This window comes from Melospiza georgiana, chromosome W (assembly GCF_028018845.1).
Source record: "Melospiza georgiana isolate bMelGeo1 chromosome W, bMelGeo1.pri, whole genome shotgun sequence".
Taxonomy (NCBI): domain Eukaryota; kingdom Metazoa; phylum Chordata; class Aves; order Passeriformes; family Passerellidae; genus Melospiza; species Melospiza georgiana.
Window position 1 is genome coordinate 4,493,567 of NC_080464.1, and position 144,179 is coordinate 4,637,745.

The following is a 144,179-nucleotide window of genomic DNA, read 5'->3' on the forward strand; positions in this document are numbered from 1 at the left end:
AGAAGGTATTGGAGAAAAATCATAAATATTGTACACGTAACTTTAGGTATAAAGATAAGTGACCGCCCCGGAGGCTCGGGAGTGTGCCCATGGCTGACTGCTGTGCAGACCTCTGTTGGGCTGAAAGAAAATCTTTTAGATAAACAATTAATAAACACTGAGACCGAAACAAGATCAGAAGTCTCTCCTCGTCCTTTGAAGCGCCGGGCTGTCCAAGGCCACTCTGGGCCTTTCCAGGTCTTTGAAACAGCCGAGAAACCGAGCAAGTGGCATCCCTGAGCTATCTCCGGACATAAATCAGCCAGCAGGAGAAACAGAAAACCGGCAAACATAAATCAACCATAAAACAGAAGAGAAAGAGAAAAATGGAATCCGGCAAGTGGCGTTCCCTGCTTGGGCTACTCCCCACCAACCCTTTCGGGGGGGGGATCAGCCCTGAAGAGCTGAAGCTCAAGAGCTGAAGAGCAAAGAGGGCAGCTCCAATCTAGGACGAGTTCTCAGGAGAGCACTGATAGCTCCTGAGGAGAGAAGCCTGAAGAAAAAAGAAAAAAAAAAAAAAAAAACAGCCAGAAGCGTCTGCAAAAAAAACAGCAGTCACTGAGAACTACATCTCTCAGCTTCTACCGAAGACAGTTCGTAGCAGAGCAGCCCGGATCGGAACCGGAAGGCGCCTCCGGATCCTTCTCCTGTGACCTGCTGGACAGAGATTGGGAGACTTCGGACAGCTCTGACGACAGATTCGGTGAGAAGGTCAAAAAATAAGAACATGGGGGGCACACTCTCCCAAGAACAACGGGAAATTTTGTCCGCCTTACAAGGCGTGGCTCAAACACACACAGAAGAGATCCCAAAGAAAGTATTAAAACAGCTATTGTTGTGGGCAAGGCTTAATTACCCACTGGCCAAAACATGCCTGCTATTGGAAGTGGGGTTTTGGCAGGAAATCAATAGGCACTGATATTTCTTAACGACAAAAAAGGACGAGACGGCGTTAAAGCTGCTCTCGCCGGCAAGATTAATGCTAGAAAAGCATACCGGTTCAGTCGAAAAGACTGGGAGAGCAACGAAAAGTTGCTCTGCATCCTCAACAGAAGGGTGGGGGAGCAAGGCTCCCGGAAAAAGAAAAAAAAGAAAAGCATATCAGCACAGTCGAAAAGACTGGGAGAGCAACGAAAAGTTGCTCTGCATCCTCAGCAGAAGGATGGGGGAGCAAAGCTCCGGAAAAAAAGAAAAAAAGAAAAAAAAAAAAATTATTTCTGGCCTTAAGAAGCCAGGGGGAAAGGGCTCTCGAGAAAAGAGAGCAGGAAAAAATATTAAAGCCCCGGTCCCAAAACCCAGAAACCCCAGGAAACTCCTAAAGCGTCCTGAAACTCCGGAGAGTACAGGGGAGTCAGGATCGGAGGGGGGGGTGAAGGGGGACAGAGAAGGGATCGGGGGGGGGGCGCTTCCTCGCGGGGGCACGGCGCGCCAGCGGCGGAGCAGGCGGGGAGCGCGGGTGAAGAGATACCGGGAGACACATGTCCCGGTGCGGCTTTTGTCAGCACGGCGCCGGGGGGTGGCGGCCGTCCCGGAGACGCGCGCGGCGGGCAGAACTCGCAAAAACCCGCGGACAAATTCGGCTCGAATTGCGGGGCGGGGCGGGCCCGGGTGCCGGCGGGGGGCGGGCCGTACACACCGGCGGGAGGAATGGACACAGAGACAGAGTCAGGGGCAGACCGAGGGAGGAGACCTGGGAGGTGGAACAAGGGGGGGAGAGTGACGTCAGCCCAGGAGAGACGGGGAGAGGCTCGGAAAGCACGCATGCGCAGAGTAGAGGGCGGGCGGGGGCGGGCCCGTGACGTCTCGGGCGAGGAGGGGCCGTGCTCGGGTTCCTATGTCCCAGCGGCTCCACACCCTCTTCAGACTTGGTACCTCTGGTTATAACCCTCGGAGTCCCAGTCCCTTCCCTTCAAGGGAGACGTTCTGGTGTTCAAGCTCCATTTCCAGCTGAATTAAAAGCCAGGCAGACACGGTCTCAAACGAGATCACGAACACGGCAGTTGACAGGACGAGGGGCAGTCCAGCTCATGCTGTCGTCCGACCTGGGGAGGCCGGTGACAGCGCCACCTAGTGGGGGGCAGGGCTTTCGCTTGTATCTCCACAGATCGAGATCTGACGTGGGTGTCGGTACGACACGTGAAACCATTTCGAGTGCGAGAACATGAAAACGCGGATCCGAGAAACAATGATTCAAGTAACAAAGAGACGAGTACTCAGACAGGAGTCGAGACTCAGACTGCACAAGACGACTCGGAAGAGAAATAAAAAGAAACTAAGGACTTTGGGGGAATTCTCTGTTAAGGTCCTGAAAGAAAAGCGAAACAATGATTTCACATAGAAGCGAAGCCATGAGTTTTATGATGCTTATCTGCATCATTCTTTCATTCATTGCAGTAAGCAATGGGGGTAATATACCTATTAGTCAGCAAAAGCAAAATGTATGGTAGAATTCTTTGACATCTCTCCCATTTGGAGAGGAATTTTAAGGGTAGAGTTCTTTGACATCTCTCCCATTTGGAGAGGAATTTTAAGGGTAGAGTTCTATGTTTTAATAATTCTACTAGTCCTCATACTTGTTATGCCATGCATATTTGCATGTTTAAAACACACTATGAATCGGATAATGAAAGAAGTTTTCCTAGTGTAAACAGAAGGGGGAGATGTGGGATCTCAGCACCTCAGGATGAGGGTGCAGAGCAACCAAGACCACCCTTGGGGGGCTCGGGAGTCCTGGAATGTTGCCAGAAGTGTCTGGTGGCAGGACTTTGATCCTACACAGGAGATGACACCTGTATGAGGACTGGGAGGATTTCACTGGGTGAATGGTGAAGGGATAAGTTAATTAAGGTGTAGAACACAGGGTTTAGGATTTCTGTACAGGAGGGTCTAGAGAAGTAAGATGGAGGAATTGGGGCGTGTCCTGTTCTTCTTCTTCTTCTTGGCCTCCATCTTCTGTGGTGATGGTGGCACTTTGGGATTGGTCTTTACTAAAAGTGCACCGGTTAATAAGAGTAGAAGGTATTGGAGAAAAATCATAAATATTGTACACGTAACTTTAGGTATAAAGATAAGTGACCGCCCCGGAGGCTCGGGAGTGTGCCCATGGCTGACTGCTGTGCAGACCTCTGTTGGGCTGAAAGAAAATCTTTTAGATAAACAATTAATAAACACTGAGACCGAAACAAGATCAGAAGTCTCTCCTCGTCCTTTGAAGCGCCGGGCTGTCCAAGGCCACTCTGGGCCTTTCCAGGTCTTTGAAACAGCCGAGAAACCGAGCAAGTGGCATCCCTGAGCTATCTCCGGACATAAATCAGCCAGCAGGAGAAACAGAAAACCGGCAAACATAAATCAACCATTAAAACAGAAGAGAAAGAGAAAAATGAAACTCCGACAACGTGGTAGCCACTTTGAGCAGCATCTCTCCTGCCTGCCTCATCCCTGCCACTAAAAAAGACACTTGGCACAGCCTGGGATCAAGTGTACATTTTTATTTTTTAATGGAACATAAGCTCCTTTAGAAAAAACATTCATCTGGATGACAATACCCATAGAAAAACCCAGCAATTTCATTCTTTTTTTTTTTATTTATTTATCATTTGTTAATTGCATTTATATTAAAGCAAAGTACATATTTCTTTTTTTTCTCATTTATACACATTGCACAATACATAAATAATCATGCTTATAAAACGTCTTTATATTTACAAGTAATAATATATTTATATATAACATAAAATGCATTTTTTCTTTAATAAATCTCAGGGGGTCTTAAGGAGTCCTTTTTTGTGTGTATTTCCAAAGCACTACAGTGCTAAAGTTCCAATGAGAATGCTCTCTTGTTCATTTAAACCTTTATATACAGAAAAATAGCTTATGTTAAGGTCTAAACATGCTCATTGAGCTAAGAAGAGTGCAAAAGTATCATACTAGTGTATGATTTCAAGAAGAAATGAAAGCACAACCGCATTTTCAAATTGAATGTTACTGGGATAACCTGATCTAAGAAGTTACAACAGACCGACTATTGTGAACACTTTTTCTTTTTTCTTCCCATTTGTTTTTTATTTGTTTTGTTGGTTTTGCTTTGTTTTGGTTTTTTTAGGATTAGGCTTCTGTTGCTTTATATCAGCTCAAATGATAAAGTGCGGTCCATGCAAGAGGTTTCTCTGCTGTTATTTTCTCCCCTTGCATCAATTCATGACCATACAAAATTTAAAAAAAAAAGCAGTAGAAGAATAAACACAGTGACAAGGTGCCAACTCAGCAACAAGAAAAAATAAAAATTAAAAAAGATGGGTAAAGACCTGGTTGGGAAGGTTTTGCACCATTCTTTGGCAACAATGTGGGGTTAGCACTGCTGGGGAAGAGGTCTTGGTGTCACCGTCACCAGGGATGGGAAGGTGGTGCATAAAAAATACAAGTATCTTGTTCTTTTATCCAAGAGAAGGAACTGTAACATACAGCAAGTGGCTTCTGAATCCATTGATCACATAGGATAATCCTTTCAGAGGCATGAAATAATTATCTTATGTGAGCCACACCCTTTTCTCATCCTTCCGAGTTATTGGCCATTTATACTTTAAAAAACTAGGTTTATCAAACTACCCCAAAGCATAAAAAAATATTTCCAAAGATTTTTCTCAAAACAAAGGGGGGGACATACAAACTAAACAAAACAAAACCAGAAAGTTTGCATGAATAGCAAGCACTCAGAAGGAAATATTAGCAGCAAAGTAATATAAATGCCTTGAGTCCACTCTGTCTTGAGTTATCGGTTATTTAAAATAACCTCCAACCAGCATGGGCAACTGCTGATGAACTGTCTAGTGTAGCATTGGCCCCAGCCTTTCACAAAGCTGATCTGAAACGTAAATCCTGTCCATGGCTGCTGCATGAACTCATGGTCATTTGGTCTCTGCAAGCTGTACGCCTTCTCATAGTCAAAAGCCTTGATGGAAAAACCTGGAAACAGTTTGTGAACCAGCAACATCCTGGACTTGGGGTTGTCCAGTGTGGCTGACTTGATGAAGATGGGGTAACTGCTGCGGTTGTACACCCACACTCCATCCACTTCCCTGGTGAGCTGGATGCCGTAGCCAATCTTGCCGCGGACCTTCTGCACCAGTTGGCTTTTGTTTTCTGAGTTGAGCTGTCCGAGGCAGAAACCATTCCCCTGAGGTAGATCATAGAAGATATCCAGGGAGGGCTCTTGGACAGAGTACAGCCGACCCACACGTGTCTTCTCTTCCCAGTATGCCACCACACACCAATGTGACCAATCCCCTGGCTCCTGAAGAACTTGGGAATCTACAGAACAGGAGAAAAAAAGGAAGAAAAACAGAAATTTAGCACCAAAAGGGGTAATACAACCCAAAAGTGACACAATGCTGGCAGGTCATTGCCTGCCAATGTGTTCATGACGCTCTCCACGTACACACCAACACTCATGGCACATCCACCATTTCCAAAAGCAATGTTATTAGGACCATTTAAGTTGACCCAGATTTGGAGAATTCCTGTGCCATTTCAGCACCTAATTCTAGTTAGAATTATGAGTCTTAAATCACCATGTCTACCTTCAAAAGTGGCTTGAGACCTACCAGCAGCAACCATGGTGCAGTCATCCTCACTCAAACCATTACCAGGACCACCTTCAGTGGCACTAGGAGAGATGAGATGCTCTAGCCAGCTGCATTTACCAAGACCAAACACCCTAAATGTCCTTATTTTCACTCACCAGATAGTGGATCCACTTCCATAAATAACTATCTACTCGACACAGATGCTGAGAAAAAATGAGGTGCTGCTAAGAAAACCACATTGAAGGTCACCCCATGGGACCAGAGGGGACAAGGAATCACCTACTCTAGTTCACAGGGCTTTTCCCTACCTGTAGTCAGAGCCTGGGTGGTGGAGAGAATGGAAACATTGGATGACACCCCAACTTGTGGGAAGCACTGAGAGATGGTGGGGACCAAAAAATCTCATACTTCTCAACAAAAACGGCCTAACCCCTCCTGAAATTCATTCATGTAGCTTTTTTTCTTTTACTTCCTTGCACATAGCTATCCTGTGCAAGAAGCAGGGATACAATGTAGCAGGAAAAAGCAAAGGGAGGCGGGGGGGGGGAATGTGAAAAGCCCCTTTTCCTCATGAAGGATCCCTAACAGCCTGGCACTGCTCAGCAGGTAATTTGTTCCAGCCTTGGTAGTCATGTTAAGACCTGAGAACTATTTATCTCTGTAATTGCATTTAAAAAAAATCAACCTTGGTATGCTAGTGAGTGCTACCAAAATAATCCCCTGCAGCATGGGAGCAGATATGGTAATGGGAATAGTGGGTAACCCAGCACCCCAAAGCTCTTTCTGTGGACCCCCAAACCCCTTTGCTCAACATAAGCAATGGCAGGAACATGTTGGCTGCCCCGATTTCTTTATTTTTTGGTATTAAAAAGCCCATTTCCCCAGTGCAGGCATTTTTCTTCTGTCTCTGAGTTGTGTTTCAAGCCCTGCACTGTGCTTTTAAGAGAACAAAACTAAAACCCAGCCACACACTTTTAATTTCCTCATTTCTATCCCAGTGGGGGAAATATTTCTCCAGTTGCTGGAGGCAGCTACTAAAAATGGGCCTGGCTGTATATGCTGCATAATAGGGACCCTCCCTCCTGGGTGAAAGTGGGGATGGGAGTTCTGGCAGTGGGGAGGCAGTCCCTGGGACAGCATTCATCAAGGTGCACCCCAGTTTGTCCTTCCATCTCCCCTTTTCAGTGCCTCCCAAGACTTTGTTGCCAATAATTTTATATCCTGCTGAAATCTAGCACCACTCAAGGGAATGAAGGGGAATAAGGTGGGTGGTTTGAGTTACCTCTCTCCTAAACCAAATGGGGTGCCCCCAGTTGGTCAAGAAACATGCCCAGCATAGTGTTTCCTCCACCCATTAAGGAGGGTAATGCTCAGGAGATAGAGGAATTTGGGGGGATGCCCCTCAGTCCATAGAGGAGATACTACTGAATACAGGAGGAGAATGCTCCTTTATCCATCCTCATCTCAACCAGCCATCACTTCCCTCCCTCCAACTTCCTGCTACACATTAAGCATACTGAAATTCTTCTGGGTTTTTATTTATTTGGACATAAAAGCATCCCTTTCAGGAGGCAGCAGGGGGGAGAAGCCTTTTTCACTCGATATTTGTGCTTGCATTAGTGAAGACCACTTAACAAGTAGCTCATTGCTGCTTACAAAGAATTATTTGTCAGAACATTAAAAAAAAAAAAAAACAAACCCAAACCACAAAAAAAACAACTGCCTTGGCAATGAATGCCTTTATGGAGGGCTGAATGAATTCCATTAGGTTTTTCAATTATATGGGGTGACCAGACCTCAAGGACGAATCTTAGGTAATCCAGGATATTTTTTTTTAGGAGACGATACCAGCACACAGTATAAATACGCCAGAGCCTCTTTCATTTGTGGACTTCAGCTGTTGACTGGATGTCTAGTCAAAAAGACATGAGAATATAAGGGTTGAGCTTGGATAAGTAGGCTCAGGCCTCCCTGCTACCAAAGATGCTTTTCATGGTTGTTTGGACCCCAGCAGAGCTTCCCTGCTCCCACCTGCCTCCGTGATTCTGGCATCCACTGGGAAAAGCCAGTAGCATCATTTGGGCAGCAGAGGCAGGAGAGAAGGAAAAAAATTATGCAAAGATGTTTCCTACAGTGATGGATATTTTTTTCCCCAAAAGGCTTTTTTAGTGGCAATGAGCATGGATCTGGGCAAATGAAGCAGATAGATGGATTTTGCCCCAAAATACCCCATTGTGTTCCTCCTGTGCAACCTGGAGTCATGGCACTGACCCACTATCCAACTCCCATCTCTGTCTGCTGCCAACTCTCACAAAAAACCCAGATCCCAGGAAATTTGCAGCCACATCACTCAATGCTTTGGGATTCTTGTTTGAGTTAAAAACATCATGTTTTACAAGCTCCTTGGAGCAAATACATCCCTTTCTAAATGACTGGAAAACTCACAGCAAACAGGGAGTGTTCCCATATTCCAGCAAACTGATACTGTTTAATGCTATAAACATCTGCACTATTATTTCATTATTAAGTATCCCTCCATTTGCTGCTATCACTAGGTTATTAAGATTTTCCATGGTTTCACAGAATCAATTAGGTTGGAAAAGACCTCTGAGATCATCGAGTCCACCCTATAACTGAACACCACCATGTCAACTAGACCATGGCACTGAGCGCCATATCCAGTCTTTCCTTAAACACTTCCAAGGATGCTGACTCCATCACCTCCCTGGACAGCCCATTCCAATACCTATCACCCTTACTGTGAATAATTTCATTATAATATCCAACCTAAACATCCCCTGGCACAGCTTGAGGCTATGTCCTCTCTTCTGGTTGCTAGTTGCCTGGGAGAAGAGGCTGATGCCCATCTGGCTACAATCTCCTTTCAGGGAGTTGTAGAGAATGATAAGGTTCCCTCTGAGCCTCCTTTTCTCCAGATCAAACACACCCAGCTCCCTCAGCTGCTTCTCATAGTGAGACAGAGTAAAGATCCATTCTGAATTAGGTGAAGTGTCTAAGAAAGGTGAAAAGTCTGTGAGGCCAAAGCTGAAGGAAAAACTCGCATGCGGAGACAGCAAGGAGACAGAGAAAGAAAAACAGAAAAGACCACAAGGTCGATTTGCCCCCGACTTAGAAATTCCTTTGATAAAGAAGAACTGGTGCTAGATGTCACACGGAATGAATATGTATGAACTTATTGTGAAACTGTATGCATATGCATTTGGAAGGGGGATAGAAGAAGACCCGAGGTCTTCAGAGGCATGCATGCCTTGTTGGGGGACTTGCGTCCAGTGCGCGTCGTAAATAAACATACCAGGCTTTACAACTTTTATAAAGTTGTGAGGTTTCTTCTTTTCTCTGCAAAACATTATGGCGAGCCAGCCAGGAGTTCTCTGTCCCCGCAGGGGCAGGGGGGATAGACGGACCTCCAAGGCACGCCCTAGGATTTTTTCCTGGTGGGGCTCCGTTCGTCTCAACTTGCCACCTGCGAGGACAGACAATGACCTGCTGGCCTGCGGAGGAAGATACGGTATGTATAGAGGGGCCCTGGGGAAGGGAAAGGAGAGCAAGGGAGTAAACCACCCAGAGACGTCTGGGTTCAGCTGATAGAGCAGCTGTATTAGAGATGGGGTTCATCGTTCTGATAGAGCAGACCGCAAGCGGTTCTGGGGGTGAGCCGGGTGAACCCGTGTATGTGTGTTGGGGGTTCATAGTTCTGATAGAACAGAACTGTTGAGCCCGTGTGTGTTTTGTTTGTATGCGTGTGTGATGTCCGGACACTGTGTTGCTGTATGGTTAATGTGTGCATTGTGTGGTCGGTGCACTGTGTTTCTAATCGTGCAAGTGTATAAGTGTATGGGGTATAAAAGAGAATAAATCTACAGTGTGGGGGGGTCAGTACTACCCATGCTTGAAGCAGCCGAGTGAGGCCTGAGGCGCCGGCTGCAGCAGGCTGCGGGGGCAGGGACAGAAGTGCCCCACAGAGAAGCGAGTGGAAGAATGTCAGTGATGGTATTTATCGTGTTTAAATGTAGTGATTTGTGTAGATTTGGTACATTTTAACCGTGAGTATGAGTATGAGCTCAGAGAGTTCCTTCGCCTTGGATGTTTGATTTTGATTGTGTCCAAGAAAATTGATGTGAGTAAATGCTGAATTATGGTATGCTATGTTGTGTTGAGAAAAGTAGGCACTCTGAGAGATATGCCCTTTCCCAGTGGTTTTGTGTGGTGATTTTCTTCCGCTGCATTGTGGTAATTTGATTCTCAGATTGTATAGTAGTGTTTGTGGAGATTTTAAGATTTTGTTGCAACAAGAGTGGCATTTTACATAGGAGAACTATAGTACGGTGATTTATGCTTAATTACGATAGAGTTAAAGGAATTCCAAGAATTCCCCCCCTCAATGCAATTCAAGCCTTGGCTCTAGCAAATTTGAGATAAAGGAGGGGTGCGGGTGCGAGTGTTTGTGTCTGAGGGCATATCAGAGTTTCGGCTGTGACTAGCACAGCCTTTTTGCAAAGCAGTAAAACAAGTGTAAGTAGACACAGGGCTTAATTAGATTGTGCAAGAAGAGAACTAGAAAAGACTGATATTTTGTTTGATCAGAATATAGTGTCTATGTCACGTTTTTGATTAGCATGCTGTGTGAGGTGACAGTGGCTGTCCCCTGGGCACAGGGACAGCTCTGGCTGCCCCGTCTCCCCAGGGAACACGGGAATGGCCTGTGAGCAAAAGCTGGATGTGCAGTTATTATTGCAGTGCGGTGTTTATGAGAAACACTGTTTTTGCTGTTCTAATAAGTGTCAGGGCACATGTAAATTAGAGGTTTCTGGTCAAGTGGATTCAGAACCTAAGGTCTTAGAACTTGTGTGTGGGAACCACATCTGATACCTGCCACCTGGAGCTGTGTGTATAGGAGGAAAGTTGAGAAACTACTGTGAAGGTCTGTAAAAAGGTTTGAGTGGAAGCGAGATAGGGCAAGGAGAAATAAATAATGAGAACTGACCAGAGCAAAGAGGTTCCTAAATTAGCCCCTTTTGGGAAGGGCTCACTGGGAGAAGGCTGCCAGTAGGAGCAGCTCAGAAAATAAAAAGATTTATAATACTTCATTGCTGTTAGTACTGTTTTAAAATAGGAGGATAAATGGGATAGAGTTTTGTATGCTGAAATGTCTTTGTGTTTTAAGAAATCACCCAGATTTCTTGAAAAGGGAAAACAAGGCAAAGAGAAAGCAAATCAAACATGTTGTTCAGCATGCAGCATAAGATAGCAACGTATGAAATCAGGCAAGGATTATCATGCTGAAATGCAAAGCAATCACAGTTCACAAAATGAGTACATATGATTTGCTAAAGGCTCCTCCCAAGGTAAGGGAGGAAGGGTAAAGATGACCTCCCCAAAAGGGAAGAATTTTTGTTGACACAAGGGACATATATTAAGTTTTAAATAAAACTTTAGTACCTGTGGAGAATGTTTATGTTGCAGTGTGGTGAACAACTGAACAACTGGCCAGTCTGAGAAGGCATCCTTGTGCAAACCTTTAAAGTAATATGTGTACTATGTGTACCTAAAAGCTTTTGTACAATTCGCTCAATTTGCTAAACATTCTCAAATGAGAAAGGTTACTCTGGAGGCAAATGATATAAAGATGTTAGGCTTAACATTAACAGACACTGAAATTAAGAAAGACATTAGTAAGGGGATATTAGAATAAGTAAACAAGTGTTTTCAAGGGTATGGGCCTCTGCTGTACCAGGGAGAGTGAAAGATGCTCCCCCATGAGCATCAAGTTTAAGGAAAGAACACAACTAGTGAGAACTGAGTAGTACCCTCAAAAGGAAAATAAGGAAGGAATCAGCCCAATAACTGATAGTACTGGATTAAGGGCTGTCAATAAGATAAAACAGAATTTATACCCTGTGGTAGCAAATCCATATACCTTACTGACTTGTTTAACACCTGAGCTAACCTGGTTCACTGTTTTAGGCCTAAGAGATGCCTTCTTTTGCCTCCCTATCCACGAAGCCAGCCAGGAAATTTTTGCATTCAAACTCAAGCTCACATAGTCCATGTGCCTGAAGGCTTCAAGATTCCCCACTCCGATTGGAGAACAGCTTGCAAAGACCCAGAGTCCCGGGAAGCTCCACAAGAGGAAAGGAGGCTGTTGCAGTACGTGGACGATCTTCTAGTAGCCACTCGGATGAGGGAAGCAAGAGAAGCCTGGACGGTAAGCCTTTTGAATTTCCTAGGACTCCAAGGACGCAGAGTCTCAAAGAAAAGGCACAGGTAGTGAAACAGAAGGTAATCTACCTGGAGTAAGAAGTGAGTGCGGAGCAGCAGATTTTAAAGCAAAGAAGCCGTATGCCAAACCCTGAAACCCCAGACAATGAAAGAACTCCGAACCCTCTTAGGCATGGTAGGGTAGTGCCAGCTGTGGGTTTATAATTATGGACTGCTCGCCAGACCCCTCTATGCTCTTATTGCCAATGGAAACAGAGATCTCCAGTGGACACAAGACACCACATGGGCCTTTCGCCAGCTAGAGAGAGTGCCCTCATGTCAGCTCCAGCTTTGAAACTTCCAGATGTAAGTAAACCATTCTTTCTATTTTTCCCACGCAAGGAATTGCCCAGGGAATATTGGCTCAGGACTTGGACCCTTACTGAAGGGCAGTTGCTTACTTCTCTAAGCAACTAGATGCAACAGCCAAAGGATGGCCAGGTTGCCTCAGAGCTGTAGCAGCAGTCGTGCTGAATATTCAAGAGGCATGCAAGTTTACCCTGGGACAAAAATGACTGTGCTAGTGTCCCACCCAGTGTCTGCAGCACTGGAAGTAAAGGGTGGCCACTGGCTCTCACCACAGAGGTTTCTAAATTGCCAGGCCATCATGGTAGAGCAAGACGATGTAGAGATAGTGGTGACAAATATTGTCAACTCAGCTTCTTTTCTCAGTGGACACCATAGTTGCCTAGAGACCACCGAAGCTACCTACTCCCGCCACCCAGACTTAAGGGATGCTCCTCCGGACGATGCAGAGACCAGGTTCACTGACAGGAAAGCGACACTGCAAAGTTCACAGTGACTACCTGCAGAGAGGTAATCGAGTCTGGACCCTTACCAACAGGTACCTCTGCGCAGAAGGCTGAGATGTGCCCTGACCCGTGCCCTGGAAAGGGCAAAAGGGAGGAGAATAACCATCTACACAGACCCAAGGAATGCATTTGGAGTCATATATGCACATGGAGCCATCTGGAAAGAGAGGGGACTGCTGACCTCACAGGGAAAGAAGAGACAATCCAGCTGCTGGAAGCAGTTCAGCTACCTGAAAAGGCATATTAAGGCACACTAGAGAGTGAGCTTAAAATTGGAGGAAAGAAATGAGCTGGCAGATGGAGAGGCAAAGAAAGCAGCAAAGGGTGAGGTACAGATTTTCCTCGAAGGTAAGCCATAATACAATAATACTAACCAAAAGAGACGTACAACTGCAAGGGGTGGGCTACCATTGAAAGAGAGCTAGTAATCCCTTCCAATTTTCGTGGTTACTAGTGAAGGAAGGGCACTAGAAAACACACTAGGGCCTAACTACTTAGAAGCCTTTTATAGAGTGTGGCTCCTTTTTCGAAATGACCAAGGCTGCGAGTGATACAGAGTGCATTACACAAATCTGATTGAAACAATCGTTGTATCGTTGTCAGGAATTTATATGCCACTATCACTCAGGTAAGCCGACAATGTGATCCTTGCCTCCAGACTAACCCCAAAATACGCCCCCGGCCAAAACTCGGTCAGACTGGGAGAGGCCATGGGCCTGTACAGCAGTGGCAAATTAACTTTTCAGAACTCCCAAGGAAAGGGGGGTATCAGTATTTACTGGTATTGATAGATACATTTTCAGGATGGCCAGAAACATTCCCCACCAGAACTGTCAAAGCTCAAGAGGTGACCAGATTATTTTTATAAGGAATAATACCACGCTTCAGAGTTCCAGGCACGATGTCCTCAGATAAAGAATCATATTTCATTTCCAAAGCAGTGCAACAGATTAGTGGCCACCTGGGCATAGATCAGGAACTTCACACCCCATATCACCCCCAATCAAGCGGCCAGGTGGAGAGAATGAATCATTTGATTAAGCAGCAAATCATAAGACTGGGGCAAGAAGTTAATCTACCCTAGCCCAAGCTCTTCCACTAGCAATATTGCAAATTCAAACTAAACCTTGAGCTAAAGGAATGCTGAGTCCTTTTGGAATGCCTTATAGAAGACCATATAGAATACAAAGGGAATGTCCAGAATGTCCACCTACATGGTGGCATTAAGCAAACAGCTCAGAGTAATTGAGAAACATGTGGCTGGAACTCGGAGCAGGGAGTTAGATAGCCTGGGGATGATGTATATGTTAAGTCTCTTACAGAGAAGACTTCGGAACCACAGTGGGACAGACCACTGCGAGTACTTCTCACCACCTTCAGTGCAATCAAAATCAAGGAGCAGAATGCCTGGATCCATCACTCTCAGGTGAAGAAGGCCCAGAAACCCCTTAAGGAGTGACGCCAGGAGACAATGAACTGAGATTAAAACTTACTCGGGCAAAATGAGTATATTGCAGTCGGGAGTAGCTCATATTTTAGTTTGTAGAATTGTATTGTGTGTAATCATAACTGAAGTTTCAGAACTTGAGAGTACCTCTGTTCAAAGTAATGCTAAATGGCCTTGGTCCCTGGCATTTTATCAGTATACTGGATCCATAGGAAAACCTTCTGAGATAAAAGATTTAAACATATCTACTGTAGTAATCCACGAGAATCAGGTATGTGAGGAGCAAGAATGGCAAGAACAGGAACTGTGGACTCTTCAAGGAATCAGAGGAGAAGAAATCAAAGTAGGGTGCCAGGTCATCAATAGGGTAGCTTATGAGAGACCAGATGTAATTAGTGTCTGAAGTCTGTGATAACCTAAGTGAATCAGACTGTTGGTGTAATTTCACCTTGATACAGCCTGTAGAAGTGACCTGCCTTTGAGCTCGAATTACTATCAGACTTTCATTTGAATTCAAAGTGGACACTGCACTTTTTACCACAGCAGGGCCTTATACACCCCATACTAGTTCAGACTCTACCCAAACTCCAAACTTGAACCTAACGTAGTAAAGAATGTGACTGAACAACCGCTCCTTAGGTCATTTTCCAAGCCGGTTGGCTGAACACTCAGGCAATGGCTGGTAAAGGGTGCTGAACTGCAGGTGGTAAATTAACCCAAGCAAGGAAGGTGATTTTCTTTATTTATAGCTATCCCTTTTCCTACTGAGATTTGGATCAGTGATTGTCCCAGTCTGAGGCAGTTGGATTCTGCTTAAAAGTGGTAGAGAGAGACCCCCCCCTCAGAGCTCAGCAGCAGGCTGTAGGATTTTGAGCATCACTTTTGTGCTGAGTGTTTCAAGTAGCAGAAACCTGATCCCAGTTTCTTCTGAGGCACTGCAATGAATTTAGGCTCTTCTCTCAGACTTCCCCTTCATTGTTTACTTGAGGCTTGGACCTGAAGCTAGGGGCAAGGTGGGTGAGGTTTCGTAGACCAGGAGAGACATTCCTGCTTGCCACACATCTGGGAAATCAGGTGCTCTGGAGGGGGAAGGAGATTCCTGCGGTCTCTACATTTCAGAACAAACATCTGCCTCAGATATGACCTAAACCTCTGTCAGATACACTTGTGAAGTGTGTCTGAATTTGCAGTGTGAGCCCAGCACATCCCTCTGGCAGGGAGGGATGGTCATAAACAGAAAGCAGTTCCTGTTCCCCATAACAAACATCTAACTGGCATATTAGGGACAAGATTAGGAGTTTTAAATGGAATTGATTCAGAAATACTGGTGAATAAACTGGCCACTGCAGCAGGTGGCCTAACAAAATTGAAGCAGCCTTTACAGTAATCTCTATTGGCATTAGGAACTAGCCAGTGACAGATTTCAAAAGTACTGCCAAAGTAAGGAAGTATGAAAAGGCCGGGGACCAAGACCACAAGTTGATAGTAGAAGCACTTAGTATAGTTCAAGATAATGTGTCTTTAGCTTTCAGTTGTATACAAGCACAGTTATGGATACAAGCAACAGCAGCTCTGATCATATGGGAAAGGGGTGAAGGTAATTTTCCAGCTGAAATTCAAGAAATTGTGTTGGATAATGCAATTGATTTTGAAAGGAACTTTCAATCCTGGCAGACTATGGTGAATTTCACCTATGATCCTGTTTCTAATGTGGCAACTGCCTTTGTGCTTACCATACATAATGCCACTGTTTATGTTATCCATCCCATCATTGCCCTAGGATTAAACCATGAAAAAACAATACTCTATCCTTCAGAACATAGAGTGTGGGCACGAAAGATGAATGGAAAGTGGCAGACAGTAAACTTGGAATCCTGCTTTACTAGAGAACAGATGGGATTCATTTGTGAAAGCAATACTATTAATGCTCAGGATGTGTGTTTGGACACTGAACAGAGTATTTGTCACTTTGAAATTCATCCAGTCACTGACCAGAAAACTGTGCTTGTATATACTGGAAAAGGGTGTATGCCTGCTTGTGCTGCTGTACAAATTGATAGCAATGATGTTATTCTGTCTAGTAGAAACCATTCCAATCTCTGTATTTGTAATTTTGTTAAGATTATTGGGTGTGATTTTTGGTATTTGGTACCAGTAACATCCCACCAGCTGATTTAAGCCAATTACACAATGTATCACAGACTACCACCTACCCCTAGTGGGATGAACCTTACATTGGTAAAACAATTAATTAAGCACCAAGACCTATTGGAAGGCTTGAAAGGAATCCAAGGATGCGGAAAGAAAACCTTAATTACTGTCCAACATGATACAAAGGAGATAACCAGAGTTCTACAAAGAATAAAACAAAATATGGATCATTACTGGTGAGATGTGATCTTTGGGTGGTCACCAACTGCAAATGGAATCTTTAATAAGTTGTGCCACCCCATTGTAGTTTTACTAATATTAGTTGGGATAAGATTAGGATTATCTATTATATTGTTAATTTGGAACTGTAGAATGCTACAACGAATAGCTGTACTAACATCTTTGTCAAACGTACATGGTGAAGCACTAAAAGACACTTACTGTCATGAAGGTTTTCATTAAGTAAAAGAATTTACTTATTTCCTAGGAAAGGGGGGAATGAGACAGAGTAAAGATCCATTCTGAATTAGGTGAAGTGTCTAAGAGAGGTGAAAAGTCTGTGAGGCCAAAGCTGAAGGAAGAACTCGCCTGCCGAGACAGCAAGGAGACAGAGAAAGAAAAACAGAAAAGACCACAAGGTCGATTTGTGAAGTCCAGGTAGACAACATCCACAGCCTTACCTTCATCCACCTGGTCATAAAAGGAGATCAGGTTGGTGAAGCAGGACCTGCCCCTCCTAAATCCACGCTGGCTGGGCCTGTTCCCTTGGTTGTTCTGTGGGTGCTATGTGATCACACTCAGAATGATTTGCTCCATAACCTTGCCTGGCACTGAGGTCAGGCTGAAAGGCCTGTACTTTCTTGGATCCTCCTTCTGGCCCTTCTTATGGATGGGCATCACATTGGCCAGCTTCCAGTCATCTGGGACCTCCCTGGTCAGCCAGGACTGATGATAAATTATGAAGAGTGGCTTGGTGAGCTCTTCTGCAAGCTCCCTTATCACCCTAGGATGTATCCCATCTTGTCCCATAGACTTGTGAGCATCTAAGTGGCCCAGCAGGTCTCTAACTGCTACCTCCTGGATTGCAAGGGGTCTATTCTGCTCCCCATCCCTGTCTACCAGTTCAGTGGGCTGGTTGTTCTGAGGATAACCGGTCTTACTGTTGAAGACTGAGACAAAGAAGGTGTTAATTACCTCAGCCTTTTCCTCATCTTTGGTAACTATATTTCCCCTGTGTCCAATAAAGAATGGCGGTTTTCCTTGGCCCTCCTTTTGTTATTAATGTATTTATAAAAACACTTTTTATTATCCTCTACAGAAGAGGCCAGATAAAGTTTTAATTGAGCTTTTGTCTCTCTAATTTTCCTTCTGCATGACCTAATGACATCCTTAAACACTAACACTTCCTGAGTTATCTGCCCCTTTTTCCAAAGGTGATACACCCTCTTTTTTTCCCCAAGTTCCTGCAAAAGCTTCCTCAGGGCTCCAGCAGGCTCCCCTCAGCATATTGTGCAAGCTTATTTTGAGATGACAAAAAAAAAAAAAAAGGAAAAGGACTGAAAGAAAAGTGACTCTGCTCTCAGGAATTTAGGGAATTAGTTGTATTGATCACTCATAATTGGGTCTACAGAGAACGGCCATCTGCAGCAGAGCTCAGTTCTGCACAGAGTGGAGAAATCAAGGCAATGACTTGATGCCCCCAAAGTCTTTGGGGTAACATTGCTTGGAAATTTGGTGCAGATGTTCATCACCAGTGATGCCCCAGCACAACCACATTATTCGATTTTTTTCCCATTTGTTTTATATCCTCCTGAATTTTCCTGCGTGGCTGACCTGACTTGACCAGTTATTTCCTAATACACAAGAGGTTGTAAGGTTTCCCACCACCTGCCTCAACTTTTATGAACATCAAATCCTGCCCAAAATCACTCAATAAAAGGCCACAGTCAGGATTTCTCTAGCGTTGAGTGTGCTCATGCTGCCTGTGGGCTTGGAGCATCATCCTGCTCTGGGCAGAGATGCTGCAGAAACTGCTACATCCATACAGAAATCCTGGAGGATGAGACACCAAAGCAATAACCACAAAAAATATTAAAAGCTGCTGAAATCAAGAAAGTTCAGATGAAGGTGAGTGTGGGAGATTCACACCATGGAAACACAAATTTATCAGTAATAGCTCCATGCTTGGTTCTCCCAAGCTGTGGCAGGAGGACACATCTCCCATCAATTGGAAGTGGCAGAAAAATTCTGGTATGGCTTTTCTCCTCAACACATGAACACTTTTAAGATGATGAAACCATGTCATCTGTACTTTTTTTCCCAAGCTCCACCAGTTTTATTAGGAGTTTGGAAAGAAAAAGTTCTTTTTCTTTCATTCAGGAAAAACCAAAGCATTTTATAAAAATGTAATAATAATAATAATAATAATAATAATAATAATAATAATAATAACGATGATGATGATGATGATGATGATGATGATGATGATGATGATGATAACACAGGTCCTATTCAGTTCTCAGCTCTCAGCCTTGTCCTGGTGCCAAGTTCATGAATGTAGAGGGGAGGTAAGATGGATATCTTTTGTTTTGCTTGTTTTGTTTTGACATAACTAAAGGTTTTCCTGTAATCAAGGACCTTGAGAGAAAACATCAAGTTTAGCACACAGTGAGCTATCTCACCTGCTGGGACTACTCCCAGCCAATCAAGTCAAGAGCTGTCTAAATCATCATTGATATCTGCAATAATAACTTGTCACTGAAAATGAGAATAGAACTGTGTTCCTGATAAGGTTTTTAAATGTCTGTAATTGGATCTTTCCTCAGTGATATTAGGATTAGACCCAAACTAAATTATCCAATTGCAAAAGTGTTTCAAACTATTACTTTATATATATATATATATGCATTTATGGATTTTTTTAAGAGCACACCTTTGACCTAAAGCACCTTCTCATGCCCTTCCTAAACTACTCACCATCTCATCCTCTCTTCTCCTTCATTCCTCTGTGATCTCTAGGGCTGGATTTCCCACCAAACATCAACCCTGACACAACACTCACCATGGTATCATCTACCCATAATTGCTAATAAAAGTCTTCTAATTTTCATAGAACCATTGAATGGTTTGGGTTGGAAGGGACCTTTAAAGGCCATCTAGTCAAACCCCTCTACCATGAGCAAGGACACCTTCCACTAGATCAGGATGCTCAGGTTTTGTGGTACCCTCACCTTGGCCACTTGTGGAGGTGGCATTGCACACACAACCAATAATCCAGCATGAACAGGTAAAGGCAACAGATAAATTACTGTAGATGTCCACCAAGAAATCATAGCACCAAAAGTAGATTGGTCTTATGGACCTGTCCTAGAAGGGCCAGGACCCAGATGGGAGCTCCTGGGGCAGCAAGGAGATCATAGCATCCTAGAATGGTTTGGGTTGAAAGGAAACATAAAAATCATCTAGTTCAAACTCCCTGCTATGGGCAGGGACACCTTCCTCTAGACCAGGTTGCTCAAAGCCCCATCCAACCTGAACTTGAACACTTATGGCGAGCAGGTGTCTATCACCTCTCTGGGCAACCTGTGCCAGTACCTCACCACCCTCACAATCAAGAATTTCTTCCCAATATCGAATATAACCCTGCTCTCTGTCAGTTTGAAGACATTCCCCCTTGTCCTGTCACTCCATGCCCTTGACAAAAGTCCCTCTTCAGCTCTCTTGTAGCCCCTTTAGGTACTGGAAGGTACTTTAAAGTTTCCCCAGAGCCTTCTCTTCTCCAGGCTGAACAACCCCAACTCTCCCAGCCTGTCTTCTTAGGAGAGGTGCTTCAGCCCTGTGATTACCTTCATGGCGTCTTCTGGACTTGCTCCAACAGGTCCATGACCTTCTTATGTTCCTAGGAGGCAGCTCTCTGCTGGAAAATGAATGCTGTGGGCACCACCAAAGAAGAGAAGAACCTATGGTCCTTCTTCCTTTATCCATCAGCACATTGTGCTTAAAAAAAGTTGGCTTGACTGGTGTCAGTACAACGTGTTGTTTAACTGGGGCCAAAGCTGAGAGCAAGCTCAGCACATCTCATGCCCAGTAATCTCTCTTGGCTGACCTTAAGCAGCATTTGCAAGCCTGAGGCAGAGCCATGACTCCCATCTTCTCTACTTGTTGAGATGGAAGAGAAGGTGACAAAAACCCCAGAACTTTTTATTAGTTTTTGCATGCTCTTCTGGACTGTTCTCAGGACAGTTTGTGGCATTCCAGTTGCAGTTTTACCCCTCATGCTACTGGCAAGTGCTGGTTTTGCAGGATATCAGGAAAAACACCTCCCTGAACTCTTACTCAAAAGCAAACATCAAGGCAAGGAAAACACCAAGTATGATGTGCAACCACACAACTCATCAAAACAAGGAAAAACAGGCACAAGAAAGGAAATTTTACTTCCTTTCTAGTTTCTCAGATAATTTGCAGGCTATTTGGGTAGGAGAACAAAAAATAAAAAAACAAAACAAAACAAAACAAAAAAAAACCCAAGAAAAATCCTTAAAGACAGATTTCCAGGTATGCTTAAAAAAAAAAAAAATTCAAATTAAAGAATATATCCTGCTGCAGAAAAGGATCTTTGTGCCTTTAACAGAGTTTGTGGCAGCCTAGAGATACCACCCATAGCAATATTTGCCCCAAACTTTTTATATCTCCCTACACACATTAGACACTTTCACCTCCCAGCTTTTGATGGCTGGGATGGTTTCTGAAAAGCTAATTTAGAGGATGGGATTGTCATTTGTTAAGCTCCTGTTGTTTGCAAAGAAAATAAACCCTTACATACTGCAGGGATGCCACCACCCAAGGTGGCCCATGGGGCTCCTCCTCCACACCAACACAAGAGCCCCCAAAGAGCTGAGGCAGTCAGTGACATCAACATATACTTAGAGAGTCTTTAATCTGTGGACTATTGACATGATAGACCATAATATCTCTTCAGGAGCTATTACAGCCCATTGCGTCCATAGGTACTTATGGAGTCCTTAATCTGCAGATTGACAGGATAGACCATAAATTTGTGTCTATGTCTAACTAGGCAGCTCTTATTACTCATCATAGTAGTCATGCAGGCTAAAGAGCCTTAAGATTATTTGTTAAATTTTCTAACAACTTGTCCACTCAATCATTTAAATGGCTCCTTGCTCCTAGCAAAATCAGTCAACCTTGCACAAAAATAAATGTCCAACTGATTTCCCCCATGAATTCAGTTGGATGATATTTTCTAAAGACTGGCAGCCAGAAGCCAAGATGTTGCCAATGGATTTGTAACCTTGCAAGTCCAATGGAAACAAAGGGGATAAAATGTGGCAGAAGCCAACAGGGGAAGGAGTCTGGGATTTCCTGATATTTCTAGGGAAATATTTCTTTGGTTCAGACTCATGCTAGTGGCAACCTACAAGCTTGGGAGTACTCTGCTCAGTCCCCTTGTGACCCAACCAAGAACTTCCATCACCTTTACCACAGCTGGGAAACTTTCTTGTGAAATCAGGACAAACACAAGGTTGGGTTAGACAGTGGGCAGAGATGACTGATCCTCTCAGGTTCCCACCCCAACTTGGTGGTGCCTTGAGTCAACCTTCTCCCAACCTGGAACCCAGGCCTGACCTTTGAGGGTTAATTTAGGGATAGGATAATAATAGCAAGAAAATAAAGTGAGAAAGGGTCCTTGCAAACATGTTCTTGCAGACCTACAAAGCCTCACAAGTGGGCACGAGTATGGCAAATGCCAAGGCTGGCCCAGGAGGAATGTCCAAGATTGGAAAATATGGGGTGATTGATGTCCCCTGCATCAAAGGATGATAAAGAAAGAACCAAAGAGAAATCACTGATTTCATGGAGTCCACCAAACCAGAAATTTGATTCATAAACATCTTATTAGTCACTGCTACTGTCTAATTACAGTGATTAATCAATTACCACAGCTAAAAACAACTTGAGAAGAGAAGAACCTTTTTTTTTTGTGCCAGCCAAGTAAAGCTGGAGCTACAAGGTGAGGCAGAGAATACACAGGCACACACCAAAAATGCCTGTCTGCCTGTGTCCAGCAGTTAGAGAGGAGCCAGCTGACTCCAGTTTCCTCCATACCAGGCTTTGGGCCTCATCAGTTATGCAAATTATAGAGTACCATGCTGTCTGAAGGACAAATTTTGACTCAGCCCAGAGGAAAGCCTTAGAGGAAGGGTGGGGGTAAAGTAGCCTGCCAAATCCACTCATAATATTTACAGTAAATGGGCTTCTTTGCTGTTGTTTAGTATACAGTCAGTCTAATTATTTTTTAAGTTTTCATTTAAAGAACCTTCTTTATCTGCATCTCCTTCTATTCCCCTCAAAGGTGTGGGAAAACTTTTCCCTTGTTTCAAAAAAGCAGTAGGATAGGAATCCCTTCCCCAAACCTCAACATGGCAGTCAGTTGGGATAAGGGGATGCTTCAAGAGGGAACACCCTTCCAGAAGGTTGCTGCTAACATCCACAGGGGTTTTTAAGATTCCTGGACCACCCCAATAGGCGCAAGGGCATGCAGATCTATGTGGAAAATCCCCAAAAATCCTATTTTGATGTTGAAGCCACAAGAAGCCACTGGGCCATGCCAACCCTGGGGTCACAGCCCCCCTCAACACAGACACCAAGCTTGGGTTTAGAGGATGAAGACCTTAAAAAGCTTTTGAAATTAAAAATAAAGCTCCACTGTCACAAGGTTGCCTATTACCCAGTGATGCCCTCGGGAGGGCAGGGATATAGTCCCTAGGAAAGCCACAGCTCTCCACAGACAACATATGACTGTGTGGGTGGCAAGTTAAAAACCTTGTAAAGACCTTAATAAAAACCGAAGCAGAGCAGTCTAAGATATCCAAACTGTCATGGTTATAGAGAAAAGGGGTGAAGTTTCTAACACTGTTTGATTCCATACTGCCCACATCATGGTGGCAGCATGGTTTCAGCAGGAGAAAGCCAGGGCAGAAGGGTAGTCATCTTTTTTTGGGCTCAAGGGAGGGGTTTTCAGGTTTTGGGGTCAGCCCAGCATACCTAGTCCCTCTCTGCTACCGGCAGTCCCTTTCCTGTTTCTCCAAGCCACGTTTTTTCTGGTTTGGTGTTGAAAGACAGCACTGGTGAGCCTAAGATGCTGCTCCTAGAAAAAGAAAAGGGAGCGAGCAGCAGCAGCATGGAGTGGAGCCCAGCCAAGCCATGTGGACTTCAAGCTGCAGCAGCTGCCATAGCTGCAGCCAGAACCCAAGCCACAGACAGAACCACCAAGCACTCCAGTCCTGCTCCAGCAAAGTCAGGCACAGGAGAATGGTCCCCTGACCTGTTTCAGAGCCCTGTCATGTCCCACCAGGTTTTGTCTTGTCCCTGTTTTTTCCATTGTTTTTGGCTAGGGTAAGAAAGCTCAGCAGCAAGCCTACCCAACATTTTGTCTTCCCATACACCACATGGCTCAGCAGAGGGCCAGTCGCCATTTTGCCTTTGTCTGGGAAACCATGCCGGGCACTGTCTTCGAGAAGCGTTTTTGTTTGTTCAGTGGTGAATACCCTTTTGTGGGTAAAAGACTCTTTCTTTTGCACACTCTTTTATTAATATTTTTGTTGTTATTACGATTTTTCAGTAAATTGCGATTCCATCGTATAATCTCTTCTAGTGTTTCCTCCACTATCAGAAGAGGGGCAGGGGAAAAAGGGCAGCTTGAGTGGGTTTGATTTTCCCACTGGGTTTTAAACCACAATACAAACTGATACCTAATACACAGATGTGTGTTAGGATATCCCCCCAAATGCATTCCATGCAACACACATGGCATTACTGCCAGTCTCATTTCAATACAAAAAAAAATCTCTCTGCTCAGTACACCAACCAAGAATTCTTCGCAAAGACTGAAAACAGACATAAAAACATGCTTCCCTCCCACACCAAAAAAAGCCCGCCTCCCCCATGCTGCTCCCTGTGAGCAGTATCCCTCTAAGGGATGTAAACACATGGTAAAAGCAGGGTTGGAACAAAAGTCCTTCTCATGCTTGTTGTGCCCTGATCCATAACAATTATGAAAGCTGTTTAGCTGGGCTGGCATTTGGAGCATTTACTGCATTCCTGCCGATAAATTCCAGTCATGAATCTGATGAAAAGGTCTCCCTGCCACCCCCTTCTCCCTCCCTCCTTCCTTCCCTTCATTCCTCCTGGCTTTCTTTACAACCTAATACCCTGTCGATGTGGGGCCAGGGCCTACTTAGGGGAAAAAAACCACCCAGTGCCAGACTGGAGAAAGCATGCAGACTGAAAAAGTTTGACTTTATAATCTAATCACACCTATTCCTAAAATCAGGCAGTGAAGCACGCTGGTGTACAGACAGGGTTGCTACCCAGGGATGGACCAATGGACAAACAGCATCAGCCCCTACCCAGGTAGGGAGAAAGCAAGGGATGGACAGACAGAATGGACAGTGTTTGGATGGAGTTCACAAGCTTGACCATGCACACATCCCTCCCCTTGCCTCTCACTTTGCTCTGGATTAATAACATGTAGCAATTATAGAGAATATTACATTCATTAACTAATTAACCCTCCTGATGCTCCGTCAGAGCTGGCACCCTCTTTTTGCAGATGGAGGCTGGCAGAGGTTTGCCCTGGACTATAAATCAGGGCAGGTGGGCAGCACACAGATTAAGAAAGAAAAAAAACAACCCAAAAAGCTCTTTGTGGCTCATCCCACCCCACTTTTGGGTGCAGCAGCTGAGGTGTGACCCAGACATGGACTGTGCCACTGCCAGCCAGGGTGGCACCACTGAGACCAAGCAGCATCCTCCCATGGTGTCCTAGGGTGACATTATGATGCTTGTATCCCCATCTGTATGTTCTGTTTGTTCTGGATATTATGTACTGTACCTTCAAGACTGGCTGTGAAGACCAAATGTTTTCTTTTGGTTTTGTTATTAGCCCGCTCCCCCACAGCTGGTGGGACACACAGACGGGGCAGTACATAGTGCTGCTTTTGCTTTTTGCTTGGCTTTTTGCTTTGCTCCTGCTTTGCTCTTGCTTTTTGCTTCTGCTCGTTAGTTAGTTTAGCTAAGCAGCCCAAATTTTTTCTTGGACTGTTTTTCCTTTCCCTTTTTTGGGACTACTCAAACCTGCTCCGGATTGGGACCTGGGAAACACCAAGTTTGCACCTTGTGGCCTGCAGCAGCTGCCCCTAGCACTGGAGGGACTGATAACAGAATGACCAGTCCCAAGAGAGACTTTCTGAATTTGTCATCTTTTTCAGAGCGGTGAGTGTTGTCATCCGGTATTGTTCATTTTGTGTGCTGGGGGGTGCTTTGCCTGTTAAATAAACAGGTTCTTTCCACTTCTCTCTGAGGAATCCTTCCTGAATTGGTTGGGGGGAGGGGCCGTGTGGGTTTGCTTTCTGGAGGGGCCCCCTTTTGGAGGTTTTCCCCCAAATTTGCCGTAAACCAGGACACATGGGGGCAAAGATCAGGTAATTTGGGGTGTCACCAACATCCAGCAACATCATCCTGCAGGGACAAAGCCCCAGGGGATCTGTGGCTCAGCACCACCCTTCAGCAAACCCAGCACCAATCACACTGGCTGCTCCAGAAAATAACCTTAGTGCAACATCTCAGGCAAGCCAAAGCTTCATGCTCTTGACACCCAGGATACATTTTCTATGCTTGGCTGTGACAAAGAACAGGAAAACTACAGGTCACTCTGTATGACTTATGGGTTTGTTCCTTTATCATGAGCTAAAAAGTCTCAGCCTGGCTTACAAAGAAAATTAATTCATCAGTTCAAACACAGTGATGTAACTTCAGGGTCCCAAGTCTTTTTCCAAATAAAACTCCTGTTATTTTATTCCCACTCAAAGGATGATTTTATGGAGTTATTTACTCTGTCTGCTTTGCCTGGGAAGGTACTGCCAGAGCCCAGCTACAGGGTCATTGGCAGCTGTCCTGTGTGGGCAAGTAGGATCTCATCTTATGGTTTAATTTCTCAACTATTTTGTCATTTCCCCTGCTTTTCTACTCAAAATCTCACCTTGTACACCAACATGCAGACATACAACCCCTCTTGTATTACTTTGCATCACTGGCAGTGATCCCCAGCAATTTTTAGTATCCATAAATTCAACCCATTGCTTTCCATCACTTAAAATCATTACATCCAGAGCCAACTTCACAGGTTGTAAAACTGAAGGATGTTTGAACTTCTACCACCTTCCCAACACCTGAGTTTCTCCAACACAAAGCAAACTCTTATTGATGCAGATTTGGCAGCTCTACAAACAAAATCTATTCAACCTTTATATGTATTATATAGAATTCTATAAAAATATAAAATATTTTCAATATACAGTGAATATATTTAATATATTCAACCTATATAAAATATATATTATATATTCATTATATATTGAATATACCTATATATTATATATAATTATATATATAGAATATATTTAGATATATATATAGGCTGAATAAATTTTGCTGAATATATAACTATCCATAGTCTCATTCATTATGTACACATATAGGTACATATTTGCAACAAGGCTTAACAGCCCAAGTGCTTCTGAATTATTCATTTAATAGCAATATTTGCCTTTCCACCTGCTCAGGAATTCAGGGAAAAAACAGGAAAGCCCATGGGAGCCAGAACTTTACCTCAAAGATAGCTCACCAAATCCCAGCACTCCACCAGGCATCTTACTTCATCCCCAAGGATGGGGCACAGAGACGGGTATTCACCATTGCACATGGAGAAGCATCACCAAAAGCCCACTGGGCATTTTACTTCATCCCCAAGGGAGGTTGAGGAAGCACCACAGAGCCCGGTACTCGCCATTGCACATGGAGGAGCATCAGTGAGAGCATTATCAGGACCTCTTGCAACCACCCTACAGTGCTTTGGCATTGTCAGCACAAGCCAACTGGGGAGCTGAAGCCAGGAAGTTTTTTATACAGAGGTTAAAAGGGTAGAAAAGGACTGAGACAGCTCTTACAGGGTGGGAGGTTTTTCCTCCTTGCAAGTTAAAACCAAGATAATGATACTGTGTGTGGACCAATTTGAAGGGTTGAGCAGCCAAACCAAAATTAGTCTCCCAGGCAAGAGCTTCCTAAGCCTCACAGTTTAGGAAAGAAAGCTGAGAAAAAGCATGAGAAAAAAAAAATCCTTGGGAAGCTCGAGTTCACACTCAAGCAAAGGTGATCCAGCTAGTCAAATATTTTTCTGGCATAATAAAAATAAAATCAAGTGCTGGAACAGACTCCCTTGGAAAAGCAAGGCCTATAGGATATATTTTTCCTCCTTTTCTTTCTCCTCCTCCCCCAGCACTTTCTTTCACTAATAACTATATTTTCTTGTATTTTCTTTTTCTTGTCTCTTTTCTCCTAAAAGACTGATGCAATTTTCTGTCTTGTCCCAATGTTTCCTGTTAATTAATAGGGTGAAAGTTATCATCAGGCATTTAAATGACTACCCAAAAGAGGAAGGGAAAAAACACAGGGAAAATAAAGAGAAAAGAAAAAAGAAAGGGGAGAGAAAGACTGTCTATTAGCAAGCACCATGTCACATCCCTAACAGCACAAAATCCCCTGGAAAAAAAATTTTGGACCCAACAACTGAGACAGAGTAAAGATCCATTCTGAATTAGGTGAAGTGTCTAAGAAAGGTGAAAAGTCTGTGAGGCCAAAGCTGAAGGAAAAGCTCGCATGCCGAGACAGCAAGGAGACAGAGAAAGAAAAACAGAAAAGACCACAAGGTCGATTTGCCCCCGACTTAGAAATTCCTTTGATAAAGAAGAACTGGTGCTAAATGTCACGCGGAATGAATATGTATGAACTTATTGTGAAACTGTATGCATATGCATTTGGAAGGGGGATAAAAGAAGACCCGAGGTCTTCAGAGGTACGCATGCCTTGTTGAGGGACTTGCGTCCTTGTTGAGGGACTTGCGTCCGGCGCGTGTTGTAATAAAAGCATACCGGGCTTTACAACTTTTATGAAGTTGTGAGGTTTCTTCTTTTTTCCGCAAAACACAACTTGAGTCCATCAACAAAGACCCCCCCCAGGGGTGGCTGCCACAGCAGGTCTGTGTACAGGGGATGTGAGCCTCCACTCTTCCCTGGATGAGAATGGAAAATTCCTGCAATGCTTTCCCAGAAAAGCTCTTTTCTGGCATTAGAAGGAGGATGAGGAGAAAGAGGAGAAGAAATGAAAAAAAAAAAAAAAAAAAAGGAAAATAAAATTTAAAAATAAATAAAATAAAGTAAAATAAAATAAAATGCAGAAAAAGAGGCAGCTGGCAACATCCAAGATGTTGCTTTTATTAAAAGAAGTTAAAAGAATAAAAATCAAACAGAACAAAGTGAATAATCCAAAGCAAGTGAATAGAAATCCTGGGAGCTGCTGCGCTCCTTCCCTTCCTTGACCTTAGCCCCATGCAGGATCAGGCCACTGTCTCCTCTGTACCTTCCTCTTCCTCAGCAGCAACTGTGACTCAGCCAGTACCCCGGCAGCATCAAAGCCAAGCCAACAGGCTCAGCACGCTGATGGGGGGTGAAAACAAAGCAATTTAGGCAAAAAAGTGAGGGTGGTTAGAACAGAGACTATGCCTCAGCAGTTAATATCTCAGTGCTGAAAATAAACTGGAAAGGAAGCTCCTTTGTGACAGTAGGCAAGTGGCCAGGCAGGGGGTGGCAGAAGGACCTGGCACCTACCCGTTGCCCAGCCCATCACCCTCCTAAAGCACCTGATTGGGGCTGAGGAGGGAGTCCTTACACACCATTTATTCCATGTGCACTCGAAAATGGGGTGTATCTTTTTTAAAGTCAGCATGGAGGTTTATGATCTTGGCTGCTGCAGTTCAAAATAGACATTTCCCATGCCAGCAGCAGGGAAATGCATGTGGTTAGTGGCACTGGTTCCTCTAGGGTAAGTAATATCCACTGGCAGACAGTGGAGATGGAAACGATACAGCCCACATCCCTGCCAGCCTGGGGCTGCTTCTCTACAAGTGTTTTTGTCCCATCGAGTTTTAAATGTCCCCAATGATCTAGTTGCCAATGTTCATGGGGACAGCTTTTGCAAGCAGAGCATGGTCTGAATTGACACCTAACCTCCAAAATTCACCTTTTTATCCTCATTCCTCCCCAAAAAGTGTCAGGTTGCAGGATAAAACATGAGTGGTCCCCATCATGAAGGACTTGCTGGTGGTAGGGTCTTCTGCATTTTATTGTCAGCTGCTCTCAAAGGACCATTTGGTTGGGAAAATCTATCAGCATCCAGAAAAATGGATTTAATGGAGCTATACAGGGATGGATTGAAATACCCAGCATTTAATGGGGGGCACCACCTCTGACATAATTTCTGTTTAAAACCCATCATAGAGGAGTATCTAGGAAAGGTTCATAAGGTCCTAAAGCATTTAAAAAGTAATTATTAAATGGGTCCTATTTGCTTTGGGGGAATTTTAATTGGCGAAGAGCCCAGAGCTGGCAGGAGGATAACCTCAGCATCCCCACAGCAGCACAGGGGTTATCCCAGGGTGTTCCTGGGGGGGTCACTGCAGGGTGAGAACCTCCTTAAAAAAACCTCACAAGGCTGAAGGAGCCAGAGAGGGTTACCAAGCCAAAAGTCCCAGGGTTGGTGCCAAGCTCCTGGCTCCCTCCTCCCTGTCAGCCACAGTCAGATGATGTGCAAGGCAAGTTGAGAGGTTCCTAGTCTAATCCCTGATAACTGTCCTTTCCAAGACGGGATGGTGGGTTTTTAGGTAAGCAGGGAGGAGAGGTTATCTCTCCAATGAAGCTGGGAAGGAAAGGATGCAATGCCCTGTGATGCTCAAAACAAAACAAACAAAAAAATCCAAAACAAAACAAAACAAAAAAAAGTAGAAAAGTATGCATGCTCAAAAATAAACTAATAAATGACTTAAAAAAAAAATCCCCAGCAATTGTTTATCCTTGGGACAAATATGGAATCCTAGTTCCACAGGAAGATGTCAATTTCAGATTATAATAGAATGCCAATTTGTAAAAAAAGGAACTTCACAGGTGGTTATAAACTCCATACAAAAGGGAGGTGGAAAGAGGGGAAATGGGAAAACACAGGCAGAACTCTGCCAGAGAAACTGCATGGGATGATCCTGTTTACATGGGGATATGTAATGAGGAGCCACTTTGGAGCACAAATAGCTCTGGATTTGGGCAAGGTGCTTCTTCCCTAGTGAGCAGATACCAGCAGGGATCAGAGCCATAGTGAAACATTTCTGACCTGTTTGCAATTTTGAAATGAAATATCATTCAGCCAAGTGGTCCCTTAAACCTGATGAGGTCCCACCACCAGAAGAACCAGAGAAGGGAGTGATGCTGATGCTTCTTCAGACTCCAGAGGTCTTTTCCTGTCTTTTTGTTTCAGAGGAGTTGGGAGGGAGAAACTGAGGCTGGGCTTGCTGCAGAAGAGCCCCATGGGTCTCCCATGGTCGAGCCTTGCAAAGCCTTACTTGGTCCAGCATCCACCAAGAACTGTCACTCAACATCCACTGGCTCCAGGAGACCCTGGGGCAGTTCCAGAGTCAGGAAAAGTCAACAGGATTGGGCTGAAATCTTGGTAAACTTCCAGGTTTGGTATTTTATGAATAACCCCTTAAATGGAGGAGGTGAGGACATAAGCCAGTCATCTTGCTTTCCCTCTGTGATGGCCAGTTCTGGGCTTCTTGAAGAGCTTCACTTTGCCAGCAGATCCAGCATCATCCATTTATCCTGCAAGAGAGACATCTTCTCACCCACCATGAGCACCATAACCTTCCATCAGTCTCACGCAATGCATGGGTCAAGAGGAAGATGTCCAGGGCTGAGTGAAGATCATAGCATGGAGAGCCAGCATTGACACAATCAAGCACCATCAGTTCACTTCTACCCTTGCAACAGAACTTTCTCCACGGGTCATATGGGAATTCAGCTCTGACTAATCCAATGTCTCCAGACCACAGGCCAGCCACATCCAGGGTCTCCAAGCATGACTTTACTTGTTTGAAAGAAGAATTAGAACCAAAGATATCTGCCAAGAATGAGTCAGCTTAAAATACAGGGAAAACTCCCCTCTGTCTCCCATTTACAGAATTTATTTTTATCAACAATGGGATATTTTTGCTTTTTTTTTTTAACCACATTGAGGATAGAAAGGATCTAGGCTGAGCACAACCATGTCAGTGGGAGACACCATGAGCGAGGAGTCCTTACCTACCCACAGAGTGACCACCAATGAAAATAAATAAAGGTAAGGATAAGTGAAGCCAGTGCCTCGGGGAGAGCAAGGGGTACATCAGCTGGAGAATGGGATGGCTGGGGAAGAGACAGCAGAGGTGGGATGAGAAGAGGACACCAGCACAGCATGAAGGACTATCCAATATTGCATTCCTGGGCCAGGAAGAAGAACAGAAAATAGGAGGGGGAGGAAAAGAGCAGCTCAGATCAGTTATTGCAAAGGAGAAACACTTCCCATACATACCCCTGGCCTCACTGCTCCCCCTCCCAAATCCTCCAGTGCCTCTGGTATCCATCAATGAAACTGCTTTCAGCCTCCAGAGACTGAGACCCCAGTAGTGGCTGGATCTCAGACTCCTGATCATCAAAGGAACTTTGTGGAGAGATGCAAGGGCACTCATTTTGATCCCCTTTTTAATGCTCCTCTTGTCATCATTCTTTCAAACCCCCCCACCATGTGGTTTCCCTGACAGAATGGCTGTGAAACCCAGTCTGGCTGCATTCCCAAATTCTCATTGCTGAGAGCAATCTGCCTCACTAAATTGTGCCGTTCCAGCTTCAAGACATTAGAGGTCTACTGGCCTTGAACATTGCTACTACACCAGCATCCACTGCCCATCACTGGTGGTCAAAGCCTATGGTGCTATAGGAACCCACTACCACCAATTGCCCATAATGTCTTCTTCCTCAGCCACCTACTCCAATTTCCAAATCTACCAAAATTGGCTTTTTTTTCTGGCTTTTATAGAGCCATCCTTTAATCAAGGAGCATCAAGAAGAGTGTATAGCCCTGGTCTGGAGAGGATGAGGGATGCTGGATTCTCCAACCGGCATTATGGATCCCCATCTTCCCAAACTAGATAAGACCAAGCCAAAGCACTCGCCACGTACCCTGCCAATAACCCATTAAAGCCCTCTTCAAATACATTTTTCTGCTAACTAAAATATGCAGGAAGGGGTAGAAAAAAAAGCAGGAGAAAGTCAGTTTTGGAGTATTGCAGCAAAGTGCATTTATTTTCCTTTCTTGACTGGGTCTCTCTGGTTGGGAATTTTCAGCTCTGCACTTCTGCTTGCAGAAGGGAGATGTCAGTAAATCAAAGCAAATTAAAAAGAAAATGCTCTTTCATGTGGAAGCATTCAGCTTTGTTTCAGGGCTTCAGTAACTAACTGTATTCCTTCATGAGTCAACTCTCCTATCAGCTCCTCATTAAATTAAATGGCTACAACTACATTTGGAGAGGAAAAAAGAGCAGGTAATGATCACAAAGAGTTCTGTTTCCAGACCTGGTGGGAAATGAACATTTCATAAGACCAAAAAAAATGCAATACAATGAAATTATAAAAATAGAATAAGCTTAAAAAGCATTTTCAGGGCCAAATGTGCTTTCTTTTGGGGAGAAGGCTCTATCGAGGAGCTGGAGGTTCCCTTTCCAGAGGCCTTTGGGAGGCACCCAGAACAAGCCATGTTATTTCTGGCAGCCCAAGCCCTCACTTCCCACCTTCCCTTTGGAAGCAGAGCAGCCAGACAAGATGTTATCAATAGGTTAACCCTTATAGAAAACCCCCTTTTAAAAGTGTGTACTTCTTTTGCTTATTTCATGTGGTATCCTGTGGAACTGAACTCTCTCCTTTGCAATGAGTGTATTTCAGAAGAAAAAAGGAAAAAAATCTAACAACATCCTTATTGTATTGTTTTGCTTCTTGTCTTTTTTCTTTTTATAGTCTCTTTTTTAATTCCCTAAAGCTATAGGCTCCAATAACAGTAACAAAAAAACCTCAAAACCCAAAAGTCTTCTGTATCAAAAAAAAATAGTGTCAAGTTTCTCTGTTCCCTCTCCCCCTTCTTTTGATTAATTCTCATTAGGGCCTTTGAGCAAACAATATGCTCTTCTCTCAAATAACAGACAAGGTATATATTAGACTCAAATGAAAACAAACAAGACTCACTTAAAGACATCCACACCAAATGCAATTCCTGAAGAGAGGCAGGGGCAGATGCGTGCATGCAGTCACCAACGAGCTATTTCTGAAATTTGTTTCAGGGCAATGAATAAAAATAATAAATAAATCAAGGAGACATCAGCACAAAAAGAAGGACCTTCAAACATCAGTCAGTACATACAGGTATATGGTTTCAGACACTCTAATTCTGGTAGAGACAGAGCCCATCCACCAACTTGGCCCATCCAGGATGGAAGATGAGGTGCTGAAGACATCACACCTTGGAAAAGGGGTGGGAGTTGGACTAGATGACCGTTAAAGGTCTGCTCCAATGTAAAGCCCAAGAAGGGTGGGGAAACCACCCTCCAAACCTCCATCCCATAACAGCACCTGGAGGCTAAAGGAAATGGCAAACAGAAAAAATTATTAAAATCATAGAGTATCTCAAGTTGGAATAAATCCATAAGGATCATTGAGCCCAACTCCTTCTGCAATGCCCTCTGCAAAAAATGGGGCCACCTTTCCTTGCCAGGCACCATGAGCCTCACACAGATGCAGGATACTGGTTACCCTACCAGGAGCAAAGCCCAAGCACAGCTCTCATCCCAGAGACAAGAGGTGCCACCACCACCAAGTCAAAGAGACCTTGACACCAAATCCTTCTGCAAGGCACAACTGCACCTGCTCCCATAATCCATGTATCTGAACAAATCATCAGCCAACATCACTTAGCCTTCCCCAACAGGCCTCTTCCTGCCTCGGTCCAAAAATTAATGGGGTGTAAGTCTGAAATTCAAAGGAAATATGGGCTTTCGGGGATGGAGAACCTCACCTGGGATTTCAGCACATCCTCTGCATGAGAGGTATGCGACTGCTACTGAAATAAAACCTAATTTCCCCTTCAAGCGTGCCTTTCTCAACAAGGCACATCCCCAAAACTCCTCAGCATCACTTCGCCTTCTGTTGGGACCCTTGGTCAACTCAACACACATCCAAGATCAAGAAAAAAAAGAGATGTCTTACCTGAAAGCCTCCCAGAGGCTAGACAATTAGTTCTCCCTGTTTCAGTGGAGGAAGGCACAGAATCTGGACAATCTGATGGAACAGAGGCAAAGAAAAAAAATTCCAGTATATAAGCAGTTCTTCGCAGGTTCCCAGCAATGCCATGAGCAGAACACACATTCCAAAGGGCTTAGCAAAAAACAATTACTAACTGTCCAGCGCAGAGACTGTAGTTCATCAAGAAGCATCCACCCTAACTTGTTGCCTCAGTCAAGTCTGTACACTGTGCTTCCTCACCATCCAACACTGACTATAGACTGGCAAAAATTACAGACTGGCTGCCACCTCTCCGCCCAAGTCACTGGGTAACAAGATCAAGGTTGTCGCCATTCTGATGCAAGCAAGCTCCCAAAAATGTTTAAATGCATTAGATACTTAAATATAGAAATGTTTTACACTTCCAATTTAGTCAACACCTGTAACTCACCAAAATGGGAACTAAAAAGGAAATGTATCATTGCTGCACTTTTGCAGCAAACAGTCTACATTTGCATTTCTCCACTCAATTTTTGTCACCACCAGTTGCTGGTCAATTTTATACCCTGCTGTCACCTCCTAAGGCAGGTGGGCAACTGGATTTACTCCTCCATACACCACCAAAGGGCAGAGTAAGATTGCCAGCCCTATTAAAAGTTCCTCCTGATGCATGAATGTAGTTGAGGTCAAGATTTGGAACTTGGCATCCCAAGCCTGTTCCTCCAGATGAGAACAGCCAGAAGCCAACACCAATCCCCTTGTCCTGCAGGCAAACTTCAACTTTTTGGTCACTACCATGTGTGGAACAAGCTCAAGGACAAACCTGAGAAGGCCTGTGAAGTTCACAAAACCTTCTGCTCCTCAGCAAGTTCCCAGAGACTTCGGGTTTTGTCAAATTTGGGCTCCCTAATGACATCACTTTGCTCACAGCTGTATCTCAAAGCAAGGGCCACCACCAGGAATCAAGATAATTTTCTCCCTACTGATAAAGTAATTTTTCAAGATTTCATCCCTGAAATCCAAATGGACAAGAAATTCCTGTCTGTAAAACCTCATTTTATCAGAGTAAAGCCCTAACAGGAATATACAGTTTAACAGGATATACTTAATCAAACCAAAAACAATAGGGGAGACAGGAAATGGACTTACTTGCAAAATACTGTATATGATGTCTTGTCATGAGAAATATGGGTGGTTAGTTGTGTCGGTGTTTTTTCCTTTGTTTTTTGGGTTTTTAACCCTTTATATTCCGGGCAGAAGATTCCCCCTGCCCCTCTCCTGGGATGGCTGCAACTGCTTGGGCAACAGATGCTTCCTGAATGCAGGCTGGACCACCCTGCTCTGCACTGGGCTCCTGCCCCCAGCTACAGCTCCCTGAAGAGTCCCTGTGGGATAGAGGACATAATTTCTCCTTTCCATGTTGTCTTGTTCTAGGGATCATATGCAACCAGGTCCCCTGTTAGCACATCAAACAGGATGGCAGGAGAGAATCCTATCCCAAATTAAAATGCATAAATTAAAATGCATAACCCTAGCAACGGGGTGAAGTGCTTTCATGACTTATCAGTTCCCTTCTTGTATCTCATCATCCACAGCCAGTTCTTCTCATCAATGAATTATCTTCTGAAGTTGCTTTAGAAATGCAATATTTCTCACAATATAAAACCATTGCAGAGACATACAATTAATCCTGGTGGCCACCAGCATAACTTTGCAACATGTCCAATAGCTCCAGGAAGCTGCCTAACCTTCAGCTCCCCTGAAATTCAAGGCCACAGGAAGGCATTCAGCTCTTCAATGACGTCTCAGTGGGTTTCCTGAACTCTCATACTCCAGCACCACCATGACTAGCCACCCAGGAGCATGATGGACACAGCAACTTGCAGCCCCTTGTCCCACTTAATGATGGGTCAAAATGCCTGCTTGAATTATGTGGAGGCACTGCTGTCCACCTTGCTTCCAACACAGCTGCAAGCAGCAGCTCCTGCAGGAACATCAGGAATGCTGAACGCCCACATGCCTCCAGGCTTGCAGGGTGAGACTAGCCCCGTGCAAACCACTGTCACCCATGCCTGCAAATGTCCCATGTAAAGAAGAGGGGAAGTCCTCTCCTTGATGAATGTCCTCCCCATCCCTGGAAGTGTTCAAGGCCAGGATGGATGGGGCTTTGAGCAACCTAGCCTAGTGAAAGGTGTCTCTGCTCATGGCAGGAGACTTGAAACTAGATGATCTTTAAGGTCCCTTCCAACCCAAACCATTCTAGGATTCTATGAATGAGCAAGCCAGCCTGGACCTCCAACCTTCCCACAGGTAACCTGGCCATCAAGGGCAGATCTTTCCACTCTGCCAGATCTAGTCTGCCAATGTACAAACTGATGTGGCATTTCACTGCCTGAAGCAGACTTCCAGCTTCTTGTCCACCCCTGCTTTCCTTCAGACAGTGACACAGCCTGTATCAGCCTCCATCACCTCCAAAAAAAAACAGTTGAATCCCCATCATAATGGTTCTAATCTAAAAGAGGGGAGATTCAGACTACATAGAATAGAGAAATTTTTTACAATGAGGGTGGTGAAACACTGGCACAGGTTGCCCAGAGAGGTGGTAGATGCCCCATGCCTGGAAACATTAAAGGTTAGGTTGGATGGGGGTCTGAGCAACCTGGTCAGGTTGAAGATGTCCCAGATCGTGGCAGGGGGGTTGGACTGGATGAGCTTTAAAGGTTCCTTCCAACCCAAACCATTCTGTGATTCTATGATCATGGGCACTGGTGACCACTTTGAGAGCCCATATTGGTCCTGGTATTCCTGTCTGTCTCTCCATATCAAACACAAGACATGGCACTAAATACTTAAATATTTTTGTTGCCACTATCACACTTGATGGAAAAGCAAAAGTTTCTTGCTGAATGCATATTCCCAGCTCTATCAGTAGATGCAGCTGCCCAAGTCTAAATGGAGGGACCATCCTCCCCCCAAGGTCCCAGGGGAGAAAATGGCTGAGACAGGAAACTCTTGGTCCCTCCCCAGAAGAAATGCCAAGAAACCCTGAGCTTGGAAAACCCACCTGCAACAACAGACTTCCAGGCTCCACTTCAGCCTGTTGCAGCCCAGTAGAGTTCAGCTGTAAAACAGATTTTTCTTTCAAAAAGGAAAAAAAGGAGGATTTTTTTGGTGAGTAACCCAGTTGTTCCTGTGTTTCTGATAAGCAGCATTAATCACTTCCTATTGGCCAATAGGAATAACTTTTCCTTTCAAAATGGCACATTCATGTTCTGCAGCTTTTCTGTTTACACACGTTTTGCTACTTTATGTCATCACTTGCTGATTAATAAATATATCACTGGGCTAACTGAAAATGAGGTCCTAGCAGAGGCAGATTGGATGTTTAAACCCTGCTAACAGATTTATCCTAACATCTTTGCAGGAAACTAAAATCAAGCTTTAAACCTTCTCTCCTGCAGCTCCGAAGCTCTTTACACCCCATGCCAGGATCATTGGTGAGTGGAAAGAAAAGCAATAAAGGCAGAAGAAATAGAAACTTTTGGGGAAGCACTGCAGGGATGCAGGCAAAATAATGCCAATCTCACACAAACCCACAAAATTTCGCAACCTGGCAGATCCTCAAAGTCTATTACAGAGCAACCATTCTGCATACCAGCACATGCTCAGGATGTTGAACCTACTCCAGATATCCTTCTTTCATTCATGACTCTTTATCTCCTGGCTTTTTCAAGCTGAGGCAAAATAGTTCATGCTTCGTGACCTGTTGTATTGTGTTCTTATATGTTTTAGTTGCATTAAGTTGTACTTTGGTTTATCCCAGTTTCTCCCCTGTTATAATGGTTCTGCCCCTGCTGCCTCCCCCCTTCTTGTTAATGTCAATCTCCCTACCTCCTCCCCCTGTTCCGCAAAAGTGGCTGAATCCTTCCCTTAACCCCTCCCCGGTGTCCTGTCCTTCACTCGATGGTCCATCCCCTCCCTCTAGAAACTTCTACCAAGGGCATCAAGCGATAGGTTCAGGCACCAGGGCCCCTCCCTCGGGTGGCTCTTATTGGTCCCCCTACCTGCCTGTTTCCCTGGTCCCCACGCCCTCCTGTATCCCCATTGGCAGGCAGGCAAACCCCTCCCTGGTTTACTCCCCTCTTTTTAACACCCTGCAGACCCCCAAATCGGGTGTCTTCAGCTGGCTGGTTTCCCTGGGTTTGGGATCTCTTTTGAGCTCTGGAAAAAACCTGGACTTTGCCCCCAACTGGAGTCCACTCTCCTTCTTCTGCCTACGTCGTGCTGCTGTCTCATCTGAAAGGTGAAAGCCTTAGCTGCTCTCCTGACCTCCCAAGGAACGGGAGAGTGTCTGTAGCTGCTCGCTGTGCCAGAGCAAGCCGGGGTGGCTCCGAGCACACACTTGGAGAGGCACTGCGACGGTAACCCAATTTTGAGTTAAACATCTTTGCCTATTTCCACAAGTCATAAAAGGACTTATAAGTGTTTCTTTAAAAGTGTGCAGAGGGGGAAAAAACAACAGTCCAGCCTCCAAAGGAACAGTATGCAAGGTGGGACCCCACACAGTACCAAAGCAACCTCAAAGGTGGGGTTTCTTTTAGTCCCAAAAAACTGATTAACAACAGTGTAACAAACTGTTCTTTTGGCAAAAAAAAAAAAAAAAAAAAAAAACAAAAACAAACAAACAAAACAAACCAAAACAATAACTTAGTATTGGTCTTCTTTGCCTCCATGTACCACCATGCCCTTCCTGACTGCTATGGCCATGGGACATGATCACAGAGACCACTGTGCTCCAGCCAACACTCCAGATCCACTAATTCTTGAGGAGCCAGGAGCTGCTCCTTCCTGACCTGCTCCCCTTTCTGATTCTCCCCACATCTCCTCCTTCTTCCAGACTGATTTATCTCACACCCGGCAAGCTCACTGCCAACCAAGCGTTTATGCAATCACAAAAGAACTGGTGCCAGCCTCAAACGGGCTTCTCCCCTGGCACCCTGACATTCAATTACAAGCAACAGGCATGCAAAGCTGTGCTAAAAAATAAGAAAAGAACAAGAAAAAAAAACATTTCAACCCCTTTTCCTAATTTTTTCAACCTGACAAGGTGGGATTAAGTTCCTTTAAAAAGACAAAGATTTCTAACAAGTCCATTTATCAAGGTTCATTTGGATTCCCAGGAATCAGGGAGATGAGGTGCTGGTTCCTAGCACAAATCCCTACAAAATTCACCTAGGGGTGCGGGACCACTGCCATTTCCAGCTGGGTCCCATGATTTTCCTGGCTGATTCGAGCAATGCAGGCCTGTGCTGCAGTGCAATCCCTCCTAGAGTTTCTTGTCAAAGCTTTAAAATCCTACTTTATGCAGAGGGTGTCTTAGATAAATTATATGTTAATTATATGTCTTCAAGAAGTGGCAGGATGCATAGAGGCAAGCAGCCCAAAAGCAAAATGCATAACAAAGGCTGGAGATGTTTCCCTTAGTTAAGAAAGGGATTGTTTTCCCTTTTATCTGTAGTCTGCATTGCAAAAAGTCCACTTACCACTTGGCTTGAGAAAATCCATTGAATATCTGGAGTAGGGTGGAGGGGGAGACTCTGGAATTAGAAAAGTACAGAGAAAATAAAGGCAGAGCCATGAGAAAGAAAAAAAAAAGATGAGAATTTATGATAAGAGTGGTATTCTTTTAGCAAAACTGTTTGTCTTAGCTCTGGGGGTTGGAGGCAGGGCAGAGGCAGTGATTGCCTTGATATTTAGCTGTCAGATAAACAAAAGGGGCCGTCTGGCGCCAACCTCCGTGCTATCTACTCGGGCTGTCTAAGCAGGGCCTCCTTGGCTCGGCGGAGCCACAGCAGCGCTTGGGCCGCTCGGCCCTTAATCCCCAGCACCGCGCGGAGACGGAGGAGAGACTGCTCCGCCCGCCGTGCCGGGGCGGGAACTCACCCCCTCCCCTCTAAACAGAAAAAAATTAAAAAATAAACCAAGGCAATGGAAATAAGGTTTCGTGTGTTGGTTCGTTGGTTTGGTTTGGTTTTTTTTTTCCAGAGGGGGAAAAAAATTGGTGGGCTGGAAGGCGAATGGGGCTTCATCCCTCCATCTTCCCGTACCCCTGCTCCCTCCGCCGCCGTACCTAGCTCGCACAGCCGGCTGAGGTGGTGCGGGTTGCAGCAAACAAGCTCGGGGTGAGCCTTGCTGTAGGATTCACAGCAACATAATCGCTTCACTTCGGAGCAGTGGCGGAGGTCGGGCCAGCGGAACACCTTGCAGAGCAGCATCGGCAGAGGGTACCAGTGCTGGCCCAGCCGGGAGTCAGCCTTGGCGGGCAGCAGCAGGCAGGGGGTCCGCAACCCACCGCGGGACTCCACGGCGTGCAGCAGCTCCTCCAGCTGCCGCTCCTTCAGCCGTTTCAGCACGGCGTGGATCAGCGCCTTCAGTTCCGCCTCCGCGCCCGCCGACGCCCGCCCGCCGCAGCCCGCCTTGCCCGGGCAGCACCCGCACTCCCCGCCGCAGGCAGGCGCCCGGGCCTCGGCCTCGGCCACGGGCGCGCCGGACTCGCCCGCCGCCACCTCCTCCTCCTTTCCGCCGGGTGCACGGCTCCGCCAGAGCCGCCGGACGAGCACAGAACGTTTGGTCCTGAACTTACGGGACGAGAGGAGGGGGCTCCAGCTACAAAACGGGCATGTCGTCCGCCGAGCATGAAGGGGCCGGGAGCCGAGACGTGGCGGCGGCCAGCGGCGGGCGGCGGCAGGGCCAAGGCGGGCTGTGACATGCGCCAGTCTCCGCGCTGGGGCCGCGGGTCCCACCGCCTCCTGCGGGGGGCTGCACTGGTCGCGCCTCCGCCCGCTGCGAGGGCGCAAGGGAAGAAAAAAATCAAATTAGGGAAAAACCGGGAAGGAGTGGGGAGCCGCTGCTCGCCTCGGCTTTGCACTTAAAAGAAAAAGCCCGTTTAGAACCTGCGGCGCCCGACACGGGAAGAGGGGGGCGGAGGCTGTCGGCGTCGCGCCGCCCTGTGAGACGGCGGAGCGCGGCCGAAGCCGCGGGAGAACCTTGGCTGCCCGGGAGCCGCAGTGCCCATCAACCCGTTCGCCGAGGAGGGAGTGCGGGGGGGGATAAGGAGGCAGGGATACGGCAGGGCAGTATCAAAGGATAAAAAATAAAAAGCGATTCAAAAGGGTGTGTAGTGAAAAAAAAAATTAGAAATATTTAAAAAAACTGAAACACCAACCCTAAGTTTTGGACGTCGGTTTAAGCATCTGTCACAAAAGAGACGAACAAGCGCATCCACTGTTGTATCCCTTTTTAAAGCCCGGATCGTCTTGAGGGAGTGTTCGAGGTGGACTCTTTTCCTTCTTTTTTCCAAAGATTTTAGTCCACATGGACACACACATGGAATCATGATCCGACTGCTACGAAAAGAGAAGGGGGGGGGGGAGGAGAGTGGGGCTGTGTCCCCTCCTCCTTGCCTTCCCCAGCAGCGTGCCGCGGCGGGGGGAGCCGCGCCGAGCCAAACCAGCCGCCCGCAGCTCCCGGCGGTGCTTACGAGTGCGGGGCTGCCCATCGCCTGGCGACCCTCTCCTTGCTGCCAGCGCCTCTGTTTCGGTGTTTAGGGTTTTTTCCTCCTGTCTCCTCCTTCCTGCCTGCCTTCCTTCCCCCCCCTCCCACTTCTTCCTCTTCCTCTTTCTCCTCCTCCTCCTTTCTTGGCTTGAGTTGTTTTTTGGTTTTTTTTTTCTCCTTCTCTCCACTCTCTGCAACGAGCCTCCATCCCCGCACGAGCGCCTCCGTATTGTCCTTGCTGCCGGAGAGAGGAACCCCAGCGACAGAGCGGGGCACGGCGGGAGCGGAGCCGACAGCGGCGCGATGCCTGCGCCCCCTCTCCTCCGCCCAGTCCTCCGCTCTGCTCCCCCCCTGGCTCCGACGGCGACTCGCAGTGCGCAGCGGCTCCGCCCAGGCTTGGCCCCGGCCCGGCCCCGTCACGTGGGCGTCTAGACGACGTGTCGCTCCAGGGAAAAAAAAAAAAAATCTATATATTATATTTACCTCCAACCGCCTTGCACAATCGACGACTGGGGTCGCTGAAAGGTTGTGGGTCCCCCCGTCCTCGTTCCCGCATCCCAAACTCCATCCGTGCCCCAGGATGAGGGAGCCCCTTCCGGGAGCACGGCGAGGGTGCGCAGAGGCTGCTCTCTCCCCTAGACCCAGTGGGGCAGAGCAGAGGGAGCCTCCGGGGCCGGGGTGTGCCGGAGCCCACTGTAAGTATTGAAATATTGAACTAAATCAGTCATAAAAATGAAAAAGTTTATTTATATATATATATATATCGTTCTGGGCATCGAAAGAGGACACGGCACAAAAAGCAATAATAATACTTTCCACTTTTACAGCACTGGTCGCCAAAGGATGGGAAAATATTTCATAGAAGGTTGGTACACTTCAATTCTCACCAAATGCAAAGCAGAAATGATCAGCACATAGCACTCTGATATTCTCATACTACTAGTGGTAATAATCCCTTGCACCCTGGGAGCTCTGCAGATCTCACATTCCAATTGTGGACCTGCAGAGTGTTGAGAGTTTTTTGCAAGACAATGGACATATGCAACATATGCACAATCCAGCCTTCATAGAACCTGAGTAAGGTCACCATGCCCTTGAAGGACATGAAAGGAGAAGAACATGCTCAGAAGTAGACAGTTCAGGATGTAAAGGCAGACAAGAAAACCGCAGTGAGACGCATGAAGAAGAAAGACTAACTAAAATTAACTGAAAGCTTAAAACGTGCGCAAAAGGATTTAACCAATCATGTATTAGCTTGAGGTGTGAGCAGTAGAACACAATATAAATATAGCTTGCTTTTTTCAATAAATCGGCTTCACTTGATCATATTGATCATGGAGTGATGTCCTATTCCTGACCCTCTGCAGCAGAGGATGGGGAAACTGAGTCACCAAGAGGCTGTGCAGCTCTACCAGCCCTACTGCACTCTGTGGCAGAGCTGGGAAGTTCAGATAGACTTCCTAGTGCCAGGTTTCGCAGGGCAGAAGCCCCCAAGGGTCCCCATCCCACATGCACTCCCATGGAGGAGTAACTCCTTTTTCATATAATAAGTGCAGGTGCATAAGTTGCTTCAAGGTCACTCACTAAGTCAGTTATCACATTGGAAGGAAAAACCAAGGCTTAAATCATGGCTGCTGAAAGCTAATCTAATTCTAAAACAATTGCACCCAACTAAATGCAATAAACCACATAAAACTAATACACCATGCAGGCAGGGCATCCCTGGGGTGCCTGTCCTGAATCCCTGCCTTTGGTGCTGGCAGGAGTACAGGAATAATTTTAAAGCCCAGTCATGCAAACGTTAATGTGAGCAGGTCAGTGGGAACAAACAAAGAGAATCTGGAAAGAAAGGAACCAGGAAAGAAGGAATAGGAGAAAGGCTCAAAGAGCAGGAGGTGCAGTTAGTTCAGATTTTGCCCCTGATCTCATAGGGGAAGAGTTCTTTACCGATGAGCGAGATAAAGAACCGCTTTAAATTAGAGATGCAGGTTTTTGAAAGTCTTTTTTCTGTTAGCTGTAATAAGTGGTAACATCTGTAGTGCAGAAGAAATTAGCTTGACAGGATGGCATTGGCATAATATGCGGCTTACTTGAGCCAATGCTACTGGAGTGGATTCCTTTTGTTTATCTTTAGCCATGCCCAGAGATCCTTTTCGCACATGTCTAATTGGTATCCCAGTGAGTAATTTTACTGGTTTTGCAAAGTGGGTAGGAGCTAGAGGAAAGCCATATGTAGGAACAAATCGATCAAGCGCAGAGAATCATTGGTGTAACATCACCAAAGGTGGTACAGAATTGGACATATGCTAAAGGCTGGGAATTAAGCCAAACGGCAAAGGCTTCCAAGCAGGTATGATAACACAATCACTGAATGAAACTGGACTAGAATCCCAAGAACTAGACCTGTTAGGATCAGTTCCTGGGAATTATTGCTTGTTTTTTAACTACTTTCTGGACCCAAAAACAAATAATATGAGCGATTTTCTAGTCCCACATCCCAAGAATAATAGTGTTGTTCTTAATCCCAATTCTCCATGGTATAAGAACATGGCCAAATGCAGCCACAATTGGACTTACCATGGCAGTGCTGGTGCAAATGCGACTGTAAGAAAGCTTCCACCAGGTATCTTTTTAATTTGTGGGGGTAGAGCCTGGCCTGCAATTCTGAGTAATCCATTTGGTGGACCTTGTTACTTAGGAAAACTAACCATGTTTGAACCTAGCATGCGAGAGATGCTGAATCAGACTATCTGGAGAGCAGGACATAGAACTAAAAGAGCAATCACAAGCTGAGGATCTAATTGTAATGATCATGTAGAGCTTTGGGGTGCTCCAGCAAGAATCATAGCATCAGTCCTTGTTCCAGGTGTTGCAGCTGCTCAGGCTTTGACTACATTGAATAAGTTGGGATGCTGGACAGCTAAGCAACTGAACACAACTTCAGCTATTCTAAATCAAATGCTCACTGGTGTAGGTAGTATTAGACACGGCACACTTCAAAATAGAGCCGCTATAGATTTTTTGTTGTTGGCACATGGGCACGGGTGTGAGGAGTTTGAAGGGATGTGTTGTATGAACCTTTCTGACAATTCTGGGTCCATTCACAAAAACCTCAAACAACTACAAGATAACATGAAGAAATTGACTGTGAATGACTAGGGTTTGCATGAATGGTTCAAGGGATAGGGAATAACTGGATGGTTGAAAGATATGGTAAAAGGAACTTTGTTAGTTTTAGTAGTTATTATTTTATTGCTTTATGTTATTCCATGCATAATCAAGTTGGTGACCCGCTTAGTAGAAAAGACAGTAAAGAGGGTCTGGCTGGTGCAAGAAGAAGAAGGGGGAATTGTGTGACGGTGTTCACAGGGGTTTTCGAATTGGGGAAGAGACAAGGATCTGACTCCATGTTTCAGAAGGCTTGATTTATTATTTTATTATATATATTACATTAAAACTATACTAAAAGAATAGAAGAAAAGGTTTCATCAGAAGGCTAGCTAAGAATAGAATACGAAGGAATGACAACAAAGGTTTGTGGCTCGGCTCTCTGTCCAAGCCAGCTGGGCTGTGATTGGCCATTAATTACAAACATCCAACATGGGCCAATCAAAGATGCACCTGTTGCATTCAACAGCAGCATATAATCAATGTTTACATTTTGTTCCTGAGGCCTCTCCGCTTCTCAGGAGGAAAAATCCTAAGGAAAAGATTTTTCATAAAAGATGTCTGCGACATGTCACCTTTATTTTAGTTAAATTAAAAAGAAAAGTGTTTGTAATTTTCTCTGCTGGGCTCATTGAGAGGAAAGAACAAACACTTGTCAGGTTATCTGTTGCCAATCAAAACCTCAATCAAGTGCTGATGTGGAATGATCAGGGAAATTCTTCACCTGTAGAATATAAAATTCTATCATATCACTTAAAACAATCTTACAATATAAGAAAAAGCAAAAACACTGCAAAGAAAATTCATTGCTCCAAGTCCAGACAGCTGAGTTTCAGGAGAAAGTCCATGGACTGAAGATGTTTCTCTTTGACATCTCTGAAAGTCCCTTTTGGTCCTGAAACAGACTTGCAGAATCCTGAAACAAAGAACTGCTAAAGAAAATCATCAACAGTTATCAAAAATCCATTGACAGTCATCAAACAATTTTGAGAAAATTTCTAGAATGTCTTGGCCACAGCCCTTTATTGAACCACTTGGGCTGAGGCTAATTTTTGGCTCTTCAATGCTTTTGAGCTGCTACTAACTCTTTCAACTCTTTTTATTTAATTTTTTTTTTTTTTTTCGGAAAGAGCAGCAGCAGGAGAGGAGCCTGAGAGGAGACCCTGGCCCTCTTGGAAGGATCAGGAACCCCAGACCTGGCCCACAGAATGGTGGCCCAGGTCCTGACGGGGGAAGCAAAGCCCCCAAACCCTACAGCTGGCCGGGTGGTGGCCCTGGCCCAGGGAACCGAGCCAAACGGCCCAGACCCGGTCCGTGAGGCAAGCCCTGTGTTCTCACAACCTGGCACCCTGCTGCCAATGCCTGGGCAGCACGAGTGACCAAACGCTTCCTCCTCCCTTGACTACCAGTACAGACCAGCACCTGGGGAAGAGGAGCTTTCCCGAGAATCGTCATCTCGGATCTGGGGATGTTTTGTCCCCACAGCAAGCGAGCGATGGTCGCTTTCCGCTGTTTGTCTTGCCTCTGAAATGCAAATGCAAAAGGTGTTCCCGCTTCCTGCCCCTTGGCACCACCTCAACCCCCTCTGGGCTGGGGACCAGAGGCAGAACTCCCGGGAGCCACCTCTCCCTCGCCGCTGGGGTGCACGAGGGGACTCAGCCACTCAAACCCCCAATGAGAACCTCCCGACCAAACACGAACCGGCCCGCGAAAAACACTGAGTTGGAAAGCAGGCAGCCAGGCTGCGCCCACACTCAGCTGTTGGGCCATGCCTCCTCCACGGAAGGAGAGGCCGATGCCTCCTTCCCCTGTCCCAGCTCCCCCCGCAGGGGCAGCCCCAGGACAGCTCGAAAAACTCGGGGAGGAAGTCACCCTGGGTGCAGGTGCCGCGCCACCTTCCGCTGGGGGCGGCGGGACCGCGGGCGGCTCTGATGACAGTTCCGCGGGCTCGGCGTCGTTTTCAGCATCATCTTGAACTGGGACCGGTCCGGCGGAAGGCGGCGAGGCCGCCCGGCGGGCCAGTGGGGGCGGCGAGGCTGGAGGGAGTGCCTCCCCCGCTGGGTAGGGGACAGCAGCCACATGTACTCCGGGTTACGGAAGCTGCGGTGGAGACACAGACAGCAAAACCGGCGGAGCCGGCATGGGAGACAGTGGGACAGCCGGAGGGCGGGGGGGGGGGCGGGGCCGTGGGGTCGGCCCTTGGGGCGTCTGGGATCGGCCACAGAGGTGCAGTCGCTGAAACAGCTGGAGCCGCAGGCGGGACTGGCCAGGGAGGCGGCCACACCCGTGGGGCTGGTTGGGACGGCCCCGCGGGCCCGGGAGGCGGTGCCGCAGGGACCGGCGCTGCCCGCAGGGCTGGGCAGGGCAGGGCCCGCAGTGCCGGGCGGGGCGAGACCCGCGGCGCTGGGTGGGGTGGGACCCGCGGGGCTGGCTCAGATTCCCCCTGAGGGCAACGAGGGGGGGGAAAACTGCTCCGTTTGATCATGCTCCAAAGGCGCAGAAAAAAACTCTTTGGCTGCGGGCAAAGCTTCGCCCCCCCACTGCAATTCAGGGGGGCTGGAAACCAGCAGGTCTTTTTCCCGCAGAGGGTCCTCTCTTGCTGGAAAAGGGGCTTGCCCCCTGCAGTCGGCAATCCACTGAAATGAATCTGCTTTCCGTTTCAAAACTGGGAAGAGCGTTTTGAATGGCGGATGTTATGAACAAAAATTCAGTTGATTTTTTTCTGTGAGAAAAAGGTTACCACTACTGCTGGGCTGCTGCCTGTGTTATGGTAATTACGGGTCGTTGTTGTTAATAGTTGTTTTTGTATCGGTAAAAGCCCTGGCTGGGGCGAGTTAATAGCTCTTCTCTCAGACAGTAAAGGGTGCGGTACCTCCCGAACAGTGAGGAGAAAAGACTTTGGAGGGGAGGGATACGCAAAATAACTCTAAGGACCAGCATGCTGTGTGGGACCCCTACTCCAAACGTGCAGGAAGAACCCCAAAAACAACGAGCCACCTAAGAGCTAAGAGACTGGAGTGATGTCTGGACGTGAGGAGCCGAGTGCTGAGCCTGCAGAGATGCGGAACACCTTCGGAGTCCCTCTCGCCCTGACCATGGGAGTCGTCCCGACGCCGGGAGCCGGCGGGAAGTGGCCGGGAAAACTAACATTGGATGGGATCACCACGCCCTAAAGGCTCCCATGAGGGCCTGATTCCCCAGCTCTGCTCCTAGTGGACAAAGCTGCGCAAAAGCTGTGCATATCCTCCTCCTCTGAGTCGCCCTGGGAGAGACGACGGGAGACTGCAGCCCCGTTGAGCTGCCCAATCCTGAGCAGATCACTTTTAATAAAGGCATTAAAAAGGAGAAGAAGTCTCCTGGCCCTGTTTTTTTCAGCGGATAAACCTGAGGGTATCCAAAATCCTGACACCGAGCCACAATAATGAATTCCATGCATTCCCATATGTACAAATCAAGGGCATAGAGCACATTTATGAAAAACCCATGGAACTTTGCCCATCAGAAAAACTCATAGAAATGTCTCTTCACCATAGGAACTCTGTCCTTATGACCCCATTTTTGCCAGAGGGTAATAAGTCTCTCCTCTGAGGGGGAGAATGGAAGCTCTGCCTCCGTAGGCACCCTCACCCACATGTGCAGCCACATTCTACGAAGGGCAGCATCATCAGGAAGGGGAGAGTTAACAGTACCTTCTGACAGTGTCCTCCAGGCTCCAGCAGGCTGCTTGGTGCTGCTAAGCTTTCTGGACATCTTCTCTGGAGACATTCCAAAAGGATCTCTTAGTGGTCAGCCTTGGCTGTGAACTCTGCCCAAATTCAGGATCTTCAGTTCTTCAGCTCCTGGCTAGAATCCACTTCTGTGGTCACTTGTGAGGTGACCATCAATGCCACACACTCGGGGTTTACCCAGTGTAGCAATGCTCCTCTGGGGTCTCACCAAGTGATGGATTCCTCTTCAGTCACTCGGGGTCACCAATTGTGACGGTGTTCACAGGGGTTTTCGGACTGGGGAAGAGACAAGGATCTGACTCCATGTTTCAGAAGGCTTGATTTAATATTTTACGATATATATTATATCAAAACTATACTAAAAGAATAGAAGAAAAGGTTTCATCAGAAGGCTAGCTAAGAATAGAATAGCAAGGAATGATAACAAAGGTTTGTTGCTCAGCTCTCTGTCCAAGCCAGCTGTGCTGTGATTTGCCATTAATTACAAACATCCAACATTGGCCAATACAAACATCCAACATGGGCCAATCAAAGATGCACCTGTTGCATTCAACAGCAGCAGATAATCAATGTTTACATTTTGTTCCTGAGGCCTCTGCTTCTCAGGAGGAAAAATCCTAAGGAAAGGATTTTTCATAAAAGATGTCTGCAACAGAATTGTTGCAATGTATCTGAACAACTTAGGCCTCAGTGTACACCAGCCATACCATCTCTAACTGTTCTTATCAGAATTTTCTCAGGGCACCATGGAATTCATCAAGGTTGCTAAGATATAAACTGTGCTAAAATAAGAACAAAGAAGCTGAGAGACTGCATACCAGGATCACAGTGACTAGATAACAGAGGACTGTAGAGCACCTGCATGGTAACCAGTCATGGACATTGAGAAATGGAGGCAGAGAAGGAGGGAACAAGATGAAGGCACCAGTCAAGAAGTGTGATCTTAGTAGTCTGTAGAATCTATAAAAGTGTGTGTAATGTAAACAATAAAGGGCTTCTGCTTGATCATATTGGTTAGTTGTTCAGGAGTCCTGGTTTACCCAGAATAATTACCTAACTGGGTGGTATGGGGAAGGACAAAAGGTGAAGAAAACTGTTCCATAATGCCCCGTCCATCCTGGAGAGGAATTTGCCTCTGCATTTAAATTTGCCAAAAGGTTTATGTGAGATTGTGTGCTGTGATTTCCATCAAGTTTAATGGTGCTTAAAATGTAACTGCTCCAACAACAAGATGCTGCTTGGTGAATTTCCTGCTGAAGGTTTCCATTAAATCCCTATAAACAGTGTTATCTGCAATTGCTCTAACTGTTTTTCACGCTCGCAGCCTAAATACCAGAGTTGAGGCATAAAAGGATGATCCCTCAAACTACTACCTTGGACTTCAGAATTCATAATGTTAACCCTGGAGATTGGGTAATAATCAAGTCATGGAAAGACCAGGTTCTGACCTCTCAGTGGGGAGGTCCCTTTCAGGTGCTACTCATGGTTGAATTGGTGGTGCGAACTACGGAGGGGAGATGGTCTTGTGCCCACAGAATTAAGGGTCTGGTGGAAGAACCAAAGGAATGGACCATAACATCCAGACCGGGTGAGACGAGATTGACTTTTAAGTAAAGACTGAAAGGCAACCAGAAAGGCCCAGGACATCCAAGAAATAAGGTCAGGCTTCCACCAGCCATCTTAAGGACTGCTTTGAGTGGGAGATTTGGATTGTATTGGTCACTGATGTAGTCGTCCTATTTAGTAGATGGGGATTGCTGGTGCCTGTTGAGGGGAAGTACATGGGAAACAGTGGAAAGTGCTGGGATGATTCGCTTGGGAATTGACAAGTGGAGTACGACAGGAGCTGGAGGGCAAGACCGGGTTGATCTGTGTGCTCGCCATTGAGAAGATTATATAACTCTGCTGTGGGCAGCAACCCTGTAGGCATGGTAGGTGGTGGTAGAAGCCATACTGGACCTCTATCATTCCCTTTCTGTCTATTCCTCCTGGAATCCAAACAAATTCTTGACCAATCATTTTATGTGGGTACTCTTTTCATTGCTCACACTATTGTCAATTTGCACTGTGTCCTGAATTGCCAAGCAAATTGTATTCTATTTGCCACCTGTATGGCAGTTGTCTTCTTGTTAAGTGGGCAGATATCCTTATTTTTTCCACAACTAATCCTCCCTCGGGGAGACATCTGCTGATAATAGGCTATTGAATGTCACTGCATGACTGGTAAGAACTATAGCATCCCATTGTGAGATGCTCTGCCCAGAGGGAGGAGCCAAGCATTCCTACCCAGATATAATCTTGAGATTCTGGAACACCAGCTTCTCCAATGGATTTCCCTGAGGAACAGCTGCCTCTTCCACTGGATCTTCAGAGTGAGACCACACCCTTTCTACAGGATCACTGCTCCAACAGAACCACACTTGACACTCCAGGAGGACTGCAGCCACAATTCCAATTGGACTGATACCAACATCCTGACCAACAGCGTGTCAGGTTGTATTCTGACTCTGTCAGTGTTGTTTTGGTTTACTGCATTGTTTATTTTATCTTTTTATTTTCTTCCCTAATAAAGAACTGTTATTCTTGCTCCCATATTTTTCTTGAAAGCCCCTTAATTTAAAATTTATAGCAAGTCTGAGGGAGAGGGTTTACATTTTCCATTTCAGGGAAGGGTCCTGCCTTCCTTAGCAGACACCTGTCTTTCCAAACCAAGACACACTGTTATGACCCATCCAAATTATGCTGAAGAAGCAAAACAAACTAGAAAACCCCACAAAGAAGCCAAAGAGATCTATGAAAAGCATGAGTGGAAAATGGGAATTTATTGCTCTAGCCAAATGACTCTAAAAAGGAAAAAGGGGCATTGTTATAGATGATTAATATGATGATTGGCTCTCGCAATTAAGGGATGAATATTGTGCGCATGTTAAGAGAAGCTTTGTTGATGTATGGTTATGTTATTGTAGTTTGTTGTTTGGACACCTTCTGTTCTCCCCATAGTCCCCTTTTGTATTGTTGCCACCAAACAATCTTGGTTGTCAGAATTTTCAGGGACATGTGGAGAGAGGGTGTGTACATGTGCCCCTTGCATGGGGCAGTTGGGAATGGGAATAGCTTATTGCTGGGGAGGCTTGGCATGACAACACCTCACCTCCAATCAAGTTGCAAGAAGGTCTCCACCAATGGATGGCAAAGAAGAGTTGACTGGCAGACTTTGGGAGGGACCAGGGTTGGCTGATGCAATACCAGCGCTATAAAAGACAGAGCCGCCATTTTGTGGATGAGCCTCTGGCAGTCAGCCACAATCCCAGTGCTGTCCCTTTTTCCTTATTCAGTCCTTTGTTGTGTTTGTTGAGGTTTAACGAACCTTTGAAATTTTAAAGTGAGCGGTCGCTTCTCACACTAGAAAAGGAGGATATAAATACCTCTTAGTCCTCACAGACCCTTTTTCGGGTTGGCCAGAAGCTTTCCCTTGTAGAACAAATAAAGCTAGAGAAGTTGTTAAAGCCTTAGTACAATAAATTTTTCCACTATTTGGAATACCTAGGGAAATTAATTTTGATAGGGGACCGCATTTTGTAGCCCAGGTAGTGCAGAAAGTAAGTAATTTATTAAGAATACAAGGGCAAAAGCACAAACTTAGAAACAAAATAAAGAAGGGTACTTACTTTTAAGGCATGCAATATTTGTAAAGAATTAAAAATCAACAGAAAAAGGGGGGATTGAAAGGAGTTGATTAATAGCTAACCTATGTAAGAATGAGTTAACTATTAAGAGTCAGCAAATATTAATCATAAGCCTAAGAAGCAGGATGTGCCTTAGCCTTGTCAAGAGAAGAGGAAAAAAAACTGTTGAAACCAAAGGGAAAAAAACCCAAACACTGAACCAGCCAGCGAAGGACTGTGCATGCTTCAGAAAGAAAGGTGGAAAGTGCAAAGTAAGGAAGACTGCCAGCCTTCATCAGAATGGCCGCCGAGGAAGACTCAGAGCCTTCCTCAGTGCAACAACCAAAATACACTATGCTTGCACGCCACATATGCTAATGATATTAATGACTTCTAAGAAGTAATTTGTATAACCACTCCTATCCCAAGGAATGTAATGAATATGCATGAAATTTAACCATATATTGTGCTGTGTAAAGTGCTGAGTGTGTGTGTTAGGAGGAATGATCCCCCAAGTGCCAGGTGCCAAATAAAGCAAATACCTCACTGAGTCATTCTCTGAGGTGACCCTTGGCTCAGCGTTGAAGCCAATCATGGCCAGGGCCCAAGCTTTGACTGGTAAGCTTTCCCTAGAATACTTACAAGCAAACTTTTATTAATATAACCAAAAGAATGCATATAAGTAACATAAAATACTTATCTTCGAGCTAAATCTCTTTATACATACTTTATGTATTAACATTATCTGGATCCAGAAACATATTACAATCACACAGTTAACCTTAAATCTTTCTAATAGATAGTCATGTCAAAATTTACAACTTAGCAAAAACATAAATTAAGTTTTAATTATGAAATGGAATGCAAACATATTGACTTCTTTCAATTATTTATCTCTTCACTTGCTAAATGACATATATAATAATTAAATACACCAGCAGGAAACTTAATATTTAAATTAGCTAATTTTCTTTCACAGAAGATATATATAAGTTTATAAATCCAGGTCTGGAACATTACAATTATATTAACATTAACTCCCTAAGTGGTTTCAAAAGATAGGAACATGACTTCACAAGAGCTGATCTTCCCCTGAACCGGGGGACAGATCAAAATACCCAATAACTGGTAACAACACATCTTTCTCATGAATGGAGACAGTGATTAAACAGACAGAACCTTGGGAAACAATTTAAAATTTCCAGGGAATGTTTCTGCTTAGGGATGAAAGGAATGAGGGACTTGTCTTTACAAACAAACTGTGGGTCTGCTGATAAATAGAACTTGACACTGAGAGATGAAAGAAACAATGAGAAGAATCATAAATTCCATAAAGAATTCCACTGAGTGACACAAGGAAAAGACAAAGTGGTGGGGGCTATACATTAGAAGGGGGTCTTAGAAATTAGGCATTTCAGGAAAATCTGTACCTCTCAAGTACCTCAGCCAATGGGGAAAGAGAGAGGGACGTACGGCTGGAAAAATAGGATAAAAAGGAGGCTGCGTCCCTCAAAAATTTGAGAGACTGCAGGGGAAATGCCCCATGGCCTCTCCCTTTATTTGAATAAAGTAACAGGACTCCTCTGTCTCCTTTTTGGACATAAACCTCTGGTGTTTGTGGATTAATTCTCCTGACAATTTGGGGGCTCTTGTCTGCGATATTTCCACCATGCAGGGGTGGTGAGCAGTGAGTGGAGCTGAAGGCGTGCCTCACCCAGTTTCGGTGATCAGCTCCCCTTGCTGGTGGCCAGCACCAGGTGATAGATGGTGTTCCTGAGACTTTCCAGGAGACAGATGAGTGGTGGACTGGGGGGTCTGTGAAGAGTCCACACAGGGAAGGACCACTGAAAATCTCACCAGTGAGTAAAATGGGATCTCTGGGGAGTAAACCTGGGACAGTACCCATGGAGGGTTTCAAAGTAAAGCCGGGAAGAGGTCCCAGCAAAAGGGATGACGATCCCAAAATATCTCCAAAGAATCCCTTGGAAAAATGTGGAGTTGGCTTACACATTCTCCCAGAGGTAATTAAGGACATAGATGCCCAAAGGGGGCAATAAGAGAAAGTCAAGATGGTGTCTCAAGAATCCATGGTCCAGGGCCATTAAGGGGAGTTGAGAAGGGATCTTGACAACAGAGGATGGATGGATGGATAGTGTTGGTGTGTTGGAACAGAATTGGTTGAAGGGGAGTATGGAGAGATATGGTTGAGGCAAGGAGTGGCAGGACTGGGTGCGGAGGTCCAGGATCAGGAACACAGGCTGGGGATCTGTGGGGGCTGTGGGGCAGCCAGGGCTCAGCATCAGGCAGTGCCTGATCCTGCTACACCTGGGCAGGGGCGACAGTGGCTGTGGCCCCCATGAGGCTGCGGGACACCCTGGCCCAGTGAGCCCAGTGAGCCTGTGGGAGACCCTGGCCGCCTGTGATGCTGCTGACTGTGCCGACCTGGAGCGCTGGGCGGGGGACCACATTTGGACACTGCGGCAGGATAGACACCGACTCTGTTATACAGTGTGTGATAAAGAGAGAGAGAACAAGGAGGAAGGAACATCTGGGAAATGTAGATTGTACGTGGAAAGATTAGCACTTTCTTGTAAGGATTTTTTTTTGGTTCACTGGAGAAACAAATGGTTTTGAGCTGTGGGAGAATGAATACCCATAGGCAGTAGTGGAGGGGACTGGAGGAAGGACAGAATAAGCCCCTGGATGAACTGGTTAGGAAGCTTATGTAGGAAGGGATGAGGAAAAGGTGAAAGCAAAGGCAAAGGTGAGGGCAGAAGCGCCAGGTTTAAAACTAAAAAGGGGGAATGTATAGGGAGTTACCCTAAGTGAGATTAGATAAAACTGTTTATGTGCTAAACTTTTTACATCCTTTAACTGACTTACAACTACCTCCTGTATTCTATAATTTTTCTTCTTTGAATTCTAAATAGTCAAATGTTTGTAAAAATATTAAGGTATGTATCGATGCCAGGCAACCCCAATGTAGGGAATAATGTGCTCTGACTCCACGATTCAGAAGGCTGAACAATTGCTTTATTAAGCTATACTTTATTACACTAATACTATACTAAATTACACACTAAAAAGATACTAAATATAAATCCGTGACTGTCTGAGACAGCCAGGACACAGCTTTGACCCAATTGGCCAAGGAATCAAAACAACCTTCACCGGTATCCAATTAACAAATCCCTTTGGGTAAACAATCTCCATAACACATTCCACATGTGCAAAACAACAGGAGCAGTGAATAGAGATAAGAATTGTTTTCTCTTCTTCTCTGAGGTTCTCACTGCCTTCCCCAGGAAAAATCCTTGTGAAACTTGTGCCTGTTGCTCTCTGTGAAGAGAGCTGCGGCCACAGGTATGAGTTAAAGATTTGATTCCTGGAAGGTAGACTGGCTCAGTGGAATTAATAATGCAAAGGAAAGGACGTATTCTGTTAGAGAATGGCCCTCATTGGGGTTTTGCTCATTGCTAAGTCTTATTTGGGCTATATAGGAAGAAATAGGATAGGTGGTTCCACAGCTGAAGTAGAATGAGTCGGTGGCACTGGCCACTAGGTGGATTGAAGCACGGACCCTCAAAGAACATGCTGTGAAGATGATAATTCAAGGCAGAGCAAATGGGGATATTTACTCACGCTGAAAACTCAAATTTAAGTTGGTGGATGTTACCTTTACTTTAGTTCTTTGTATTTTTCTACAGAGAGATTGGTAGTACTGAGTAATGTGTCTTGTACCATTTCCTTTATACGGCACTGTCATTCCCAAAAAAGGGGAATTTAATGTACCTAGGGGAGAAGTGTTGCCTTTGCATAGGGATTTTGAATTAGTAATTTAGGTTCCACACTTTGAACAACTAGGTTAGTTGCCCATTATGACAGCAGCAACCAGTTGTAAAGTTAAGTGGATGCTACTTAGTTCTAAGTGGTGACTAGGCAGATGACTTGGTCTCTAATTCTGTGTGGAGAAAAATCTATTCAACTAAAAGTGAAAGCATCATCCTGCCATAAATGTGTCATTAAGGGAGTGTGGGGTCTCTAACAGCATTTGAAAATTCATTTTCTATGTGCTGTGTTGGTGCATCTTTATTGTTAGTGCATGGTTATAAACATCAGGATTTTGAGGGTATGCGTTGTATAGGCTTGTTAGGGCATAGTGAATCAGTTCATGGGAGTTTTGGATTTGAAGGAAGAAGTTAGTAGTTTGCAGGTGAATGAAGGATGGAAATAGTTGAGTGGTTTCCTTGCAAGTTGGGGTATTGTTAAATGGTTTGGCGGATCCTTGGAAGTTGGGTTGTTAATTTCACTTGTGGTTGTCATCATTGCTTTGTGTTACCCCTGTCTGCTTGGATATTTGCAAGGGCCCTCCAAAAGTCCTTAGCAGTTGTGTTTGTGGTTCAAATACAAACAAGGGGGAATTGTGAAAGAGGTTTTACAGTGACTTCTGTGAGCCAGAGAGAAGTTTGATAAGAGGATCCATGTTTACCCCTGTCCTAGGTTGACTATATGATGCTTTTATCCCCAATCATCTTGTTCTGTTTATGCTGAATAATAAGTTTTGCACCTTTAAGACTTGTTCCAGAGAGTGAAGGGGGGCAGAGAAGAAGCACGCAGTTTGTTTTCAGACACTGCACTCACTCCTCCACATTCCTCCTCCTGGACTGTGTTGTATGCAGATAGACACACAGCAGGATAGAGCTCTCCTTTGTTTTAGTTAGTTTTAGCTCACTGAGGCAAAGATGTTTACTGGACTGTAGGTTCTTTTTCCTTTTTCTTTGGACCTGTTTAAACCTGCTCTGGACTGAACACCCAAAAGAGCACCGGCAGCTCGCACCTGTGGCCCACCAGACCAGGCCTGGGCCGTGGCATTTCCAGCACCGGAAGCACTGATAAGAGACTGAGCGAGCTGAGCTGCAACCCGGGGAGAGGACTTTCTGAATTTGTCATCTCTTTTGGAGCAGTAAGGGGTTTTATTGCTTAATAAACAGGTATTTTCCCACTTTTCTCCAAGGAGATATTTTCTCCCAAACCGGTTGGGAGGAGGGGCCAATTGAATCTGCTTTCCTAGAGGAGCCCCTTTGGGGGTTCTCTCCCAAATTTGCTCTGAATCAGGACAACCACTGAAAGAATTATCTACCAAGGTCGTTGACATAGAAACCAAGAAAGAAAGAAGGATAAATAAGAGAAACCTGCAACTGTCTATTCCAATAAGCACTTTGTTTGTCTTTCCTGGCCAATGAGTAAAGTGTAAACTTTGAATTTTGTAAGAATGTATAAAAAGCATGAATGCTATAATAAAACCAGGTTTGAAGCCTTCTGAAAAAGGAGTGTTGCTTTGTATTGTGACTGTCTCAACTATGACAACCACTGGGTGCAGATCCTCTGTAATCTTGTTAATAGCTCTTAGGTCCTGTACTACTTGATCTAATCTATCAGTCTACATGTAATCTATCAGTACTACTTGATGTAACCTATCAGGTAAAATGGGAGTATTAAAATTAAATTGATGCTCTTTTTAGAGTCCAAACTGCAAAAAGTTCTCAATTACTGGCCTAATCCCTTTTCTATCTTCCTTTTTCAAAGGGTACTGCCTGATCTTAAATGGTTGTTTTCCTTCTTTAAGCTTAACTTGCACAGGAAGTGCATTCTTTACCCTCTCCGGTATGTTAGAGGTTCATACCCCAGGAAACACTTGATCCATTATTTTTGCTAATTTCATCCTCATTTTCAATTTTGGTCTCACTAATTGTTAACATTAAGCTTAGTATGTCTACATATTGTTGATCCTTTACCTCCAAAATAATCTCCCTATCTTTTAATGTGATCTTTGCTTCTAGCTGCTTAACAGTGCCTTTGGAATGTTGGGCATATACAAAAACCTATGAATTTCCACTTGTTTTCTAAGTTTATATATTGATGGTTTGCAAAAATATGCTTTTTCAGATTGACCAGTTGCTCCCCTTACTATAGCATAATAATTTGTCATGGACATTAAGGCTTTATTTAACACTGAGTAGGTTGCCTCTGTGTCTACTAAAAATAAACAAACTTAGGGTTCACAAGGGTAGCCCTTTGGACAAGCAACCTCTAATAAACTCAGTGTCTTCTGATTTCTATTTTTATTCATAGGACACTTCAGCTACTTATTTCTCACTCACTCTACTTAAACTTTGTTTCACAAAATTTCCCAGTCCTTTCTTAGTTTTCTTCTCACATAATCTAATCTTCAAAATCAGCTCAATTAAAGTGTTTCCACTGACACAGGGCACACTCACTTTGTTGCTTTGCCAAATAACAGTAATGTTGTCTTGTACAAACTCCTAAAGATAAAGTCCAAACTACTGAGGTAAAGGCACCCCTTCAATCTGTCTAGCCATGGTTAAAATAAATTGCTCTCATACAAAAGGTTGTCTCTGTTACAGTAAAAACTCTCATATGCCCACAAACACAACATAACCCCCCCCAACCTCCCAAATTCACGAGAGTCAAGGCTAAGTTGCTGCAGGAGGGAAATTCCTGGAATTCCTTTAATTTGTTTTAATACAGTTTAGCATACATAAATCATCACACTGTAGTGTGCTGTACTTGTTGCAAACAAATCTTAAAATTTCTACAAACACAACTGTACAGTTCAGAGAATTAAATTACCACAATGCAGGAGAAAAACTACACAATCCCCTTGTATCCCAAATCCTGGGAATCAGTTATAATAAACTGTCTTTATTACAGTTCTAACAGCCCACAAACACCTGTTCAAGCTAAAACTGTTGTAGAAAGGTTGCCTAAATGGCCGAACCCTTTCAACTCAGGCTCAGTCTTAACACACAGCTAACAACACAGCTGACACAAAACAAAATTACTAGTTTGTTACAATTATAACTTCTACACAATAACCAGTAAAATCTCACACTACACTAGATGAATCTAAAGTAATCTAAAGTTGCAACTTTCCAAACTCCACAAGGAGAGGGACCACAAAGGCACCATGTTACAGCCTTCAACTCTTGCCTCTCAGGTTGCACAGGCAGAGGATTGGTTAATACTCAGACACAAGGCATTGATGAGAGATTGTTTATACTCAAACACTAGGTGTCACAGGGAATACGATTCTTCACAACTAGAAAGTTCACACACACAAACTTACTGGGAAAGGGGTGTGTCTTAAAGTGCTCTCTTTTCTCAACACAACACACAGCATGCAACACTTCATCATCTACCTACATTAGCATCTTCTAACATTCACACATTCTGGACACAATCAAAACAACAGTACGCAGTCAAATAGCAGTAATACACTGGAATTTGCCTAGTTCAGGCCCAGAGGTGCTAGCATGTCCCATTGACACGGCCAATTACCCTTTAGCTGGCAAGTAAACCCTACAATGTTTGCAAGCAACCCTATGGGCCCTTGTTACACACAGGGTGTCCCCTTGTAACTTACCAACTGCCCCCTCAGCTATGCGTACGTACAACTTAAAAACTAATTTCTATAATTATAAACATATCCTTTGTTTGTAATGCTAGCAGTCTTGTCTGCCCCCACGATGAGCAGTCAACTCTCCTTTTGTCCCTTAACTTGTCGTATATGCATTAAGTTTCACAATAGGTTCATGCATATTTGTCGCCATTGAGTTAGGAACGGCTAAAAGAAGACAACATTGACTCCAACACTCAGAAGGCATAAAGCAAGGTTTATTAGGAACTACACATATTTATAGATGGGATCATTCACCCAGAACCTGATTGGTCCTTAAACAACATCCCTCACACCACTGGTTAATTAGAAACAACAGTTTCTTGTAAATCTCTTTCCATAAACATCACGTACAAGCATCCCACATGTTCACAAACACCAGGTGCAGAGATTAAGATAAGAATTGTTTTAATTCTTTCTCTGAGCTTTGTCACAATTTCCCCAGGACGATGCCTGGGAAAGTTATCTGTTTCTGACTAAACTGTCAGCATCCACAGGTCCCCCTTTTTTGTTTAAAGCAGAAGGTGGCATTTATAATCCTCTTAAGGGCCCATTTCAGAAAGGAGAACAAACACAGCTCAAGAGGTCCCTTTAGCAATCTGCCGGTTATCAATCAGAACCTCAATCAGATGCTGACTTAGAACGGTCAGGGAGATTCTCCAACACATACCATCGAATTCTTTACAATCATATCCTTTTACCAACATCAAGCCTTGTTGTTCCTTCTTACAAGAAATTCTTACTAATTCTAATACAGTAACAAAACATTCTTAGTTTGCTCAAAGAACTGGCAACTGGCAGTCTAACTTGCCAACAACCCTTTTCCAGAAACAAAGAAAAAGATAGAATGCTCATTCCCTACTTGTAGAGGGACCATCTGATTGATGATAGGCATCTTGATCATTGTTCAAAGGTTTCCTGTTCGCCACATTCTGTTTTTGATGTCGCAAGTCAGGGTAAACACACCTTACAGGTATCCACCACACCCCAGTATCTGTGGAAACACATGCATACCCATGACTCCAAGCAATAAGCTCGCACGGGGCCTCCCACTTATTAGTGGTTAGGTCCCATATCCAGACTTTCGCTCGAGGCAGGTGCGTCCCACCTGAAGACTGCAATGAGAAAAAGTGATTTTAAATTACAGGATTGTTTGAATTTTGTGGCACTGTAAGATGATTGTATATAGAGCTTTTTCCAATAATCTGTGGGGGTTTCTCCAGGCATTCCCCCTTTTTTTTTTCCAGAACACACTTTAAAATACTATGAGCATGTTCAACAACAGCTTGATCAGTTGGAGCATGTGGAATAGCAAGTTTATGTGAGACTCCCCATAGGTGCAAAAACTGCTGTGTCTTCTGTGAGACATAGGCGGGACCATTATCAGTTTTCACAGAAGAAGGTATACCTAAGATCACAAAAGCCATCCTCCAATGGGCAATCACATCCCGACCCTTTTCTCCAGTATGAGCAGATGGCCACATAGCAGAGGAGAAGGTGTCAATAGACACATGCACATACTTAAGTCAGCCAAATGCAGCAATATGGGTAACATCTGTTTGCCAAAGCTGCAAGGCTTTTAGACCTCTGGGGTTTGTTGCATTAGTATTGATCAAGTTATAATAAGCAGCCCAGCTCAGGTCCATGAAGCAGCCTCTGGGCTGACTGACAGAAGTTTACAGCCAATGGGAGCTCTCCTAAGATGCATACATTGTATTGGTTCAGAGTCTGGGGGCACAGAGATAGACCAATGAGCTATCTCGACCCAGGTGTTTTGAATAGGCTATAAAAGGTGCCAGACACAATAAAAAATGCTGTTTGCTGATGACCAGAGGGAGTTTTAGCTATTTCAGATTCTTTTTGTTTTGCTGCCTCGAGTTCTTTGTAAGGATAAATCTTTTTAATGCAAGGTGTTACTTTTTCTTCCTCCTCTGTAGAGGAGTTGATTTTGTGTATGGCTTTGGTGTGTTCTTCCCTAAGAGCAGCTCGCAGTGTGTAAATTTCATTTCTGTCCTCATTTAACTGTTTTTGCAAAATTTCAACCAAATTTTGAAGGGAATCTATAATTACCGTTTCCTCAGTTCTCCGTTTACAGCGGTTTTCTATGGCTGCAGTAAGACATGCTCCAAGAACTGAGCAAAGAATGTTTTTATTTTTACCCATTTTGAATTTTGATTCATGTTGCAGAGAACATATTCTATCGATGACATTTTCCAAATTAAACCAATTGTTCTCTGCCCAAGTTTCTCCGCCAGATGATGGTTTGGCATGGTATTTAGCAAGCAAGGTGTAAAAGTCAGCTTTTGCTTTAGGATTAAGATTTTCACTCATTTTTGTGTGAAGGGACTAGGACTATACCAGGGAGCTGATTTGCAAACTCAAGTTACACAATCATACAGACTTTTGTTCCACTCTGTCTCCCTAGATAGCTGAAGAAACCAAATCTGTCTGGAAGGCACTGTTTTAATTGCTTCAGTTTGTCCCTTCCTTTCCAGACAGTCTAGACGCACACACTCACACACACACACACAAATGTTTTCTCTGTGAGGGGACCAGAAACCTAGAACAGGGAAAAGCCACTCAGCCTTCGCTGTGCCGCCCCTCGCTCCCTGTGTAGGTGAAGGGACAATATCCGTCTAAAAGGCACTGCTTAATTACTTCAAGTCTGCCCCTTCCCTTTTAGACAGTCCAGGTACACAAAATACAGCAGTAAAAAACAGTAACAGGTTCAAATTCAGCTCAAAAACAACAGTAACAAGTTCAGATTCAATTCAAAAACAACAGTAACAGGTTCAGATTCAATTCAAATACAACAACAACAACAACAACAACAACAACAACAGTATCAATATCAGTATCAATATCAGTAACAGCATCAATATCAGGATCAGGAGAAGTATCAGTGTCAGTGTCCGTGCCGGTAAAATCAGTATCAGAAATGACAGTAACAATTTTCCCTGCTTTTGCACCGAAAAATCTTTTGTGTCAATTCCGGAGCCTGTGTGCTCAATCGAGCATGAGATTTGGCTTTGGCATGTGTGGTCTGCGAGAGGTTACAAACTACACAAAACCTGCAAAATCTCACTGGCTGCTGGAATCCTGTCCGTGACGCCAATTATGTGAAGGTCCGCCCGAAATAAATGGGTGACGAATGATTTTTGGGTGCAAAATAACCAACACAAGAGGCACAGGGGTTTTGCAGTAACAAATCAACAAGGTATAGTTTATTGATTATAACCACAGCTAAGTATGCGTTTGGTTAAGGGATCCGGGGAAGAGAAGGGTAAGACAAGGAAAAAGGGAGGAAAGAAGGTCAGGGAATGGGGTATAGCTACCAAAACGTGATGTCTTCGGGGTCCCGCCGCCGAAACTCGCTGGTGCACGTCTTGGGGAGTACTCAAAGGACAGTCGGACTGAACCCCAATATATATACTGTTCTTGGTTGGGGGAAGGTAACTGAAATTAGGTTTCCATGGAGGGGAGAAGTCCATTGTTTTCATGGCCGAATGCTCACAGGTACGTTAAGTTTTCCCCCTCCCTGAGTTGGGAGGGAGAACAGTCCCAGTCTCTGGAAGGAGGTTGCCATGGGGGTGCCATGGGGGTGCCATGGGGGTGTCAATAGGGTGCCAGAGGGGTTCTTGGTTCCTTGACAAGGGGATTCGCATCTCTGTTGGTCTGTCACGGTGGTTGAAGACAGGCAAGAGGGGTCTTCTTATGGAGCGGAGGGGAATCACCCCAGAGCTCAGTCGAGCCAGGTCAGGAGTTTGGAAGAAAGTCCAGTTCAATTGTCCAGAAAAGGGCAGCATGCCCCCTTTGAGTACAGCATGGCGTGTTCTGCAAACATCACTTGTGAACACAGTAGATAAGCCGGAGACTTTCTTTCCCAACTGGCTCAGCACTTTTAACTCTTCGGTAGTCTTTTCTCATGACAATTGTGAGGCAAAAAATGAAGGATTTTCGGATGGACTTCTACACCCTGGCATTAGCTTCTATTATGAAACCTGGTAAATTGGTGTGACTCCGAATGTGTAAGATGTAATACAAATGAACTCGGGGCTAAATTGCACACCACAAAGTTTTCAATAGCTGAAACCAAGCTGCGTTACTGACTTCTTTCAGAAGTGAACAATCCAAACATTTGGTTATGTCTGCGACATAAGCAGAATCAGTGACCAAGTTCAGAGGCACCTGAGAAAATTTCTGGAATGCCATGGCAGCAGCCTTTAATTCAACCAATTGGGCAAAGCCTTATTCATGGCCTTCCAGCACTTGCCACCCAGATTCATCCTTCCAAGTAACAATGGCTTTCCCAGTTTTTCCTGAGCCATCAGTGAAGACGGTGGGTCCTTGCACTGGCACACAACTATTTTTTGGCCACAAAGATAGACTGGGTAATTTTGCCAACTGCAATAACTTATGACTGGGGAGATTATAGGCAATCTGCCCAGAAAAGTTTTTCAGGGCACTTTGCAGAGGAGCACTGTTAATGAAGCTCAATTCAAAGACTTCCCGCTCTATTGGAAGAACAATTTTTGTGGGATCAGCTGCCATTAATTGCAAACACCATTGATGGCATTTGATTATCAAATGAGCAATCAATTCAAACAACGTGGGTGCTGTCTTTTTTGGTTGATGGGGCAAGAAGACCCATTCCAAAATGTGCAAGGATCAAACCATTTTTCACTCCATTGGCCAATGATACCTGTAGGATGAAAATCTGGATTGGTAATGAAAACAGTGATATCAATGGAAAGATCTACTCGATAAACCTGATGAGCAGAAACAGTTTGTTGGACTTCCTCCAGCGCTCATTGCCCCTCAGGAGTCAATTTCTGAGGTGAATTCATGTTCAGGGTCCCCCCTTAGAATATTATACAGTGGGGACAATTGTGTCATGGTTAGCCCTAAATAAGGACGCAACCAACTGATGGTACCCAGCAATTTCTGGGCATCATTCAGAGTCTTAATGGAATCCATGAATTGCACCTCTTGATGCTGAATGGTTTGATCCAGAATTTTGACTTTTAAATATTTCCAAGGAGGATGCTGTTGATCCTTCTCCAGAGCCACTTGCTCCACTAGGACCTAGCACAGAAAATCACCGCTTTCCCAGTTGAATACAAGTAAGGAAGGAACGGTGGGGAATCTAATATTAAGACATGGAAAGCGATTTCGAATAAGGAACTAGTGCAATTGAGAAATATAGCCAAGGAACATGGACGTAGTTCACATATCTTTAGAAATTTCTTAGAAGCCATGTTCTCTGCACGTCTTGCTTCCTCACAATGTAAAAAATATTTCACAATGCCTCCTGTCACCGGCAGAATATTTGTTATGAGATAGGCATTGGAAGAAACACTTAAAAACGTTATCAGATTCATATACTGCCGATGCTACTAAGACCAACTTTACGGTAGAACAGCTGGCAGGCTAAGGAGACTTACAAAAGCCAGCTGAACAAATGGAAACTCTGAATAAAGAAGCACTGCAGGATGTAGCAATTGTAGCTAAAACCTCCTTGCTTCTTATGCAGGATGAGTCAATGCCAACAATGCATTTTTCTACTAATAAACAAGGCATTGAAGACAGCTTTATAAAATTTGTGGACAGGCTTAGGGATGCTCTGGAGAAACAAATAGAGAGCACAGAGGCAAGGAAGGAACTCTTATGTAAGCTTGCTTTCAGCAACTGAAATGAGAAATGTACGGCCATTTTGAGGTCTCTACCTGTGGATTCAAACCCTAATATAGAGCAAATGCTAGAATGCTGTACACATCACATGTCCACTGAAAATACAGTGGCCCAAGCAGTTGCTAAGGGTATTGCTGAAGGAGTTTCTGGTGCATATGCAGTCATAACCTCTAAAGAACAAGCTAAATGCTGTCACTGTGGGGATCTTGGACATAATATAAAGGACTGCCCGGAGAGATCACCCCCCCCCGATACCATCGTAATTATTATCAAAGACCCCAAAATCAGCAACGCTATCAGCCATGTCCTTTAAATTCCTTGAGCCGCCCGCTGGACCTTCGGGAGCAGCATATAAATCAAAGGCCACCCAGACCAAATCACACACCAACCCAGGCCGCTCCAGACACAAAGAAGAAGCTCCAACCCATGGGACAGCCCAGATGGGTACCTGCTGGCAACTGGTAACTGCTTTGTCCATTGACTTTAATGATAAGAATGGTCACCATGTTCCCACAGGCAAATATGGACCTAAAGGGAGTCCTTCAGACATTTTAATTACAGGTGAGTCTCTTAATACTCCAAAGGAAATCTTCGTTGTTCCGGAAGTGCTGACAGTGCAGCCAGGACAAGAGATCCTCGTGCAGGTATACTGCATAGACTTACCATTTTTTCTTTCTAAGGGGACTCCAATAGCTCAGGCCTTCTTACTCCCAAAGAATCACAGGGAACAGATCCCTCTCAACCCTACAGCTATATGGGCACAAGTCATGGGACCATCCAAGCCCACCATCGAGTGCGGCCTCTCCTGCAAAGGAGAGAATACCCACCTACCGGGGATGCTGGACACCGGTGCTGATGTGACCATCATCGCCCGTTCAGATTGGCCAGCACACTGGGATCTACAACCTGTTGCAGGCATGATTTCCAGGATTGGTGGAGCTACAGTATCCTTGAGAAGCAAGAACACTGGCATCGTTGAAGGGCCTGAAGGCAAGCTGGCAACCATCCGTCCATTTGTGGTAAGGGCCCCCATCACCCTTTGGGGCAGAGACATTTTATCCCAGTGGGGAGCTTCCCTACGTATTCCCATCCAGGATTTCTAACTGGGGCCACTGAGTTAAGCGTGCTGCCAGAAACACCCCGTCTCGCTTGGAAAAACCACAAGCCAATCTGGACCCAGCAGTGGCCCCTATCAAAAGCCAAGCTGCGTGCCCTAAACACCCTCGTGGAAGAACAGCTAAAAAAAGGCCACATAGTGGAGTCTGACAGCCCTTGGAACTCTCCAGTCTTCATTCTACCAAAGCCTGGGACAAACAAGTGGACGTTTCTCCATGACCTTGGCAGAATCATGAGGTCATCAAGGACATGAGCCCTCTTCAGTCTGGCCTGCCCTCCCCATCAATGCTGCCTAGAGACTGGACACTTGCTATCATAGACATTAAGGACTGTTTCGTCAGCATCCCACTGCACCCTGAGGATGCTCCACGGTTTGCTTTCTCCATTCCCTCTATTAACAAAGAGACACCACTCAAAAAAAAATCATTGGCATTTTTTGCCTCAAGGCTTAAAAAACAGCCCCACTATTTGCCAGTGGTACGTGGCTCACATCCTGCCTACCATTCGGAAATCATTTCCAGGTGCTATCATCTATCACTATATAGATGACATTCTGGTGTGTGCTTCAGACAAAGCTTACTTGGACAAAATGGTTAAAAAGACTATTGAAGCCATTGAAAAGGCAGGAATGGAAATTCGTGAGGACAAAATCCAGTACACTGAGCCATGGACTTACCTTGGAGTCCAGATTCAGGAAAGAACAATCGTACCTCAGCAGATCACCATCAACGACGACCCAAAAACCCTCAGGGACTTACACAGCCTGTGCGGATCCATCAACTGGGTACGTCCACTGCTAGGAATTACATCAGAGGACCTTGCTCCCTTGTTCAATCTTCTTCGTGGACCCAAGGAACTGGACTCCCCCTGGCACTCTCACAGAGGAAGACAGAGGTGTCATCATCAAAGTCCAGGAAGCCCTGTCTTCACGCAAAGCCCATCGCTACGACCCCAGTCTGCCTTTCCAGTTCATCATCCTAGAAAAAGCACCTCGATTCCATGGACTGATTTTCCAATGGGACCCTCAGCTGTGAGACCCTTTGTTGATACTGGAATGGGTTTTTACAAGTAGCCAGCCTACAAAGACACTTACCACCTACCAGGAGATTATAGCACACTTAATAAAAAAGGCTAGGACTCGCCTTTGCTCTCTTTCAGGTTGTGATTTTGAATGCATATATTTGCCAATAACCCTTAAAGACTTTGAGGATTTGATCAAGACCAGTTCGAGTCTCCAGTTTGCTCTGGACAGTTATACAGGCCGAACTTCAGCAGAGATCCCACAACACGATCTTTTTAACCAGAATGAAACTTTCCATTTGATTCCAAAACAAATCCAAAGTAGAAAACCTCTCAAAGCTCTAACCCTCTTTACAGATGGCTCAGGGTCTTCCCACAAGTCGGTGATTACTTGGAGAGACCCCCAAACACAAGATGGGCAATCTGACATACAAATAGAAGGATCGCTAAAAATTGCAGAATTAGCAGCTGTTGTCAGAGCCTTTGAAAAACTTAAAAATGAGCCTTTCAATCTGGTCACAGATTCAGCTTATGTTGCTGGACTAGCTACGAGAGCAAAATATGCTCTTCTCAAAGAGGTCTCTAACCCAAAGTTATACCAACTGGTCTCTAAATTAATACAACTGATATCCCACAGAAAGCAACCTTACCACATAATGCATGTGAGGTCTCACATGGACCTCCCAGGTTTTGTTGCAGAAGGCAACAGGAAAGCAGATGGATTAGCAATGGCAGCAGAAACTGCTAATATTCCTAACATCTTTGCCCAGGCAAAGTTGTCACAGGCGTTTTTAATCAAAATGTACCTGCCCTTATGAGAATGTTTAAGCTCTCAAAGGATCAGGCAAAAGCTATTGTGGCTACATGTCCGAACTGTCAAAACTACCAGATACCATCTATGGGGACGGGAGTCAATCCCCGAGGTCTGAATAGCTGCCAGCTGTGGCAGACAGATGTAACTCACTTGGCACTTTTTGGAAGGTCAAAATATGTGCATGTTTCGGTCGACACGTTCTCAAGAGCAGTGTTTGCATCATCACATGCAGGAGAAAAGACTATGCACACGATAAAACACTTTCTCCTCACTTTTGCCACCCTAGGTGTACCAAAGGAGATTAAAACAGATAATGGACCAGCCTATACCTCCCACAAGTCAAAGGAGTTCTTTAATGAATGGGACATAGCACACAAGACGGGCATACCTGTAAACCCCACAGGACAATCCATTGTGGAAAGGACACATCAAACCCTCAAAAGAGTCCTCGATCAACAGAACAGAGACACGAGAATCACATCTCCAGTGGAAAGACTTTGCAAGGCTCTCTATGTCATTAACTTCCTGAACTGCACAGCATCAGAGCCTGACCCACCAATTCTTCACCACTTTGCAAATACTACCCAAGCAAAGCTCACTGAGAAACCACCAGTGCTCGTGAAGGACCCTGAAACACACCAAATTTCTGGGCCTCATCAGTTGATTACCTGGGGTAGAGGGTATGCGTGCGTGCTACTACCATCTGGTCCAAGGTGGTACCCAGGAAAATACGTAAAACCATACTTAGGCAAAGCGAACACTACTCCGGCAGACGAAGGCAAGAACTCTCCTGAGGCAAACACAAGACCACCTCAAAACCAAACCAGCTCAGCCTGGAGACGAAGATGTCGCCAAACACCCATAAACACAAGGACAGACCGCCTCATTACAAGACAGCAGACAAAACAGAAAGCTAAACAACAGTCTGCTGCACCAGGCCATATATAGCCTTAACACAAAAGTGTTTTCTGAATTATGTATTTTAAAAACCTTATTATTCCCTCTTCCTAACCTTTAAACTTCTTAACCTTCTACACGCTCGTCCTCCCTTAGTGTAGCTTAGAAATTAAAAGCAAAAGGGGGGGAGGAGGAGAACACACAAAAGAACAAGGCAGAAATCCCTCTCATCATAAAGTTAATAAATTCTGCTTATAATCCCTATCAGAAGCCCTATTCCTGCAAAAAGATGAAAAATATCTCCGTTGGTGATGTCCTCACCGCTGCCTGGATGCTCTACACCTTACCGCGTGCCTTCGGCTGGATTAGCCCTCAGCCCAGCCATAATGTTTGGGTAATCTTAGCAAAAACACTAAAACAAGACAACATGTGCTTGTCCATGGGGAGCATTGATAATCCACTTTCTACATGTCTAGTAGGAATTCCCTTTGTAGCAGATGACTGGCCTGTCTATAACTCCAAGGTTCTCCGCACCACAGGTAAGAGACCCAATGTGGCTGATACTTGGGACGAGTGGACAAAAATTCTGCCAGATGCTCGAGAGAAACTCCAAGAATTGGATCTATTGGGATCCTCCAAGGCCACATATTGTGTCAAATTTTACTTTAGGAGTCCAAAAAACAATTGGCAAGAAAATGACCAACACAAAAACACATATCAAAAACATGTTTCACCAATTAACAAAGCCTATAACCCTCACGATTGGTGCAATTACACGACTCTTGTGATTTCTGCGTCCTCCCTCCATCCCAAAGTATTACCCAAGGGAATGTTTCTCATCTGTGGTGACAGAGTATGGGCTGGGATCCCCTCCTGACTCCAGGGAGGTCCCTGTATCCTTGGAAAACTTTCTACCCTTATTCCAAACATCACCCTGTTATGTAATTGGAAAAAAGAAAGCGAATCAAAATGCCATTAAAGGTCCTACACTGAATTCGATGAAAATTGTGATCCTAGATTATATGATTGGAACAAACCAAAAAAGATTGCTGTCTCCCTGTTTTTACCCTGGGTAGCTGCAGCTAAAGTCCTCGGTGAAATCAATCACCTTGGGTGCTGGCTCAGTAAACAAGCTAATGCCACATCAGCAGCCTTAAGTGATCTCTTAAAGGAAGAAGAAACCACAAGACAGGCTTCGCTCCAAAACCGAGCAGCAATTGACTTCCTGCTGCTTGCCCACGGACATGGATGTGAAGACTTCGAAGGCATGTGCTGCTTCACCCTCTCTTCGCGTTCGGAGTCCATCCATGCGAACATCCAGAAACTGAAAGATCTCATGAAGGACTTGAAAGTAGAAAGAATTCCAGACTGGGTCAATGATCTTTTCAGGCAATGGGGACTAACAGGATGGGCTGCATCTTCGGTTAAGGGAATGTTGTTGATTCTCCTTGTAGTTGTTTTTGTGTTAGCTATGTTCTTGTGCCTTGTTCACTGTTTTAAAAGAACTATCGCGAATGCCTTTTTTGTAAAAACAGAAAGTGGAGTTGTAGTAAACCCCACAGGTTTAGAAAAAGCCCCATGGAGAATTTAATAATAGAAATGCTGACACAGCAGCAAAGAAGCTTCCTGACTCCATGGACATCCACCCTATAACCTATCCCTATAACCATGTAAGGCAATATCTTGTTAACACTACTATTGGTCACTTATGGTCCCTCTAACCCTTTGCCATTGGTCAAGATTGGATTCGGGCCAAGGCTATAAAAGTAGCATGCTGTACCCCTACTCACTTAGAAGAAGAAGAGCTGAGACCCTTCACGGACCCCTCCAATAAAGCCATATTCGTGGAACATCCAGCATCTTCTCCTTCTCCTCTCTCTCTCCGTCTGCTGAAGCCTCAAGCCAAGGGCAAGCTACCTAGCAAGCAAAGCTGAAATCATAAGAGCTGCCTAATCACTATAAGAGCTGAATATCCCCCTGCTTGGTAGGGGCTGACCCGTGGCCTTGGTCTGAGTGAGCTAGCCTCTGGCACTCAGTCCCCTTGGGGGCTGAGCTCTGGAGCTGTAATAGCTTGCTTTAGGATAAGACCAATTAAGGCTTATTAACCATCAATGCCACACACTCAGGGTTTACCCAGCGTAGCAATGCTCCTCTGGGGTCTCACCAAGTGATGAATTCTTCTTCAGTCACTCAGGGTCACCATTTGTGATGGTATTCAAAGGGGTCTCAGGTTGAGGGAAGAGATGAGGATCTGACTCCATGTTTCAGAAGGCTTGATTTATTATTTTATGATACATATTACATCAAAAGTATACTAAAAAAATAGAAGAAAGGATTTCATCCGAAGGCTAGCTAAGAATAGAATACGAAGGAATGATAACAAAGGCTCTGTCTGAGACAGCTGGGCTGTGATTGGCTATTATTTAGAAACATCCAACATGGGCCAATCAAAGATCCATCTGTTGCATTCCACAGCAGCAGATAATCAATGTTTACATTTTGTTCCTGAGGCCTCTCAGCTTCTCAGGAGGAAAAATCCTAAGAAAAGGATTTTTCATAAAAGATGTCTGCAACAGTTAGATACGCCAATGATAAGTTGATGATTATTCGATGCTAAAGCTAATTGTTATATTATGAGCTCATTTATAGAAGGAAGTAGGGCAAGTGAACCATTATAGGAACATACTGAGACCAGTAGAACAATGCCCAGCACCTGGACTCGATGTCAATCCATTAGGAAGCAGGGGGCCTTGGATCATGTCAGAGGGTCACAGAGACCTGACAAAGACATTCCTGACTTCATCCCTGGGACCACTGACCCAATTCAAGACCACCAACCCAATTCAAGAGAAGAACCACGCACGCCTGAAGGACTAATAACCTCACTTTAATACGAGTGGGGATGGGAGGTGCTGCGGTTATGCATATGTATTATTTTGGGAAATAACTAGAAGGCAAAAATCCTTGTGTGGTTGGTCACGCATTTCTGGAACTACCCCCCCCCCCCCCTTGTGCTGCCTGCCAGTGTAATAAGCATACCACTTTCTAACTTTAACTAGTAAGAGAGTCTTTGTCCATGACTTTTGGTTTAAACGATCAACACTTCCACGGCATACCTGGGATCATTCGGAGGCAATCACAGGTTCTCTGCTGCAGCCGTATCAGACATCTGCCTTCAGTTGTCCTTACAAACTTTAAATTGCACAGTTTGGAACAATATTTGAGCTATATGTTTACTATCAAATGGAGCAAGCAGGTCAGTGTTTAACACTCTGATAATTTGCATAACTTGTGAAGAAACAAGCCCATAATTTGCTACCTTATCTTGCAAATCTTGCACAACTCAGCATGCTATGACACTGTCCTTGTCAGCTTGTCCTGTATTTGGGACAGCTTTATACACGGGAAAGGCTTGGACTCTCCTTTGTGATGGAACACTGACTCCCTGATCCACCTGTGTCTCCTCCTCAGATGCTGGATTAACTACCTAACTGTCCCCTGTGGCCCCTTCCTCTGAATTTATCCTGTTGATGAGTCCACTTCCTGGCATTCCCACCTTCGGGGCGGGGGACCCAGCCATGGCGGACGGTGCGGGCTGTGGCAGTAATGCTGCAAGAGACATGCTGCCCGCTGATCTGCACGCAGCAGAGGGAGGAGGAAGAGGAGGCACTGGCAGTTGTGCCATTTCTGCAGATGAAAGTGGAAGGGCGGAAGAGACCACGACTCTCGTCACATCATTTGTCGATCGTGAAGCTGTTGCCACCGCCACTTGTGCCCCAGAGGAGGGGTGGACTGGCGGGGGGAACGAAATCGGCAGGAACAAAGGTGCACTGGCAAGCACTGGCAATGTGGGGGAGGAGATGGGAACAGAGGAGCCACGTCACTCACCAGCGGTGGAGGCAGTTGCGCCGCCACCTGCAGCGCAGGGAAAGAAGGAACTGGCGACGGGGCAGGGAAGCTGACTGGCTGTACAAGGGCATGCCGCTTACTGCTTGTGGAGCAGAGAAAGCTGGTGCCACTTGGGGGGGCGAAACCAATCGCTGCAAGGGCCCTCCAGCGGTCTCGCGTGGTGCAGGGGGAGCCAGAATCATCGGCTGTGGCAGGCACACCCCAGTCGCCACCTGCAGCCCTGGGGAGCTAAAGGTGGCGTGAATGGAGGGGGACACTCCGCCAGGTCCAATCGAGATGTAGCTACCAAAGTCATTGGGGTTGGTGTTGGAGAAGGATATTTTGACTTTATATAATCACGGGGGGAAGGATATTTTGGCGGAACATAGTCCCTGGGTGAGGGGTAGATTCTGTGGGGAATCCCCATGTTTCTCGGGGGACTGGGTGGAACCGAGAAAGAGCAGGCAGCCGCCCGCCCAGCCCCCTCTTCCCCCGGGGTGTCTGTGTCCATGGAGAGAGCATCTTTGCTTTCTGAGTTCTCCATTTCACTTCCCCTTGGGGTCCAACCTTGCAAAGCTCTCGAAAGGACTCCCCAGATAACTGCTAACTGAAGTGCGGTCTTATCTCTGCTGATGACCTCGTTCCACAGGCAGTTGCCTAGTAACTGCCAAGTCTCTGGATTAAATGCAGTGTTCGCGTCTACTGAAAAGTCATGGGACCTTTCTCAGGCAAGTAAAGCACACAGGGAATGATCTGACACAGGAACTCCCATACGTGGCAAAGCGTCCTTCCATGTAGAAAGAACTAATCTCTCTTCCGTAGAAAGTTGGTTCCCCATGTTAAAGGAAACCTTTCCCAGCAGCCCGCCACGAAGCAGTAGTCTACCCCTGGATGTAGGCACTTCAGCTATGCTAGGAAAAGCCGTTCCACCCTAGCTCTTTGGCCTTGGGCTGCCACCTGTGGTCACGAAAAGACCAGCTGTCTTAAGGAGGCACAGGGAAAATCACCGTTGCCTCTCTTAAATGGAGGACAGAGGGTGTCCAGTCCATCCTGCAAGGACTGGCAGGGCCACCATGGCATCTCCCGGTGGGATAGATCCAAAGCATCCCGTTCGTCCTGCAGTTTCCGTAGGGGTGCCCAGATGTTGCCGTTGAGTTAGGAACGGCTAAAAGAAGACAACATTGTGGAGAGCCTGGTTCAAACATGGCTTAAAGAAAGAGGCCATGAAGGTATACAGCTGATGGAAAAGTAAAAGGCAGCTGTGAAGCAGCAGTTCCCAGGCTTGATTCCGTAAATAATTAGATTCTCAGCCACCTTTTTTATAAACAGCAGGATTCTCAGACAGTCTTCTCATAACAGTCCTTGGCTGCTCTGGGAACAGATATGAAGATTTTGAGAACAGATATGAAGGTTTTGAGAACTTTTCATATCACAGTGAGAACACTAATTTTGGTTTCAATAAACAACCACGAGGTATTGTAAACAAAAGGAGGGGTTAGAGTTTTCTCTGTAACCTATCGTGAGCTCGGATTTTGCAATATGCATGAAGTTAATTAACACTATTATAAAAGGTAACTGATTTGATCAATAAATCGGAGTCGATGCTCATCAATCAGATGGTCGTCTCCCTTCACTTCAATACAACATTGACTCCCATGCTCAGAAGACATAAAGCAAGGTTTATTAGGAACTACACATATTTATAGACAGGATAGTTCACTCAGAATCTGATTGGTCCTTAAATAACCTCCCTCACACCACTAGTTAATTAGGAGTAATAGCTTCTTGTAAATCTCTTTCCATAAACATCACGTACAAACATCCCACATGTTCACAAACACCAGATTAAGATAAGAATTGTTTTAATTCTTTCTCTGAGCTTTGTCACAACTTCCCCAGGATGATGCCTGGGAAAGTTATCAGTTTCTCTCTCTGACTAAGCTGTCAGCATCCACACATATTCATTTCCCAGCCTGTTTCGCATCACAATTATTTCTTATCAGTCCTTGTGCAGAGAGCTCTCTGGTTGTCCTTCGGTTTCTCAGTATCTTGGTAGCCTCAGTTTTGGTTTGCTTCTTGTTTCAAGGTCTAAGGGGCCCCTCTTATCTCCCTCTAGCTTGGAAGTTCACATTCTTTTCACCTTGTTTGAGGTAGTTTTGCGAGCTACAGGCTGTTGCCGGGCTTCCAAGGGTTCCTCAGGGGTGAAGAGATAGACGAGAATCTTGACTCCATGATCAGAAGGCTGGATTTATTATTTTATAAGTTACATTAAGACTATACTAAAAGGAATAGAGAGAGAAGTTCAGAAGCTTGCTATGCTAAGAATAGAAAAGGAATGAATAAACAAAGGAGCTCTCTCTGATGATGTCCCAGAGAGAGCTTGGTCTTTGATTGGCCCTTAATTGTAAACATGCAACATGGGCCAATAACAGGTGCACCTGTTGCATTCCACAGCAGCAGATAACCATTGTTTACATTCTTTCTCTGGGACCTCAGCTTCCCAGAAGAAGGAAAAATACTAAAGAAAGGATTTTTCACAAAAGATGTCTGTGACAACAGGCTTTTGTGAGCACTGCAAATTAACAGACAAAACAAGTTAAAAAAACACACTTCATCTATGCAAGCAAGCTACAGACTAAAAAATTCAAAACAGCACACTTCACCTAAATCTGAAATGGATTTTGACTCTAAGTTAAGAATTAACTCCATGTCTCAGTTCCTTTGTGTGTCAGAAAAGATTTATGCTTAAAAGATGAAAATCTGTCTCTGTTAAAAACAAAGAGAAATTTTCCCACCTCCAAAGGCACAGAGGGTGCTCTTTAAAGGGTGCCACAATGTCCTCATCCCCACCGTGACATAATTCCACAAAGAGAGACCTACAGGGGAGTCAGGGCCAAGAGGACTGTAAGAGAGTGCTGAATATATGTGTGCTGATGTGAGCAGCTCTGTGTGCCCATGTGTTTTCTAGTGTGCCCAGGTGTGAGTGTACATATCCTGCTTTCCAGAGTGTACATATGTGCTAGTGTATAGTGTACACAGCACTGTTCACATAGATGTACTGATGTGTACACGACATGCACTGCTGTTTACATGTATGTTAAATTACACACTCTCAAGTGTGAGTGTGCACAGCTCTGTGTGTACGCAGAGTGTGCACAGGTTCTATAAGTGCAAGCATGACTGTTTGGGACGTCAGTGTGTTAATGCGTATGACACTGCACATATTGCTGTGCACAAAATACGTGCAAGCAGATCTTGTGCTTGTAGGTATGTGTGCATTAGTAGAGACTGTACACAGGTGAGTCTCTGTGTAGCACACGTGTGTGCGTGTGGCAAGTTGGGTGTACACAAGTGTGTGCTACTGACAAACATCACCGTGCACAGGGGCTCTGTGCAGGTGAGCAGGTATGTGTGTGTGTGTACTAGCTCTGCGCATGTCCCTGTGTGCACACACAGGCTGGGCATGCCCAGAGACATAGCTCTAGATACACAGCTCCATGCATCCAACTGCTCTCCCACCTAGAAAAGCAGACATGTGTGTAAATATGTATTTGTGCGTGTGTCACTACCTAGCTCTGCTAACTGAGGTAGCCCCTGACTCTCTGTGTACACTCTGTTCTTGTAAGGAGAAAACAATTTGCCTCTACGTTTGTTTGCCAAAAAGTTTATGTAAGGCTATGTACAGTGATTTCCATAAAATTTAATAGTGTTTAAATTTCCATTAAATCTCTATAAACAGAGGTATCTATAATTGCTGTAATTCACTGTTGTTCTAACCCACGTTCCCTAGAAACTGCTTCCATCAAAACAAGATGCCCAGCTAAGTGCTAAACCTCTCAGTGATTGTAATGCTTCCTAGGCCACACAGTTCCCTTGTGTCAGCAGTAGTAAGTTCAAATAATGAAACACATGAGGCAGTACTATGTGCATTGTCTTTAGTTTAACCCCTCAGTGGGGAAGTCCCTTTCAGGTGCTACAAACCCATGAATCGGCTGTGTTAACCACAGAGAGGGAGTAGACTCATGTCAACAGAATTCAAACCCCAGTGAAAGAACCCAAAGAATGGACTATAAGATCCAGACTGAGTGAGAGATAACCAAAGAAGCTTGAAGACATCCAAAAAGTAGAGTTTAGCTTTCACCAGTCAGCTAAAGATTATTTTAACTAACACTTTGGGTGAGGAGTTTGAACTGTATCATTTATTGATGTAATTATCCTATTTTAGTAGATAAAAATTACAAGCATCTGTTGAGGGAAGGTACACAAGGAACTGTGAGAAGTATTGGGACAGTTACCTTAAGAACCAATAAGTAAGGTAAAACAAAAAAAAATAGGGAAAGATTGGGTTGGCCCCTGTGTTCACCACCGAGAAGATTATAGCCCTGCTGCAGGTGGCAACTCCTAGGCATGGTAAGGTGGAAACAAGAAAGCCATAACAGACCTCTATCATTCCTCACTTGTCTCTTAATCCAACAGAGACTAAACGGCAAGACTGAATTGGCCTATATAATCTCATTTTGTCAATTTTCAAATAAATTTTTTTCTTGTTCCCACTGTCCTTGCCCACATCAACAGATGCTAGTAAAAATTATTTTTATTTCTTTTTTGAGAAATAAGGGTAAATGATCTGAATCAACAATAAGAGTTAATTGTTCGAGCCAAATGACTTACTGAAAAGGAAAAGGGAGGTTTGTTATAGATAAGTAATGTAATAGTTGGCTCTCACAATTAAGAGATAGATATTATGTGGATGTATAGTAATGTTATTGTAATATGTCATCCCATAGTCCTCTTTCCCCTCTTCCCTTTTAATAACCTTAGTAGTCTAGACATTTGGAGAGGGCCAATTTATTACCAGAAGGTACAGTGTAACAACACCTTACCTCAAATCAAGATGTAAGAAAGTAATCTCCACTAGTAGACAGCAGAGGAAGAGTTGACTGACAAAACTTTGGGAGGGACTAAGGATATAAATAGCAGAGCATCCATTTTGTAGATGAGCATGTGGCTGATAGTCACAGAGACTCCCAGTGCTGAAAATGTTTTCCTTATTCAGTCCTTTGTTGTAATTTTTGTTAAGGTTTAATAAACCTTTGAAATTTTAAAAGTGAGCAGTCATTTCTCACAAAGGGAAGGAAAGAAGGGATTACAGTCTGTTGCTTAGATAAGGTGTGGAGAGTTAGGGATCTGCGTGTGGAAGAAATCGGGATGTACGGTCAGTCAGGACATGCCCCCCCCCTGAAGTCAGACCTTTGCTCCGTACCTGGCTGCATCCAGCCAGACGTGAGCAGAAGGAAATGACACTGACTGCCCAAGCCATAAAAACCCTTGTGACCCCTCAATAAATGCCATTTGCTGTCCACCACGTTGGTGTCAGGAGCATATGGACCGAGTGACCCTGGGGTTAGGGCCACCATGCCGGATTAAGAACCAGGTCGCCACGCCTTGAGAAGGCAACAATAAGGGCGGGTCTTTTGGAACCATGTGTGTCCCCCCACTAACACTCTTATCCTGCCGTTTATAGTGCAGGACCTGAAAATAGGTGAAACTAATAAACCCAGGAACTCCACGGTCCTAGATTCTTGTACCATCTTGAGCTGGGTTCCCTCCTCACACTGATGCTATTCAGTACTTGATTTAATGTAGGAGAAGGGATTACAGGCAACCTCACCCCGATGAGTCACAGCTATGTTAATTACCTAAAACAACCTTGCTTTTCATGAGTCACAGATATATCCAATAAGGATGAGCGTGATAAAAGGGTAGGTTGTGTGGTCAGAGGAGGATCCTGAGGAAGAAAGGAGTGAAAGTACTGAAATAATGATCCAGAGGGACTAGAAGATTGACCAAACAGGAAAGAGAATTGCTGCTGTAAAAGATCTGCTGTGAGGTCAGTCTAGGTCTGTAGTTAGAGCCTGCAGTCAGAGCCTGCAGTCAGAGTCTGCAAAGAAATATCTGCAGTCAGAGTCTGCAAGGGAAGTCTACACTGAGAGTTTGCTGTAATCAGAGTCAGTGAGTAGTCAGTCTGTGTGAAAAATGCATATATGATTGGATCTTCGCAAATATTAAAAAGAATACTATGTGTGGTATGTTCGAAAGTTATTTTGTAGTACTGTATTAATCCTTTTTACGTAGTGTGTTAAATATAGTTTTAGGCTATAACATAATATTAACAGAGAAACTATGTGATGTAAGATACTTTTTTCAACTAGCTCAAGAAATAGATAAGATAATTAAGAAATTCTTCGCACAGAAATATCAGCAACAAGACACCCAAAATCTCAAGAGAAGAATTATTGCCTCCTTATGGGGAAGAACCAGACTTCAAGGAGCCAAACTTTGATTTACAAGATGAGGAGGGAAGTTGACAATAACCAGAAAACACCCTTTGTTTGAAAAGAATTTTTGAATCATGTATGAGATATATGCATATGCAACAGGCTATTGCTTTAAGGGTTAATCCTTTGTAAGCGAGTCATGCTTTTTGGGGGCTTAATGCCCAGGAAGCATCCGGACATCCATAATTCTTTGCTTTTATTGTTCTTTATTGTCCTAACTCTGATTGTCCAAATTCTTATTGCTCTAATTTTATTACTATTTTTATACTATTTTATTACTATTAAACTTTTAAAATTTTAAAACAGACTGGCATTTTTCACAGTCTGTAAACAAAGTCATTTAAAAGAATTAACCAAGACCCATTTCACACTAATAAACAAGAGTGTGTGTCTCAACTAATTTCTGTCTCAAACAGGAAGTCTGCTTCAACAATTTAATGGATGCTTCCTGGGGATGCCATCTTACAGAGCATAGTAAACAATATTTTTCCTTTGAGTGGGAATGAGAGGGAGAAGAGGTTAAGTTACTCCATCCCTAGGAATTAATTTATTGCAATATGTGAAAGGCTTGCTCCTATAGAGAGAATGGGAGGAGGTGGTAAGGGAAGCCACTATAAAATTGTTCAGTTTTCCGGCTGGAGGGGAGGCTTGAAGTGTCTGAAGGGAAAGCACAGGTGATAAAGGTTGAATGCTCGGGGTGCATTTTGACTTAAAGCTTGGGGTGTGTTGGCCCAGAGGGAGTCCAGGGAATTTTGGAGGTGCTGTTTCCCAGGACTGAAGGGGAGCTGTAACAATGTTTAGGATTAATAGGATATTACAAGACTGTGGTATTCACATACTCTTTGAACAGAGAGAGACGTTGTCTCTCCCAGGATTTTTCCTGGGGAAGGCAGTGAGAAAGCTCAGAGAGAGAAGAGAAAACAATTCTTATCTATTCACTGTGCCTGTTGTTTGGCACATGTCGAATGTGTTATGGCGATTGTTTACCAAAAGGGATTTCTTAACTGGACACTGGTGATGATGTTTTGGATTGATTGACCAATTAGGTCAAAGTTGCGTCGTGACTGTCTGAAAGGGTCATGAGTTTTTCTTTAGTTTAGTATAGTTTAGTATATAGTATACTATGCAGTGTAATATAATATAGTATAGCTTAATAAAGCAGTTGTTCAGACTTCTGAATCATGGAGTCATTGCACGTCATTCCCCAGCTGGGGGCCATCCTGCATCGATACAAGACCTGGATTAAAGACTTTTTATTCTGTGGCTTTTTAACCCAGCATAGCCCCAATGTTGTTGTGTAGACAACAGTAAGAAAGCAGAACTTAAAAAAAATAGGGGAAAGGTTGATTAATGCCCCAGCTTTAGCTCTCCGAGGCCTGGAAAAGGAATTTGAATTGTATGTGGACTGGTTGCAAAGACTGATTTCTCCTGTGTGAATCATTCATGAAAGTGAAAATACTCTTTGCGTGATCCCATGCCCAAATTTAGGAATGATGAAAGAATTTGCAGAGCAGAGAAAATGCATAGGCTATTTCTAGTAACTTCAGGTTATGCTGAAGGTACCCAGAATGGTAGTGGACAGCATGGTCCTCTGATATGGGGCTGTGCCAGGGGAATTCTGGTGCTGGTATGTTTGCAAAGCGGGGTGATGGCCCCATTGTTTGCTCTAAGGGTAACTGAGGCTCTGTTGTCTGCAGAATTGTGCAGCCATGGCTTTGATGATAACTGATGGCAGGATTGTGTTATAGATGAGTAATGTAATAGTTTGCTCTCACAATTAAGAGGTAGATATTATGTGGATGTTAAAATGTATAGTGACATTATTTTAAGATGTCCTTCCATAGTCCTCTTTCCCCTCCCCCTTGTAATACCCTTAATAGTCAGGATGTTTAGAGAGGGCCAGCTTATTACCAGGAGGCGCAGCATAACAACACGTTACCTCCAATCAAGATGTAAGAAAGTAATCTCTGCCAATAGATGGAAGAGAAGGAGTTAACTGAAAAAACTTTGGGGGGGGATAAGGTTATAAAAGGAAGAGCATCCATTTTGGAGATGCTCCTGTGGCTGATAGTCATGGAGACTCCTAGCACTGCAATTTTTCCTTATTCAGTCTTTTTGTTGTATTTTTGTTTAGGTTTAATAAACCTTTGAAATTTTAAAAGTGAGCAGTCATTTTTCACAATTGTTAAAGTCTGGCACTGTGAAAAACGCCAGTCACTTGTTTTAAAATTTTAAAAGCTTAATAGTATAAAATAAAATAGTCATAAAAATAGTAATAAAAATTAGAGGAATAAGAATTTGGACAATTAGAGTTAGGAGAATAAAAGACAATAAAAAAGCAAAGAATTACAGACATCTGGGTGCTCTGCTCTGCCACATAACACACTTTGCTAACAAAGGATTACCTCTTAAAAGTAATAACCTGTTGCACATTCATATATCTCATACCTGATGCAAACATTCTTTTCAAACAATGAGTGTTTTCTGCTTATTGTCAATTTCTTCCCTTGCAGCAATTAGCAGAATAAATAGACACTACCACCTGATGTAGTTATGAAGTGAGGATGTATTGTCGGCGCCGGGCACAAGTGAGATACCTCTCATGAAAACTTGTGCCCCGAGCCCTGGTCTGAACCACATCTTTATTCACCAAAGTGTTTCATATGCATTATATTGCCCAATCTTTCCATGCATATTCAACCCCTGGTCCCGCCTGTTTTCACCTCTCATGGTTATTAGATCCATGCCCTTCTGAGCATGCATTGGTCACAGTGGTGGTCTCATGGGGGTCTCTTGCTGGTCTCTGAGGCTGAAGATCGTGGTCTTCTTCACGACTGAACTTCTGAACTTTTCTCCTTTGCGCGTGCGCTTTGGTCCCTTGGTGCTTATCTGAGTACGTCTGTCGGTCTTGATGAGCTTGGAGACAGAGGACCCCCTTTATCTGGGTTTCTTGCATCCCTTGGTCTTCTCCTGATATTGTTCTTTATGCAAGAAGCTTCAGAAATTTGCATTTTCCTATTCCCTTTGTACTACAGCAGAGGATTCTTAAGTAAAAGGTTAAAATTCAACACATAATTCTATAAGCTAAAATTTAAATGCTTAATTCATATTGCTGTTATAGATGGATAATAAAATTATTTGCTCTCGCAATTAAAAGATAAATATTGTGTAAATACTAAGAAAAGCTTTAGTGATATATAGCTATGTTATTGTAGTTTAGACGTCCTCTGTTCTCCCCATAGTTCCCTTTTCCGCCCCTGTATTGTTGCCATCAGACAGCCTGGGTTGTCTAGGATAAGTAAAAAGAAGGCATGCACATGTGCCCCTTGTATGGGGCAGTTGGGAATGGAAAAGCTTGTTGTTTGGGGGGTGCGGCATGGCAACACCTGACATCCAATCAAATTACAAGAAAGCAGTTTCCACCAATAAATGACAAAGAAGAGCTGACTGACTGACAGACTTTGGGAGGGGCCAGGGTTAGCTGATGCAACCCCCAGGGGTATAAAAGGCTGAGCATCCATCTTGAAGATGAACTGGCCACGTGGTATGAACGAGGGGCAGTTCCCAGTGCTGCAGCTTTTTCCTTATGTAGTCTTTTGTTGTATTTTTGTTAAGGTTTAATAAACCTTTTTAAATTTTCAAAGTGAGCAGTTGTTTTTCACAATGGGGGCTAGTAAACCGTGTGGTAGATAGGGAAAGGCGCTGCGGAAGATCTCGCAATGTCACGGAAAGCCAGGACCCCCTGTTCCTCTAAGATAAGAAATTACCCTAGGGGTGTGGCCCCACTAACAGTAGTGCTAGTAACTTTCCATTCCTTACCCAGTACTTTTCCATTCCTTACTAACCATAGATAAGAAGGACAAACCCCCTTTTGACGTAGAGAACCCCTAAGACTATAAAACCCCACGAGAAGAAGTAATAAACTCTTTTTGACCGTCCACCATATTGGTGTCTGCGTGTGTCATTGGCCCGAGCGACCCTGGAGAGTTTGGGTCGCCGTGCTGATCCTCATAACCAGATAGCCTGCCTTGATCCAGAAGGCAACATTTGGTGCCGGAACCCGGGTGCCGATCAGAGCCCGGGGAACGGGAATTTCTCCTGGACAGAGGACAGCGGCTGTGGCAGCAGGCCTGACCACAGAGGGCGGGATGCCTCCGGACCAGCGTGGACCATGGAAGCCATATCGAAGGTCGTAACAGAGATGCATGCACAATGGGGTATAGAATGTAAACTCAGAGATTTAACTCTCGCATTGCCGAGACTGATTAAGCTTGGGGCTATTGAAAGCCCTGTGGACGTCCTACATTCGGACGTGTGGGATAATTGTACAAAAGCTCTGGCAGAGGACACTATGTCCTCAGGCTCAGGGAAAGCCCTAAAATCGTGGGGCAGAATTGTCCAGGCTCTGCAAAAAGCTCGACAAGAGCAAGAAACATGGATAGCCACGTGAACTTGTTTATTAGACGTGCCACAGTTGGGGGTGGGCGCGGCGACACAAACCGCGGAGGTGCTTGACCCGGGCAGGCGCGCGGAGGCGCGAACGCCAGATCCCCCTCAGCGAGCGGACTCACCATCGGAGCGGGGGGAACACATGCGGGCGTTCTGGTGGGGGCTCGCGGAGGAGGCGCGGAACACGGCCGGATTGTCGGACCCCATAGGGATTGATAAAAACGCCCCCCCATCATATGCATTTGAAAATGGCGCCGGATCGCGTGGTCAGGGTGGAAAGGAGGAGGCGGGGGGCGGAAACGCAGTCAGCCCGCTTAACAACGCATGCGCGGGCGAGCAGGGAGACGGGGCGGCCCCCGCGGAGGCGCGTAAGACCAATCAGAGCGCTTTATTCAAGTTAAGTCCTTATAGGGCAAGGACCTCCCCCAGCAGGAGGCGGGGGGACCCCAGGGGGAGGGAATGGCCTGACCCCCGCAGGAAGGGGCGGGGTCGGAGCCCGAGAAAAGGCAGAGCAGCCCGGAAGCGTCTAGTTACTCGACTTCCGGCTCGGACTCGGACTCGAGCTCTGAACCCGAGATAGGGTTGGAGGATTCCAACTCAGATTCTAGCTTTAACAGAGAGAGAGCAGCGGCACGTAAGGTCACTAGCCACAGCGCTCCCGCATGGGTGAAGGGGTTACCAGAGAAAAACCGAACCCCGCTTACAAACTGGCGGAAAATAAAAATGGCTTGCGCAGAATGGACTCCTTCTGCCACTCTGGTGTTCCCGGTCCGTGTGGGGGGGGGCGGGCGGAAACCAAAGGACTTATTCACCAGTCAATCCGAAAGATGTGCAGGCAATTGTTAAAGCGATCGTGGATAAGGGAATTAATTCTGCCATGGTTTGCACACTTATTGATGGCCTTTTTGGTGGGGACAATATGCTTCCCTTTGATATTAAGCAGACGTGTAGAATGATATTTGATGGTGCAGGGATGATCGTTTTTAAACAAGAATGGGAGGATAATTGCATCAAACAGCTAGCCTTGGTAACAGGGGCAGACCATCCACTGCACGGCTCCAGCATACAGAGGCTAATGGGCACAGACCCCACTATGATCACCCCCCAGCTACTGGCTGAGGGCTTGCGTGCCCATGAGGTTATGACAACAACCCGTGCTGCCCGAGAAGCCATCCGTAATGCTTCCAAAGTGGTAGCCAGACCATCGCCATGGTCTTCTATAAAACAGGGTGAGAGTGAGAGCTTCACTCAGTTTTTGGACAAGCTTCAGGCCGCATTAGATTCCTCTGCGTTACCCTCAGAGGCGAAGGGTCCCATGCTGGCAGACTGTCTACCCCAGCAATGCAACTCAGCCACCAAGGACATTTTAAGGTCACTGCCACAGGGGTCTAATATAGCTGCCATGATCAGACACGTTGCAAAGGAGGAACATCTAGCTCCCATTCAAGCAGCAGTTCACACTGCAATAACCAGTGTGATGGCGTGCCTTAAGTGTGGCCAGGCAGACCACTTGGCAGTAAACTGCCCCCAGCCAAGGCGCCTATCAGCAGCTGCTCCACCACTCCAAGGGGGAGGTAGGGGGCCGTGCTGGGTGTGTGGAAGGAAGGGGCATTTAGCTAAGGAATGCAGATCCAGGCCCCAGGGAAATGGGAGAGGGAGGGGGCACCTGGGCCGCAGCCAGCCCCCTCCCACCTGAAATATGCAGCGGCCCAGCTACAGCAACCCCCAGTGGGGCAGGGGACCCTCATACCCTATGCCCCAACAGGGAGCAGTCAACTTTGCATCCCCCCCAGCAATACAATGGCAGAGTTGTGCAGCACCCTCAATACCTTTGTGTGGGATCTCAGCACCTCAGGATGGAGGTGCAGAGTGGCCGAGACCACCCTTGGGGGGCTCGGGAGTCCTGGAATGTTGCCAGAAGTGTCTGGTGGCTGGACTTTGATCCTACACAGGAGATGATACCTGTATGAGGACTGGGAGGATTTCACTGGGGTGAATGGTGAAGGGATAAGTTAATTAAGGTGTAGAACACAGGGTTTAGGGTTTCTGTACAGGGGGGTCTAAAGAAGTAAGATGGAGGAATTGGGGCGTGTCCTGTTCTTCTTCTTCTTCTTCTTGGCCTCCATCTTCTGTGGTGATGGTGGCACTTTGAGATTGGTCTTTACTAGAAGTGCACCGGTTAATAAGGGTAGAAGGTATTGGGGAAAAATTATAAATATTGTATACGTAACTTCGGGTATAAAGATAAGTGACCGCCCTGGGGGCTCTCAGTGTGTGCCCATGGCTGACTTGCTGTGCAGACCTCTGTCGGGCTGAAAGAAAATCTTTTAGATAAACAATTAATAAACACCGAGACCGAAACAAGATCAGAAGTCTCTCCTCGTCCTTTGAAGCGCCGGGCTGTCCAAGGCCATCCTGGGCCTTTCCAGGCCACCTAAACAGCTGAGAAACCGAGCAAGTGGCATCCCTGAGCTATCTCCGGACATAAATCAGTTGAAACAGAACAGGAAATCTACACCTTTGCACCCCCCCACCGCCACAAGCGGCGCCGGTGTCACAGGAACAGCAGGGGACGCCCCAGAGAGGGATCCCTGGGTGGCCTTGGTCATGAAAATAGGGAAGGAACCCCTGATGGTGTGGGGGACATGCCGCCTTTACGGCAGCCAGGATCCCCACGTCATAGGGTTTCAGTTTTGGGCGGACACGGGATCAGACTGCACGATTTTTCCCCAAGCACATTGTCCCGGACATTGGCAATTCAAGGAAGTCCCCCCAGTGAACGGAGTGGGAGGGCAGTCCCGGGCATGGAAAAGCACCCAGCTGGTGGCTATAACACTTCACACGAAAAAGGGACCAGAACAGACAGTAGCAATCTACCCCTACATTTTGCAAAATTCTCCACCCCTGTTAGGAAGGGACGTCCTTTCCATGCTCGGATTTCGGATTACAAATTTATCATGAGGGCCACTGCTGTACACCCTCCGCTGCCAATCAAATTGACTTGGAAATCATCAGACCCTGTATGGGTTGAACAGTGGCCCCTGACAGAGCCTCGAATGGCAGCTTTGCTGGAACTGGTCGACCGCAAACTGCAAAAGGGTCACATAGAACCCTCTACCAGCCTATGGAACACCCCTGTATTTGTGATCCCCAAAAAGTCCGGAGAAGGCTATTGCCTCGTCCACGACCTGAGAGAAGTGAACAAGACGATCCGACCCATGGGTCCAGTCCAGACACTGCTACCCGCGAACTCAGCCATCCCCGCAGGGCAGTCGTGCGCAGTACTGGATATCAAGGACTGTTTCTTTTCAATACCCCTGCACCCTGAGGACAGAGAAGGATTCGCCTTTTCCGTGGCGTTTCGAAACGGCGAGCGGCCCAACCTTCGCTTCCAATGGAGAGTACTTCCACAAGGCCTTGTCGACAGCCCGACCATATGCCAAATCACCGTGGACAAAGCACTGATGCCAGTCCGACACTCCTATCCCACCGCAACCATCATCCAGTACATGGACGACATCCTGGTCGCAGCAACATCGACAAGCCAAGTAGATCACCTGGTGTCCACAATCACGGAGACCCTTCAGGCCAACGGCTTCGAGATCGCGAGCGCAAAGATCAAGAGAGGACCCTGCGTGACCTTCCTGGGAGTAGGAATTACAAGCTCCTACATGACACCCCCAGAGATGAAGGTCAACCAAGACGTCAAGACGCTCCATGACGTGCAACGCCTGGTGGGATCACTGCAGTGGCTTCACAACATTGTCCTGATTCCTCCCAAGGTCATGGACCCTCTGTACGACCTCCTGAAAGGAAAGAACCCCTGGGAACCCAAGGAGCTGACGCCGCAAGCAACAAGCTCCCTCGACTTCATCGAAAACCAGATGTCCACTGGCACGCTTGCCAGGTGGAACCCAGCCGTGCCACTGGACCTGTACGTCCACTTTACACCGAAGGGGGGAGTGGGAGCACTGGCCCAAGGACTTGCTGAAAAGGCCCGACCGATCCAATGGGTGGTCCTCGGAACACCCGCTCGTGCATTTTCCCCAGGAATCGAATGCATCGCCAGCCTCATCATGAAAGGCAGGAGACTCGCCTTGAAACACCTAGGGACCGAGCCGACAAGCATCTACCTTCCGTTTCGCAAGCAGCCGACCTCGTAGTCAGCCACAATATCGGAGTACCTGGCCCTTGCTCTCTCCGGCTTCGGAGGAGAAATCTCCTACTCCTCCAAGCCACCCTGGACTAAGCTGCTGACTGTAGTCGACATGGACATGCCACCGAAGGTGAAGAACAGACTGCAGCCGGGACCAACGGTCTTCACAGACGCTTCCTCCACAACTTCAACCGCAGGAGCAGTGTGGCAGGCAGGAGAGCAATGGCACTGCGTCAAAGCGTGTGACCCCACACTGTCAGTGCAACAACTGGAGGCAGCAGCAGTGGTTTTGGCATGCGGACTCTTCCAAGAAGAGCACCTCAACATCGTAACAGACTCTATATTCATGGCAAGGCTCTGCCTAGCCATGGCAGGACCAGGAGTGTCAACATCAACAGCAGCCCTAATGCTGGAAGAAGCACTCTCCTCACAACAGGGCACCGTGTCAGTCATCCACATCAACAGCCATGACCCAGTCAAAGGTTACTTCCAGACCGGCAACGACAAAGCGGACGCCGCAGCAAAAGGCGTTTGGACCTTGCAAAGAGCTCATCAACTGCACGAGTCGCTCCACATCGGAGTCAAAGCACTGGCGAAGAGATGCGAAATCTCGACAGCGGACGCAAAACATGTGGTAGCCACCTGCCCTCATTGCCAGAAGTCACCCCTTTGGACCTACGGGGTCAACCCGAGAGGTCTCAAGCCCTCAGAAATCTGGCAGTCGGACTTCACCTGGTGCGAACTGCTGAAGCCCCGAGCATGGCTTGCAGTGACAGTGGACACTTATAGCGGAACGATCATAGCCACACAGCACCCCAAAACTAACTCCAAAACCACAATTCAGCACTGGCTGACAGCCATGGCTTGGCTTGGTATCCCCAAGCAGATCAAAACGGACAATGGCTCCAATTTCACCTCCAAACCAATACAGGAATTCGCCTCGAAATGGGGCATCTTGTTAGTGCAAGGCATCCCATATAACAGTACCGGGCAGGCCATAGTTGAGAGAGCAAACCAGACCCTGAAAACCAAGCTAGAAGTGTTGGCAAAAGCAGAGGGCTTTGCCAACGCCATTCCCCCAGGAGATCAGCACGTATGCTGGCAACCGCTTTGCTGGCACTGAATCAATTCCCTAGGGTAGATGAAACAAACAGTCCCATCCAAAAACACTGGGTCACTCGAACGCTAGAAGAGGGCCCACAGGTGGTAATTAGAAACGAGCTAGGCGAGTGGGAATGGGGTTGGAGGCTGATGCTCACGGGGCAAGGGTACGCAGCTGTCAAAAAGGACGGCAAAATCAGGTGGTGTCCACTTAAGTCGATTAAACTGGACCTTCATAGCGAGCAGAATGAGACTGACGAGAATTGCGAGTCTTTGTTTACAGGACCTGCTCGTGGGACGTCCTCGTGACGCGTACATCCCGGTTCCAGACGAAAGTGACAGATCATCAAGCCGTCAGGCAGCACCCGAGAGACCCGCACGGGTGAGACCCAAGCACCAAGGGTGTTTCTGTGTGATTTTGCTGTTGGGGCTTGTCGCCAGAGGGCAAGCCAGCCCAGACCACTACCCCCATCGGCCCTTCAGGTGGGTCATGCGACACCTTAGTAGTGGCAAAGTACTCAGAGAAATCACCACACCAAACACCCCATCCTTCGTGCTCCACATCACCGACCTGTTTCCAGGACAGCCAAGGGCAAACCCCTACTCCCTACACGTCACACACTCGTACCTATCCTACTGGTGCCCAGCTTCAAACCCTGGGAAAAGCTACTGCAATCACCCAGGGTGGGGATATTGTGGGCACTGGGGCTGCGAAACCATAGTTACAGATGCCAGACCGTCGGGGCCTGGGTGGGATCCATAAGAGCCAGACAAATTCTTACAGTTCACCTGGGCACCCATCGGCTGCAAAACACCCTTCTTCTCTCAGGGAAACTTCCATCGAAACCAACATAAAATCCCTAGATCTCGGGCATGCACTGATTACAACACGACGGTCTTGCAGCCAGATCACCCTTGCTGGGCCACGGGCAAAACGTGGACAGTGGTCCTTCAAGGGTCAAAAGAGAGGGTGAACGTGCAAATTATCAGGCTCCAACCGTCGGCACCCCGAGCGGTCGGACCCAACAAAGCGATTAAAAGCATGCCGAAAGGGAGAAACGCGACCTACCCCAAAACCTTACCCACAGGGGTCAGCAATGTCCCGACTGGTCAAGCGGAAACCTTTCAGATGAGCCGCTTAACCGAGTCAGACTCAGACCCAATCCTTCGTATGTTAGAAGCTACCTTTGTATCCCTGAACGAATCCAACCCTAACCTAACCGAATCCTGCTGGCTTTGTTACGATGTCAAACCCCCCTTTTACGAAGGAGTCGCTCTAAACACTCCCTTCAGTTATTCCTCAGCCGATGCCCCTCATCAGTGCAGATGGGATACCCCTCGCAAAGGAATCACCCTGAGTCAAGTCACAGGCCGAGGCAGATGCTTTGGCAATGCAACCCTAGCTAAGCGGGGAGGCAACATCTGCACCAAAATTGTCAAGCCTAACAGGAAAAACAATAAGTGGATAGTCCCATCCGCATCTGGGATGTAGGTTTGCCAGCGATTCGGAGTGAGTCCTTGTGTGTTCCTTCCCAAATTCCATTACTCTAACGACTTCTGTGTCCAAGTTCTGATTGTTCCTAGGGTCCTGTACCACTCAGACGAAGAAATATACCATCTTCTTTAGGGACCCAGCCGGATCCACAAAAGAGAAATAATGACAGGTATAACTATCGCAATGCTGCTCGGCCTGGGAGCAGCCGGAACGGCCACGGGTGTCTCAGCCCTAGCAACCCAGCACCAAGGACTGTCCCAGCTGCAACAGACCATTGATGAGGACCTGCAAAGGATTGAGAAATCCATCTCCTTTCTAGAGAAGTCGTTCTCCTCACTCTCAGAAGTGGTCCTGCAGAACAGGCGAGGCCTGGACCTCCTGTTCATGCAGCAAGGGGGCCTGTGTGCCGCCTTGAAAGAGGAGTGTTGTTTCTATGCAGCCCACACGGGAGTCGTGAGAGACTCCATGGCAGAACTCCGGAACCGACTGGCTCAGAGGCAGAAAGACAGGGAAGCCCAACAGGGCTGGTACGAGTACTGGTTCAATCAATCACCTAGGCTAACCACTCTGATTTCTGCCCTGATAGGTCCATTGGCGATGCTGTTTCTAACAGTTACCTTCGGACCATGCCTGCTGAACAAGCTGGTCTCGTTCGTTCAGAGCCGCCTGGAACGGACCAACATCCTGTTCTTAGGCCGACGACAGTTGCTGTGAATTCAACCAGGGAACACTGCCAGTCACAAGATTTTCCAAACTTGTCTGGCGAAAGCTTACTCAGGTTTTCCAAAACCCCTTCCCTTGTCAAGTTACAACCTTATACCTCATTTTAGTACCTATGTATATGACTACCTCATTCATTTGTGAAAAAGGGGGGGGAGATGTGGTAGATAGGGAAAGGTGCTGCGGAAGATCTCGCGATGTCACGGAAAGCCAGGACCCCCTGTTCCTCTAAGATAAGAGATTACCCTAGGGGTGTGGCCCCACTAACAGTAGTGCTAGTAACTTTCCATTCCTTACCCAGTGCTTTTCCATTCCTTACTAACCATAGATAAGAAGGACAAACCCCCTTTTGACGTAGAGAACCCCTAAGACTATAAAACCCCACGAGAAGAAGTAATAAACTCTTTTTGACCGTCCACCATATTGGTGTCTGCGTGTGTCATTGGCCCGAGCGACCCTGGAGAGTTTGGGTCGCCGTGCTGATCCTCATAACCAGATAGCCTGCCTTGATCCAGAAGGCAACACTGGGATAAAAAGCCTCTTCACCTGTGACCCAGGAGATTTCAGACTAATGACACTGCTGCTGATTTCAGCAGATTGAACGACTTCTCTTGGGACCATCAGCGATTGCAGGTAAACCTGGAGACTACAAAGGGCTGTATAACAAAAAAGAAGAAGGAGAAGGATCTAGAAGATTGTGAGTATAAGTGTGTGTATGCCCGAAGTGTGAGTGAAGTAGTGTTGGGAGTGTGATTAAGATAAAAGATCCTCATAATTGTTTTGGCCAAAATATAGTTCCGTAATTCCAGTATATGAACATGAGCTTCGCGTTAGTAATGTAGGGATCCATCCTGGTCTGTTAAAGCTGCAGGATAGTGGATGGTGGGAAACAGAGCGGGACACGTATGAGAAGAAGGGGAGGGAACCTGGTAACTGGCTGGACGCATGGAAAAGAAGGGCTGAAATGCAGTGGGTGAGATGTGTAAAAGACAAAAGCAGGAACTCCCGGCTTGGCGGGACGTGTAAAATTAAGGAGTTTGTAAGAGCTCAAAAGCACTTGGAAGTCGCCAAGCTGAGAGCTACAGTATTAAAGTGATAGCGAAAATCACTATTCAGCAGTGTTTGCGGTCGTGCAGTGTCGCAGACATTTTTCCATAGAAATCATTTCTTTGGGATTTGTTCATCTTCTGGGAAGCTGAGGCCCCAGAAGAAGAATGTAAACAATTGTTATCGGCTGCTGTGAAATGTAGCAGATGCCCCTGTGATTGGCTCATGTTCCGTGTTTACAATTAAGGGCCAATCACAGGAGCAAGCTCGGGGACAGATTCCCTGGACATAGAACTTTGTTATTCATTCTTTCCTATGCTATTCTTAGCTTAGCAGCCTCTGAAACTTCTCTCCTTATTCTTTTAGTATAGTTATAATGTATTATATATCATATATCAATAAATCCAGCCTTCTGATCATCAAACAAGATTCCGTCTCTGTCTCACCCTGAAGACCTTCATCAGGTCGCTGTAATAGCGCAGGACACGGTGAGTTTAAAATAGTGTATGTTTTAGAACGACTAGTCTAGGTAACTTTCCCAGCCCACAACGGGGGGGGGGGGGGGGGAAGAAAGGGGGAACGACCACATTTGTGAAAAATGCATGTATTTTATGATTGGCTTTTCGCAAATATTAAAATGAATATTATACGTGTTGTGTTAGAAAGTAATGCTGTATTAATTCTCTTAAGTACTGTGTTAAATATAGTTTTAGGTTATAAAAATTGTTAAAATAGAAACTATGCTATGTAAGATACTTTGTTTAAAAGAAAGGACTCGCAGTGAGATCGCAGCCACAGGACACCTAAATCTTTCAGAGAAAAAGAATTTATTGTCTTCTTATCAGAAGAAACTAACTTCTTCCCGCCTCAAAGGCGCTGTTAGGATTCGGAGGAAGAAGTTCACGATGACCAGACAGAATCCTGTATTTGAATGGAATTTATGCATCATGTATGAGGTGTATGAATATGCAACGGGCTATTGTTCTTAAGGGTCAATCCTTTGTTAACGGGTGTCCTTTTTCTGGCTCGTGATGCCCAGAAAAAGGTAACCAGACGTCTGTAACTTTTTGTCTTTTTTGTCTCATATTGTCCTAATTCAAATTGTTCAAATTATTATTACTCTAATTCTATTACTATTTTTATAACCATTTTATTACTATTAAACTTTTGAAATTTCAGAAAAACAAGTGATTGACGTTTTTCACAATTTGGTAGCAGAGGATGGTTACTAACACCTCGCTGTCAGGGTGAGGAAGGCGTGCCTTGCCCTATTTGGCAGCCTCGCTCTGTTTCCCCTGAAGTAACCGACAGACGCAGGTTACATCTGTGGACAAAAGGAGGCAAGAAAACAAAGAGAAGGGAAAAAGGCTCCCTACAACCGCGGTAATTGGTCCCCTAAGACTAGTAGTGCGCACAAAGAACCCCAGAAGGAAAAGGGATTGGTAAGTATTTCTCAGGGGGGCAGATACGGGGAGATGAATGTGTGTGAATGAGAGGCGGGCTGGTTGTCCCAGACCTGCCAAGTGACTGAGGAGTCTCCCATGCTGCGTTTCCGTCTTTTCACGAGAAAAACGGCCACTAAAGAGACAAAGTGAGTGATAAGACAGTGAAAGAATCCCCCGGGGTAACTGGGACTGGGTCTCAGGGAGGGGTTGGACCCCTCGGAGGTAGAGAGCAAGGTTTCCTAGCCCAATCCACAAGGAAATGGGACCAGAGGAGGCCCTAAAAAATACCTGCTGGGTTGAGGGATTTATATTCCAAGAGCATCCAAGAGCAGGGTTGAGCAGAATTCTGTCAGAGTGAGGATATGCCCGAGAACACTCAGGGGAAAAAAACACAGCTAGATTGAGGGATGAAAATTTTGCCCAAAAGTATCCGGGGTTGAAAAACACAGCCAGACTGAGGGATAAAAAAATGCCCAAGAACATCCATGTTGGACAACACAGCAAAAGAAATTAAATGCCCAAGAGCATCTGTAGTTGTACCCACACCACTGGGTTGAGGGACAGAAAATGCCCAAGAGCATCTGGGGTTGGACAGCACAGCTAGGTTGAGGGATATCCAATTGCACCAGGACTGGCCGGTAACACCTAAGCTTGTAATAGGTGATGTGAAAGTAAAAGGTACCTTATTGTTGTTTTGTTGTGTGTGTCAGAGTGAGACACACACAAAGTCAGTCTCAACTTCCCGGGCGGGTGGGAAGGGGGAGACAGTGGAAAGAGGAGTGAGTGACCTGCAGACCAGGCTATAGTTCCTGGGTAGGTGGGGACTTTTGGGCTGAAGAGAGTGTGTGACCTGCAAACCAAGCTAGTGTTCCCTGGGTGTGTGAGGGGGCCATAGCTGAAGAGTGTGAGAGACACGCAGACAGCCTCACAGGTGAACAGGCACCGGAGGCTGCCAGAGACAGGGCCCTTCTAGGGGGCCTGGTGACACTGAGACCTGGAGGTCAACCCCAAGGCAAATGAGGGGGCCACAGGGACCTGTGATTTTCTAGCAATAAGGATCCACTTTGTGTCTTGAGGGTGTGAAAGAATGTGTGAGAGTGAATGAGAAATAAAAGTGAGTGAATGTAGACAAATGAAAGTATAGGTAATGTGGATTGTGCATTTTAAGCCTTACCATATCTCCTTGGAGGGAGGTGGATTGTATTGAAAAGCAGTGTGAGAAAAAGGGGGTTTTTGGGGTGTAAGTAGTTGAAAGAAAAGTGGTATTTAAATTGTTAGTAAAAAGTGAAAAACAGAAGCAGGGGACAAATAGATAAAATACTGAAAAATGAGACAGAAATTCAGTAAGGTGGATACAGGAAAGAAAAGCGGGAAAAAATTACCAACAGAAATACCCCAAGACAGCCCTTTGGGAGTTATGTTAGCAAACAGAAATACAACTCCTTGCAAAATACAGGGTATGAAGAAGTTGAGAAGAAAAAAAAAAACATGCAAACTTATGAATACATACTCTAAAAAGAGCATTAAAATATTTAGCACAAAAGAAAGGAGTTATATATTGATTCAAGGTATGCCTTTAGAGTAGCACACACCTTAAGAAAAATTTAAAAAGGGAGATTACTTAATTCAAGAGGAAAAGGATTAGTACATGAGAAACTTATTGTAGAGGTTTTAAAAGCATTAAAATTACCTAAGAGAGACAGCTATAGTACATATTAAAGGACACCAAAAGGTAAAGACCCCAGAAATAAGAGGGAAAATTTTGGCAGATCTAGAAGCTAAAGATGCAGCAGAAAATGGAGCTGAAAGAGTTAATATTAACTCCAAATGAGGAAAAATTGGAAATGTCAAAGTTTAGGGAATCAAAAAAGGGGAAATAAAACAAGGTAGGTGGTGAACAAGATAAATCAGGAAAATAGAAACATCTTGATGGAAGACAATTAGACAATAAAATGCTTACTAGGGAATAGTAGAGGACATGTATCAAAAAGCCCAGTGGGATACTCAGGCTTGGTGTGTTTGGTTTTTTTTAGGAACTATGGGTGCATTGAGATTTTTTGGAGTAGAAAAGCAAGTAACTGAAATATGTATAATTTCCCAAAGTATAAATAAAAGGGCGATGAGAAAAACAACATGAGAAGGTCATGAGTTAGCTCGTTGACCATTTCAAAGTATCCAAGCAGAAGTTTGGATTTGTTAAGCTCTGGATTTATTTGTAAAAACCGTTTAATCCAGAAGAAAAAGAGTATATCACATGCTGGGGAGGGGGGAGGCTGTAAGAAAATCACATTTTTGAAAGGCAATAAAAGAAAAACGGTGAAAGTATAAGGCTAGGAACAAAATACTGCCGCATCCATTCCCATCTGTTCCCCCACTTGTTCGCAGATGCACCACCCCACCCCCCCAGTCCTGTGCCGGCTCTGGCACAGTCCATCTGTCCCAGTCCGGCCACCTGGCCCGTGGCCGCTCCCCTGGCCGTGCTGCGGGGGGTAAGGGTCTGTCCTGCCGTGTGGAAATGTGGTTACCGTGCTGACCGCACCGAGGGGGGTCACGTCTGTCCCGTTTGTCCCATCCCCAGCTGCTCTGACTCTGGTCGGCTCCCGCCACTGCAGCTGGGGTCAGTCGCCGGCTTTGTCTCTGCCGGATCAGCACCCGTGAGCCATGTGAGGCCATCCACGCTTCAGCTCGGTCTGCACTGGAACATCCTTTAGGGCGATTCCGCCTGCAGACCCGGCCTTTGGAGGACCAAGACTCGGAGTTATGCCGAGTCTCTCCATCCTGCCCTGATCTCCGTTCCCTTGGTAACCACAGCTCCGGCTGCTCAGGGAAACTCTCTAAAGGAATCACCTTATCGAAACACTAAAAGTTCAGTTAAAAGAAAGTCCTCTCCTGATTCTTCCTAAAAATACGGGCAAAAGGCTATAGAAGATGAACAAACTTAAGAGAAATAGGAAAATGGTCCAAGTAAGCAGAAGATCTGAAAATCTTTAAAGAGATGGGCACAGAAGAGGAGTAGGGAGGTCATAAGTTCTAATTTTTTCTGGGGACAAATACCATCTAGAGCCTGTTTCAGTGTGTTATAATAGCCTGTTTAAAACTTCCGGGTCCCTTCCCAGGTGTGCCTATACCTCTCTCCCTTCCCCCTCGCCCCCTTGCTGAGTGAGTCCTGTCAATCAGGCTTAACATTCCAGGAAGGTTGGTCAAGTTCAAAAGATGCCCCTATGCCCAGAGGTCATTGGCCTGTCTAGGTGTCATCTTCCCCTGAGACCCTGCCCCTTCCACCAGGTTGGTAGCTCACCTGCCCCTTCCCTCCCCCTCCCCTGGGAGCTTAAAAGGTGAATCAAGCCATACGGTCGTGATTCTGTTGGAGCTGTTGCCAAGATTCAGACCTCTGTGACCATGGAATAAAGCTCTGGATATAACCCTCCGGCAGAATCCGTCTCCTTCTTCCTCACCATTAGCCTGAAGCCTTCCCTCCTGAGGTAAACGGAGTTCCTACCAAGCCTGGACTTGTTCAGCTGCCCAGCTGCAACCACCAGCAAGCTAAAGGTGTCTCTGGGGTGATACACCACAGTTGCCGCCTTTGGCCTAGCAGCAAGGGTCAGACTGGCCCAGGCACAATCTACCTGGTAATATTGGGATTCATATTCCAATAGAGCCTGTGATAATTTTAAAAGTGGGTCCCCAAGAAAAAGAATTAGAATTTGTAATAGACACAGGGGTAGAGAGAACCTGCCTGTTAAATGTTCCAAAAGGTTATAGTGTGAGCAAACATATAGTGAAAGTAACAGGGGCAAAAAGAGAAAGTTTTACATTTCTGATCATTAAAGATGTGGTAATTGAGGGAAGAAACTAAAATTTGGATAGGAGATATGTTATTGGTCCCAGGGGCAGGTAGCAATTTATTGGGAAGAGTCTTACAATTGCAATTAAGAATAGGAGTTATATTAGAAAACGGGAAAATGACTGCTAGAGTTTTGAAATCAGGCCAAGAGAATGAAGAAAAAAAAATCAACAAAGAAGTTTGGGCTGGAGAATGAAATAGAGGAAGATTAAATATCGACCCCATAAGGGTTACAATTGAGAGAGAAGATTGTCCCATATGTGTACGTCAGTATCCTGTACCTTTAGAAAGACAGGAAGGTTTGAAGTCAGTAATAGAAAGACTAATAAAGGATGGGGCATTAGAACCTTGTATGTCTCCTCATAATATCCCTATTCCCCCAGTAAAGTCTGATGGGAGTTATAGACTAGTACAAGATTTAAGGGAAGTTAATAAAAGAACTCAGACTCACTACCCAGTGGTAAAATATCTTAGACGCGTAATAAATAAAAGTAGCTAGAAATCCAACCATGAGAAAATTGCAAGAATTTTATTCCTTCTCCCTCCCTCTTTAAAGAGGGAGATCAGAAAATTACCTAGATTATTGAAATATTTTAGATTATAGATTGAGGGGTACACACAGGTAGCAAAATTTGTGTATGAAAAATTGACAGAAGGAGATGATATAAAACGGACCAAGGAAGATATTGTTAAATTAAAAGAGTTAAGTTAAAACTAGTCTAAGTACCAGCTTTAAGCTTACCCTTGTTTGAAAAATCCTTTATCATTTATACATAAATGCAGAAAATGCAGTAGCTCATAAAATTTTAATTCAGGAGTGAGGAAGAGTAAAAAATATCTAGTAGTTTATATATCAAAGATGTTAGACCCAGTAAGCCACAGCTAGCCAGTATGTATTTAAGTTATAACAGCTACTGCAATCCTAGTAAAAGAAAGTTGTAAGCTTACTTTTGGAAATAAATTAGTTAGGTTCACGTCGTACCATCTGAGGTGTGTTGAATCAAAAAAAAAAAAGTAACAAGAGAAGAAAGAGAGAAGTTGAACTAGGGAGGTGGTTAGGAAACTCTGAGATGTTAGAATGTGAAGTGATGACATCTTGGTGCTAGAAGAGAGCAGAAGTGTGAATGCGGGTCTTTTGCATGAAAGACAGGGAAGTGTCTTAACACATGGTTGTTAGGGGGTTATTCAAATGCCGAACTGAGGTTCAGAAAGGGTTTAGCAGAACGGGCCCTCCTTGAAGAGAAAAGAGGACAAGTTGACTAGAGAAAGAAAAAGAATGTCAGGAGCACCTGGGGACGCCAAGTTTGGAGTTGTCAAGGTTGGGAGGTGTCTGACCGCTCCCTACGAGCGGCAGGGTCTTGGAGGCTGCGGCAGGGACCGATTCATGGAGGTGACCTGGCGACAGTGCTGGGAGCAGAGGACGTAGGTTTGCCGGCCAGGAGCGGGCTGGCTCCGTGGTGGAGCTGCCCGGGTGGCTCCCAGACTGTCGGGGTCCCGAGTTCAGGATGGCAGCGTCGGCCCAGTAAGTGGGCCGAGAGAGAGAAGGAAAGAGAAAGAGAGAGAAGAAGAGAGGGAGAGGGCAAAAGGGACCCAGGGCATGCCCCCAGGGTCCCCATGTCCGTGGCTCTTCTCCCCTGCTCCGGCCCTGCAGCGACGGGGCAGCACCGGGAGAAGGGCGAAGAACAGCATTGACAGCAAGGCTGTGAAAAGAGGGGGAGTGAGCCAGGACTAAAAGATAAAATCAAAGCAGAGATTGCTGACTCTCCAAACCTCACAAAGTGGTTTGTTTTTCTTAAGTAAGAAGTTGGTTTTTTGGTTTTTTCTTTTGTGTGTTTTGTTTGCTGTTAAAGAGAAGGTTTTTCCAGAAGAATGGGTTTGTAAGGCAATAGATGTGATACATCTCGGGTTAAAATTGGTCTAGCTTTTCTTATTTAAATAACTGTAACTCACAGAAAGAAGAATTTGCCTCTGCAGCTATTAGCACTGCTGGATAGAAGAAGAGGCTGCTGTGGAGAAAGCTTTTAGCTAAACCCAGAAAGATTGGAAGAAAAGCGAATGGTAAAAGTTAATGCAGTATTATCTTTCTTTTATTACTATGCTATTAAGAAGTCCTTTCCAGGTACTACTGAAGCAACGATCAGAGTCACGGAAAGAGGGTGAATTCATACCAGCAGAATCAAAGGACTTGGAAGAAACCTGAGGAATGGACTATCACATTTATACCAGGTGATACCGAACTGACTTTCCAATGGAGACTGAGCGGTAATAGTTTAGAAAAACCCAAATGATCCAAGAAATGTACAAAGAATAACACTGAATTAAGAAGTAAGACAATGCTTATACCACTGGTTTCAAGCACTGCCTGAATAAAATATATCCTTTGGGGAGGAATACTTCAGATAGAAAGATCAAGACTGTTTTTGTATTTTGACCTTGGCCTGAGAATTGTACAGGGGAGAAGGGGAATTACCATTTCCATCAGTAAACTTTATTTGATTCATTCCAATACTGGACATGCTAGCTGGGTTATAAGTAAATACTTGAATTGTGAGAATAATTAGTATTATAGTTCACAAAATTTATGCTCTTATTGCAAAAAGTGTTAAAGTAATAACTTAGTTTTGTGAATGGGAATTATTAGTGCCTGTTGAATAAGAGATACCTGAAGAATGGTAAGAGATCACAGTTAAAGGGTGTCAAAAACAATTTGCCTGGAAATTAGTTAAGAGAAAGTGACAAGGAAGTAGAGAGCAAGACCAGATTGGCCTCTGTATTTCGCCACTGAGAAGATCAAATATACCTGCTGCGGGTTGCAACCTCACAGGCATGGGAGGTGGGAGTATAAGCCATACTGGACCTCTGTTATTCCTGTTTCTGGCACTCATTTGTTGTCTTTTCCCTTTCGGGATGCCAGCAGGATTGTGTCACAAATGCTACAGAAAGCATCACATGGAAAGAAACCAAAGTTCCTCTTTTATTACACACACCTATGTCAACAGCCACTGTTATAACCCATCCAAATTAGGAACCTGTAGGCAAAATGGAGTAAATTATTAGATTACAAGAAACTTAGGAAAAAGTGGTAATAGATTTCGAATTGAATGTCCAAAAGGAGAGAGATGGATTTGTTTTAAATTTAATCTTGAAGATACGGTTCAAGATTTGGTAAAAAATCAAATAGTAAACAAAAAGGTAAAACCAGTACAGCAATTGTTCTGGTTTGACCAGGAAGTGGGAATTCTGGGATGCTGTGGTCAAACCAATGGGTGCTCAGATTTTGATATCAGCACCTGATGTGGCCAGTGGGGTTTGGACACACCTCTGAGAACACACAGGGGTTAAAAACCAGAGCTGCAGCCCTGGAAGGCTCTCTTTGGGACTTCCGTGGGGAAAGGCTTTGGATCTCTCCCCCTGTCCCAGCTGTTGGCTGGGCGGGGGGAGGGGAAAAGCCACGCGGCCATGAGGTAGGCCCAGCCCAAGGATGGAAGGGTGGAAGAGACCAAGAGACATCAGACAGCCCCCCCCCCCCCCCAGGGAAGAGAGAGAGAGAGAGCCAGTGTCTGAATTCGGCACCGGCCCAGGAGGAGAAGGGGGGAGTGTGAGGGCAGTGTGGGAGTTCCGGAGCTCTGGGACAGGCAGAGACTGAAATTTTTAACCCTTTTCTTACATGATTGAGACCTTGCAAAATGCTGATCCTCCTGGAGCTGAATGAGAAGAGAGATAAGAGATAAGAGGGAATGGGCCACGAGGGAAGTGCAGAAGACTCTTGAGTGGGGGAGAGATGACGGAGTGGCCTTTTGGCTGGACTTTTCTTGTGTGGCCATAGACTGAACCATTTTTTTTTCCTGTGACACAGAGACTGCATTTAGGGGGAGGCAGTGCCTCAGAACCGGAAGGGTTCTGTCCCAGACATTTCTCCACAGAAATCCTTTCTTTCGGATTTCTGCATCTTCTGGAGGCCAGAGGCTTCAGAAGACAAGGTAAACAATTATTATCAGCTGCTGGGGAATGCAACAGTGACACCTTGATTGGCTCATTTCCTATGTTTATAATTAAGGGCCAATCACCAGTGCAAGCCAGGGGACTGAGTCCTTGGCCACAACTTTGTTGTGGATTCTTTCTATCTATTCTTAGCTAGCCTAGCTGCTCTGCAAACCTCTCTCTATATTCTTTAATATAGTCTTAATGTATTATATATAATATCTTAATAAATCAAGCCTTCTGATTCAAGAAACAAGATTCACCGTCTCTCTATCACCAGCAGCGCCCACTCAGGTGCGGTAATAGGGTTCAGTGTGAGTACCCCTCGGCCCCAGGGGGTGAAAAATTGGCGGGGACAGATGTCCCGAAGGAGAGACTGTGCCTTTTCTGGAGGAGACAAGGCATCCTTGAAAGACAACCCTAGAAGCAGCTCTGGTCCATGCACAGTGGTGAGAGCACTGGGCATGGAAGGAAAGGTGTCACGATGGCAAAAGGACTTTCCGGGCGCTGCTGAGTGACATGGAAGCACACGAGGTTTCAACATGTTTCCAGGGGAAGCCTATGGTGCAAGAAGGACTCCTCTCCTCTTCATGAACTGAAGATTGAGTATTCTAAAGGGTGGTGCCAGACTGAGAGTTGGTGATTTTGGGGGAATGTATTGCATTGGGAAATTTGGTGGGGGGAGGAGGAAAGTGCTTTTGTAAGGTTTTGCATTTTTTCCCTTATGTTTTTTTTTTCTTTTTCTTTCTTTCTTCTTTTCTTGTAATTTAGTTAATAAAGTTTTCTTTATTTCTAAGCAGGAGCCTGCTTTGCTTATTCCTGGTCGCATCTCACAGCAGACACCAGGGAGAAGGTATTCTCATGGGGGCACTGGCTTTGTGCCAGGGCTAAAGCATGACAGCAATTCAACTCTGAATCGACCCCAAATTATCTGTTGAGTCGTATTACAAGACTCCAAGCAGTTACAGAAATGATAGCAGATAAAGCCGCCCAGGCATTAGAATTAATATCAAGTCAGCTAAGCCAAACAAAACCTGTAGTGTATCAGAATCGGTTGGCTTTGGACTATTTATTGGCCAGAGAAGGGAGTGTTTGTGGAAAGTTTAATATATCAGATTGTTGAAAATTGAAGACCACAGAAAAGTCATTCTAGAAAAAGCAAAAAAAATCAAAGAAGAAATATATATATATGCATATAATAACCCAGGTACCAGTCCAAAAATTAGAAAACAATGTTAAAACATATCTGGTGGGGTAATGTATTAGAAGAAATTAGGATCTTTCTTTTCTTCCTTGTGTAATCCCATTTTTTTTTGCCAGCATAGTCCAGAAGATGCCAGTAGATAAGAAATATTGCTCAAGCCAAATGATTTACAAAGAATAAGAGTGGGGATTGTGAAAAATGCATGTATTTTATGATTGGCTTTTCGTAAATATTAAAATGAATATTATACTTGTTGTGTTAGAAAGTAATGCTGTATTAATTCTCTTAAGTACTGTGTTAAATATAGTTTTAGGTTATAAAAATTGTTAAAATAGAAACTATGCTATGTAAGATACTTTGTTTAAAAGAAAGGACTCGCAGTGAGATCGCAGCCACAGGACACCTAAATCTTTCAGAGAAAGGGAATTTATTGTCTTCTTATCAGAAGAAACTAACTTCTTCCCGCCTCAAAGGCGCTGTTAGGATTCGGAGGAATAAGTTCACGATGACCAGACAGAATCCTGTATTTGAATGGAATTTATGCATCATGTATGAGGTGTATGAATATGCAACAGGCTATTGTTCTTAAGGGTCAATCCTTTGTTAACGGGTGTCCTTTTTCTGGCTCGTGATGCCCAGAAAAAGGTACCCGGACGTCCGTGACTCTTTTTCTTTATTGTCTCATATTGTCCTAATTAAATTTGTCCAAATTTTTATTACTCTAATTGTATTAATACTTTTATAACCATTTTATTACTATTAAACTTTTGAAATTTCAAAAAAACAAGTGATTGGCGTTTTTCACAATTTGAGTCATAGACAATGAAGCAGGAGGGACCCCAGGCATGGCCATTAGGGCGGCCGTGGACCAGGCGGCCAGAACCGGGGCAGACAAATTCACCGGTGGGCCTGGGCCGGGGTGTGGGCAGGGGCGGGGGGGGGAAGGTGAGGCACTTGGGATCCAGGTTGGGCAGAGCTGAAGCAGGCAGCAAGCCGGGACCCGGGACAGACGCCTGGCTCGCGAAAGGAGGGGGCAAGACTTGTTAAGGATCTGAAATAAATAGGGCAGGAGATCTTTCTCCTTTTTAATGCCTTTATTAAAAATCAGCTCAGGTGGGAAGAACCAATGGGTCGCACTCAAGCCGCCGCTGCTTCCAGGAGTGGCACGAAGGAGGAGGAAAAGTGCAGCTCTGTCCGCTGGTCAGCACGCAGAGCTGGGGCTTCCATCCTAAGGAGTGCATCAGGAGATTCTTGCTCTTTCGGTTTCACATTCGAGGTCCTCTGTCCAGCCGACATCTTTTTAGGTTAGGGTGAGGGGTAAAAAGGGTCTTAGCGGATACTGGATTCTGTTCCTCACGTCTAGACATCACTTTGATCCCTCAATTCTGTGTTGGCTCGTTGTTTTTAGGGGTTTTTGCTAGGTTTGGTGAGGGGTTTCTTCATTTGCATGCCAACCCCGATGTCCCCTCCTCTTCACCATCCCAGGTGCCATCCTCCAGGAAGCAGCAGGGTGCCACTCAACAAAAAGGGGGAATTCTTAACCATCAACAACAGGTAGTTAATGAAAACGACAGGTGATGATAACAACAAATAGTTAGAACTCCACCCTGGCAGCAACTAGCCCAACCTTTTAAAAAATGGGCAACTTTTCTACTCATAACAGATCCCACTCTTTTTTCTGTTTTTTCCTCTTGTTCCCCTCCCTTTCCTTTTCCCTTTATCTTCTCTTGTTTTTTCACAGTGGTTTCTGATAATTTAAATATTTTCATTTTCCTGAAATCTCCTTTCCAACATATGGCATATTCTCTTTCTTCTAGATTAAAAGGTTCTTTTGACTTTACAAATTCATTTAAAGCCTGACAAATCTATTTTTCAAAAGAGCTGTATTTAGGCCAATAAACATGGTCAGATCGTATTTCCTTTTTTGGCCATTCAAGCATACAGAATTGTATCATCTTTACCTTGTCCTTTTTCCTTGTACAAGGTTTTTGTTTTTTTTTTCCCAGTTGGCTAACATTACTCCCAGAGGGCTATCTTGGAGTATTTCCGTTGGTAATTTTTTTCTCCCATTTTTCTTTTCTGTATCCACCTTACTGGGTTTCTGTCCCATTTTTCAAGATCCTATCTATTCATCTCCAGCCTCTGTTTTTCACCTTTTTTCCAACAACTTAAATAACACTTTTCTTTCAGTTACTCACACACAAAAATAAAAAACCTGACTTTTTTCTCACACTACTTTTCAATACAATACACCTCCCTCCGAGGAGTTATAGTGAAACTTAAAATATACAATCTACATTACATATGCTTTCATTTGTCTACATTCACTCACCTTTATTTCTCATTCACTTTTACACATTGTTTCATATCCTCAGGACACATATTGTATCCCTGTCGCCAGAGAATCGTGAGTCCCTGTTGCCCCTCTCGTCTTGGGGTTGGCCTCCAGGTTTCAGTATCACCGGGCCTCCTAGAAGGGCCCTGATTCTGGTCACCTCAGGTGCCAGTTCACCTCTGAGACTGATTTGCGTGTCACTCACATGCTTTAGCCATGGTCCCCTCACTCATCAGGGAGGACAATAGCCTGTTTGCAGGTCACCTACACTTTATGCCACAGCCCCCACCTGTCGGGGGGGGGGGAACAACGGCTCGTTTGCAGGTCACTTGCACCTCTTTCCACAGGCCCCCCCCCCCCCCTTCCCACCTGCCTGGGAAGTTGAGGCTGATTTTGTGTTTGACTGACTCACACACACAACAGGATAGCAATAAGGTACCTTTCACTTTCAAATCACCTATTACAAGTTTAGTTGTTACTGGACAGTCCTGGTGCTCTTGGATATCCCTCAACCCAGCTGTGTTGTCCAACCCCAGATGATCTTGGGCATTTTTTTAACCCTTAATCCAGCTGTGTGGTACAACTACAGATGCTCTTGGGCATTTAATTTTTTTGGCTCTGTTGTCCAATCCCAGATGCTCTTGGGCATTTTTTTATCCCTCAATCTAGCTGTGTTGTCGGACCCTGGATGCTCTTGGGCACATCCTCAATCCAGCAGAATTTTTCTCAACCCTGGATGCCCTTGGAATGTAAATTCCTCAACCCAGCAGATTTTTAGGGGCCCCTCTTGTCCTGTTTCCTAGTGGATTGGGCTAGGAAACACTGCTCCCTACCTCCGAGGTGTCTTTACTGGCTGATATTCTTGCGAAAAGTTGTAAACGCAGCATGGGAGACTCATCACTCACTTGGCAGGTCTGGAATAACCAGCCCGCCTCTCATTCACACACATTCATCCCCCTGTACCTGACCCCCCGAAAAGTACTTACCAATCCTATTTCCTTTCAGGCTTCTTCATGTGCACTACTACTCTTAGGGGGCCAATTACCGGGGTTTTAAGGAGCTTTTTTCCCTTATCTTTGTTTTATTGCCTCCTTGTGTCCAGTGATCGTAACCTGCATCTGTCGGCCACACCAGGGGAAACAGAGCGAGGCTGCCAAAGAGGGCAGGGCGCACCTTCCTCACCCTGACTCTCTTAAAGCACTGGCAGCGAGGTGTTAGTAACCATCCTCTGCTACCATAATTGTGAAAAACGCCAATCACTTGTTTTTAGAATTTCAAAAATTTAATAGTAATAAAATGGTTATAAAAATAGTAATATAATTAGAGTAATAATAATTTGGACAATTTGGATTAGGGCAATATGAGACAACAGAAACAAAAAGTTACAGACGTCCGGGTACCTTTTACTGGGCAGCATAAGCCCGAAAAAGGACACCAGTTAACAAAGGATTAACCCTTAAAAGCAATAGCCCATTGAATATTCATACATCTCATACATGATGCATAAATTTCATTCAAACAAAGGATTCAGTCTGGTCATCATCAACTTCTTCCTCTTATTCCTAATGGTGTCTTCATGACTGAGCATGGTGGGAAGAAGTTAATTTCTTCTGATAAGAAGGCAATAAATTCTCTTTCTCTGAAAGATTTAGGTGTCCTGTGGCTGCTATGTGGTGCAAGTACCTAATTCCGTTCTTTAAAAAATATCCCACATACATAGTTTCTATTTTAACTGCAAAAGTTACCTTTTAACTACAAAACTACATTTACCATACTATTAAAATGTTAATACAGCACTACTAATCAATACAACAAATTACATATAGTAAATATCTGTGTAGAGCCACATAATATGCACTTTTCACATTACTATTTTCATTACTATTAAACTTCTAAAATTTTAACAAAAGTGAAGGGTATTTTTCACATTCAGGACCCCAGCTGTTGCTGCCCAGCCCTGCCATTTGTCTGTTGCTTCTCTGGGTTTTTGCTACACTGTAGCCCTGCACCTCCTGCCTGCTAGGACACACCTTGGCTCCTGCAACAGCTGCAGTTTCTGCTACCTTTTGCTTTCTACCCAGGGTAAGCCCACCATGCCATTCCAGCTGCTGCTCTGAGGTTCATGCTACAGCTCATTCTGTCATCCAGCAGGGCACTGGGATCGGCTGCCCCAGGGGTTTGTAAAGAAAACCCCTTTTCTATCTGTTCTGCCATTTGCGCCTGCCATTACCCATGTGAGAGAGATGTGACTGAGCTTGTGCCACAGCACCCCCTGCAGCCGTGGGGGAATCATAGCACCCGCCCTACCTGGCCTGGGAGCCAACAATGCCCCTGCCAGCTGTGACCGTAACAACACCAAAGGGGAAAGTGCCTGACAGACAACAGAAAGCTGTTGTTGGGTTTCTGGTTTTGTTTGTTGCTGCCATTGTTGTTATTTGTTTGCCTTGTTATACATACTAGTAAAGAAGTGTTACTCCTTTTCCCATATCTTTACCTGAAAGCCCGTTAATTTCAAAGTTATAATAATTTGGAGGGAGGGGGCTCATATTCTCCATTCCAAGGGAGGTTCCCGCCTTCCTTGGCAGACACCTGTCTTTCAAACCAAGACACATGCCATCCCAAGTTGTGGAAGTGGCACATATTCTTCATGGATTCCCGGGGTTTGGACTGTATAAGAGTGGTACCTCCAGAAGAACACTGGGGACCCCCACCACCAAGATCAGAAAAAGAGCTGGCAGAATGCCACAGGGACACATGTGGTGGTGACTATCTATCTACCTAATCTATCTCTCTGTCCTGTCGCCCCCTCTCCCCCCATTTACTGTTAAACAAAATCCATACTATTGACTTTGGCATATGATCTTGTTTGCACCTTAATTCAGGCAGAGGCATCTTTTAATAATAGGACCCTAACATTATTTCAGGGTACCAAAACATTTTTTTTTTGGTGTATGAAGTGGGATCATAACAGCCATCTATTTTGTTTTTTCCCACTGCAAAAACAGGTATATGTCATGGTTTGACGCTGAGGCAATGCCAGTGCTCTCGTGAAAATATATTTTCCTTAGTGTCTGCTGTGAGACGTGACTAGGAATAGGGCAAAGCAGGCTGTAACTTAGGAATAAAGAAAAAAAACTTTATTAACCTTTAACTATATGTAGAAAGAAACACACACAGAACTCAGAATGAAAACTTTCCAAAACATTCCTCCTCCCCCCACCAAATTTCCAACACATCACAGTAAGACAAAACTGTGGATTCTTAATTCATTTACCACCTCTCAGATCACTAACTCTCAGTCTATCACCACCCTTCAGATAATCAATTCTCAGTTCATCAAGAAGAGAGGAGTCCCTCTTGTACCATAGGCTTCCCCTGGAAATACAGTTGAAACCTCTTGTGTTTCCATGTCACACGTGGCACCGCCCAGAGAACATTTGCCATTGTGACATCTTCCTTCCATGTCCAGTGCTCTTATCACTGCACATGGACCAGAGCTGCTTCTAGGGTTCTCCTTTTAATGATGCTTCACCCAGTTCCAAAAAAAGCAAGTCTCTCACTTCCGGGACACTTGTCCCCCTCAAATTCACCCCCTGGGGCCGAGAGGTCTTGAGAACAGAGATTTTCTTCTTCACTGAAGATTGAGGGCACTAACCACCCTCCTCACCCGTTGTCTCTGTTCATGCCACTCCTTCACATAATACCACTGCACTCTCTTGGCTCTGAGCCATTTCCTCCCTCTGAATACAGTTTCTGTGTCACAGGAAAAAAAATGGTTGTGTTCATGGCTATACAAGAAAAGTCCAGCCAAAGGCCACTCCATCATCTCCTCCTGTCACTCTTGCGCTGAGGTCAGGGTAGGAACAGGCGAGAGGCAGGATTGTAGAAAAGGCAAAGAAGGCTTTATTCAAAAGAACTGCGTGGTTTTTATAGAGTGGTACTATAGATTCTATTCTATTGGCTAACTAACAGAAACATCTTTCTCACACACTGTCCTTGAGAGGAACAGAAAAATAAAGTAGAAAAACACCACCTGTAAATTGTTTATAGTCAGCAAGTTATCACATCTTTCTAGCTCCCTAAAACGACTCACAAGCTGCTGTGAGAAACACTTGCCATTTCTCTCTCTCTGTCCCACGGCATCCATATCCTCCCACCTGGGATTCTTCTCAACTTCTTTCGGACATTTTTCACTTGCACAAACTTGCATCACACTGGCTTATTTCTTCTTATTTCATGTCTATCTCTCTTCTCATTCAGGTCCAGGAGGATCAGCATTTGTAAGGTTTCCATCATCGCACCCGGCTGCGTGGCTTCCCCTCCCCCGCCCAGTCCGCAGCTGGGCGGGGGAGGTCTGACCTCTTTCACGGACAAACCCAAGAGAATTCCCCGCTGGGAGTTGTCTGCTTTTAACCCCCCGTGCTCTGAGAGGTGTATTCATGTCCTCAGCAGCCACACCCGGTGCCAATATTCAAATCTGAGCACCTATTGGTTTGACCACAGCATCCCAAAAAACTCACTTAGCTTTCAAACCAAGACATTCCTGCAGTTTGGACTGTATAAGAGTGGTACCTCCAGAAAAACACTGAGGATCTCCACCACCAAGATGAGAAAAAGAGCTGGCAGAATGCCACAGGGACACGTGGTGGTGACTATCTATCTACCTAATCTATCTCTCTGTCTTGCCCCTGCCCCCTCCCCCCTCCCCCCCATTTACTGTTAAACAAAATCCATACTATTGACTTTGGCATATGATCTTGTTTGCACCTTAATTCAGGCAGAGGCATCTTTTAATAATCGGACCCTATCATTATTTCAGGGTACCAAAACATTTTTTATGGTGTATGAAGTGGGATCATAACAGCCATCTATTTTGTTTTTCCCACTGCAAAAACAGGCATATCAGGAAAGGGCACCTGAAAACAACAAAAAAGAAGTATTTTACATTCAGATAAATTCTACCATAAATTATCTGAAATCCAGATAACTTCTGCCATAAAACCTTTAACAGCAAACAGGAAATTTTCAACATAGAACTTTGCCAAGGATACCCATGACACACTGTCACCATCATGCACAGTTTTACAGGACACTGTTTTTTTTTTAACCCTAAAACTATTTTCTTTGGACAGCTTTTTTTTTTCTTCCCTATGTGTTCAATTTCCAGGAACAACTTTTGCACAGAAGCACAGTAAAAGAAGTCTGTAAAGGACCTGACTCTGAAAGCTGGTGTTTCTAGCCCTCTATGGAGTATTTGCCAGTCAACAACAAAAAGACTTGCTATTGAAAATCCTCCCACAAACATCTAAATCAAGCCTCAGAGATAATCTGATTAGGATGCTGCTTGCTTGGTTCACTCGGATAACAGTGTAGACACCAGTTTAAGGGCTGCAGCCTTGATAGTGCCACTGGAATGAAGGGGTGTGAGTGAAAGCACAGGATTAGGTAACAAGCAAGCCATGGCAGAATTCAACAGATTATAGAAAGCCTGACCCAATGAAACTGCCTCGCATGAAAGAAATAAAAATACAAATGCTGCTTCCAAAACAAAGTCCACAACCTCTTTCCTCATTTTACCCTGTTAAGGCTGTTAAAAGAACAATCAGGTTTGTGGTTCGTAGGAACATCATACCCCATGCATAAAGACTCATTTTTATCAACAAACTCTAGGTTATATGATTATAAATACAAGGTTGCATACAAACTGTCAGTTCCTCACGCCAGTCTGTTGCCACTGTGTCAATAGAAATCTGCTTCCAAAATGTTGATATTGAGCTGTTCAATAGAGTTAAGCTTCATTCTCCATAAGCTTTAGGGTCAGAGGGCGCAAACTGGACGGAGTCATGTATTAATGTTGCAGAATGAGCCATTTGTTGGCTGCAGGGAAGACTCGGACACTCACTATGAGATCAGCAAGTGCTGTTTATTGAAGAGAGCATCAGACACTTTTACAGCAAGTAATAAGCTCATGAATATTCTGTAATTTACACCGTCCATTGGCCACACCACAACATCAGCTCTTCTTCATTCCTTAGGAGTTACATCTCTCTTTTCTCATGTCTCTTTCACTATTTGTTATCATACTACAGCTAGGCCCAAGGACACGCTATCTTGAAGGTGCAAGACTTAGAATTAGCCACGGCCTTGTACTTTTCCAATTCTTAGCTACTCTCCCAACAATTCCCCTGTTTTTCTTTTTGCATAAGCAATGTTTGATTAAATGCAGCAGATATCATCTTTTGTACTATATTTTGTAATCACATGCAAAAGCAAGACAAAACTACTACTAACAAAGCTATAATGTTTACTATAATGCTGGCTTTATCGGTTAATTGGGTTACACTCTTTTTAACACAAGAATAGACAATTCTAATAACTACTATAATTGCAAGCAGTATTCTTAACTAGCAAAGTCATTCTTTTATAAGGGATTTGAGTTAGGGAGATAAACAGAAAAGAGACTGTCACTATCTACAGGATATGCTATAAGACAGATACAAAAAGAATTTTGTGCTGTTGCGAGGCTTAACTAAAATTCAGGTATGCTATTAGAATTTGCAAAAGTAAACTAAATATTTTCACTAATGGGGTTTTGAATTTCTTTAGGAGTTAACTGATACTAAGTATAGAATGAGGGTAAGGCACAAATACATTTTTGTCACACTTAAAAGTGATTGCATGAGATCTTTTACAATAAGCTAAAGGAGTAATATATGTATAGATTTTGTTAGCATTGATTGCTTGGTAAGCTTGTTCTCTATTCTCAAACAATAGATATATATTTTAAACAGGAATGGTTTTACTTATAAATGCTTCTAATTATCTTTTCTAATTAGAGTTTCTCTGATGTTCATGATAATATTCTGTACATAAATCATAAAATAAACTTCAAGCTTAAATCTATTTTTGTTTTTTACATTTACTACATTCAAGCAAGACTTGAGGGATACAAAAGGCACACTTATTACATCTTACTTATACAATCGTTTTAACCCATCTTTAACATTTTTAAATTTTTCAAAATAAGGTTTCAAAGTCTAATTAGTTTCTTCTACTATAGAGCACTCATTACAGCAAAACAGCTGGTCAAAATGACGAGTTACATAAGAGGTTTTTTCTCAGTCTTTTAGTCTATTTGTGGCTTCTGATGTTTTCAAAGTCTATGCAGAGATTAAAAAGGCAACATAGTGGATATGCTAAGCCAAACCAGCTGAAATTTGGCCCAATGCATTCACCATGCTGATTTCTCTTTCACAGTCTCTGCCAGGAAGAACAAAAAGTCTTTTTTAATCTAAATGAAGAGCATCTTGATAGTAATGCTCTTTGGTGTTGCTCATCTATCATCACTGGTCTCTTAACTGCTTCATGTGCTGGAAAGGCTGGGCTCGCGTAGACTCTTGAGTTGTCCTTGCCGCCGAGCAGCACTGAGCCTTGAGCGTCAGAGACACTGTCCATGGCAGTGCCGGCTGAGCCGTGGAGCTATACTTGCAATCTGTTAAGGTACATTTAGGTTGCCAAGTCGAAACTAAGGCCCCCGCTGGCCGTGAGGCAGAGGGAGAAGCGCTCACGCTGGAAAAGTGCTCCAGTCTGCGCTCTGCTTGTGTCGGAGCAGGGCGACCCCCCTGCGCTGGGCTTCTTGTTTAGCAAGACGCGCCGGCAGGCTGAATCACTGCGTGCGCCGGACCCAGCGCAGCATCCGCGGCGGGGCGGGTTGCTCCCCCCATGGCAGGGCTCTGCTTCCCCCACCGCTGCCGCCGCTACCGCCGCTGCACCGCAGCATCTCTGGCGGCTTGGGTCACTCCCCCCGCGGCGGGGCTCCGCTCCCCCCGCCGCTGCTGCTGCCGGGAGAGCTCTCTACTCATGCTCGCCACCGCTCGGAGCTGCCACTGCCGCCTCAGGAGAGCTGTGGCTGCTCCTCATGGCACAGCGCTCATGCTGAGTTCCGAGTGGCACAGCTTAGCAGGCGCCCCAAGCTGTGACTGCTGCCGCCATCACAGCACGACTGCTGATTTATTGTGTGTGTACTTGCAGCGCCAGCACCACAACACACGTTTTTGCAAGTCTATATGCAGAAATCTCAGGAATTCTCTTCTTAAGTCGACAGTTTATAGTCCCCGCTTTTCTAAAAAGCACTTAAAAAGTTTATACGCTGCTTGTCTGCTTATTACTTTCTAACTTGAATTTTCAGTGCTCTGCAGCCTTTTACAAGACGTCGGCAGCATTCAGTCAGTTGGACTCTCTTATGAGGTCGCCAGGGCACTGCAGCCCGCCCTTTCATCTCTCATCAGGTCTCTTGTATAGGGTCGCCTGAGATGCGGGGCCTGCTGTTTGTGCCTCCTGGGCTGTGCCGGGACTGACACCGAAATACTGCACTGGACTGTGGCTCGCAGGTTCAAACTTCTTTTAGGTCCCTGTTCGGGCGCCATTTGTTGCAGAATGAGCCATTTGTCAGGTGCAGGGAAGACTCGGACACTCACTATGAGATCAGCAAGCTCCATTTATTAAAGAGAGCATCAGACACTTATACAGCAAGTAATGAGCTCATGAATATTCTGTAATTTACACTGTCTATTGGCTACACTACAACATCAGCTCTTCTTCATTCCTTAGGGGTTACATCTCTCTTTTCTTATGTCTCTTTCACTATTTGTTATCATACTACAGCTAGGCCCAAGGACATGTTATCTTGCAGGTGCAAGACTTAGAATTAGCCACAGCCTTGTACTTTTCCAATTCTTAGCTACTCTCCCAACATATTAACACAGTGTGGAGTTTTGTTTTCTGTGAGAAGATGGAGTTGAGTTGGCTTGGCTGAGGCATCTCCTTCAGCTGGAGTCCAGAGGGAAGACCTGGATGTCAGATGGGTCCTAGTACAGGGCCACAGCAGAGTTGTAGACCAAGGACCAAACACAGGGGATGAAGAACTCCTCAGGTTGCTCCTCCTCCACATACTTGAATTCAGCTAGGGGAACTTCTGTTACAAGAAACCAAAGTCCAGTGAGGGAAGGTTTGCATGTCTTTGTAAACATGCAGCCCATGCGAACACTGAAGAAAGAGGTCTGGTGAAAAAAATAATGGAAGGAACTGAACTGTTAGACCTGAAAGAAAATATTTATGAGACAAAAAAAGAAAATTATAATTTCCGCTTTGAACTGAATGCTACATTAGCATATTGTATTCAACCCTTTTACCAACGGTCACACTCAATTTGCCTCTTAACAAAGACTAAACATGTGAATCCTTTACAAAACACGAAGGTTTTAAGAAAAACTCATTTTTAGCAGCTCCTCAACAGCTTTCTTGCCTGTGCATGTACTGCCCTGTTTATTCCAGTTTTCCCTAAAAAGCACTGTGCTATTAATTGTACTCAGCTCCTTAGCAGGACAATCCTTCGTAAAGACTATAAGAATAAACACAGCCTTTGATATGCTTTCAGGAACCCACTGTTATTGCAAACTGACTTTTCCCATCTAAGTCTCAAAGCCTTTATGTATGTAGGAGTTTCCAGGAGAGGAATGCTCTTCCTCCAGGAAGCGAGGTGGGAAGCATGTTTAGGCTCTGTGGGTGGGCCACTGGGGTCCGGGAGACCACTTTCAGTTTTGCCACCGGTTCTTCTGTACTTTGGGATAAGTCATTACCTTTGTTCCTTGGTTTTCCCGTGGCTGAGGAGCATCACTATGGCAATGAAAGTGTAAAAACTCTGTCAAGTCAACTGCAATGCATCACCCATCAATCCCACTTCAGCCTCTAAGGCTGTAGCTGCAAGACCTGTGCACATAGACCTTATTGCCCATTGTTGTGGTTTGGAATGGGAGAAAAATTTAGGGAAGTGAGGTAAAAGCTTTTTGTGTAATTGATAGTCTGTTGAATCACTGAGAAGCTGAACACACCTCTGTGAAAAACACATGTTAAAGGTGGAAGAAACCAGGGAACTCTCTTTCCCTTCCGGTCAGGAGTGTGGTAACACAGCTGGGCACCCCCTGACATGGGGCCGGCCCAGCCGGCACTGCCGCGGGGTTGAGCCCCTTCCCTGGGGCCCCTGCCGGCCCCCAACATCAGCTACTAGGCAGGGAGAGGGGGAATGCCGCAGGGCCGAATGGAGCTGGCCTTGCTAACATCTAACTGCCTACTACACCCTCCCCCCCCTCCCAGTCCAGGGCTCAGCCATGCCCACCAGGCCCCGGGACCAGCCCCGGGTCAGTGCCGGGATTTTACTCCCATAGAAACCACCCACAGTCATCAAGCAGGGGCAAAGATAATTCACCCCTGGTGTGTTGCTGCTGCTGAGTTCTAGCCTGGCTGATTCAATCCAAACCACTTCCGTAATTACAACTCCCACCATCCCGACCGGGCTCCAGGTGGGATATCAACCCTTTCAATGCTTCAATCTTCCCTTGAGTGAGAGAAAGAAACAAAATAAAAGCATGTAAAGGAACAACATAAAAACATCATGGTCAGTGAAAAAGAAGTTGTCCCAGATGAGAGGGAAGAGAAAATACCTTGATCTTGGGCCTGAAATCCTCTTGTAAACTATGGAGAAAAAACTCTTTTTCCCTATAACACATAAAACTATGGAGAGATGAAAGTGTTCAAATTTTAGATATTGAGTAAAGGCCTCTATACTAAAGTAAGCAGAAAATAAAGTAACTGTAATCCCACAAGAAGTTTAAACAGAGAAAAACAGAAGAATAATCCTGTATCTCCAGGAGAAGATCTCTATTTTGTTTTGTGGAGAAAGAGAAAAAGAACTCCACCACTTTGTGAAAGTTGTAAAGCCAGTATGTTTATTATTACAGCTCCAGACGCATGCGGGGACTGCTGTCCTCAAAAGGCATGCGTACCTCTGGGAACTTCTGGTCCCTTTTTATCCCCCTCTCAAATACATATGCATACAGTTTCACAATAGGTTCATACATATTCATTTTTACGAATTTCGAGTGACATTTGCCTCTAGTTCTTCTTTATCAGAAAGAATTCCTAGGTCAAGCTGACTTGCTCTCTCAGCAGTTTCTGTCTCTCTTTATCTCTCCCTGTCTCCCCTGTCTCTCCCCCCCCTTATCTCTGTCTTTCATTGACACAGTTTTCCCTTTAGCCTCGGCCTTGCAGCCAGGCTACACAGGCTTAAAGATGTACCTTTATCCTAAATCACAATGGATTTCTACTCTGGGGGATTTTTACTTTGCCTCATTTCCCAGAGATGATTTTAGAGATAGATAATAAGAACTTTTGCCTCTGAACAACTCATCTTTAAAATAATACCTCATAAGTTAACATAACCTATCAACAAGCTGTGGGAAGGCTTGTGGAAGAGAAAAGAGACTTCATGATAACAGGTTCCCTGGGTGGCTGTTATTCATGACAAAATTAAAAACCATGAGAAAACTATTTTTTTCCTCTTGTGGAGAAGTCTCCATAACCTTAACAAGAGGGATTTCTCTACTTAAGTAAACTGAAGAAAGACTATTTTAGAAATAGTAAACTAACTGAAAAATTTAAGGTTTATTTCTTTACATTATCAGTGGGAAAGAAATGGTTGTGGGGGGAGAAGTATTTTGAAGGGTTTGTTTTGATTCTTACTACCTTTTTTCCTTTTAATTACTTTTAATAAAATTTTCTTTATACCTTTCTAAAGGTTTTAAGCCTGCTTTACCTTTCTCCTAATCCTATCTCACAATCAAATAAAAGTACACTAGCAATTAACCAGCGCTGAAACCCACCATACTCATCAACATATTAATTAAAAAATCTCAAAATTAGGGAAATCTGAAATTAATGAACCAAAACCACTACACCCATCCATATAGACACCTCTCCCTCCTGGAACTTACAGGCTAGACAATATAGTTTCCATGAAAGCCTAGTTTTTTAGCTTTAAGCAAAGCACGTCCAGAATTAGAGCACATCAGATGTGCCAACAAAGCCCATCCTAACTGGATAGACATGCTGCAACCTCGATTTTCCAATTTTCTAATTTCTTCCCTCCCAAAACATCATATACACTGCAAGCACACGGTGTTCGCTCTAAGCAAGCATGTGTTTTGGGGAAGACATGAGCCTACTTTTGTACTGTGCTTTTTACTTCATCCACTTCTAAATGTTGACTGTGTCAAGAGCTTGACAGATTGTCCTGGGGTGACTTTATGATGTTCGTATCTGCATTTGTCTGTTTAGCCCAGAAATAAGTTTTGCACCTTTAAGATTAGTTCTGAGAGCGAAGGGGAGGGGGGGGAAAGACGAAGCACTCCATTTGTTTTCAGAAACTGCGCTCACTCCTCCACATTCCTTTGGATGGACAGAGGGTAGGACAGAGCTCTCCTTTGCTTTTACTTAGTTTCTACCTAGCTGAGGCAGAGAAGTTCCCTGGACTGTGTTTTTTCTTTTTCTTTGGAACTGTTCAAACCTGCTCTGGACTGAACACCCAGAAGAGCACCGGCAGCTCACACCTGTTATCAAAACCACATTACAATGATCACTGGGGTAAGATAAAACACAACCCATTTTATTATTTATAAAGTTGTGGCTAAGACTAAGAATAAACTCCATGGTGTGACATGATCAGAACAAGTATAGCAATGGCTAAGAAGCCTCTTTGCCCATTGATAATGAACGGATACCCTATCATCTTTCTTGAGGTCACAGTGTTCTCTTTCCTTGCGTAAGGGTACAAGACCCTTCTGAATGGAAGCGTCTCCTTTGAAGGGACACTTCTTAGCTGCTTGGCTTTCAGGGTTATGTATTTAACATCTATGCACTCCGGTTATTTGTATTCTTGCAGTCAGGAAACATGGAAACTTGTATAAAACTCATAGAAATGGCTCTCGCTAGCCATTCAGGCATAGGGCGGAGCTTCTTCTGGCTATCGGAGATGGGACTAAAGGAAGGCTCTAGGGAGCATGATGACCCGGAGTGTGGTGGCATGGAGTAGGCAAACAGGGGAATGGCATGTCTCTGAGGGCGTGGCATGGCAGTTTGTGCAGCAGTTCTCGCAGGTAGGGCAAGCAGGCAGGGTTGCAGGTATCCTCCTGCTAGTGGGGTTTTTATTTTATTTTGCTTCATTTTTGGGGGGGGGGGGTGGAGATTGTTTGGGGGTGTTTTGGTTTTTTTTTTCAGCAATGGCCTCTGAACGACCCAAACCTATAGCTAGTAAAAGTGTACCAAGTCAAACAGAACCCTCCAAGAAGGATGCATCTGTCCAGACCCCTTCCTCTACGGAGTGTTTGAGCCTGTCAGCAATACCAGGGGCCGGTGCAAAAGATCCCTGTGTGCAGTGCGAACAGATGAAGGATCTCCTCTGTCTAGTGGCCAAGCTTAAGGAAGAAGTAGAAAGACTAAGGAGTATTAGGGAAAGTGAAAGGGAAATAGATTGGTGGAGTTTCACCCTTCCATCCCTGAGAGAAGCCCACCAGGAGTCAGAGGACTCCCATGCCTCCTACTGTCAGGAAGGAGGAGGAGACCTAGTAGATGAAGGGGAGTGGAAATAGGTCCTTCCTCGAGGAGTTAATAAAAATTCCTCCTGACCCCCATCCCTTACACAGGTGCCACTTCAGAATAGGTATGAGGCCCTGGATCCAGAGGGTCAGCCAGATGACATCAAAGAAAATAATCTGCCTGGAGAGCCTCCCAATTATGCTTCATCTGTCAGATGGATCACTACCTCTAGGATTAAAAGAAAAGAAGGGTAGTCATAGTAGGTGACACCCTTTTGAGGGGAACAGAGGGCCCCATATGTCAACTGGACCCATCCCACAGAGAGGTCTGCTGTCTCCCTAGAGCCCAGGTACGGGATGTCATGAGGAGACTCCCTGAGCTGATTCAGTCCTCTGATTATTATCCACTGCTGATTCTCCAGGTTGGCAGTGATGAGTCTGAAAAGAAGAGCACCAGGACAATTAAAAGGGACTTCAGGGCTCTGGGTCAAGTCGTTGATAGGGCAGGAGCACAGATAGTGTTTTGCTCAGTCCCTTCAGTGGCAGAGACAAATGATGAAAGGAACAGGATAACCCACATTATCAACAAATGTCTCAAGGGTTGGTGCCATTGGCAGAATTTTGGGTTCTTTGATCATGAGGTAACTTTCATGGCACCTGGCCTGCTGGAGCCAGATGGGCTCCATTTCTCTGTTAAGGGCAAAATGATTTTAGCCCATAAACTGGCAGAACTCATTGAGAGGGTTTTAAAGTAGGTTTGAAGGGGGAAGGGGATGCAACTAAGCTCTCCAGAAACAAGTCCAAGGGTGGCAAGCCAGTCAGGGGAAAAATCAGCAGCCCAGCTGAAGTGCATGTATGCAGCATGGGTAACAAAAAAGAGGGGCTGGAAGCCATGGTATAACAGCAAAGCTATGATGTAGTCACCATCACAAAAACATGGTGGGACGACTCGCATAACTGGAGCCCTGCAATGGATGTCTACAAGATCTTCAGAAGAGACAGGATATGGAGAAGAGGTGGAGGGGTTTCTCTTTATATTAGGGAAGCTCTTGATACCATGGAAATTGAAACTAATGACGATAAAGTTGAGTGCCTATGGGTAAGAATCAGGGGGAAGTGTGGAGAGTCTGGTTCTAGCATGGCTTAAAGAAAGAGGCCATGAAGGTATACAGCTGAGGGAAAAGTAAAAGGTAGTTGTAAAGCATTTCCCAGGCTTGATTCTATAAATAATTAGGCTCTCTCAAGCACCACTTTATAAACAATAAGATTCTCAGACAGTTTTCCCATAACAGGCAAACATTCTGTCCTTGGGCTCTCTGAGAACACTGATCCTGTTTTCAATAGATAAACCACAGGTATTGTAAACAAAAGGAGGGGTTAGAGTTTTCTCTGTAACCTATCATGAGCTCGAATTTTGCAATATGCATGAAGTTAATTAACACTGTTATATAAAGTGGCTGATTTAATCAATAAATTGAAGTCAATGCTGATCAACGACATGGTGGGTTGGCTTCCTTCGCTTTCAACAGGGAAGGTTAATAAGGCTGACATCCTGGTGGGAGTTATAGACCACCCAACCAGGAAGAAGAGGTGGAGAACTTATTCTACAAGCAGCTGGAGGATGTTTCAAGATCACCAGCCCTTGTTCTTGTAGGTTACTTTAACTTACCAGACATCTTCTGGGAACTAAACACAGCAGAGAAGAGGCAGTCCAGAAGGTTCTTAGAGTGTGTGGAGGACAACTTCTTGTCACAGCTGGTGAGCAAGCCTAAAAATGCGGTTGTTAAAGTGGTAAGCACTGCTGCCTATCTCTTGTCCCCAGCAAGCCTCTCCTGTCAAAATGCAGGCTGAGTTAACATTCAGGCAATGCAGTCAAACCTCCACTCAACACTCACCACAGCTGACTCAGCAGTAGAGGCAAGAAAGGCTCTTTTGCAAAGTTTTATTCCAGCAGAGTTACACAGTCGCTGAAGGACAAACCCGGGGAAAAGAGAAAAACTACATGGAGCAGGCAGTTTATAAAGGGGAAGGGGTGGGGGGCAGAGCTAAGGGGTGGGAAGAGGGGCCTGGTCTCCAGGGGTAGGGGGTGGCCACCAGGGGTACCAAGCCAGTGACAGGGGAAGGAGAAACCTGGGGAAGTTGCGACACCAGGTCCATGGGGGCGACTGTTTTTCCCTTTGGGAGGGATGACTCTATGGTAAGTAGTTAATGTTTCCAAGGCTGAGGGCTTGGGGATTGACCAAAGGGGAAGAGTTCATGGATGCTACACAAGCCTACCAGCAGAGGGACTATGCAAGATCATCTGTTTGCAAACAGAGATGGGCTGATGGGAGATGTGGTGGTTGGAGACCCTGTGGGGCACAGTGATCATGAAATTCCGGTTTTCAATATTTGGTGAAACAAGGAGGGGCATCAATAAAACTTCCACACTGGCCTTCCGGAGGGCAGACTTAGGCCTATTCAAGAGACTTATTTGAAGAGTTCCTTGGGAAGCAGCCCTTAAGAACAAAAGAGTCCAGGAAGGATGGGCATGCTTCAAAACAGAAATCTTGAAGGCACAGGAACAGACTGTCCTATGTGCTGAAAGATGAGTCGACAAGGAAAACTACCAGTCTGGGTGGGCAAGGAGCTCCTGAAGGAACTAAGGAAAAGAAAAGGGTGTATCACCTTTGGAAGGAGGGTCAGATATCTCAGGAAATGTTTAAGGGGGTTGCTAGGGCATGTAGGAAAATAATTAGAGAGACAAAAGCCAGGTTAGAACTCAAACTGGGAACTTCTGTGAAGGACAATAAAAATATTTCTGTAAATGCATTAATGGCAAAAGGAAGGGTAAGGACTACCTCCATTCTCTATTAGATGGGGAGGGAATTTAGTAACTAAAGATGAGGAAAAGGCAGAGATACTGAACACCTTCTTTGCCTCAGTTTTTAACAAAAAGACAGGTTGTCTTCAGGACAACTGTCCTTCTGGGCTGGTAGATAGTGTCAGAGAGCAGAATAGGCCCCCTGTTATCCAGGAGGAAGCAGTCAGAGACCTGCTGAGCCACTCAGATTCTCATCAATCTATGGGACCCGATGGGATCCATCCTAGGGTGATGAACTGGCAGATGAGATTGTGAAGCCTGCCTCCATCATTTACCATCAGTCCTGGCTCACTGGGGAGGTCCCAGATGACTGGAAGATGGCCAATGTGACGCCCATTCACAAAAAGGGCTGGAAGGAGGATCTGGGAAACTATAGGCCAGTCAGTCTGACCTTGGTATCTGGCAAGGTTATGGAACAAATAATCTTGAGTGCCATCAAATGGCACCTACAGGATGGCCAGGGTATCAGACCTAGCCAGCATGGGTTTAGAAGTCTCTTTTTATGACCAGGTGACCTTCCTGGTGGATGTGGGAAAGGCTGTGGATGTTGTCTATCTGGACTTCAGCAAAGCCTTTGGCACTGTCTCCCATAGCATACTCCTGGAAAAGCTGGCAGTCACAGCTTGGACAGGTACACTCTTTTCTGGGTTAAGAACCATCTGGATGGCTGGGCCTAGAGAGTAGTAGTGAATGGTGTTGCATCCATTTGGTGGCCAGTCACTAGTGGTGTCCCTCAGGGGTCTGTGTTGGGGCCAGTTCTGTTTAATATCTTCATTGATGATTGGATGAGGGGATTGAATCCACCATCAGTAAATTTGCAGATGACACCAAGCTGGGAGCATGCGTCAATCTGTTGGAGGATAGAAGGACTCTGCAAAGGGACCCGGACAGGCTGGATAGATGGGCTGAGTCCAATAACATGAAGTTTAACAAGTCCAAGTGCCGAGTCCTGCATTTTGGCCACAATAACCCTCTGCAGTGCTACGGGTTGGGGACAGAGGGGCTGGAGAGTGCCTAGGTAGAATGGGACCTGAGGGTAGTGGTCGACAACTGACTGAACATGAGCCAGCAGTGTACTCAGGTGGCCAAGAAGGCCAATGGCATCCTGGCCTGTATCAGGAATAGTGTGGCCAGCAGAACCAGGGAAGTCATTCTTCCCCCGTACTTGGCACTGGTGAGGCCGTACTTTAAGTACTGTGTCCAGTTCTGGACCCCTCGGTTTAGGAAGGATGTTGAGATTCTTGAATATGTCAACACATACACAAGCCCTATGAGGAACGTATGAGGGAGCTGGGGTTGTTTAGCCTGGAAAAAAGGAGGCTCAAGGGAGACCTTACCACTCTCTACAACTACATCAAAGGTGATTGTAGTCAGGTGGAGGTTGATTTCTTCTCCCAGGTGACAAATGATAGAACAAGAGGACACAGTCTTAAGCTCTGCCAAGGGAAGTTTAGGTTAGACACTAGGAAAAAATTCTTCACTGAAAGAGTGATAAAGGACTGGAATTGTCTGCCCAAGGAGGTGGTGCAGTCACCATCCCTGGACATGTTTAAAAAAAGACTGGACATGGCACTCAGTGGCATGGTTTAGTTGATGAGAAGGTGTTAGGTCAGAGGTTGGACTAGATGATCTTAAAGATCTTTTCCAACCTAGTTCATTCTGTGATTCTGTGAAAATATGTAGATGTGGCACTTAGAGACATGGTTTAATGGTGAGTTTGGCAGTGCTGGGTTAAGGGCTGGACTTGATGACCTTAGAGGTCTTTTCTAACCTAGATGATTCTATGATTCTACTCCTACCTTGTGTTGCTGCTGTTACTAGAGTAGTTTGGTGTAAATACTGAGCATACAATTACACCAAGCCACAAAGGTGTCACCTGCATTATGCTTTACAAGGAAGATGCCTCCATGGACAGCATCATTCAACCCCAGGTGACTGTGCCATCTCCTACATGTCTCCATAGACAGCTTTTTCAGCTTCACTCAATCACAGCCTTGGGTGACAATGTGCCATCTCCTCCATTGATGAGGATGTCAGTGTCACCTTCCAGTATGCTCCAACATTCTTGTGCTGATACAGTGTGGCTTATGTGGGGGTCAGGCCCTTCACTACAGCTCTAACTTAGCTAGATGCCAATATTTAGGCTGGGAGGAACATTTTAGCCACGGGTGTAGCCATCATTGTGTAACAATGTATCTGAACAACTTAGGTAACATTGTGCCCCAACAAAACTATTTCTAGTTATTCTTATCAGCACGCTCTGGAATTTGTCAAGGTTACTAAGACATAAACTGTGCTAAATTAAGAAAGAAGAGGCTGAGAAACAGAATACCAAAACCACAAGAACTAGATAACAGAGGGCAGTGAACCACCTGGACTGTAACCAATCACATACTCTGAAGAGTGCGTGCAGAACGGATGGACAAGATAGAGGCACCAATGAAGAAATGCGTGACTAGTGTGTGCAGTAGTTTTAGAATGTATAAATAAGTGCATAATGTAAACAATTAACAGCTTCTACTTAATCATATTGGTTAGTCATGCAGAAGTCCTGATTTCCCGCATCATTGTACTTGATTCTTTTGGTAGGTTAAACCTCATCCCAATCAAGCCTTCATGTACGTTTGTATTATTAATATTTTTAAGAGCTGATATTCTATTCTGCTTATCCTCAGTGTAATCTTCCCCACTTCCCTCCTGACTTGTGGTCAGACTAGACAGGAACATGTTCCGTTCAACATTACATCAGCAGAATGAATGACTAACCCTCATGATTAAACCATTGCAGCATTTCTTAGAATAGAAAAGCCCTTACACAGCTGTCATTCTTCATCCAAAAGGTGGCTGCACCCCAGTGCTGCAGCCTGTAGTAGTCCTTCTGGGATAGAATGGGAAAAAAAGTGATCAAAGATGCTGATTTGAGTTGAATTAAACACAGATAACTTTTTTTACCTTCAGGTCACAGATTCTAGCTACTGGTTTTGCAAACACTATGGTGGAAGACTGGGACCATTTGGGCTCTTGTGCAGCCTAGAAACATCTTGAGCTTTAAAACAGTAGGTAAAATTGTATTAGAAATTCCAATAGCTATATCTAAGATGTTCAGCTCTTACTATCCCATTATGTCTCAACTCAAAGGACAGCATAAAATAAATAAGTTAGCAGTCATATTTTCGGGAATAAGTCATGCATTGATTTTATTATTAAGCCTTTCTTCAGACTGATCAGTGTTGCCATATATTGTGATTGTATCATAGTAAATTAATAATCAATTTCATATGGATGGTGTCAAAAGATGGAGCACCTCTCCTATGAGGACAGGCTGAGAGAGTTGAGACTGTTCAGCCTGGAGAAGAGAAGGTTCTGGGGAGACCTTAGAGTACCTTCCAGTACCTAAAGGGGCTACAGGAGAGCTGGAGCGGGACTCTGGACAAGAGCATGTAGTGATAGGACAAGGGGGAATGGCTTCAAACTAAAAGAAAGTAGGCTTAGGTTTGATATTAGGAAGAAATTCTTTCCTATGAGGGTGGTAAGGCACTGGCACAGGTTTCTCAGAGAAGCTGTGACTGCCCCATCCCTGGAAATGTTCAAGGCCATATTGTATGGGGCTTTGAGCAGCCTGGTCTAGTGGAAGGTGTCCCTGCCTGTTGTGAGGAAAGGGTTAAAAGTGAAAGAAAGCTGAGGAGGATGGTAGATTGGCTCAACTGACCTTGCAGCTGGGAATGCCAAGGCCTGGAGAAAGGTGTGGGAAACCTGCTGTTTATCCTGTTTTGAGAAGTTGAATTCCTGTGTAGGGATAATGTAGGTGTTTGTAGAGACTTGGAGGGACTCTCATGGACATCCTTGAGCTTCCCGTTTTGGAAGACAGAAAACCAAAGCTCAGAGATCATAAAAAGCACAGAGAACATCACAGCAGGGTACTAAAACATGAGTGCCCAGGCCCTGAATAAACTGGTGCAAAGAGTGGATCTGCTGCCTGCTTGCATGGACTGGGCCTAATGGTGCCTCTGTTCCCACTAGCATATCTCTGCCTGGGTGTTGCTTTGGGATCCTCTTGTTAAAAATGATCAAATCAGTAGCCAAATTTATAGAAAAATTTAGCAAAGATTTATTAGATTGATAACAAAAATTAGAATTTTGAAAAACCACCACAACCAAGAATGCATCTGCCCCGGACACAGGCGCTGGGTGAACTAGGGTCCACGGACAAAGTGGCAGCGTTTCCCCAGGAGTTCACCCTAAGTGCTTCCAGTGGCCAGCTTATATACAGTTTATTCTGCCTGGGGCAGGGATGACCACATAATTCTTTGTGTCCCTTTGCATGTAAAGTTGGATCCATAGATGTGTAGAAACAAAGAGAATGTCCAAAGCCTAGACAAATGTCTGAATGCCCAAGAGGAAGAGCCATTCATATGTAGTAAATGATGCCATCTCTTTAGTAGCAGAGATTTCATCAAATCCAGGTGCATGATCTCATGGGCTTCCTGAGATGTCCCATTGATCATCACCCAGGAAATTCCAGATGATATCTTCCAGGTGCTGGTGTCAGAGGAAATCCTCTCTGATGGCTCCAGCCTGTCTCCTACATCTGATAACAGGTCTGGTACAGTCCCAGAGCTTGTCCAGGAACTGGTTACAATGTGAATACCTCTAGCCTCGACCAGGGCGATTGCAGACATCCTGGCTCAGGGATATCCTTATTCATACGATAACAGGGTTTGATTTTATCTCAACTCTGTCTGGGAATCAGTTATAATGTGAATAGGACTCTGTTCCTGGACAGAATGGTTTCACAAGCATGGGTTTAAACTTTACTAATATTTTATACACACATATACCTATTTCTATAACATGAATTATCTCTACTACATATAGCAATCCCTCTCCATTTATTTTACCAACTTCATTCATGCTACATTTTAATTTATCCTACTCCTACCCATCACCATTAAGGACCTCCCACAAATAGAGTACCCTTACACTATTTGGTAATCTCCTGGTGGGAGACCCTGATATTCCACATTATTCATTTTGACCGTTGTCTAGTTTTCAAATTTGGCCAGTGCTTCAGCAGCACTGCTGGCATACTTCCTTTCTCCTAATTGCATGATTTTGGATGCGTTTCCTCCAGAAGCTCCTTCTGATTCCACAGGAACTATAGCAATTTGCATTCCCTGCACCATGGAATGGATCAGTCTGATAAAACAAGGGATCAGACAAGGGAGTAAGAGGATTCCAGCTACTGAACAGAGCACAAGAAACATTACTTTGTTCCACCATGCCCCATCAAACAGTTTGCCCCACCGTGTTGATTGTAAAATCAAATTCCATTTCTGGACGGGGACATGGGCCACCTTCTTGATCTCAGCTGCCAGACCTCTTATGGTCTCCCCATAATCATCAATCTCAATGCAACATTCAGATTCATTGAATTTTCCACACACTCCTCCCTCTTCGGCTAGCAAATAGTCTAGAGTTATTTGATTCTGGTACACAAAAGCCTGTACCTGGGTGTGCTTCCGACTTAATAAATCCAGAGCCTCAGAGGTGTGATTTGAAACAACTTCCATCACTGCTTGCAGCCTAATCAATCTGTTCAGTAGGTAAATTGGAGTCCTATACCCATTGCTTCCATCCTGAGCCCGAGTGGCCGGCCCATAATAATCAATTATTCTCGCCACTGGCCACTCTTCCTCCCTCCAGATTTGTTTACCATTTATCACTGGTATTATTTTTTTCAGGCTTCTTCTCTCCCTCCTCAGGGTCTCGTATAACGGAGCCCCGAGCAGATTACTTTTTGTCCTCAGGAGAGTAAAGAAAACCAGCCAGATCATACCTAAGGTGCATGATCCCTTCCACCTTGGGGGTAACTCACTCTATGCCTTCTTCCCACAGATCCAGTAAATTTCATCCGGGGCTTTCCATTTAATATTTATTTTCCCTGGGTCTCCCCAGTATTCCCTCATGTCTTCCAAGGATTGAAAAGGGTTGGGTGCTGGATTTTTGACCCAACACAGTCCCACTCTTTTGTCCCATTCACAATTTGTTTCATTCTTCCGGCTCCAGTACCCCAAAGGAGGTGCTGGTTGCCAGATCTTGCTTTTTTGTGTCTGAGTTCACCATTAGGGTAGATACACAAGGAGTGTATCCCACCATTGTGACCGTGGTCACAGGGGTTTTCAGGATGAGAGAGAGATGAAAATGTTGACTCCATGATCAGAAGGCTTGATTTATTATTTTATTATATATATATATTACATTATAACTATACTAAAAAGAAATAGAAAGAAAAGGTTTCTTCAGAAGCTGGCTATGCTAAGAATAGAATAGAAAGAATGAAAACAAAGGAGCTCTCTCAGACTCTGTCCGAGATAGCTCAGTCCTTGATTGACCATTAATTATACACATCCAAGATGGGCCAATCACAGGTGGACCTGTTGCATTCCACAGCAGCAGATAACAATTGTTTACATTTGTTGTTGAAACTTCTCAGCTCCAGCAGGAAAAATCCTAAGAAAGGATTTTAATGAAAATATGTCTGTGACACACCATCTCAGTGTACTCCCTTCCTTCCCAACTGATGTAGATTGTTCCAATCACCCTTTGATCCAAAATCCACCCTCAGGTCTCTGTGCCAATTTTGAGACCCTCGGATTGTCCCACTTTAGAAGCTGTTCTGGAGCCAAACCTTCCCCTTTCCAAGGCCATTTCTCTGCAGAATTCAGCCCCCCACAAATCCAACAATTTGACAATCCCAATTCAGTTGCAATCTCTTGCATCAAATCAATGAACAGGTTCCTGTCTGGGGAAGGTAGTTCCCCATCAGTATATTGTTTCTACAACATTTCATATTGTTCTCCCAATGTTTTCAATTGCTCCTGTTCAATTCTTTGTCTCCTCGATTCTGACTCCCTCCGTTTCAGTTCCTGAGTTACCTCCTTCATTCTCCCCTCAGGATCCTTATTGTTTTTATTTTTCGCAAAGCAAACAATCCTATCATATTGAAGGCATACTCTGTTATCATTATCCAGTGCCAAATCCAATATAATTGGGTCCTGGTTCAGGGTGAGTTTGCCGTCCCACTTTGTATTTTTCGCCAACCAATACATTTTCCCATTCATCATGCATATTCCCAGTCTCATGTTGTCATAACAATATGAATTCACCTGGTGGTGTGCAATAAAGATAGATTCTGTCCTTCCCCCGACTCACATGGTTCAATTACACTGATTACAAATGGGGATTGACATTGGTTCCATGCTTCTTTTCCTCATTTGGTGCTTGTGGTCATTTGACTGCCCATATCCTATTCCTGCTTCGGGACTGATACACCAGGTCCCGATCTCCAATTCACATAATTTGACCCGAGTGCCATTCCTCCAACAGTACCTGCCAGTTCTCCTGAGACATTCTTTTGGGGCTTGGTATGCCAAGTATCCCTTGTCCTTTGCAATCCAGACCACCTGAGTACTCTTTTCGCACTCGTCCGCAGAGCTGTAACTCCGCTATCCTCGGGACCTCAGTGCGCAGACTCTTCATCCGCACATGACTAGGCTTGGGCCATTCAAAATTCCCACCAGGCGTAGTCCTCTGCCTTTGCCTCGGCCCCCTGGGGTGCCATCAGCGGCAAGGAAGACCATATTCGCGGCAGCAGGAGAACTCTTCAGGGAAGACTCCCTCAGACCTAGCTGCATACCTCCTCTAAAAGGCTCCCCACCATGACACTCTGATTGCATCAGAACTGCATGGGACTCTGATGGATTTCCGGCACTCCACATCCACTATTTCTGCCTGAAACCTAGGCTTCCCACGCAGCCCGTTTTGAAAGATCTGAAACCACTCCTCTGAATCTAATACAATGATTCCCCAAATTGATGGCTAAGATTAGGATACGGTCAGTCAGCTCAAGCTCTTTATCCAAACACTGGGTACACAGCCTCTTTGGCCTCTGTCTCCTCCTACAACAAATGACAAAACACCCCCTGACAATATTCACACGTAAATGCACAAACGGATAGCATACACAGTCTGTCAGTATACAACCTATCCGCTCGCTGTTGGTCATTGACGGGGACGCTGAAGTTTGATCTTCAAGTCGCCAGGAGAAGAGGTGATCTTCCACTCATGCTCCTCCTCCTCCTGCTATTCGACCTTTTTCACTCTGGATGAGTGTGTCCAGCCCTTCTCTGCCGTCCGAATGGCTGTGTCTGTTGTCAGGAGGACAAGGAAAGGACCTTCCCAGTGAGGAGAGAGAGGCACTTCTTTCCACACTTTGACAAACACCTTGTCCCCTGGTTGAATTTTGTGAATAGTGAACCCCAGAGGAACACTCTGTGTCGCTATTCCGTGTTTTCGGAGTTCCTGTAAATTTCTGTTGATCACAACCAAATACGGCTGGATCTGACCCTCCTCAAACCTGGGGTGTCCCACTGGCATTCCATGTCTATATGGAATCCCATATAACATTTGGAACGGTGAGAGCCCCGTCTCCGAGTGAGGCATGGTCCGGATATTAAGCAGTGCCAAGGGCAAACACTTCAGCCAGGACATTTTTGTTTCCAAAATCAATTTAGATAATTGTGATTTTAACTTTTGATTCATTCTTTCCACCTGTCCTGAACTCTGGGGATGCCACAGAGTGTGGTATTCCCATTGGATGCCCAGTGCTTCAGCCATCTGCTTAATAACCTTTGACGTGAAATGAGTTCCCTGATCCAAATCAATGCAGTTCACTACCCCATATCAAGGTACAATTTCTTCTAACAATTTCCTGGCCACAGTTTGGGCTGTTGCCCAGGAGCTGGGGAAAGCTTCCACCCAATGAGTCAATTTATCTACAATTACCAATATGAATTTAACCTCTCCACTTTTGGCAACTCTGTGAAATCAACTTGAATTCTTTCAAATGGATGGTACGCAATGGGGCAACCTCCCAGGGCTGCTTTTCTGGCCCTTGATTTGTTGATCCTTTGACACACCACACACCCCTGTACCTCCTGTTTTGCCAATTCATAAATTCCCTTGCACCCGAAAAATTTCAAAAATTGTTCTGCCAAGGCCTGTGCCCCCCAGTGGGTTTTCTGGTGCAGTTTCCGCAAAATCCTTCTGGTAAAACCTCTGGAAACTAATTCCCTCCCATCAGGTAGCTTCCACTCACTTTTCTTCAAATTTGCTCCGATCTTCTCATAACATTCGATCTCCTTTTGGGAGAGCTGAGGGGGATTGTCAGGGGCCTCTACCCCTTCAGTTTCAGGGGTACTTACCGCCATCAATGCCGTGGTTTTGGCCTCCTGATCTGCCAAGTTGTTTCCCTGTTCTGGAACTGAATCCCGGTCTGATGTCCCTTTACATGAACCACTGCAATTTCTTCCGGTTCCCTTAGTGCTTCTAAGATTTGCCGGATTAATTCCCCGTGCATCAGTCCCTTTCCTATGGTGTTGATCAGTTCCCTCTCTTCCCAAATTTTCCAAACATGTGAACCACCCAAAATGCATACCTCGAATCTGTGAAAATTGTCCCCTTTTTCCCTTTTAGTCCCTTCAATGCCCTCAGAACAGCATAAAGTTTGCATGCCTGTGCAGACCAGCTCGCATTCAGGGGACCTGCTTCTATCACCTTCCCCCATCTCCCATCCACAACTGCGTATTCTGCTTTCCTTTTCCCTTCTATCACTCTGCTTGAACAATCCACAAACCATTTCTCTCCCTTGTCCAATTCGTCTTCCTCCAAATCCTCCCTGATTTTGGTTTGCAATCCCACCACTTCCACACAGTCGTGGGTCAGCTTTTCTGCAGCTTCCCCAAACAAGAACTGCGCGTGGTTCTGCGCAGTCATAGTCCACAATTCCAAGTCCTGTGAATGAACCAAAATGGTCTCGTATTTCAACATCCATTTGTCCACTTTCTGCTGTAGTATGCTCCGTACGTTGTGCGGTGCAAATACTACCAAGGGTGCCCCGAAAGTCACCTTTTGGCTTCTTCCACTAACAAAGCCACAGCCACAATTGCTTGCAAACACGTGGGCCATCCCCTGCTGACCGGATCCAAAAACTGAGACAAGTAACCCACAGGTTTCCTGACTCCAGCCCAATCCTGTGTTAACACTCCGTGTGCTGTGTGATTGCTAGCGTCCACGAACAAATGAAAAGGTTTCCTCACATCAGGGAGACTCAATACCGGTGCTTCCGTGAGAGCCCCCTTAATTCCCCTGAATTCCTCATTATCTTTCTGTGTCCATTTGATTCGATCCATTGTGAGCGTCTCATAAAGAAACTTCACCTTTTTGCTGTAACTTTCAATCCACTGCCGGCGGTACCCTAACATACCCAGCAGCTGCCGAACTTCCCTTTTTGTCTGCGGCGGCAGGGCGATAATTCCTGCCACCCTCTCTGGGTCTAATTTCTTTGTGCCCTTCATGAGCGAATGTCCCAAGTACCTGACCTCAGGTTCCGTGAACTGTAATTTTGATTTTGAAACCTTCAATCCCCTTTCCCCCAGAAAATTCAAAAGCTCATTTTTGCTTCCCCTTACCTCCTCCTCCCCCTGACCCGTGACCAACAAATCATCTACATATTGTAGAAGCTTTGTCCCCCCGCTTGGTACAAAATGACTTAAAACCTGCTCCAGCACCTGTCCAAATAGGTTTGGTGAATCCACAAAATCCTGAGGTAATGAGGTCCACCTGAGTTGTTGCTTCCTATTGGTCTCTGGATCTTCCTACTGAAATGCAAAAAAATCACGACTGTCCTAGGCAAGAGGGCATGTCCAAAAAGCGTCCTTTAAGTCCATAACACTCTACCACGTATCCTCGGGAGAGAGATGGTTTATTAACGTGTACGGATTTGAAACGGTGGGGGAAAATGCCCCTTTGATCATCACCCAGGAAATTCCAGATGATATCTTCCAGGTGCTGGTGTCAGAGGAAATCCTCTCTGATGGCTCCAGCCTGTCTCCTACATCTGATAACAGGTCTGGTACAGTCCCAGAGCTTGTCCAGGAACTGGTTACAATGTGAATACCTCTAGCCTCGACCAGGGCGATTGCAGACATCCTGGCTCAGAGATACCCTTATTCATATGATAACAGGGTTTGATTTTATCTCAACTCTGTCTGGGAATCAGTTATAATGTGAATAGGACTCTGTTCCTGGACAGAATGGTTTCACAAGCATGGGTTTAAACTTTACTAATATTTTATACACACATATACCTATTTCTATAGCATGAATTATCTCTACTACATATAGCACTCTGGTTTGTGAAGTCATGAAATAAATTTACTCTTTGCATTTCAGACGTGTTTTTGTGTTTGTTCCAGCTATATGCCTGTGTCAATTCACACTCTGCCCATGGCAGGGGGGTTTGAACTAGATGAACTTTACTGTCCCTTCCAACACAAACCATTCTAGGATTTTATGATTCTATGTACAAATACAATTCACTTTGTTGTTTAAGTTTTTTAACTCATTTCCCTGACATAATTGTGTCTAGTGGATGAAATAAACAGGGTATGAGACTTCTTCTCCTTTTAATGCCTTTATTAAAAGTGATCAGCTAAGGATTGGGCAGCTCGCACGGGTCTGCAGCTTCCCGTCTTTTCTCCCAAGGCGACGAGGAGGATATTCGCAGCTTTGTCCACTAGGGGCAGAGCTGAGGGTCCGGTCTTCGTGGGAGCTTTTAGGGCGTGGTGACCCCTTCCGATGTTACTATTTGCCGCCTCCCTCTGTCCGCTCCCTGCGTCGGGACGACTCCCGTGCTCAGGGTGAGAGGGACTACGGGGGTCTTCCGCATCTCTGCAGGCTCAGCAATCCGTTCCTGACGTCCAGACATCACTCCAATCTCTCAACTCTTAGGTGGCTAGTTGTTTTGGGGTCTTTTTTAGCAAGCTAGAAGCAGTAGCTTCTCATGGCATGCTGGTCCTTGGAGTTATTTTGCATATCCCCCCCCCCCCCCAAGTCTCTTCTCCTCACTGTTCGGGAGGTCCCCACCCTTCACTGTCTCAGAGAAGGGCCATTAACTCGGCCCCAGCCAGGGCTTTTACTGATACAAAAACAACTATTAACAACAACGACCCGTAATTACCATAACACAAGCAGCACCCCAGCAGCAACCGTGGTCGTGGTAACCTTTTTCTCACAAAAAAATTAGCAGAATTTTTTTTCATAACAGTGGAGCCATTATTTGCATTTCTCTCTAATTGTTACCAGAGGACATAAAACTGCAGCTAGTTTAAAACAAACCAACCTGAGACAGTACTTGAAAACCTGAGAGCTGGAGGTAACACTAGGATTTGAATTGCACAATTTAGATACAGATACCACTTATTAGCTCTGGTGAATCAACCTACCACAACACCCTATCTCCTTTTCTTCTGCCAGAGAAAGCAAAAGTCAGATTTAGTGGTCAGGATGAGGGTATAAACGAGACAGACCAAGAACTCTGTAGACTGTCTGCACTGTCAATCATGATTTGATAAAAAAACCCACAAGAAATCCAAAGAACAGATGCAGCACTGAACTTGTTTGTTTTTTGGGTTTTTTTTTTTTTGCAGTTAATGATTAGGTAGATAGCATCACAGACAGTCAGCAGCACCTGGCACTGCTCCAGGCAACACAGTGGCATTTGAGCAAGACTTGAGTCATACATTAATCAAAACATCCTCTTCCCTTCACAAATGAACCACCAGAGCTGCTTTCACGCTTCAGTGTCATGTCAGGGAATGATCTCCACTCAGATAATGCAATCAAGAGCAGATAGAGCTGCTTCAAGAATGATGGAATGAAGCTGTCTTTGCTTCTTCACTGATCTAGATGCTTTACTGGATGAAAAACTGACCTCATCAAAGAAATGGGGCAGTCACTGGAAAAGAAAGAAAGCAAAGAACTGGATTTACATAAAATTTATTATAAACAAAAATCTGCCAATTTTTTTTGTGAAAAAAAAAAGGGTTGCAAAACCAGTCAAACAAGTTGCTGCTAAACTGAAGTTCTACCTGTTTGTTATTGTAATCACTGGTCATTGTAGCTAATTGCTCCTTTTGTATCGGTAAAGCCTGCCTGAGGCTAAGTTGTACTTCTCCCCAGACAGTGAGGGGAGGGGAGGGGACGTGGGAGGGGGGCATCAGAAGATGCAAAATAACTTCGGGAACAGCATGCCATGGGAAGGAACCCTGCCAAACTTACTGAAAAGACCCCAAAAACAACTAACCAATACAGAATTAAGAAATTAGAGTGATGTCTGGACGTGAGTAACAGAGTGCTGAGCCTGCAGAGATGCTGAAAACTTTTGTTGCCCCTCGCCCTAAGCAAGAAGACTTCGGCTGAAGGCAAAAACCTGGCTGGGGTCACTGGAGAGTTGCGAAAGACTGGGTTACACACACTACTCTCGTGAGGACAGCACCCCTGGCTCTGCCCCTAGTGGACAAAGCTGCACATATCCTCTGCCTCTGAGTCACCGAGCTCCCCAATCTTGAGCTGATCACTTTCAATAAAGGCATTAAAAGGAGAAAAAGTCTCCTGCCCTGTTTATATCAAAACTGAAGAATTCTCTTTTCAAGTCCTCAGTTAGGAACATTGGTTTCTGAAACAGCAATCCAATGTGAGTCAGTATTTCCAAAACCAGATGACTGGTTGAGGAGAAAAGCACCATTTCCAAAGGAGTCAACCCATTTGAGAGTCAAATTCACATTAACTTTTCATCAATCTAAAGCTTCAAATTATTTCTGAAAATGGGATTTGGGTGCATTTGAAAAGCTTATCTTGTTTGGTAACCTAATGACATGCTGGCAAATTATGTGCCTTGTTATAGATTGAGCCGACAATTTGCCAAGTAAAATCAATTGAGAATTTATTGATTACAGCAGGCAAGGCAATAAGCAAATCAGTGCTGGGTGACAGGGGAGTCTCCGCTCCGCCACTGCCGCGCTCTTCTGATATTTCGTGGAGTTTTTATACAGTCCTGCTTCCAGATTGACGTGGTAGTACTCTGCGTATTCTTCTCTTGTTTCTAGGTGGTCGTAGTCCACCTCCCGGAGGTCTGAAGATGAAGGCCGGTATTTTCCTTATTTGATAAGTTTATCTGATTCCTGGAATTTTAAGCTGAGTTCCTGGAATCTTAAGTTTACTGAGTGGATAAGCTAATACTGTGCTATCAATCATAGCAAGCCCATCACCCAGATAAACAAATGTTGTGAAACCCATTGTCTTTGGTTTCACCTTCCTTATCCTTTTAAGTCTGGAAATTTCTTCGGCAAACAAATGGAAGTGGTGCAACAGTCTTACTGGAATAACTCTGTCAGATTTGATGAACAAACTTAAAGTTTTAACCCATTACAATTCCCCCCTTTTTCTTTTTAACCATTTTGTTCATCAAATCGTTTCTGTTTGTTTATTTTTGTTTATTAAATCTTTGCAATTCTCGTCTAGCAAGTTCCAACATTTCGTCTTCTGAGTCTTGCTCGTACTTAGCCCTAATGAGCATAAGATGTGCAGCTTCCAAGCATCCTCTTACTATAGCAATCAACTTATTGAATATATATGGCCCAAATGTAAGCCCAAGCACTAGTAAAATTAAGGGCCCTGCAATGGTAGACAGTAGCATGGTTAACCAGGGAGAGTGGCTGAACCATGACTCGTACCAACTCTGGTGTGCTTCCCTTTCTTTCTTTCTTTGTTCCAACCGTTTTCTTAGTTCTGCCATGGTATCGATAACAACTCCGGTATGATCAGCGTAAGCACAGCATTCTTCCTTAAGCGCTACACATAGTCCACCCTGCTGTAAGAACAGCAGATCTAATCCTCTTCTATTTTGTAACACCACCTCTGATAAGGACCTACGGACTTTACTAATCCATCAATAGCTTGTTTGATTCTGCTTAAGTCCTCGTTGTGATGCCGAATTTTGCCCCAAAAGGCAAGAATAACTGCTTAAGAGACTCAGTCTAAGTCAGATAAGCAGGAGGTATTTTATTACGACGCGTCGGAGAAATCACAAAATGGATTTCTAAATTATGTACAGCAAAAGCGGGTTTTTATACAATTTTAAACAAGGATTACATAATTTATTACATGCATATTCATAGGTAGATTGAGTCTTCTGGGAATTCTTGGTCTTCCTTAGTTAAATTTTAAGCTTTTCCTAATTTGGGCTTCTTCCTGTTATCTTTGGCATGTTTTTCCATGGCTTGGCTGAAGTTGCTGTTGTACTTGGCTTGATCCTAGCGGCTTGGCAGGTCACTTTAACTTACTGGCTTCCACTTCTGTTTCTTCAAATACTCTAATTCCAAAGTTTCTTCTGTGAGTGTATTTTAGATTACCTTATCCAAATATTGTGAGTGTATTTTACATTGCCTTATCTGATCAAAGTTCTTCCTGAAAGTGTATTTTAGGTTATTTATTAACTGCTGCGATTCCCTTGATATATTTTTGAGTGTCTTTTAATTCTTTTATTTTTCAGAAGCTATTAGCCATTATAGTAAATGGCTTCATTTCCCCCCTTTTCTTATAACTTACGAATTCTTTCGTCAAATTCTAACCCTGTAGGGCTCTGATATGCTTGTACCATAGCCCAGATCATTTGGGTTCTTTTCATTATGATTCTCAGTCTCCACCACATACAAATACTTGTGAGAGTTAATAGTAACAGAACTATGATTATTATTAGCGTTGAGTGCACCAGATAGTTAAAGACTTGTGTAGCTGTTGGGGAGTATCCTACAAAGATATCCCACCAATGATGCTGGCCTACTTGTTCTACTTTAGTCAGGACATTCTTTATTTTTTCTGAATTATGTTCTACCTGCCATACCATTCGTTTGGTTGTTTGATTTACCTTTTGTATCAATTCCTTTACTTTAGGATGTGTGAGCATTGCTTTAAGAACTTCGACGTCCATCCCTATTTGTAATTTCGGTATCTCTTGATATAGGTCGAAATCTGCGTTAATTAGCTGTTGAGTAGTTATTGGGACAGTATAATGAAAATCACAACCTACTATCTTGGTGAAGTTGCATACACAGAAGTTAGTCTTGTTAGTCTCTTCTTGGCAATTATCTATAGTGACGTCACAAGCTGTCCTCACGCAAGCACACCCATTCCCTATATAGTAAACTTGTGATTGTGTTCTATTATGCAGAAGCATTTCAAAGGTACATACACTATTTTCGGCATCTAAGCATAGATCTTCTGCTTCTACTACAGCGTTTTCACAGACATAGCCTAATTGTCCTCTAGGAATACATGCTTCTGTGCTAACCGATTGCCACCTATTTTTGGTATTATCATAACTAGCCCAGACATTATGGTCTATTGGCTTGACAATAACATCTTGATGTATTGTCCCTAGAGTGAGGATAGGAAAGATAGCTCTTTCCTCTGCTGCACTAATGGTGAGGACATAGGCTTCAATGTGTTCCTGTTGAGGCTCATAAGTGAAATTTACTAATTGCCACCAGGCTTGGTGGTCCTTCTCAAATTGTGTAGTATGATTGTCCTTTAATATTGTTTCTCTTATTTCTTGAGGTAATATACCTGACGTTCCTTCTCTCATTATTCCTGCCGCTACTGATTGTACCCATTGTTGTGTCTGAGGGCACTGGATAGCTAGTGCAATTTCTTTGCTAAGTTCCCCTGTATAGTTAGCGAACTTCAAAAAATCCTCTTCAGTGTGGTTTGCTACTATGGTTAGCAATTTTACTACTAGCGATTGTGTTTCTGCTAATGTAAGCATGGATGAACTGAGGGGCATTTTTAGTTTTCCTAAGTTCGACGTGACGGTACTTAATTTATTCACTAATACTTCTTGATCTATCGTGTTTAATATACCAAATCCAGTGCCAATCCACCCACTTAAATCTCTTTGTGCTCTTCTATGATGAGACCTTGTTGCTAACCATGCATTCCATCCCTTAAGGCTTTGCTGTATAAACGGTTGGCAATCCTTCTGCAAATACGTAATATCGGTGTGGAAGTTCATCTGCACCTTTTTCAGGGAATAAGTGGGGTCTAACAATAATTTTTGTTCATTAGATTTTCTTATCACCTGAGGCCCTATCAAGGTTAGGTTATGTACTACTTTACATACCACCGGTGGAGTGGTTTCTTGGGGCAAGTCTAGATCTGGATACAATGGAATCACATCTTCCGGTAATGCTACCTTATATGCGACAGCACGCTTAGGGAAGCCAAAACCCATTTCCAGGGCTTTCAGCTCCCTTTCACATGTGAACGTCATCGACTGATCCAATCTAAATGCCATCTCACACTGTGCTTTCCCTTCCTCAGGACCATTAGATGCTACAATCTTTCCCGCAGAGAAGAGAAGAGGGTGTAAGTCAAGGGTTATGTTTTGAGGATGTAGTTCCCCAAGCGGATCTTCTCTATAAATTACTGAATTTCGGGGTTGTGATCCGGGTGGATCTTCCCTGAAGTCACTCCACTGACATGAAATTGGGCCCTTCTGCTGAATCCAGACAGTGGGTTTCCCCATTTTCAGTGGACTAAAGGTGATTAGGTTGTTTTCAGAGGCTGCCATCAAGGGTTGAATTGTTAATACTAGCCGCCTAGTTTTTCCTTCTACTGGGTCAAGCTCTCGACACCCAATTTGGATTTGGTCTCCCTCGTATGCTACCATGGAGGACTGATCCCATACTTTACTCGCGTATGGCTGATTGTTACGTAAGGCATAAACCTCAAAGTAGGGCCCCTTCGGTCCCGTTTCCAACTCCGGGTGGATACACTGGTGTGCATTAGACCATGGGTCTATTGAGACAGAGCCTTGGGGAAGAACTATACTTATCATTAGTCCAATGATCAGGGTTGTAAAGATCTGAGGTGGAGTCAGGATCATGATGTCTGCTCCTCTTGTTTATTCTCCGGAGCTTTCTTGACTCGTGAGTAATGGATCCACGTAGGTCGCTCCTTGATCCGAACCGCGGTCAAGGTAGTCAGCAACACTTGGAAAGGTCCCTCCCACTTTTCTTGTAGGGGTTTTCCTAAAAGATTCTTAACATACACCCAATCACCGGGATTAAACGGATGCAACTTACAATCAGGTTGTTTAGGTTGGTGCCCTATCACCACAGTAGCATTCTTATCGAACTGTTTCCCCACCGTAATTACATAATCATAAATGTACTGATTACCGATTTGGTCTATAGCGTCCCCATTTACAACTTGCATAGCATAAGGTCTACCATACAAAATTTCAAATGGGCTTAACTTTTCTTTTGATCTTGGTTTGACTCTCAGCCTAAGCAGAGCAATAGCCAAAGCCTGATACCACTGCAAATTAGTCTCCTGGCATATTTTGGCAATTTGCTGTTTGATGAGATGATTCATCTTTTCCACTTGCCCACTGGCCTGTGGACGATAAGGTGTGTGTAATTGCCATTTGATTTGTAATGCTTTGCTTATTGCTCTCACCACTTTTGCACAGAAATGTGTACCTCTATCCGAAGAAATGCTTTTCGGTACCCCAAACCGTGGAATAATTTCATTCAACAGTACTTTAGTCACCTCTCTTTCCTTATTTGTCCTACAAGGGAATGCTTCAGGCCACCCAGAAAATGTATCAGTTAATACCAACAAATACCGAAACCCCCCTTTTCTTGGGAGTTCAGAAAAATCAATTTGCCATACTTCACCTGGGAATTTACCTCGATTTACGGCTCCTTGGTGTACCTTGGTTCCCGTGTTCGGGTTATTTTTCAGACACCGCTCGCACTGGGATGTAACGTGCTTTACAGTAGTAAATAATTTCGGTCCTGCTATCCTGGCTCGCAAATGTTGATAAAGCGGATCTAGACCCCAATGGGCCTTTTCATGCTCCGTCTTCACAATCTGCCACATTAGGTTCCCTGGTATTATCAACTGTCCTGTCTCTAATTGTCCCCATCCACTGTCTAACAGTTTACCTTTATTCCTTTGAATCCATCTATGATCTGATTCCTGATAATCTGGCTGGATATTGGTATCCAGCTCTCCTGGTATTAGGGCCACTATTTCTACTTCCCTAGTTCTTGTGGCAGCCAATTTAGCTTCTGTATCTGCCTTCCTGTTCCCTATTTCTGGAATAGTGTTACCTTTCAGATGTCCTTTACAATGCATTATGGCCACTTGTGCTGGGAGTTGGACCGCCTCTAGCAATCGCAGAATCTCTTCTGCATGTTTGACTGTTTTTCCTTGTGTAGTCAATAGTCCTCTTTCTTTCCGGATGGCCCCATGAGCATGTACAACGGAGAAGGCATATTTAGAGTCTGTCCATATATTAATTTGCATGTTTTCTGCCAATTCCAGGGCTCGTGTCAGAGCTATGAGCTCTGCCTTTTGGGCTGAAGTCCCTGCAGGCAAGGGGTTTGACTCAATTACCCTTTCTGTAGTAGTGACTGCATAGCCAGCCATTCTTACTCCTTGCTTCACGAAGCTGCTGCCATCTGAGAACCAGTTGTCTGCATCTTCGAGCGGCTCTTCTTTGAGATCTGGGCGACTGGAGTAGACGGCTTCAATTGTTTCCAGTCAGTCGTGTTCGATGGGTTCTGCTGGGGCTCTCCCTTCTAGAAATGAAGCTGGGTTCACAATGTTAGTTACCTGGATGGTTACGTCATTTGATTCAGCCAAGATGGCCTGGTATTTTAGGAATCTGGAAGGCGACAACCAATGGTTGCCTTTCTGTTCCAGCACGGCCGATACAGTGTGAGATACTAACAGTCATCTTTTGGCCCAGCGTGAGCTTTCTGGCCTCTTCTATGTTAATTATCACTGCAGCCACTGCCCTCAGACAGCCTGACCATCCTTTACTTACTTCATCCAATCGCTTGGAGAAGTAGGCCACAGCTGCCTTGTGTGTTCCCAATTGCTGTGCTAGGACTCCTAGGGCCATCCCTTGTCGTTCATGGGAGAACAGCCAGAATGGTTTTGATACATCTGGGAGACCTAAGGCCGGTGCTCTCATTAGCTCCAGCTTCAACTTCTTGAAGGCCCCTTCTGCCTCGGGAGTCCAAACTAGAACGTCCTTAGTTTCTTTCAACAGATCTTACAGTGGTTTAGCGAGTATCCCGTACTGGTAGATCCATAGCCGACACCAACCTGTCATTCCCAGAAAGGCGCGCAGATCTCTCACTGTCTCTGGTTTAGGCATCTGACAGATGGCCTCTTTTCTAGCTGCTCCCAGGGATCGCTGTCCTCTGGAGACTTCGTATCCCAGGTACACCACTTCTTTTTGTACCAGCTGTGCTTTCTGTTGAGAGACTCGATATCCACTTAAACCCAGGAAGTTTAACAAGGAAATAGTCCATTCAATGCATTCTTCCTCTGTCACTGTTGCTATTAGGAGGTCGTCTACGTATTGCAGAAGGGTGCCATCTCCCAGCGGCCTTTCCCACTGTTCTAATTCTTTGGCTAACTGATTCCCAAAAATCGTAGGAGAATTGGTCCATCCTTGGGGCAATACCGTCCAGGTAAGTTGGGTCTTTCTTCCTTTATCTACAGATTCCCATTCAAAGGCAAAAATCCTTTGACTCTCGGGAGCTAAGGGAAGGCAGAAGAATGCATCTTTCAAGTCTAATACGGTGAACCAGGCCAAATTATCCTTAAGTTTAGTTAAGAGCGTGTATGGATTAGCAACTAACGGATGTAGTGTCTTGGTTATTTCGTTTACTGCTCTCAGATCCTGAACTAGCCTATAAGCTCCATTAGGTTTCTTTACTGGCAGGATTGGTGTATTAAAATCCGATTCACATTCTACCAATAACCCCAGTTCCAGAAACCTTTTGATTATGGGCTCAATCCCCTTCCTGTCTTCTATTCTCAAAGGGTATTGTTTTCTTACCACTGGTCTTGCCCCGTTTTTAAGTTCTACAACAATCGGTGCTGCTTGTTTTGATTTTCCCGGTATATCAGTAGCCCATACTAATGGGTATGCCTCGCTCAGGATTCACTCAAAATTGTGATTCTCAGGTTTAGGTTCCACACAACTGATTGTTAGGCTTAGGGCTGTAATCAGTTGTTCTTCTTTTACTTGAAATTCCAATCTGTCCTTATTGAACTTTATTATGGCTCCCAAGTTCTCCAGTAAGTCTCTCCCTAGTAGAGGCTTTGGTGAATTTGGTAAGTACAGAAACTGGTGAATTCCCATTTGTTTCCCAATTTTGTATTTGATAGGTTTCAAAAAGTAAGCTTTTTCTGGTTGGCCTGTTGCTCCCACAACTTGTACAAATTCATCACTTTTAGGCACCAGTTCTTGATTTAAAACCGAAAAAGTTGCTCCCGTATCAATCAAAAAGTCCAATTCCTTTTTACCTTCCCCTAGCTCCATTTTAACCAGTGGGTCTGCTAGGGTACGGCCCACCGGTCCCCCTCATTCACTTTCTTGCTGTGTGGTGGTAGTAGTGGCCATTAGCCTTCTCTTTAACTGGGGGCATTCTTGTTTCCAGTGTCCCGTCTGTAGGCAGTATGCACATTGATCTGGCCCTACTCTAGCTGGGTGGGGTTGGAACCTCCCTCCCCCTCTCATTGGGTAGCCTCTACCCCTACCCCTGGCTCCAGGTTCCGAGTAACCTGTCTTCTGAGCTGCTACTGCCACAGCCACTACTCGAGCTATCCTCCTGTCCTCCCTTTTCTTCTCCTCAACTTCTCTATTATTATATACCTTCCATGCCTCATTCAGCAAGGCCTCCAGGTTTTTATTTTCTGGATGTTCAAGCTTTTGCAATTTCTTCCTGATGTCTGGGTTACTCTGTCCCATCATTAATCCTAACAGGTGTTGTTTCTCTTCTTCCGTTGCTGGGTCCAGGGGTGTGTATTGTCTCATGGCTGCCCTAAGTCTATCCAAAAACTCTGACGGGGTCTCATCCTTTCCCTGCCTAATGTCATATAGCATCGACCAATTGATAGCCTTAGGGATCACATTACGCAAGCCCATCGCTATCAGCTTTCTATACTGCACCAGTCGTCGATAGTGCTCTTCGTTGCCCGGGTCCCATTCTGGTTTACTGCTGGGGAAATTATCTTCTAGTCTCCCTGATAATACTTGAGCATGTAGTTTTCCTGTTTCCAATACGAGTTTCCTTTCTGTATCTGTCAATTCTGACAGCATCACCTCTATATCTTCCCAATCAATATCTAAATTCCTTGCCATTAATTCAAACCTCTTCGCTACTCCCTCTGGATTCCTCCTGAAGTTCCTTGCCTC

General features: G+C 44.9%; 1 protein-coding gene across 1 annotated transcript; it reads right to left on the reverse strand.

Moving 5' to 3' along the window:
* Positions 1 to 4,793: 4,793 nt before the first annotated feature.
* Positions 4,794 to 73,683, reverse strand: LOC131095397 (mothers against decapentaplegic homolog 7-like). Its single transcript, XM_058043089.1, has 8 exons — positions 73,592 to 73,683; positions 47,580 to 47,738; positions 47,168 to 47,395; positions 40,704 to 41,416; positions 40,117 to 40,170; positions 37,892 to 37,894; positions 34,559 to 34,630; positions 4,794 to 5,346 (listed from the first exon to the last, which is right to left on the reverse strand). The coding sequence occupies exons 1-8, from the start codon at positions 73,681 to 73,683 to the stop codon at positions 4,808 to 4,810; spliced, it is 1,860 nt and encodes a 619-aa protein (XP_057899072.1). The 3' UTR covers positions 4,794 to 4,807.
* Positions 73,684 to 144,179: the final 70,496 nt, after the last annotated feature.

Excerpts from the sequence above, each read along its gene's own strand:
- LOC131095397 (XM_058043089.1), bottom strand. The coding sequence starts at position 73,683 with ATGCCCTTGTACAGCCAGTCAGCTTCCCTGCCCCGTCGCCAGTTCCTT. Across the intron at positions 40,171-40,703 it reads CAGCCGGCTGTGCGAGCTAG|AGTCTCCCCCTCCACCCTAC; the intron begins GTACGGCGGCGG and ends TTCTAATTCCAG. Across the intron at positions 5,347-34,558 it reads AGCCTCTGGGAGGCTTTCAG|ATTCCCAAGTTCTTCAGGAG; the intron begins GTAAGACATCTC and ends CCTGTTCTGTAG.